Below are 144,179 nucleotides of genomic sequence, written 5' to 3'. Positions count from 1 at the left end.
AGGACACTAGACAGAAAAAAGTTCTGGCTACGCCTATGGGCAGTCCCGAAGGGTACACACTCCCTCTTCCTGCATAGGATGTCAGTTTTGTATCAAAGCAGTGTCAGAGAAGTAATACCAACCCAACTCAAAATAGAGGGTGGGTACTGCATCCGTCAATGAACTTAAGAGAAAAGGATTTTACGGTAAGTCAAAAATCCAGTTTTCTCTATCGTTCATTGACCAATGCAGTTCCTGATGCAAGTAGGGACGTCCCAAAGCAGGGCTATAAAATGAGGGGTGAGAACAGCAGGAAAAAACAAGTCCCCAAGGCTAAACATAGCCAACCAGGCAACATAGGACTCATCAGAACAACAAGATGAGGTCCACCTGAAAGAAACGGTAAACACCCTCAAGGGAGACTAAGAACCCCCTTAAACATCAGCCTGCAAAACTTTGCAGCCAAAAGAGGCATCTGCAGATGCCAGCACATCCACCTTATAACATTTTGTAAAAGTGTGAATAAACGACCAGGTAGCCACCATGCAAACCTGAAGCACAGGTGCCTGATGGCGAAAAGCCCAGGAAGCACTAAGCGCCTGAGTAGAATGCGCCTTAACAGGGAAAGATGGAACCTGACCCTTAATCAAATAAGCCTGCACCACCGTCTGTCTGATGCATCTGGAAATAGTCGCTGCAGACGCAGGCAGCCCTTTTTTAGGGCCATCCGTGAGTACAAAGAATGAATCTGACTTCCGAAAAGACTCAGTAGTCACCAAGTACACCCTGATTGCCCGAACCCCATACAGAGTATGCAGTGCAAACTCCTTAGAATGTTTAGGCTTAGGACACAAAGAGGGTAACACGATGGCCTCAGTTAAGTGGAAACTACCTTTTGGAAGGAAGGATGGAGCCGGACAAAGTACCACTTTATCCCCGTGAACCACCAGGTAGGGAGAACGACAGGACAGCACCGCCATTTCCGACACCCTGCGGGCAGAAGAGATGGCCACCTTCTATGATAAGGTAAGCAGGGGAATCTCCCGAATACTTTCTGTGACGGATCTTAGATGCCCCCGGTGGGCACATCCGCCAGACCTGTGTCTCCTGTCCTCCAAACGCACCCACAGCCTGCAGATTAGCCATACCCAGCCCTTAACCCCTCAATCAGGAGACAATCCACACAGGTGTTGAGGGTTAAACACGCAGAGCTTAAACTGTTTATTAAATTCCAAGACATACAGTTTTTAACACAGTTAGGGACACTCCCCTTAGCCTTGCCAAAGAGGGGACGGGGACAAGGAACAACCAATGGGAACTGAACATTTGTACATTGAAACAGGCTACAGATAACCTAAGGAGATTATGGTAAACATGCAGTCTCTCAATACACACCCCCTGCGGAGAGATGTCTCCAGTCCAGACCATTGTCTATGTGTCATGAATCAACACAATTGGACACAGCAACAAGAGGGGGAGGGGATGGGTGGAGAAGGGCTGTAGCATTACATTACATTAACTCAATGCCAGCATGTCCCCAGGTCTCCAGTATCTTCTGGCCCATAGTCTGTCGGTAGGAGGCACGTGCACAGTCCCTTCCAAAACACACAGTGACAGTGGGTTCTGTCACACTTTCGAAGGGAAGTTTCTGGAAAACCGACAGCACCAAATTAAGGTCCCAAGGTGGCAACAGAGGTCGCACCGGAGGTACCAAGTGTCGCATCCCCTGGATGAAGTTGCGCACCAAGGAATGGGTGGCCAATGGCCCTTGGAAGAAAATTACCAAGGCTGAGACCTGACCCTTGATAGTACTCAATACCAGTTTTTTTATCAACTCCCCGTTGAAGGAAAGCCAAGATCCGAGACACCGAGTAAGAGCGAGTGGGAACCCCAAGAGACTCACACCACGCAATATACGACTTCCATGCATCAGATGAGAAGTCGCTTAAAGCAGAGTGGGAATCACTGAATAAGACAAACCCCTGTCCTTCAGCAACTGGCTTTCAACATCCAAGCCGTCAAGCCAGCGACCGTAAAGCAGGATGGAAGATTGGCCCTTGAGACAGTAGATCATCCCTGAGAGGAAATCTCCAAGGAGCGTACCAAGCTCGGCAAGGCCAGTCCGGAGCCACAAGAATGACCGGAATCCCTTCCGCCATGATCCTGAGAAGAAGTCTTGGCAGCAACTTGACAGGAGGAAAGGCATACATCAGCTGATACTGACCCCATGGGCCCACTAGCGCGTCTGCGGCGTCCGCCAGAGGGTCCAGGGAGCAGCCCACAAATCTCTGTACTTTTCTGTTTACCCGAGATGCCAACACATCTACATCTGGAGTGCCCCAATGAAGGCACAACTGCTGGAACACCTCCAGATGGAGGGACCTTTCCCCTGCATCCAAGGGTTGCCCACTGAGGTAATCCGCCTGCAAATTTTCCACTCCTGGAATGTGAACAGCGGAGAGAGTTGGAACAAAGCATTCCACCCAACAAAGGATGCCCACCACTTCCAAGGCCGCAAGGGCACTGTTCGTGCCCCCTTGGTGATTGATATAAGCCACGGCTGTGGCATTGTCGGATTGAATGCGCACTGGACAACCCTGCAGGTACTCGGTTCAGTGTACTAGGCAAAGCTGGATCGCTCTCAGCTCCAGAACATTGATCGGTAACCTGGATTCTTCCAGGGACCAGACTCCTTTAGCAGACAACCTGTTGAGAACTCCCCCCCAGTGACGTACCAATGGGGGGGGGGCGGTCCACCCCGGGTGCCACACATAAGGGGGGTGTCAGGGAAGATCAGGGTGACACCCGGGGCCGGCCGCCAGACTGCTTCCACTGTGGAGGAGGAGGAACTGTTTAAAGCAGAGAGGATGTGAGAAAGACTCACTGTCACTCCCGAGCCCTGAATACACAGCGATCGGCGCTGCCGCAGTTTACTGTGCTGGTTAATGAGCAGGTGATTGGTTGATAGGCGGTCCTAGCATTACACTACATTACACGGGGGCTGTGTAATGTAAAGGGGTCCAGGGGTACAGGGGTTGTGTAATGTAAAGGGGTCCAGGGGTATGGGGGCTGTGTAATGTAAAGGGGTCCAGGGGTAAGGGGGCTGTGTAATGTAAAGGGGTCCAGGGGCGCAGGGGCTGTGTAATGTAAAGGGGTCCAGGGGTAAGGGGGCTGTGTAATGTAAAAGGGGGTCTCCATACATTTTACACGTGACACGTCAATGTTCGTCGCCTGGGGGGGGGGTGCCAGCAGATATAGGATCCGCCCCGGGTGCCAAATGCTCTAGGTACACCCCTGCTCCCCCCCCCCCCCAATCCGGAGAGACTTGCATCCGGGCTGACAATTTTACAATATATAGGGAGGAAGGATTTCCCTTGCTTGAGCAGTCAGGAGTTTTTCCTGAGGAAGAAGCACCCTGGCTGAGGATGAGTCCAAAGTCAGGCCCAGGTAATCCAGTCTCATGAAAGGGACCAGAGACGACTTCTGAAGTTTCAGAATCCACCCCGAACCCGAACTTCAGAATCACCACTCTCATGGTGATTGCCAAATTTGTTTCCAGCACCGTAGGAGACTCCGCATGGAGAATCTGATCGTCCAGGTAACCCAGGACCGATGTCCCCCGCTGCCGCAACAGCGCCAGGATCGGGGCCAACACCTTTTGTGAAGACCTGAGAAGCTGAGGTGAGACCAAAGAGCAACGCCACAAACTGATAGTGATTCTCTCCCACGGCAAAACGGAGAAACTGTTGGTGTCCTGCACAGATTGGGAGGTGAAGGTAGGCATCTTTGATGTCTATGGAGGCCAGAAATCCCCCTGATATAGGGAGGCCACTACTGTGCGAACCGATTCCATCTTGAACATTTAAACTCGCACAAAGCAGTTTAGTGCTTTCAGGTCCAGGATTGGACGCACCTTGCCTTCTTTCCTGGGAAACGTGAACAGGTTTGAATAAAAGCCCTGAAAACGTTCCACACACGGAACCGGATCTATTACCCCCTGTTGCACCAGGTCCGGAACTGCCCCCAGAGAGCGCCAGCAAGCGATCCGGGGACAGCGGCACATTGGAAGGGAAAACCTTACCGGAGGAACTGATTGAAACTCGATCTTGTAACCGGACCGTATGACCTCTTGAACCCATTTGTCTGGTATCCAGGATAGCCACAGGTCCGGGAACCGGCAAAGACGTTCCCCCTTCCCAGATACGGGTGAGGGCACACCTTCAGGCCGAGGAGGTCTTGTCCGCAGGTCTGGAGAAAACAGACTTTCGTTTGCCAGACCAGGGTCGTTTGGACCCGCCCGAGGGAGTCTTGAAGGGCTTTGCCTTATCGACCCTGAGGGACGAAAAAACTTTTTGTGTGTGGAGAAGGAGGGACCCTGTCTGCGACGAGGGTCCTTACCCCTGTTAGCCTGTGGAAGAAAGGTACTCTTCCCCACCTGTGAGACCGTTAATGATGTCATCCAGGGTAGTTCCAAACAGGCGATCTCCTTAAAAAGGTGGATGAGTCAAAGCCTTCTTTGAAGTCTGATCCGCAGACTAGCACTTTAACCAAAGTATACGCCGAAGGACCACTGCCGAACCCGACAGTCAGCCCAATATGGGAGCAGTGTCCAGCACGGCATCGCAAACAAATTGCAAACAAATTGCAGCCCCTGCACCAGCTGGTCCAACAGCTCCTCGAAGTCAGAGGGAACCTGTTTCCCTCGCCCATTCAGTCAAAGTTTGCGTGACGAGGGAAACCATAAACACTGGTCTCAATGCAGACCCCGCCAAGGAGCCACAGCCTCCCACTTCTTTATAAGGGACTCCTTAAAAGGTGAGCATCTAGCAATCCGCTTAGACACCCCAGGGGAACGCTTTGGGCAGTCCCATTCTTTTTTGAGCATGTTGTCAAAATACGTGGGGCTCTGGATGGCTTGTGAGTGCCAAACGTAACCTGCGCCCCAGTCGCAGCCGTAGCCGTAGCTGCGTCCTCCATTTTCAGGATCTCATGCACAGAAACAACTAGTGCGTCCACCAGTGCATTATCTTGCGCGGCAGTGGAGGAAGAAATGTCATCCTCGCTATCAGAGGAGACAGGGCACGAGGTAGTGGACCCAGCATGGAGACTTGGCGTGCTGCGGTGGCTGAGTCAGACTCAGAACCTGAGGCATCAGAGGAGGCAGGGGTAGGCGAATGATGTTTCTTAGTACCTTGCCCTTTATAGACCACCTCCACCCAGGACACAAACGCTTCCAGGACCGCCAAAATTGCATCGGTAGACAGCTGGGATCTGGAGGGCCCTGCGGCCTCCCCGAGGGGGTCAGGGGGGGGGACACATGATCTGTAGGGTCCATGTTGCACCAGGGGAACCCATCAGCAAAAAGATGAAAAAGTGACAGAAATTTATTTTTTTTTATTAAAAAAGTCCCACTGCGCTGCAGCGCCCCCCGAAGGTCAGGCAATCGCGCTGAAGACCCCCAGACTCACTGTACCAAGATGTAGCAGAAGGCTTCAAAACATCTGCATGTGTCAGCAGCAAGCTCGATCCACAGAGACCCCTCCGAGCGATTGTTCGTCCGCCGAAAGCGGCGCACCCTTCAGCCCCCAGGCATAGGCCCAAACCCCCCAGTCTAAAGGGGAGTAGAATAGGGAGTGTGTGACAGGATAGAGGGGAACCCGGGATTGTGAGGGTCTGACCATCCCAGGGAGGGGCCTGCGTCCACCCCAGGGGAAGAGGGGGGAACATTTACTCACCATACCAGGAACACAGGTGGGTGCCATCTCCTGACAGGACCCCTCTCCGCCGAAGTGGGGGGCTGTCGGCCAAATAGGACTCGGGCCTAGACCCGGCCGTATGCGACCTGGCGAGAAGTTTAACTCGCAGGGCCAGTCCCCGTCCAGTGGGATTATGTCGCGGCCGAACCAGCTCGGAGCGAAGGCCTGCACGCAGTCGTTGGCCGGCTGGGGTGACCACTGGATCTATACATCCAGCCTGTGACTCAGATCGGGCATAATTGCTTTTAGATCTCACAGGAAAAAATCCAGAGAAAAGCTAACTAAAAAAAATTAACTCGAAAAAAACTTTGCCAGGACCAGAGATCCCAGCAGGGAACTAAGTCCTTACTCCTGACTAGACAGATTAAAACTGACATCCTATGCAGGAAGAGAGAGGGTGTACCCTCTGGGACTGCCCATAGGCGTAGCCAGATCTTTTTTCTGGCTAGTGTCCTACTCCTGTAGGGGGCAGTATAACCCTACTGATATGCATCAGGAACTGCGTCCGTCAATGTACGATAAATGTATATTATGCAGATGACATATGTATTTGTGACGCAACTGCTGAATATATTATATATAATGTACCCGCCTCCATTATTTGCTTAGGCTTTTGGACTTGAGTCCGACTAAGTCTCCTTCGCTAACAAATAAAAGGTTTGTTTTCCTGAAGTCTCTGTCCAGAGTCCATTACTGGTTTCCCAAAATGGTTTGCTGCTACATTTCTTGGTGCATTGGCCTGAAAACCAGGTGGGATACTGAGGCAGGTGGAATTCCCATCACGACACACGGGAATCGGTCTGGAGACGGCCCCTTGGATCACCGCTATGTCTCAGGCACCACCGGACAAATTGCCTGGGAGACTATGCTACATCTTGGTTGCCTGCTCCAAAGCCGCCATGACAGCGTCTTGAACCCTGACTCGGGAACCAAACAGTTGGAGCTCTACTTCAGGACTAGGTGAGATCTGTGCCTTTTTGATTTGGGATAACACTCAGACAGGACCTCTCGACGGTATTCGAGGGAAAGGGAGCCTGAACACCTCCCAAGGAAACCCCCGATTGGATGATTACACATCCTGGGCAGACCTCAAGTCAATAATCTTGGGTGGCAAAGGTTGGTGTAATTGGTGTCATTGTATGAGATGTTGCCCAGTATCAAAGCAAGTGAGGACTCCGTGTAGGTGCATTTCTCGGCCGAACGACCATGCCGAGTCACCGATCAGCAGAAGCGAGCGCTGTCTAATTAACCCCATTGTGTAGAGAGTCTTAGCAGATTCTCAAAAATTTACCCTACCCTTTGTGTCTGTCTTGGCGTCTCTAAGGCTACATAAAGAGTGTATGATCAAAAACTTCAGGAAGGGATTCTGCAAAGGTTACATAGTTAGTGAGGTTGAAAAAAGACATCAGTCCATCCAGTTGCAATTTTAGTCTTAAAAGACTAGGAACACATTGTGAGAAAGACTGGCGCCCACAGAGAACATTTGACCTGGAGACCATTAACGGACTGCTAGCACTGACTCACAGACACATGACCAATTTCCATATATAGACTGTTGGAAGAGGGTAATAATAGAGGATGCAAGCAAGGGAGGAACAGTGTAGAACTAGGATTATGACAAAAGTAAAACCAGCAGCTAAGAGTACGCATATATGTCCTACCTGAAGCAGAAGAGCAGCCTCTTCCATAAGTAGAGCAACAAGTCTTGGGCAGGTATGAGCAGAGCGTGAGTCCCGACGCCCCACCCTGTAGACTGGATGAATCGAGCTTGAATCATTGCACCCCCCCCCCCCCCAGGAAGATGACAAGACCCCGTCAATCTTCAGTCGCAGTGTACATACTCCCATATGTAGCCCCGGGCGTGACACTCTCAGTATAAGTAGGATGGGAGCTGGAGCCACAGAAGCGACCAATGGGCGCACAGGTCAACAGTCTACTGCCACCTCAAAGGATCCCTGTGCCCGTAACCAAATTCTTGCTCCGTCCTTAAACTCAGCTATGCAGATACCCTGAGGGAACAAGCTGTAGGGGGGAAAACCGGACTCTGGCTAAGAATCTCCATTTACTACAACAAATTTGCTGAACTGGAAAACCCACAACCTTACTCCACTCATTATTCAAACATATAACCCCACCTGGTCAGACTGCCAGCAACTTCTACTGCTTCTTTTCAATAAAGAGGAGAGAAACAGAATAAGCCAGGCAGCTCTAAAGTATGTTGAAGAGTTATGCCTCGTAGACACGCAACGATTGAATTTTCGGCCAAAGTCCGATCGGCCAATTGTCGGCTTGTTAGTATGATGCTTCCGACAAACGACTGCGACTTTTCGGCCGAACAAAATCTGGTGTGCATGCTATAACATTTTTGTTGGCCGTCAACAGAACGGCCGATTGTTCTTCAGTCAGTACAGATTTCGGCAGACAAAAATGTGATGAGCAAGACTGGGCATGCTCAGAGAAGAAAAAACACACGAAAAGTAAACCAGAACATCACTTCTGAAGTTGGTTTTTGTTGGCCGATAAAATTTGTGTACAGTCTAGAGCACATTTCAACCAACACAACAACACTAGACAAAAGACGGCCGATCGGTCGGCCAACAATCGTTGCGTGTGTAGGCGGCTTTAGGAAAAACCAACTGGGTTCCACCTAGCTGGGCTGCAGAACACTATCCAAAAGCAGACCCTCTTTGGGATCCAAACTCAAGGAAAAACATTGATAAACCTCAACTTTATCGGACAGCTATTATAGAGGAATATAGTGAAAAAACTATCAGCGCAAGACTAAGTGAAATTCAAATGTGTATAAAAGGTGCTAGAATAAATCAATATATAAATCCGGCTGCATACACAAATTGTGTCCACACCTCACAACAAAAACATAAAAATCAGAAAACGTGCTGCGCCAGAAGTGCACAAAAATAATTAGTGATTACATGAATCAACAAGTGTTATCAACAAAATATGGTGTCCATCATATGTGCTCTGATGAAACATAAATGTTCATATAAAGTGCTCCAAAGTAATGATTAGTATATCCAGGTGATGACAGCACAGCCTCAATCCCTTGTGAATCAAGCAGGAACCACCAGTGTGTGAACTCCCTCCACCAGTAAGATTGGCCTCTCACCTTGATACCAGACCCAAACGGGCCAGCATGAGCATATCAGGGGATAAACAGACTGTCACAGGTAACCTCTCCAGCCTTCACCTCCGGGGGTCGCCAGGACATAAAATAAAGATAAAGCAAAGATCTAGTACTCTCTGAATGTAAATAATGAGCTTTTATTGAGCATAAAGGGGTAACTCACATTTGTTGGGCACTCAGCCGTGCCTGCTATTATGGCATTCAGTGTTGGAGGGTAGCACCCGAGCGATCGGCGTCAGGCACGCAGGCTCCGCCTCCCTATACGCGTTACGCCTGGAGCGTGGGCTCCGTTTGGCTTCTTCGGTAGGAAGCCCTACCGAAGCCCTACCGAAGAAGCCAAACGGAGCCCACGCTCCAGGCGTAACGCGTATAGGGAGGCGGAGCCTGCGTGCCTGACGCCGATCGCTCGGGTGCTACCCTCCAACACTGAATGCCATAATAGCAGGCACGGCTGAGTGCCCAACAAATGTGAGTTACCCCTTTATGCTCAATAAAAGCTCATTATTTACATTCAGAGAGTACTAGATCTTTGCTTTATCTTTATTTTATGTCCTGGTGACCCCCGGAGGTGAAGGCTGGAGAGGTTACCTGTGACAGTCTGTTTATCCCCTGATATGCTCATGCTGGCCCGTTTGGGTCTGGTATCAAGGTGAGAGGCCAATCTTACTGGTGGAGGGAGTTCACACACTGGTGGTTCCTGCTTGATTCACAAGGGATTGAGGCTGTGCTGTCATCACCTGGATATACTAATCATTACTTTGGAGCACTTTATATGAACATTTATGTTTCATCAGAGCACATATGATGGACACCATATTTTGTTGATAACACTTGTTGATTCATGTAATCACTAATTATTTTTGTGCACTTCTGGCGCAGCACGTTTTCTGATTTTTAGCTATTATAGAGGGGATAAAATCAGCTGGTAGAAGACCCACTAACCTTAATAAAACTGCAGAGATTCTTCAACAGCCCAATGAAAGTCAGGGACAGTTTTATGAAAGACTATGCAAAGATTTCAGGCTGTACTCCCCTTTCGATCCTGAGACAAAGGATAATCAGACTTTAGTAAATACAGCTTTTGTCAGCCAGTCTGCAAGGGATATTAACCACTTCAATACAGTGCACTTTCACCCCCTTCCTGCCCAGGCCAGCTTTCAGCGCCGTCACACTTTGAATGACAATTGCGCGGTCATGCTGCACTGTACCCATATGAAATTTTTATCATTTCTTTCACACAAATAGAGCTTTCTTTTAGTGGTATTTAATCACCGCTGGGTTTTTTTTTCTTTAAAAAGTAAATTTTGAAAATAAATAATTTTCTCCTTCACTGATGTGCACTGATAAGGCGGCACTGATGGGGAGGTACTACTAAGCCGCACTGATGGGCAGCACAGATGAGCAGGCATTGACTGGCAACACTATGGGCACTGATAGGCATTGGTTGGGGGGGACTTATGGGCACTGTTTTTTTTTCTTTTCTGTAATGAGGGGACTGATGATCAGTGCCCTGATTATCTTTCCTAGGCTCCCCTTTGAATAGGAGCCACTGATCGTCTCTCCTCGCCACACACTCTGACAGTGTGAGGTGAGGAGAGCCGATAAACAGCACTTCCTCATTTACATGTGATCAGCTGTGATTAGACACAGCCGATCACATGGGTAAAGAGCCAAGTCATTGGCTCTTTACCAAGATCGGGGTCACGGCATGTCCTAGCAACACATGCAACAAGTGTGCATATTGCAAAGAAGAGGGACACTGGAAGCGAGAGTGCCCCCAAAAGGGACCTGGGAGACAGAGACCGGACCTTTTGAGGAAGGAATCACAGGGGGGGGGGGGTCATGTTTAAAACGGGCAAAATGAGAGGTAGAAAGACAAGTATGCAGACTTTGTGGGACTGGCGGGTTCTGTGTACCAGATGAGGATCAGTACGGAGACTGACCGGGCTCCATCCCATTAGGCCCCCTGGAGCCCTTGGTCACTGCTACAATAGGGGGCCATAGGACAGAACTCATGGTGGACACCGGAGCCCAATATTCAGTGATGACCGGACATATAGCCCCCATCTCACCCTTGTCGAAGCTTCAGGAAATAAAGGTAAAAGACTCTTCCTGACAAAAAGACTTTGTAAACTGGGTTGACATAAAGTCAAACATCAGTTCTTGTATATGCCAGACTGTCCCATTCCTTTGCTTGGCAGAAACTTAAGCCCCGTACACACGTACCGATTGTCGGCCGAACGATTGGCCGTCTTTTGTCCGGTGCTGTCCTGTAGGTTGAAAAGTGCTAAAGACTGCACACGAATTTTGTCGGCCAACAACAGCCGACTACAGAAGTGATGTCATGTGATGGTTAACTTTCCGTGTGTTTTTTCTTCTCTGAGCATGCCCAGTCTTGCTCATCTGCTGTTTGTCGGCCGAATTCTGTACTGACTGAGGAACAATCGGCCGTTCTGGTGTTGGCCAACAAAAATTTTAAAGCCTGCACACCAGATTCTGTTCAGCCGAAAAGTCGCAGTCGGTTGTCGGAAGAATCATACTAACAAACCGACAATCGGCCGATCGGACGGTGGCCGAATATTTATGGCCGACAATCGCTATGTGTGTACGGGCCTTTACTTACTAAACTCAGAGCACATACAGTTGTGCTCATAAGTTTACATACCCTGGCAGAATTTATGATTTCTTTTTTCAGAGAATATGAATGATAACACAAAAACGTTTCTTTCACTCATGGTTAGTGTTTGGCTGAAGCCATTTATTATCAGTCAACTGTATTTACTCTTTTTAAATCATAATGACAACAGAAACTACCTTAATGACCCTGATCAAAAGTTTACATACCCTGGTGATTTTGGCCTGATAACATGCACATAAGTTGACACAAAGGGGTTTGAATGGCTATTAAAGGTAACCATCCTCACCTGTGATCTATTTGCTTGTACTTCGTGTGTATAAAAGGTCAATGAGTTCCTGGACTCCTGACAGACCCTTGCATCTTTCATCCAGTGCTGCACTGACGTTTCTGGATTCTGAGTCATGGGGAAAGCAAAAGAATTTGTGTGGGCTACAGAGGTATAGAAAATTTGGTCAGAGTTGAATGCAGTATGTTATCAAAAAATACTGGAGGAAAAAATGGATTTTTGTAAAATCTTACCGTAAAATCCTTTTCTCTTAAGCTCATTGACAGACGTAGTCCTCCTTGATTAATATCAACTCGGGTTATACTGCCCTCTACAGGAGTAGGACTAGACAGGAAAGAAAACGTTCTGGCCACACCCTAGGGGCAGTCCCAGAGGGTATATCCTCTCACTTCCTGCTACAGCAAATCAGTTATGTCACAAAGCAGTGTTTAGAGAATTTAACCCAACCCAACTCAAAAACAGAGGGGCGGGTACTACGCCTGTCAATGAGCTTAAGAGAAAAGGATTTTACGGTAAGATTTTACAAAAATCCATTTTTCTCTGTCGCTCATTGACAGACGTAGTCCTCCTTGATTAATATCAACCCGGGACGTCCCAAAGCAGTGCCACAAATGAGGGGTGGGAAAATGGAAATCAAAATCCAATCTAGAAGGCCCAACCGGTGCCAACTAGAAGTTTAAAAGGCTCATCAAACAAAAGATGAGACTCAACAGAAATTCCAACGGAAAAAAACCCTCGAGGTAGACCACCGGTCTCCTCAAATTGTGGTCTGCAAAACCTTGCGGCCAAATGAGGCATCCACCGATGCCATCACATCAACTTTATAAAATTTTGTAAAGGTATGCACCGACTACCAGGTAGCCGCCTTGCACACCTGGACCACTGACGCCTGATGGCGGCAGGCCCAGGAAGTACTGAGCGCTCGAGTGGAGTGCGCCTTAACAAGGAACGGAGGATTCCGACCCTTAATAGAATAAGCCTGTACCACCGACTGTCTGATCCATTTGGAGATAGTCACGGCAGATGCAGGCAACCCCTTTCTGGGGCCATCCGTGATCACAAAAGTGAATCGGTCTTACGGAACGATTCCGTAGTCTTCAGGTATACCCTGATTGCCCGCACCACATCCAAGGAATGCAATGCACATTCCCGAGGATGACTGGGCTTAGGACACAAGGAAGGTAGCACAATATCTTCATTCAGATGAAAGTCTGAAAACCACCTTAGGAAAAAAGGATGGCTTCGGATGAAGAACTACCTTCTCCCTATGAATCCCCAGATATGGGGAATGACACAATAATGCAGTCAGTTCTGACACCCTGTGTGCAGAAGTGATAGCCACCAAGAAGGCCACCTTCTGGGATAATGTAAGCAAGGGAATCTCCCTGATATTTTCAAAGGGAGGTTTCTGAAGAACCGACAACACCAAATTAAGATCCCAGGGTGGTAAGGGCGCGCGCACTTGCGAAGCCAAGTGCTGCACCTCCTGGATGAAATTCCGCACCAAGGAATGAGTAGCCGGAGGCTTCTGGAAGAAGATTGCTAACGCTGAAACCTGACCCTTGATAGTGCTCAAGGATAGTTTCTGCTCAACCCCCTTTTGCAGAAAAAACCAAGATTCGGGTCACCGAATAGGTACGTGGGGGAAAACTCCTACGATTCACACCACGCAATGTAAGCCTTCCATGTGCGATAATAGACTTTGCTGGAAGTCGCTTTCCTTGCTTTAATTAGAGTAGGAATAACTGAAGCTGACAATTCCTTGTCCTTCAGTACCTGGGTCTCAATGGCCAGGCCGTTAAAGCCAGCGACTGTAAAGCACGATGGAAGATCGGTCCTTGAGACCGCAGATCCTCCCTGAGAAGAAGTCTTCAAGGAGCGTCCGCGACTAGTCTTGCCCAAGTCGGCGTACCCGGCTTGACGAGGCCAGCCCCGAATTACCAGGATAACTGGAGTTCCCTCCACCTCTATCCTGCGGAGAAATCTCAGCAGTAACTTGAGAAGGGGGAAGACATACAGTAGCTGATACTTCCCCTATGGGGCGCTCAGCGCGTCTGCTGCGTCCGCTAGAGGATCACGGGCGCGAGCCCTGTTGAGCCGACCTGCCAACAGATCCATCTCTGGGGTGCCCCAATGAAGGGACAGCTGGAGAAATACTTCTGGATGAAGAGACTATTCCTCTTGATCCAGAATCTGACGGCTGAAATAATCTGCCTATCCACCCCCGTGATAACTATCGCGGAGAGAACTGGAACAACTGTTCCCCCAATAGGAATGTTGGCCACTTCTATGTGATCGACATAAGTCATGACCGAGGCATAGTCCGATTGGATCCGAACCGGGCTGCCCTGGAGCTGCTCGGTCCAGTAAATCAGACAAAGTCTGATCGCTCTCAGTTCCAACACATTTATCGGTGACCTGGAATTTATCAGAAGAAATGACTTCCCCTGGCTGAGCATCGGAGACCGAAGCCACCAGACCAGAGCCTCCCTGGTCCGCTCGCTCAATCGGATCCGATTGTCCAGGGAATCGGAAATTCCGATTCCATATGAGAAGAATCTCCTCTTTGGAGAATTCGGGTATGAGACTGGGCAAACGGTATTGCCTCTAAAGAGGCGACCATCAATCCCAGCCAGTTGACAGACAGTAATATCCGAATCATGACTGAATCTTCTGGAGTTTCTCCGCATGGAAAAACAAACACTCTTGCCAAGGATGTATCCAAAATTAGGCCCAGATAGTTCAGTCTCCTGGTGGGAACCAGGGATGATCTTTGGGAAAAGCAACGAAAACGCTGATGTCCTGCGAAGATGGGGATATGAAGATAGGCATCCTAAATGTCTATGGACGCCAGGAAATCCCCCTGATGCAGGGAGGCCACCACTGTATGGATGGACTCCATCTCTTCCAAGACCAGAATTGGACGCACCTAGCCCTTTTTCCTGGGCATTGTGAACAGGTTCGACTAGAACTCCTCCAAGGAATGGGAACTACCACTGCTTGTTGCATCAAGCTGTCCCCCGCAAAGCTTTTTAACCACTTGCCGACCGCCGCACGACTATCTAAGTCGGCGGTCAGCCCCTCACAGGCAAACTAACGTAGGGCTACGTTGCTTGCTTGTGAGGGTCTAGGGAGCGAGCGCGCGCCCCCGGAGGCGCGCTCTCGCTCCCGCGTGGTCACAGACCCCCCCCGCGCGTGTGACCAGCGGACCCGATGTCCGCCGGCCACTCGGCGATCGGCGGGGGAGAGGGAGAATGTCAGGCAGCTTGTGTAAACAAGCTGCCTGTCATTCTCCTCGCTGCAAAGACACTGATCACATGGATCTACTATGTAGATCCGTTGATCAGTGTCCTTACAGCTGAAGCCACAGCCAATCACAGTAGAAAGCACGCCCCTAGGGACACACACAGCCCCTCCCTCCCAAAGTTAACCCCTTCACTACCAGTGTATTTTTACAGTAACAGTGCATATATATAGCACTGATTACTGTAGAAATCTCACTGGTAACCCCAAAAGTGTCAAAAATGTCAGTCAAGGGTTCGATCTGTCCGCCGCAATGTCGCAGTACCGCAAAAAAAAAAAACCGCAGATCGCCGCCATTACGCGTTAAAAAAAAAAACAACAAAAATGACAAAAATCTTTCCCTTTGTTAGTAAACGCGATAACTTTTGCGCAAACCAATCAAAATACGCTTTTTGCGATTTTTTTTACCAAACATAGGTAGCATAAAACAAATTGGCCGAAAATGTTAAAAAATTTTGATTTTTACATTTTTTTTGGGGGAATTTCATATAAAAAAATGTGAAAAATATTGTTATTTTTGCAAAATTTACGCTATTTTTTTGTTTATAGCGCGTGATCAAAAAATCGCACAGGTGATCAAATACCACCAAAAGAAAGCTCTGTTTGTGGGGAAAAAAAGGACGCCAAATTCGTTTAGGTACAGCGTTGCACGACCGCGCAATTGTCCGTTAAAGTCACGCAGTGCCGAATCGCGAAATACCCCCTGGTCGGAATGGGGGTAAAATCTTCCGGGGCTTAAGTGGTTAAGCGACCCGGGGATGTTGAATATTGGAAGGGAAGAATCGCACCGGTGGAAGTGATCGAAACTCGATCTTGTATCCCGACCATATGACCTTGCGAACCCCTTTATCCGGGATTCTGGAAAGCCCTGGATCCGGAAACCGGTGAAGACGTCCCCCCACCCTAGAGATGGGTGAGGTCCATTCTGTCAATCACACGGGATAACAGTGGCTTTATTTAGTCTGGAAATCGGTGAGTCCACTATTGGTGGTACCGTCCATCTTTGTAATGAGGGATTCCTCAAAATGATAGCGCCTAGCAATGCGTTTGGAAATAGCAGAGGCTCGTTTACGGACGACCCCATTTGAGCAAGGGAAACCCTTCATAATTTTGGTAGGCTTGCTAGTACCAAAGAAGGAATATGAGTCTCCGCTACCTCTGCCCGTGTAACCTCAAGATTTAAGGTTTCCCGGACAGACACAACTAGTGCTTCCACCAACGCTTCTTGTGCTATGGCGGAGGCAGAGACGTCCTCCTCACTGTCTGAGGAGACCGTACCTGAGACAACAACCCCAGAAAAAGGGGCTGCAATGACCAGCTCAGAATCCGTATCTGAAGTATCAGATGACCTAGGGGTAGGCGGGGGTCGCTCTTCTTGACCCCCGTCCCTGACAGGCTACCTCCACCCGGGATACCAAAGACTCCAAAACTGCTGATAATGCATCATCACAAATGGGGTACTGGAGGGTCCTGCGGCCACCCCGAGGGGATCAGGTGTGGATACATGTGTGGCAGGGTTCATGTAACAAGACACTTGCCAGCAACACAAAAAAATTAATTGCAAGAAAAAAACTTTTTTTTTTTTTTTTAACTTAGTCCCCCAGCGCAATAGCGCCCCTCAGTCTACCTGCTTGGACCCCTCAGAAAGAGAGAGAGAGAGACCCCAAGCTCACCTGATGCACAGAAGTTTCTATCAACTTGCTTCCAGCACTGTCTGTTACAGACAGGAAGTCTTTGGCTTGCTTTCCCTGGGCCAAGGAGGCAGCTCCGCCCCTTTACACGCCTTTCCGGCGTCTCCCCATAGCTCCTCGAGGTGTTTGGTTACCTCAAACATGGCCGCCCCCATGCTGGAGACACGAGGCTACGCCAATATGGCGGCCTCGTGCGATCTGTAAAACAATGGCGGCGGCCTGTTGTAGGATAGCGGCGGCTAGCAGCGGCCTGCGGGAAGTATGTATTCGGCCTGGCGGCCTGCGGGAGTGCCTCGGCCCCACAAACTTCACCCTGAATGGTGATAAGCCTGGCCGGTGGTATAGGACCCTGGCGGGCCGCATGCGGTCCGTGGGCCGTCGGGAGGCTGTACAGCCCGTGGAAGTGACCGGAAGCTGGAGGAATGGCGATCTGGACTGCAGTAACTCAGGCACCTGTGTACACACTCTGACAGGTAGGATACCTTCTACTTCAATAGTAATACCGTTTTGTACTGCCACTTGTTCCGTGAAAAATCCATACCCGTGAGAAAACCATACCCTAGTCACTTCCGGTTCCGCTACGGAGGGTATGGATTTCTCACGGTAGTTACACTTGCGGCGCTTACATCAAAACAGCTCATTTGAAACGTAAATCATCTCCGCTCTTCGCCCTGTCACTGCCCTCATCTCCGGTAATAAATATAAAAGCGGATCACGGACCCACGATCGCCGTCACATTTACATCACATACACCCGCCACCGCTTTCATATTTATTACCGGAGATCAGGGCAGTGACAGGGCGAAGAGCGGAGATGATTTACGTTTCAGATGAGCTGTTTTAATGTAAGCGCCGCAAGATTTACATTAGACACAGTGCCGTGAGAATTTCATGCCCACCGAGCATGCGCACTTGTCTCATTCTTTAATGTTCAATCACGTATCCGGGACTCTGAGCATGCGCACTGCTGCGCTGCTCAGCTGTTTCAGCCCGGAAGTGACGAGGGTATGGTTTCTCCACGGGGTATGGTTTTTTAACGTTACACCACTGACTTCAGTCACCCTTACAGTCTTACAATGACTTTAGATTGTCAGCTCCCAAACCAAGCCTCCTGGTTACTATTCACAAACAATCACACTCAAATTGGGGGATCTGTGACCTGTTATAGGATATAGGGGAGACCCATCCTACCATCCCAGAGAGGGGCCCGCGTCAACCACAAACCCGACAGGGGGGAGAGGGGGAACATTCTACGCACCATACTGGAACCAGGCGGACGCCAACTCCTGACAGAACCCCTCTCCACCGGGGTGGGGGGGCTGTCGACCAATACGGACACCGTGACTCTGTTGGTCATTGGCGTCCAGGCGAGACGTTTAACTTGCAGGGTCAGTCCCCGTCCAGTGGGACTATGTCGCGGCCGACCCAGCGCGGAGCTATGGCCTGCACGCGCTCGTAGGCTGAACTGGGGTGACCACTGGATCTTAACATCCAGCCCGTCGCCCAGTTCCAGCTTTCTTGCTTGAAGATCTCACAGGAACACTGGAGAAAAAAGCTGTCTAAAAAAAAAAATCTTTCTAAGAAAAAAATCCTGCCAGGACCGAAGATCCTACCAAGGCATCTAGGTCCTTACTCCTAACTAGACAGAAAAAAACTGATTTGCTGTAGCAGGAAGTGAGAGGATATACCCTCTGGGACTGCCCCTAGGGTGTGGCCAGAACGTTTTCTTTCCTGTCTAGTCCTACTCCTGTAGAGGGCAGTATAACCCGAGTTGATATTAATCAAGGAGGACTACGTCTGTCAATGAGCGACAGAGAAATTTGCATTTATCAGCCTGGAAGCTGTGCATGGGACGTACTTGGACATTCCTAAATGACAATGATCCTAAACACAAGGCCAAGTCGACCTGTCATCGGCTACAGCAGAAAAAGTGAAGGTTCTGGAGTGGCCATCTCAGTCTCCTGATCTCAACATCATTGAGCAACTCTGGGGAGGTCTCAAACGTACAGTTCATGCAAGACAGCCCAAGAATTTACAGGAACTGGATGCTTTTTGCAAGAAAGAATGGGCAGCTTTACCATCTGAGAAGATAAAGAGCCTCATCCACAAATACCACAAAAGACTTCAAGCTGTCATTAATGTTAAAGGGGGCAATACACGGTAATAGGAACTGGGGTATGTAAACTTTTGACCAGGGTCATTTGGGTTGTTTCTGTTGCCATTATGATTTAACCACTTAAAGTGGAGTTCCACCCATTTTCGGAACTTTAGATCTATGTAATCCCCTTTAAAATGGCTTTTACCAATGGAAACTTTTTTTTTTTTTTTTTTTGCTAGTAAATACCTTAATTTTGGCTTTATTCCTCCTCTCCTCACTTCCTGGTCCGATCGGCGATGACGTCATTCGGCGATCCGCAGTGTCTGCTGGGATGTATTCTATTCCAGAAATCTCGCAGTAGCTGTATCTGTACTGAGCCTTGCCTGTCCCGCCTCCGCCCCGCCTCCTCTCATTGAGTTTCATCGTATGAATGTATTAAGGCTGTTCTCTGCCCCGCCTCCGCCCCGCCTCCTCTCATTGAATTGCATTGTATGAATGTATTAAGGCTGTTCTCTGCCCCGCCTCCTCTCATTGATTTGTAAGAGGAGGCGGGGCGGAGGCGGGGCAGAGAACGGCCTTAATACATTCATACAATGCAACTCAATGAGAGGAGGCGGGGCGGAGGCGGGGCGGAGGCGGGGAAGGCACGGCTCAGTACAGATACAGCTACTCCGAGATTTCTGGAATTGAATACATCCCAGCAGACACTGCGGATCGCCGAATGACGTCATCGCCGATCGGACCAGGAAGTGAGGAGAGGAGGAATAAAGCCGAAATTAAGGTACTTACTAGCAAAAAAAAAAAAAAAAAAAAGTTTCCATTGGTAAAAGCCGTTTTAAAGGGGATTACATACAGCTATGTATTCCAACATATTAAAAATGGGTGGAACTCCGCTTTAAGCCCCAGAGGATTTGGCTGCTCAAAGACCAGGCACTATTTTGCGATTCGGCACTGCGTGACTTTAACGGACAATTGCGTGGTCGTGCGATGCTGTACCCAAATGAAATTGACGTCCTTTTTTTCCCACAAACAGCTTTCTTTTGGTGGCATTTGATCACCTGTGCGATTTTGGTTTTTTGCGCTATAAACAGAAAAATGAGCGACAATTTTGAAAAAATAATATTTTTCACATTTTATATGAAATTCATAAAGAAAAATGTATAAATCAAAATTTTATAACATTTTAGGCCAATTTGTTTTCTGCTACATATTTTTGGTAAAAAAAATAAAAAATCGCAATAAGCGTATTTTGATTGGTTTGCGCAAAAGTTATTGCGTTTACTAACTACGGGAAAGATTTATGTCTTTTTTTTTTAAACTAGTAATGGTGGCGATCTGCGATTTTTTTGCGGGATTGCGACATTGCGGAGGACAGATCGGACCCCTGACTGACATTTTTGACACTTTTGGGGGGTACCAGTGACATTACTACAGTAATCAGTGCTATACATATGCACTGTTACTGTAAAAATGACACTGGCAGGGAAGGGGTTAACTGAAAGCACATCTGGTGAAATCATTGGTGATTGACATAAGCCACAGCCGTGGTGTTGTCTGACTGGATCCGAACCAGGCTGCCCTAGAGCTGCTCGGTCCAGAAAATCAGACAAAGTCTGATCGCTCTCAGTTCCCACACATTTATCAGAAACTTGAATTCTATCGGAAGTAGTGACTTCCCCTGGCTGAGCATTGGAGACCGAAGCCACCAGACCAGAGACTCCCTGGTCCGCTCGCTCTACCCGGATCAGATTCCTGGAGGGAACTGGGAACGATCTTTGGAAAAAATGAAGAAAACGTTCTGCTCAAGGAACGGAAACTACCGCCCCTTGTAGCATACGAATGTTGGAAGGGAAGAATCGCACTGGTAGAAGTGATTGACACTCGATCTTGTATCCCGACCATATGATCCCCTGAACCCCTTTGTCCGGGATTCAGGAAAGCCATGGATCTGGAAACCGGTGAGGACGTCCCCCCACCCCAGAGATGTGTGGGGGCGCACCTTCAGGCTGTATTGGTTTTATCTTCAGGTTTGGCTGAGCTGGACTTTTGTTTACCCAACCAGCGCCCTTTGAAACCCCCTGAGGGGGCTTTGTAGCCCTTCTCGCTCGCCCCAGCGGAGCGAACAAACCTTTTATGAGCTGAAAAGGAAGGTCCTCACCTGTTACGAGGCCCTTTACCCTTAGCAGTCTGTGGCAAAAAAGTGCTCTTGCCCCCAGTGACATCCTTTATGATCTCATCTAAGGTGGCCCCAAACAGGCGATCCCCCTGAAAAGGGAGATTAGCCAAAGCTTTCTTGGAACCTTGATCCGCCGACCAGCACTTTAACCACAACACACGTCTGAGGACCACTGCTGACATCGATGCATGCCCTAACAAGGGAGTGGCATCCAGGGTGGCGTCACAGACGAACTGTAGTCCTTGTATAATTTGCTCCATCAAATCAGATGCTGCCGGGGGGATACTTCTCCCCTTTAAGTCACGGCGTAACAATTTGGCCCATTCTGTCAATGTTTGTGAAACTAAACTAATGGCAACCACTGGCCTAAAGGTTGACCCTATCAGGGAAAAAATGGTGCAGGATTCCGCTTCCACTTTTCGATCCACTGGATCCTTAAAGGATGGAGCGTCCTCCAACGGGATAACAGTGGCTTTATTTAGTCTGGAAATCGGTGGGTCCACCACTGGTGGAACCGTCCATTTTTTAATGAGGGATTCCTCAAACGGATAGCGCCTAGCAATGCGTTTGGAAATAGCAAGGGTTTGTTTCGGATGATCCCACTCCTCCTTAATTTTATTACCAAAGCATTTGGGTAAAGGAAAAACCTTCGCTATCTTGGTAGGCTTACTGGTACCAAAAGGAATTTCCATGTCGGTTACCTCTGCCGGTGTAACCTCAAGTCTTAAGGTTTCCCGGACAGACACAACTAGTGCGTCCACCAACGCTTCTTCATGTGCTATGGCGGAGGCAGAGACGTCCTCCTCACTGTCTGAGGAGACATTACCTGAGACAACAGCCCCAGAAGAGGGACCTGCAGCTGCGATGACCAGCTCAGAATCTGTATCTGAAGTATCAGATGAAATAGGGGTAAGCGGGGGTCGCTTTCTGGACCCCCGTCCCTGACAGGCCACCTCCACCCGGATTTACCAAAGACTCCAAAACTGCTGATAATGCATCAATCACAAGTGGGGCACTGGAGGGTCCTGCGGCCACCTTGAGGGGATCAGGTGGGGATACATGTGTGGCAGGGTCCATGATTATACAAGACACTTGCCAGCAAAAAAAATAAATAAATAAATAATTGCAATGAAAAAAACTTTTTTTTTTTTTGTTATAATCCCCCAGCGCAACAGCGCCCCTTAGTGTTACCTGCTTTGGACCCCACAGAGAGAGAGAGACCCCAAGGCTCACCACCTGATGCACAGAAGTTTCTATCAACCTGCTCCCAGCGCTGTCCGTTACAGACAGGAAGTCTTTGGCTCCTTTTCCCGGGTAAAGGAGGCGGCTCCGCCCCTTTACACGCCCTCCGGCGCCTCCCAATTACTCCTCGAGGTGTTTGGTAATCTCAAACATGGCCGCCCCCATACTGTAGACACGAGGCTACGCCAAGATGGCGGCCCCGCGCGACCTGCGGGAAAATGGCGGTGGCCTGTGGAGGATGGCAGCGGCTTGTGGCAAGATAGCGGCGGCCTGCGGGAGGTAGTCACCGGCCTGTGCGGCCTGCGGGAGGTGTACGGCCTGTGGGAGGATGGCGGCCTGCAGGAGGATGGCGGTAGTCCAGGCACAGGCATAGGCCTGTATTGCAACCTTATCAGGTAGGATGCTATCACCCTTATACATGGCCATCATCACAGTAATGCCCCACTGACTTCAGTCATGGTCCCTTAACAGTGCTCACTCATACAGTGACTTTAGATAGTCAGCTCCCAAACCAAGCCTCCTGGTTTCTTATTCACAAAATCACACTCAATTGGGGGATCTGTGACACCTGTTAAAGGATAGAGGGGGGACCCAGAAACATGAGCGTCTGACCATCCCAGGGAGGGGCCCGCGTCCACCAACACACCCGTCAGGGGGAGAGGGGGAACATTTTACTCACCATACCGGAACAGGCGGGCGCCAACTCCTGACAGAACCCCTCTCCACCGAGGTGGGGGGGGCTGTCGACCAATACGGACACCGTGACTCAGTTTCCAACTGGTCGTCGGCGTCCAGGCGAGACGTTTAACTCGCAGGGTCAGTCCCCGTCCAGTGGGACTATGTCGCGGCCGACCCAGCGCGGAGCTAGGGCCTGCACGCGCTCGCAGGCTGACTGGGGTGACCACTGGATCTCAACATCCAGCCCGTCGCCCAGTTTCAGCATACTTGCTTGAAGATATCACAGGAACAACTGGAGAAAAAAAGCTGCCTAAAAAAAGTTTTTCTAAAAAATCTTGCCAGGACCAAAGATCCCAGCAAGGAACTTAGGTCCTTACTCCTAACTAGACAGAAAAAAACTGACTTCCTGTAGCAGAGAGAGAGAGGATATACCCTCTGGGACTGCCCCTAAGGTGTGGCCAGAACGTTTTCCTTCCGTCTAGTGTCCTACTCCTGTAGAGGGCAGTATAACCCAATGTGTTATTAATCAAGAGGACTGCGTCTGTCAATGAGCGACAGAGAAACTGTTTTGCCTTCAATTCAACACCTTACATATGGAAAAGTATTTCAGATAATCCATTAGAATCAGAGGCCAGGGATGTAAGCAACTTATATTTCGCTTAGTACAGATTTCTTTGAAAGAAAAATTACTTGGAGGTCGACAATGAAACCACGCAGACTTCAGTTACAATATTCAACATAGCAATGTGACTTTTTTTTTTTTTTTTATTAAAACTTTTTTTTCTCTGGAGTTTACACAGCATTTCTAAACTACATATTCCAGCAATGAGAAAAAAAATAAATATATAATAATGTTTTAGTAAAATACTGAAGTCCTCTATATCTATATGGTCCAGTTGTAAAATGTATAGGTTTATGTTAGTGAGGAAAAAAAATAAAAAAATTTCGGCCATTCACGTTATAAAAAAATAATCCATACATGGGGTCTATGTACGCTTCATATGTGATGCTGGAATGGATCGGAGATTAATGAAGGACTGTGGACAATAATATTGAGAGGGCACAAAGAAGCTTGCGGACCCAGCTGAGAGCAGCCTGGACTACCCTTCACTGACGACCGTCTACAGTCAGACGCATTGGCCGTTTTAGAGTCCCGTCCATTGTGGGTAGTGGGTATGTGTGCAGTCGCTGACGCAGCGTATGTTGCAATCCTTCATTTATTTTGTGAAAAAGTCGACAATTTTCCTTCAAGTGACGCAAGACATCTGGATGTTTCCTGGCTGTAAAACTGCAGAACGATCTAAGCCAAAGTTCTTTGTCTTGGTTTGATTCTTGGGTAGAGCTAAAAAAAAAAAAAAACAACATAGATTTAGATAATTAGATAATCAGCTATGTACTTATAGAGGACTCATCATTAAAGCTGAACTCCAGGCAGATATAAAATACACAAATACATTTCATTCTGAACTCAAAGTCTAAACGTTTTTTACCGTAATGCATTCTTTAACCATCGCAAAACCAGGCCAATTCTGACACTTCTCACATATATATATATAAACATCTACATTTTCTTTTGCTAGAACATTTAGAACCCCCAAACAATATATATTTATCTAGGCCCAAGAGAATAAATTGGAGGTTGTTGCAATTTTTTTATGTCATGTGGTATTTGTGCAGCGGTTGTTTAAATGCAATTTGCTGTGGAAAATAAAATCCATTTTAATGCACAAAAACACTATATACTACCCCATTGTCTGGTAAAATATAAAAAAATGATGTTACACCAAGTAAATAGAGATTAACACTTTAAAATTGCGCATGCTCGTGGAACAGCCCGAAACTATGGTACTTCTAAATCTCCATAAGCAACGCTTTATACGCCTTTACAGGTTACCAGATTAAAAATAACACAGGACGTCTGTTGCTAAAATTATTGCTCTTGCTAGAACGTTCGCAGCAATACCTCACGTGTGCTGCGAACGGTTTACATATGCATGTGCGACCTACATTTGTGTTCTCCTTTGCGCATGGGCACAGGGGAATGGGGGCGCTTTACTTTTTTTTTTAAATTGCTTTTATTAAATTAAAAAAAAAAAAAAAAAAAACGTTAAGACAGTGTAATATTTTTTTTTTTTTAAAACTCTTTTTATTACTCTCAGCAGGGATAAACAATATCCCTTGTGATAGATTGGGCTATTACAGGTCCTTTTTATGGAGAGATCTGGGGGTCCATTAAACCCCAGATCTATTGTCTGCCCTCTAAAGCATCTAATCAAGCCAAGATTGGTTTGATCAGATGCTTGTTCAAGTCTATAATGTCTTGTTTAATGGCTTGTTTGAAAATCTTCATCACTTCAGGTTTCTGACATCACACAGTGGGAGGAACAATATCAGTTCCTCTCACTGCGTCCCAGGAACCAGATGGTGCCAGTCACATCTTTACCGGGCTCCCCGATCGGATGGGAGAACCCATTAAAGGCTGCGGCAGGAGGAGCGTGGGGCCACCTTCCCTCCCCTGTAAAAGTAATCCAGCAGCTTCTTAGCTGCTAGGATGACTTTCACATTAAAAAAACGATATCTTGATCATTGCTGCAGCTACAGCAATAACGGAGATATCACCCTTTAAATCCAGCGACGTACTGGTATGTCGCTGGACATCAAGTGGTTAGGGTAAAAACACCACACTATCTGTCCTACCCGCTTTAGTCTTCGACACTTACCTGGCTCCATGTCACCACTCCAGCACTGCTCCCTTTACTTCCTGCTTTCACAAGGGAAACTGAGGACAGCGAACCCAAAGGATCCTGCTGCTGTTAGTCAAACTCTTGTCAGGAGGGAGCAGGGGCATGGCTTACCAGTGCTCTAAAGACACACACGGCCTGGCTTGGGACCCAACGGGAATGTGTGCGCATGGGTGCCTCTTTAGCATCCGACTTGCTACAAGGAGGCATCCGAAATTAGGGGAAGCGAATAGCGCCAGTGGGGACTGCCAGAAAAGAGGCAAGCAACCTTTCTTTGCAAGTATAACCTATTTTTTTTTTTTATTTTGTTTTTTAATGCTTTTAATTTATCACTTTAAATGTAAATTTATTTTTTGAAAGTTTCTTTTTATTGAAAAATGTAGATGTACAGGTACAAAACATAGCCTTCGGGCATTCCCTGGCTAAAACATAAATCAAAGAACTGCAAACAACACCTACTTATATAGAACCCCAAAAAAGAGCCCGCCAAAAGCTTTTTGGATATCAAAGGCTACCAAGACTCTCAAGGCAGTCTTCAGGCTGAAGCTGGTGATGGGTGAAAACCCTGCGGATATTAACATCAGTGGATTTGCCAGGCATAAAGCCAGTTTGGTCAATGTTGATAATTGATGGTGACACGTGGATTATCCTGTTGGCCAGGGCTTTGGTGAGGATCTTTACTAGCAATTTAGAAGTGATATATGTCTATGGGAAGAGCATTGCATCAAATCTTTGCCAGACTTGGGCAATAGCACAATATGTGCCTGTTATCTGATAACTGTCCAACCTCCAAACAATGAGCCAATTTGTTTTGTAACCTAGGGTCCAAAAGGGTCATATGGGCTTTGTACCACTCTCCCGGCAGACCATCTGGCCTTGGGGATTTATGATTGGGGAAGGATTGGATATCATCTTCAATCAAAGAGTGATAGGGGTTTGTCAAGTACCTCCCTATCCTCAGCAGACAAAAGTGGTAATCGTACATCTCCCAGAAAATCCAGCTGGGACCTATTCGGGTCCAGAGGGGATACAGCATATTTTAAATGTGAGCATGCAAGTACCCGAATTTGGCCCAGTATCAGCTTCTTGTAGTTCCTGTACAGCAGGGCTGAAGTGAGAGAGGAAGAAGTAGTACAATCAATGTGCTGACAAGAAGAATGCTGAATGGAAAACACAGCAGAGTGACAGATGAGCTCATGAGCCTGTGCTGCTTCTCCTTTTATTGTCCAGTCACAGGTTGGGGGCAGGTCCAATGTGACCTGGGCTCAAAGGAATTGGATTGAAGGACCTCTACTGGCAGAAAAGAAAAAACTACTGTAGGTGAAATTTCTAGTTTTAAGCTAAATATTGCAGAAAGTTTCCGCTGAGCCAGCCAATTATATATCCTATGTATGTACCCTATGCATCAATGAATACCCTACTTTACAACATGGACATCCTGGGGCTCTAGATTTCATATAGACAATACATACCCCAAGAAGATTGCGCGGGACGTATCCTTCCTTATCTCCTATACGCGCCCACCACCATTCAGTCTCATCTTCATCTTCCCGCCGGATTATTGTCATGCAATCTCCTTCCTTCAAGCTCAGCTCATCACTGCTGTCACTCTCATTTTCCCAGAGGGCATAGAGGACGCCGCGGTTCATAATGCCCATCTTCTCTTGAACACCTGCAGACGAACATGTAGGATCTGGTTAGCCAACATGCAGAATACATACATAATATGAAGGACAGAGTGCCAAAGGCAAAGATAAAATTCCAAGAACTTTTATGTAGAACTCAGAAGAGCCAACACGTTTTAGAGGTTCTAATAGGCCTCCTTCGTCAGGGTCAAAACATATAAAATATAAATAGAAGGTCATAAAATCTAAACAATAATATCTACTAAAACAGATTAGTAAAAAAAGGATTACACTGAGTACCAGCAATGCAAAGTCACATCTGAAATACAGTAATAAAATTGCGTGCTCAGCTCTACAGGACTTCTATCAAGACTCACAGGAGTTCAGCTTTAATCCTACTTCAAAACAATGGTGGCAGACACCACACAGAGCAAGTTCTATGTGAATGTTTTGGACAAAACAACCTTCAGACTCAATGTTGGTAGTGCAGGTGGGCAAGACGCAGTCATTTTGGTATTACAGGTGGGACTCTGACAGGGTTGGGGTGGTGGCACACAACTGAGCCAATGGCCCTATACTGTAGGATATAGTAATGGCAAAATCAATAATTAGGAAAAAAAATGGTTAGTGTTCTGTGAACTGGCTGATTAGGTTGCAAGGAGGGGCTGAGCTCTCTCACTCTATGATCATAGAGTTACCAGACCTGTCTCCTATTGAGTCAATAGTGAACTGTTTCAAATGAATCAGTTCAGTCAGATGAATCGATTTATGCAGTTCACTGAAAATAATCCATTCAAAAGAACGATTCGATTAAGAACTGGACATCACTAGTTCAGTTGTGTTCCGGTCTTCATGCTGTTAAGATTTGTACAGCTAACCTCCATGCAAGTAAAGTGGTTTCCTGTATTTAAGAAGCTTCCAGCGCATCATATAAAATACTCTACCAATAATTTCAAGGTTTCCCTCCAGGTAAAAATGTTGATAAAAAGGTTGGTGTGGAAATTCTATTTTACGCAATTCATATCTGAAAAAATATATTTTTGTTTTTCTATCCTTGGGAAAAGAAAAAAAAAAAAAAAGAAGAAGAGGAGCTTGTGAACTTGTAGCAGTGCAGTAAACAAGGTCTAGCTTGTTAAACCTATTTGGAGATTATGGCTGCAGCTTAGCAACAGCGCTGATACCAGGATATGGCCCCCTGGCAGATTACACAGTACACTGAGCAGGTAATTCTATTTAAATGGCCAGTCTTTGTTATTTACACCTATCTCTGTGCATTGACAGAAGGCTCTGACAGTTTGGCAAAGACCATTCTCCATAGATGCACTTCACAGCTGCTAATCTGTCAAATGATCAAACTGGCTTGTTTGAGTAGTTTGTGAATTTAGCAGATCCAAGCAACGCCAGCTAGAGCAAAAATATTTACACTCATTTTGAAGCTAATCTGAGGGGGAGGAGCACAGATATTTGTCCCCTCCAAATAGGGATTGGCATGCCGCACTGAAATGTATTTAACAGCTCTGTCAGTGCAGACATTTGATCTAATGACAGGGGGTGACCCCAATACATCCTTAATCCAGGTCAGCCAATTAGGGGGTGGACAGGAGGTGACCCTAACACACCCACAGCTCTAGTCAATCAGGGTATAACAGGAGGAGACCTCAATACATCCAGAGCCCCGACAATCGGGGGACACAGAAGGCAAACCCTGGGCAGCCAATCAGGGGGAGCTGAGGAGGGGACCCCACTACATATCCAGAGCTCAAGCCTAGGGTCCCTCTCCCATCACTCACAGGGGGGCCACACTTCCATCACTGGCCAGAATGCTCCATTGTGCTAGTCCTGGATGCTATCCCACCACTCACTACCTGGCAGTAGGCACATGCAGGGCCTGAAGTTTTACGGATGGCATCCAATCAGGTTGCATGGCTCCCTCCCTCTGTCCGCAATATGACAAATGAAAGAGGAGCTTGAGCACCTGCAAGGTAGGCAGCCACTAGAGGGATGGGGGTTGCCAGAAAGTTAAGCCTCATACATACAATGAGAATATCAGATGAATCATTGTACTTTTTTTTTTTTTTTTTGCATGCTAGTCTCATTTCAAAAATGAAAAGGTTACTAAACTTATAAAAATTCTCGTATGACAGAATACAACTTCGGAAGTGATGGAATGTGTTGTATCGTATGGTAATGTATTCTTTCGTTTCTTAGCATGTGTGGTCTTGGTCTTCTGATTTTTTTTGGACTAATAGTGTACTGATTATACGAAAAGCATATGATTCTGGTATGGTTTGAGAAAAAAAAAAAGTTTGTATTTGTTCCTTTGGAAAAATTTTGCATGAACGTGATTGGCTCTCGAAAGCTGTGTACCAATGATCAGATTAATGTACCATCGCTTCAGCGGTATTTTGCACATGGTTTTTTGATCATGTTTACTAGGCCATTAGGTGGATGCGCAGTATTACCTTGGGATCCTGAGAGAGCTGCTTTTTTGCTGCCATTGTGAAATGAATAGGAGAATCCATTGGCAGTCAGTAGCAGACCTAATGGGGTTAATTTACTAAAGAAACATTCAACCTGTGTGTACAACAGCCTGTCCTGCTTCTGTAGAACGGGCAAGCTGGAAATACAGCTGCCGATCTGCATCCGATCAGTGCTCACAGCCAATGGCTGCGAGGGCTGACCGGTGTGTTCTGGCAAGGGGGCTGTCCCCCGGTCAGAACACTATAGCTCAGCAGGTAGAGTGCTGTACTAACATTGGATAGTTAGTACAGTGGCTCCTCCCAAGCTGCTCAGTTTGTTTTTTTATTCAGTCCACGGGGATGAAAAAAAAAAAAAAAAAAAACGTGTAGATCAGGCTTTAGAATTTAGTAACCTACATATACAAATGTGTGTGTATCAGAGTTAAAGGGCCAAGGCAATGAGGTTTATTCTCAACTTACAACCAGCATATATATCCATGGTCTGGTCAAAGTAGAGAGTCAAGGGATAGGACACTTTACACAGCTAAAATGAACACTGTGATAGATGAGAAAAGGCCGTGCCATTACTCATTCACAATCCTGTGCCTTTACTTCTTTCATATGACAATAATCAGACGGCTTTTTAGGTAGGTTGAAAAATTGCAAACGCCACTGTATGTGTGGTTCAGTAGATGCTCACCAGTCATGGTTTAGGTAAACCAGGCCAACAAGGTGTGAATGGTCAGAGACTGATGCGGTTAGATTTGCTGGGTGCTGCTCGCAGTTGCTTTGCCCATCTAGGAAAGGGTAAATCTGGCATCTTGGCAGCGAGTAATCTAATCAGCATGCTAACGATTATTTTCTCAGCACCGGGCCAAGTGAAAGCTGGAGGCCTATAATCTGCATTCCAGGCGTTCATTGTAAGTCATCTACTGCGGCTGCAATTATACAAACACAGCGGCGGGGGGTCGGGGTAGGCTGGGAATAGCTTCCAGAAAACATACACCATCTGGATTATAATTTAGGCTGCATGTGATTCTTAAGGAAGCCAGACCACAATATTCTAAATTAGCCTCATCTTGTCTGCAGTAAAAAGGTACTGAAAGTTCAACAAGAGAGTCTTGTCAGGTGCTACGAAGTGCATTTACAAATACTTCTGAAGTCCCAAAAACACCAAGGACAAACCTAAATAACTGCAGTAGACAGAACCCAAGAACAAACATGTAATATTTTGCGGCTTACCAGTCCTTCGATTTGACGGCTGCATTCGATTTCTTTTCGTTTTCTATTTTTTTTTATAGCTTTTTATCTTTTTCACCTGGTGATCCTTTTAGGGTAACAACTGTATCTATGGAGAAACTACATCCTCACCTGAGGCCGCTCTCCTTATTTGGACTACAAACACCTGTCCTCCCCTCATCTCCATTATAAAGAGGGCAAGTGATCTGTAGTTCACAAACGATAGCGGGAAAGCTAAAAACATTGTTTAAGAAGTCAGTTCTTTGCACGGGAAGTTACAAGTAGACTGGAATTGTTGAAAGATAACAGATTATGTATATTTCATTACAAAAAAAACACTAAAAAAGAAAACTAAAACAAAAAAACAACCAGAAAATCTAAGGACTGGTAAGATATAATATATTACAATTTTGTTCTTGAGTTTAAATACGAAAAGAAAAGGGTCACCTTTAAAAAAAGGAAAAAATAATAAAATGCACATAATTTTGCAAGAAAAAAAAAAAAAAAAAAGTGCATTGATTTTTCCTACTAGAACCTGCAAAGCATTGCACCCGGGATCAATGGGTGCAATGTTTTGCAGTTTTTCCCTTTTAAACTTAATAGTGTCCACAAAATAAAAGGAAGGGCCCAACGACCTCACACGAAAATGTCCATATGAACTCTACTGCAGTACCTATACTGTACTCTGGTCACTGTCCACTTTAGGGCACCAAGGGGCGGCAGTCCATGCTGTATACCAGGGATATGCAAACTGTGGCCCTCCAGCTGTTGCAAAACTACCATCAAGTCCCATCATGCCCCTGACTTTGGGTGTCATACTTGTGGCTGTCAGAGTCTTGCTATGCCTCATAGGACTTGTAGTTCTGCAACATCTGGGAGGGCCACAGTTTGCATATCCATGCCGTTTACAAACGGTGCCCTCCTCATAATTTATAAACCAGTGAATGCGATACGTTATAAAGGTGCAAGAAATAGAAATTTTGGTGCCGAAACAGAAAATTGTATATAAATACTATTAAATACTATATATATATCTATATATATATATATCTATATATCTATATATATATATATATCTATATATATATATATATTTATATTTATTATTAGATTTTACTTTTTAATTAAAATCATGAATATAAATGAATATTAATGAATTGTCAGATATTATTGGCACATTTACTGCAAGAAAAGCTCAAGAAAAATGCATCCCTTTAAATTCTATGTATGTCTTCACACTTCGGTTGTGGTGTTAAAAATCCTGCTTGCTGCATTTTTGGTCAGTTAAAAAAACTGCACCAAAAAAAAACACACCTCCCCATTAAAATACATTGAGAATGCATCAATAACGCACCTATATAGAAAAAAAAAAAGAAACTGCATGTTTAACAGGTATGATGATGTGTATTATTTTCGCTGCCTCTCTGTCATGGACACCATGTAATATCTGTTTACTATAGATATGATTCCTATATGTTGTAACAGTATATCATAAACCGTATAAGTTACTGTAAACATACGATTGATGATTCTGTATTGATTTTTCTTTTTTCTTCTTTATTTTTTCCCATTTAAGTCGTTATTAAATTCTTTTCATGACAAATATATCTATGTGATACCCTCAAAGATACCCCTGAAGAAGCGGCGGCAGTGTCGCGAAACATGTTGGGTTAATGGCTGTGGGCCACTATGCCTCCTGCACAAAGACCATCCATTGTGGATGCAACTGGGTATAAAGCATAAACACCATCTACCCTTGTGTTAGGAGAGTATATATATATTTGTATGATACTTTATGGCTGTTTACTGTATATGTTTTTAATACAATTCAGTTTTGTACAGTATATTGTAATCCCTTCAATTACAGTATACTTTTTACTGTTGTTCAGAATAAAATTTTTTCATGTTTTTTTACTATAAATAAATTTTCTTTAGTTTTACTTTATATATCAATGAATACTTAAGCACCCCAACTGAAAAGTCCCCCCTTGTGGCACCCCCAAAAAAAACCTTTCACGTTACAATAAACGCACCTATGTTACATTTTTGAGACCTATGAAAAACACACCGGCCGCCGAAATTTCGGTGCATCTCAAGTGAGACAGATTATTCTCCAACGTTGCTGAGTGACTTTACCACTCAGTCAAAGCCCATCACATCAGATTAAGTGGGTATCTCATTACAAACACCCAGTGGACACAACCTAAACAGATCTCCCGATGCACACTCACCATAGAGGAACTGGGAGCACTGGCTGTAGCCTTCCTCCATCTCTTCACATTTATCTGCCGCAGTCTGTCTGTCGCTGTACGTTGTGGCGAATACTGCAGCCCCAGACTCTACCAGAAATTTGCACACCTGAACGTTGTTACATGATGCAGCACAGTGCAGCGGGGTCCTGAAGTGGCCAACAAGACACAGTTATATTTCACTCATGTTCAGGTCATACAGTGAAGATATTGCAAATCACAGAACGAAATTAAAACTACTATAGTAAAAAATATTGTATTTTAGCAGCTGAATCAGGCTCATACCTTTAATGATAATATTCTGTATATGAAAACTCCTAATTTCACAGGCCTTTCATCTATAGTTTTCTCCACATGAACATGCAGACCCAAGTTTTTCAGCAAGATTGGTAGATACAAGGACGCCAACAATGAAAAGCGTGCTTACAATGATCAGCTTTTATTCATATGGTTTAAAACAGGCATGTCCAACCTGCGGCCTGGGACCTCAGGCAATGCGGCCCACTGCCCCTTGAGAATTTATTTTTTTTGCTGGGGAGGAAGGAAGTCAGGTCGGGGGCACGGCCACAGCAGTTGCCAACTAACGGTAGGCAGAGGCTGCCTCAGAAGGGAGGGGGGAGGGGAGCATGTGCAGTGTTTCTGACTTCTACCACCATGACTTCAAATCACTGAAGTGGTCATGGTGGTTAGAGTGTTCCTTTATTATTGCTCAGAAGAAGTAAACCTCTGTATACTGTATATATTTTATTTGATCATCCTCTAGTTGTGTTAAATTTGTGCGGGGGGGGGGGGGGGGCGTGGCGGCGCCGGAAGGGTGCAGTGGCATTTTATTACTTCTATACCTTAACTATAGTATATATTTTATATGCGGCCCAAGAAAATTTCTCTACACTCAATGTGGCCCAGAGAAGCCAAAAGGTTGGACACCCATGGTTTAACTTTTTTTCTGCAAAAAGAAATAAGCTTCTGTTCCTGTACTACTTGAAAGTGTTCGCTGGAGCTGGGCCAGAATTTAACTATTTACAAGTCCATTTAAAGCTACAGCTAAAGACTACCCCTTCCACAGGGTGGCAATGCTGCTATGGAATTTCACTGCATAATGAACAGTGTCGTTAGCCTGTTAAAGGAAGTGGAAAAATAAATCTACTGGAGGGGCCAACAGGTAACAAAAGTAGAAAGCAGTGTGAAATGCTGGTTTCCATGTGTTGCTCCCTCAGCTGGATGTGCAAGATATTTCTTCCCTCACTGGCGATTTTCATGATGCCGTATTCCTCTCAAGGCAGCAACGCTTCACTCACCTGGCTACTGAGAGAGCGACGCATGGAAGTAGGCACGCATCTTCTTCAGTTTGTGGAGGAGATCCTGCTGCTGGATTTCTCGCCAGCATGAACTGACCCAAACTCTACAAGGTCTAATTCTAGATCTCAGTGAAAGTTTGGTCTATTTTTTTTTTTTTTTACAAAAAATGTTTGTTTTTTGAAGATCATAAGAAGGACAATACAAATTTTTATTGGGTGGTGCAAAAGGAGAACAACAAGTGCAGGTACTGTGCCATAATATCGTTCTAGTGAAACAATGAGTTTATATGAACAAAATGTCCATGACCCGCTCTCCGAATTTCCCATGGGCATCCCATGTACAGTATCTCACAAGAGTAAGTACACCCCCCACATGTTTGTAAAACTTTTATTATATCTTTTCATGTGACAACACTGAAGAAATGACACTTTGCTACAACTTGTATAGCAGTGTAAATTTGCTGTCCCCTCAAAATAACTCAACACACAGCCATTAATGTCTAAACCGCTGGCAACAAAAGTGAATACACCCCTAAGTGAAAGTGTCCAAATTGGGCCCAATTAGCCATTTTCCCTCCCTGGTGTAATGTGACTCATTAGTGTTACAATGTCTCAGGTGTGAATGGGGAGCAGGTGTGTTAAATTTGGAGTTATTGCTCTCACTCTCGCATACTGATCACTGGAAGTTCAACATGACACCTAATGGCAAAGAACTCTCTGAGGATCTTAAAAAAAAAAAAGAATTGTTGCGCTACATAAAGATGGCCTAGGCCTGAAACTGAGCTGCAGCACGGTGGCCAAGACCATACAGCGATTTAACAGGACAGGTTCCATTCAGAACAGGCCTTACCATGGTCGACCAAAGAAGTTGAGTGCACATGCTCGGTGTCATATCCAGAAGTTGTCTTTGGGAAATAGACGTATGAAGGCTGCCAGAATTGCTGCAAAGAATGAAGGGGTGGGGGGGGGGGGGGAGGGGGTCAGCCTGTCAGTGCTCAGACCATACGCCACACACTGAATCAAATTGGTCTGCATGGCTGTCGTCCAAGAAGGAAGCCTCTTCTAAAGATGATGCACAAGAAAGCCAGCAAACAGTTTGCTGAAGATAAGCAGACTAAGGACATGTATTAACCACTTAAGCCCCGGAGGATTTGGCTGCTAAACGACCAGGGGGTATTTTGCGATTCGGCACTGCGTGACTTTAACGGACAATTGCGCGGTCGTGCGACGCTGTATCTAAACGAATTTGACGTCCTTTTTTTTCCCACAAACAGAGCTTTCTTTTGGTGGTATTTGATCACCTGTGCGATTTTTACTTTTTGCGCTATAAACAAAAAAAAGAGCGTAAATTTTGCAAAAACAACAATATTTTTCACATTTTTTTATATGAAATTCATCAAAAAAAAAAAATGTAAAAATCAAAATTTAACATTTTCGGCCAATTTGTTTTATGCTACATATGTTTGGTAAAAAAAAAAAAAAAAATCGCAAAAAGCGTATTTTTATTGGTTTGCGCAAAAGTTATCGCGTTTACTAACAAAGGGAAAGATTTTTGTCATTTTTGTTGTTTTTTTTTAACGCGTAATGGCGGCGATCTGCGATTTTTTTTGCGGTACTGCGACATTGCGGCGGACAGATCGGACCCTTGACTGACATTTTTGACACTTTTGGGGTTACCAGTGACATTTCTACAGTAATCAGTGCTATACATATGCACTGTTACTGTAAAAATACACTGGTAGTGAAGGGGTTAACTTTATTTGGGAGGGAGGGGCTGTGTGTGTCCCTAGGGGCGTGCTTTCTACTGTGATTGGCTGTGGCTTGAGCTGTAAGGACACTGATCAACGGTTCTACATAGTACCCAGTTTACACAAGCCGCCTGACTTTCTCCCTCTCCCCCGACGATCGCCGAGTGACCGGCGGACATCGGGTCCGCCAGTCACACGCACGGGGGGGGGGGTCCGTGACCGCGCGGGCGCGCGCTCGCTCCCCAGACCCTCCCAGGCTAGTGACGTTAATTAACGTCACTCTGCCTGGCCGGGGCTGACCACCGCAGTAAATCTACTTGCGGCGGTCGGCAAGCGGTTAATGGAAGCATGTCCTGTGGTCTGATGAGACCAAGATAAACTTATTGTGTCAAGCATATGTGACGGCAACCAGGTGAGGAGTACAAAGACAAGTTTGTATTGCACACAGCCAAGCATGGTGGTGGGAGTGTCATGGTCTGGGGCTGTAGGAGTGCCACCGGCACTGGGGAGCTACAGTTCATTGAAGGAACCATGAATGCCAACATGTATTGTGACATACTGAAGCAGAGCATGATCCCCCTCCCTTCGGAGACTGAACCGCAGGGCACTATTCCAACATGATAACGACCCCAAACACACCTCCAAGATGACCACTGCCTTGCTAAAGAAGCCAGACCTAAACCCTATTGAGCATCCCCAAACGGAAGGTGGAGGATCGCAAGGTCTCCAACATCCACCAGCTCCGTGATGTCGTCATGGAGTGGAAGAGGACTCCAGTGGCAACCTGTGATTCTCTGGTGAACTCCATGCCCAAGAGGGTTAAGTCAGTGCTGGAAAATAATGGTGGCCACGAAAATTTGGACACTTTGGGCCCAATTTGGACATTTTCACTTAGGGGTGTACTCACTTTTGTTGCCAGCAGTTAAGACATTATTGGCTATTAGTTGAGTGATTTTGAGGGGACAGCAAACTTACACTGTTATACACGCTGTACACTCACTACTTTACATTGTAGAAAAGTGTAATTTCTTCAGTGTTGTCACATGAAAAGATATAATAAAATATTTACTTGTGAGATATACTGTATATTCAAAAGCAATAAGGAAAAGGAATAAAACACCCAACTACATACAGCAAAATTTGTCTGACTTCATTCTATACTTGTATTCAGGTGTAAAATTGTGTCAACATGGATTTAAAGACACTATTAGGCAATATTTCCGGTTGAGCGAAGATGCATTATATTAACCAAAAGTTTTGGGACATCTGCCTTTACACGCACATGAACATTAAAGGGATTGTAAAGTCTTGTTTTTTTCCCTATAAAAATAACATGTTATACTTATCTACTCTGTGCAGTTGGATTTGCACAGAGTGGCTCAGATTCCCCTTTTCTCTTGTCCCTCTTGTGTGATCCTGGCCCATCCCTCCTGTTCAGTGCCCTCATAGCCAGCAATTTGCTATGGAGACACTCGAGCTGAGCCACAGTTCTGTGTGTTCATTCAGACACGGAGTGCCAACCCAGCCCCGGCCCCTCTCCCCTGATTGGCTAGCTGACTTTGGTAGACATCAGCAGGAGCCAATGGTGCAGCTACTGTGTCTCAGCCAATCTGGAGGGAGAATCTCAGATGGCCAAGACACTCGTGGACATTGCTGGATAAGGAGGGACCTCAGGTAAGTGTTAGGGGGCTGCTGCACACAGAAGGCTTTTTATATCTTAATGCATAGAATGCATTAAAAAAAAAAAAAAACTTCTGCCTTTGTAACCCCTTTAATGACATCCCAGTCGTAGTCCGTAGGGTTCAATATGGAGTTGGTCCACCCTTTGCAGCTATAACAGCTTCAACTCTTCTGGGAAGGCTGTCCACAAGGTTTAGGAGTGTGTCTATGGGAATGTTTGACCATTCTTCCAGAAGAGCATTTGTGAGGTCAGGCACTGATGTTGGACGAGAAGGCCTGGCTTGCAGTCTCCGCTCTAATTTATCCCAAAGATGTTCCATAGGGTTAAGGTCAGGACTCGCCAGGCAGTCAAGTTCCTCCACCACAAACTCGCTCATCCAGGTCTTTATGGACCTTGCTTTGTTCACTGGTCCCAATCATTTGGTGGAGGGGGGGGGGGGGGGGGGAGATTATAGTAAGGGGTTGTTTTTCCAGGGGTTGGGCTTGGCCCCTTAGTTCTAGTGAAGGGAATTCTTAAGGCGTCAGCATACCAAGATATTGTACAGTTCTAAGTATGAACCTTTTACCGGACTGTCCGCATTTGCAAATGGCATATAGCCAAGTCTGGGGGTCCCTAAAGTGGTGAAGAAACCCTAATTAAACAACAGGTATGTACAAGGACTCTTGGGTGTCTAACGTTGCACATTTGTTTTTTAAAGGTTTTATATATGAAGGAGACAAGGAAAAGTTTTCAATAGAAAAGGCAGAAATGACAACCTACATTCCAATTCTGGTCAGATATCTCATCACACAATAGAAAATAACTGTAGATAATAAAATGTGACCTACCAGCCATCGCTGTCTGCAGCATTTACATTGACACCAAACTGTACAAGGAATTTAACGATCTCCGTGTGACCGGCACACACTGCATTGTGAAGTGCTGTGATTCCCTCGTCATTGGGCTCGCTGGGATCTTCAACCTGAAAACATATACTGCCTGTGAGTCATTAGGAATAGACACACAACTAGTCGAAAAATAGGACCCCTAGCTATCGGTGCAGCAGCCATACACACCAATATATATATATATATATATATATATATATATATATATATATATATATATATATATTATACACACACACACACATTATATATATATACACACACACACACACACACACACACACATATATATATATATATATATATATATACATACACACACATACACACACACACACACACACACACACACACACACACACACATACATACATATACACACACATACATACATACATACATACGCACACACGTTCTTGTAAATATACAATAATCATTTTATGAAGAACCCTTAAATTAATTTGAACGTTATTTGGATTTTGGCCTGGTGCTGCTTCTGCTGGTGTAAGCTTCTGATGCAGAAGGCGGCATGGCAAGTCTGTAACGGGGAAATGATCAGCTGCAGGGAGCCCAGAGGCAACGCTCCAACTAGTAATTTGCCCTCTGGTTGCATATTTTGGGCAGAGCTTTCACAGTGCAGGTCATCTTTAAGGTTTAACAGTTGCAATGACAGTACTCAGTAAAGATTCACTACAGGGAAGCAACATAATAGCAACAGACCGTTCTAGAATGTTATGGTTATAGCCCTTTACTGCTCCCATACAGCCAGAGCTGCCGCACTGCACACTATTAGCATAAACTCATAAAAAGCTCATCCATCAAAGCCTGTGCTAAGGACAAGCTTCATTTATTACCACAAAGACAAAGAGGGGAACAAGGCTGCTTCCCAGCTGCAATAAATACATATACATCTATAGCTCTCTCTCCATTATATATATATATATAGCTATATAGAGAGAGAGAGACAAGTACAAAGAGGAGAGAACTACCAGGTCACTAGGGATGGATTATTTCACAGGAAAAAAAAAAAAGGGGGGGGGTGGAGTAGTCGCCTTTTTTTTTTTTTTAACACTCCCTTACCATCAAGGAAAGGTGTCCATCCAATTTTTTAACACCACAGGACACCATCTGGAGTTTGTATGTTCTCCCTGTGCCTGCATGGGTTTCCACTAGGTACTCCGGTTTCCTCCCACACTCCAAAGACATGCTGGTAGGTTAAATAGCTCCTGTCTCAATTGGCCCTATAGTGTGTGTGTATATGTTTGCACATGCGAGAGAGGGACCCTAGTCTCTAGCTCCTCTAGGGCAGAGACTGATGTGAATGTACAGTATTGTTCAGCGCTGCATAAATTGTCAGCAATATAAAAATACCTGTAATAAATAAATGTTTGGTAGTTGCTTCTTTGGTTTGTTTTTGCTTCTAACTCCTCATCAACTGCAATTGCGGAATATTGTGCATCTGCACTAAGGGGATGCGAATTTCACTAATGAAGTTGAAGCACAATGACTAATCAAAAATAAATGCTGCAACCCTTAGGGTCCTTTCACACGGCCCGATCAGCTCCGCCTGTCAGTTTTTTAGGTGGACCTGATCATATGCTGATCTATGGATCAGCGGATGTCAGCGGTGACATGTCCTCCGACACCCGCTGCTATCCAATCCCATCCGGTCCGTGAAATCCAGACAGATGGAAAGCCTATTTTTTATCCATCTGGAGGATCAGATTGGATGAAAACGGACAGGCGGTCCGTTTTTATCTGATCTCCCATAGAGGAGAGCAGGGATCTGACAGGTCTGTCTCTGCAAAGTAAGCGGAGATGGACCTGTCACCCCCCTGCTTAGCGGGAATCAGCGGATCGATCCCCCTTGAACAAAACAGAGTCTGCTGGGCAGAAAAGGACCCTTAGTCAATAAACCCTAAAGTCAGGATCCTTTGTACTTAATCCTTTAGAGCCGGTGCATGCCGGCCCTTTAAGGGGTTTAGAATGGCAGAAGGCAGGGTTTATCATCATGTGAAAAAAACAGAATAAAAGGAAAGCAGTTGCAAAATATGGCTACAACAAGGGTGAGGTATGTTAAATCACATGAAGCTTTATTGAATTAGAAAATATTTTGATAAAAAAATGAAACAACAACATTACATGGAATGGTATTAAGAAATAACCCACTGACATGAAGATAAAAAGCTGTAGGGGGTCCTGTCTGGTGAAATTGCCGCCACTACGCTAGGATCAGACTCCACCCACCACCCAAAAATATGTGTATATGTGGAGAAAACCACCTCCAGGTTTGTTGAGATACCCAGTTGGGAATAATAGACAAGTTGATGGTGTAGAACGTCCTGAAGAAGCGTGCTGCATCACGCGAAACGCGTCGACGTCATACGCTACTACGCCTGCGGACTCCACCCTCCACCGGTTTTGAAACACTGACCGCTTATACAGATCGGCTGCTTGCCGCCCAAACCCCCTTTGGCGGGCAGGAAGCTCCCACACCCTCTGGCGGACACTACTGCTTGCTCCTTCAACAGACCCACCACGGCCGGACATGCTCTTGGACTGACCCTCCTAAACTGACGGACGGTACGCAGTACATGCTACACGGATCCATACTACTCATACGGTCAGTAACCGGCTCTGCTCCTGTGATTTTGTGTCTGCGTGCCTGTCTGCCCTGGCAAGACTTACATAAATGTAAGGCTGACTGAACGATCTGAGATGTACCATGTGTGTCTACCAGTGAACACAGCCTCTTATCCCGGACTGTTATACCCACAGACCAGAGGACATTTCACCGATTAAGTGCTCTGACTGCTCAGACACATATACTGGCTGAATATCAGGTCGTATATGCTAATCACTGTTTCAAGTCGCCTATCTATCTGTTTGCTTCGCTTACCTGTCTGTCTGCCTAAAGCCAAATGTCCGTGCTGCTTTACATGGTGTTCATTGCTGTGTTCTGTTTATATGGTGTTTGAAGACTTCATCTGGAAAATGCAGCCATTAAACTAAATGTCCATGTGCCAGAGAGAGTTTGTGGTAGAGCAATCAACTGCCCTTTATACCAATACAGGTGTGAGGACCCTGCATCTAACGGTCATGTGTGGAGATTTCTGCATTACCACGGATTGAGACTTCTACACCATCAACTTGTCTATTATTCCCAACTGGGTATCTCAACAAACCTGGAGGTGGTTTTCTCCACATATACACATATTTTTGGGTGGTGGGTGGAGTCTGATCCTAGCGTAGTGGCGGCAATTTCACCAGACAGGACCCCCTACAGCTTTTTATCTTCATGTCAGTGGGTTATTTCTTAATACCATTCCATGTAATGTTGATGTTGTGGTTTCATTTTTTTATCAAAATATTTTCTAATTCAATAAAGCTTCATGTGATTTAACATACCTCACCCTTGTTGTAGCCATATTTTGCAACTGCTTTCCTTTTATTCTGTTTTTTTCTGATTCTTCTTAGTTGCTTGGCACACAGGCTACACGCTGCTGGGTTTGAGGTAATATATTTCACATATATGTCACACCCTCACGCCCCGCAAGGGTCCCGACTGGTTTTTCTAAGGTCTAGTATTCCCCCCCTTCCCTTGGTATACATTTATCATCATGTGACCATTGTGACTGGCTGCGGTGGTCACGTGATCGGAAAGCTCCCGATTACAAGATGCAAATGGGAGCCTTCAGTTAGCAGCCCCCAGTAACTGTGCCAGGAGCGTGCTCTCGGCACAGCGCTATTGCATGCAAATATGCAACCACTTGGCGCCAAGGCCTGGTTGACGAGAGGCCACATATCTGCGTGTACTCTGCGCCAAGGAGTTAAAGTGCGTAAAGAAAAATAAATAATTCAGTACATTTCTACAGTGTATTAACAATTTCACGTTTAGTCTCTAAAAGAAAAAAAAATGCAAATTCAGAGAAATAGCTGATTTGTCAAAAATCCAGTTTGCTCCTAACCGCCTGTTTGGGTTGACAACACAATACTTTGTTTGCACTAAAATCTCAACTAGTGTTTTCAGCCCTGCCTGCCGGACTACAAAACTCTGCGTAATCCCCACCCCTCTCTGTGCAACTATATATGTATACACCGATTTATTTTCCAGCAAAACAATGGTGGGGAAATAGCTCTTAGGAGATTTTGATTCTGATGGTGAGCAACCAGCAAAAGGAAATGACCCCCCAGCAGCTGCAACTACAAGAATTTTACAAGCTGGGTGATGTCACAGAGAATAATAAAAGCCATTTATCGCTATAGAAACAATGTAAAGGAAAAAAAAAAAACAACAAGGCAGGGATATGACCTAAAAGGGTACAGGGAGGTTTGATATAAGGCCCCTTTCACACGGGCCGATCCGTTTTCACAGACTCCGCTTGCTCAGTGGGGATTGCTCTGTTGATCCCCACTGAGCAGGCGGATGCCAGGTCGGTCTCCACTCACTGTATAGAGACGGACCTGTCAGAGTCCCGCTCTCCTCTATTGGGAGTTTGGATGAAAAAGGACAGCCTGTCCATTTTCATCCGATCCGACCCGCTGGATGGATGGCGAACGTATCGCGATCCGTCTGTTTTCAGTGGATCTTGCCGGATAAGATGCCAGGCTGGTGTCAGCCAGTACATGTCTGCTGACATCTGCCTCCCCGTAGGAGTAGAATGGGTGGGCAGATTAGGTCCGCCTGAAAAATGGACAGGCGGACCTGATGAGTACGATCATGTGAAAGGGGCCTTAAAGTTGAACTAGATATTCCTTAATCCCTCAACAGCCACAAAAAGTGATACTTTTGCATCAAATGCTTTTATTGCAAAGACAGATATTATTTTATAAATGTAGCAGTGCAGTGCTGTGGGAGGGACTGAGCAGGCCCCACCTACTTCAAACTGGCTATAGAAACTACAGAAGAGGGAAGATACCAGACCAATCACCCTGTACAAGGAGAGAGAGCACAGCAGTGACCGGTCTTTTTTACAGGAAGCTCCTGCACAATGGTAACATTTCACACTGGATTACTACACACATCTGAAAGAAATACAAAAAGCACACCAAGAGTCCAGTATTAATACACATGCCTCTTGTATTAGACAATATTTGCTTATCCCTGAGTTCCGTTTCAAATATCAGCAATGCCTGGACATAGACTTTAACATAAAGGATGGGGTCTCTCTTTAAAGCTTCCCCATGGAGTAAAAGACATACAAACAACTTACTTCGTAGATTATTCTCTGCACGAGATCAAACTCTCCTTCCAGCGAGGAATCAAGCAACAAAGCCAGAGGATTAAACTTCACTCTCATCCCGTGTGCAATTCTCTCTGAGCCATTCTTTCGCAAGTTTGTTCTCTTTCCCTGGGGAAAATAAAAGATGTACACGGGGGTGAAAAAAAAAAAAAAAAGACACACATCTCAAATAATTGGATATATTAATATAACCAATATTCATAATTCAGCAGTGGGCAGATGCTGGTGGGTTATGGAACACATTGACTAAAAAGTCCAATCAAAGTAACAGAACTATATATGTAGTACTAACAATCTTCATTTCTTATAGTCTGGATTCTGCTTTTCTACTACATCAGCTGTGCAGGTTTTTGTGCCATCCAAAAGACACCAGAGTTGGATCCAATACACTCTGTAACCAGCACTCGTAACAAATGATCTACTAACCCCCTTCCCTCCACAACAGGAGCCTGTGTAATGAAGGTTGTGATGGGGGTGTGGCTATTACTCTGCTACAACAGCACAGAGCTCTTCAGTGTGAAGGAAGGAAACAGAAAAGGAGTATTTAAAAGGCACAAATTGTGCCTGTGGGGCTACAGGACTGTACAAAGTTAAAAAAAAAAAAAAAAAAAAAAAAACAGTGAAGTGATTATCTCCAGGTGATACACGGAGGTGAAACAAATCCTCCACAAACGTTTTACCTGTTTATCTGCAGCATTCGTTTCTCTACATTCAAAGTGCAAACATTTTACAAAGCTTGTCTGAGCGGTCAGAAAAAAGGGACATATAAGTGAAGTTATGGGCCATACACACTATACAATTGTCTTTAGCTTTTTTCCTTTAAATTTACCATAACCATATAATATGAGGTCAAATCTAAACACTTTCAACTTGTATGCAATCAGGCAGGCCCCTGCACTACATAGTTGAAGGTAAATCTAAAGGAAATTTAACAACAAAATTACAAAAAAAACATATAGTGTGCATCCAGCTTTACACTCTGCATAGCTCAGTGAGGAGAGCTCAGAGAGCCGATTAGAGGAAAAAGACACCCCTCTCCACACAGCAACAGAGCTGAGGCTGTCAATCAGCTGACGGTCCCTCCCCTGTCACCATTTTTCTCTTGGTGTCAGGAAAAGTTATCAGAATGGATTCATGCAGATAGAGGAAGGAAGCAGCAGACAGAAGTGACACTTCAGTGGCCTGAGACAAATACACACTATCAAGGCAAATGCTTGGTTCATATTTCATGTATGAGGTTAACAACAAGTAAAATAATCTGGATAATAATGTGATTTTACTTGCTGCTACCAATAAAGCACTCCTCCTTCTGGACTTAAAGCAGAGTTCCAAACTTAAAGCAGAGTTCCAGCCTTTTCACTCACCTGTCCCACAGTCCAGCGATGCGGCTGCCCGAAGCCTCGATCCTCTTTCCTCTGGTCTCGGCGGCACCGGCATCACTGGTGTGGGCACCCGGCTGTGACAGTTTGCGGCTTCACAGCCGGGTACGCACTGCGCATGCGCGAGTTGCGCTGCACGTCTTGATTGGCCGGCAATCTTCTGGGACCTCTGACATATCCCAGAAGATTGCAGGAAGGGAGGGGGAGAGGAGAACTTCCGTTCAGGGCGCCACGGCACTCCGAGCAGAAGTGGGAGCGGGTACCTGTCAAAACTAGGTACCCCCTCCCCCCCCCAAAAAAAATGACATGCCAAATGTGGCATGTCAGGGGGTTATTACTACCTAAAACGGAAGTTCCACTTTTGGGTGGAACTCCGCTTTAAAGAGCTAGAATAAAAGTTCACAGTTGCAGCGGGTAGGAGGACAATGCTGGGAACTTAAAAGGAGTTGTAAAGTCAAAAGGCTTTTTATCCTAATGCATTCTATGTATTAAGATAAAAAGCCTTCTGTGTGTAGCAGCCTTCCCAGCACCCCCTTATACTTACCTGAACCCCTTCTCTCTCCAGCGATGTCCATGAGTCCCTGGGCCATCCAGGACTCTCTCTCCTGAGACACAGCCGCAGCAGCGCCATTGGCTCCCGCATCTGTCAAAGTCAGTTAGCCACTCAGAAGACTTTACAATTACTTTAAAGAGGAAGTAAAGTCAGTGATGTTTTATTTATTTTTTTGTTACCTGAAAAGTTAAAGTCATAATGTGCTAGTATACATCTCATATCAGCACATTATTTGATACTTCCCTCCTAATGAAGCCCCCGTTGTCCCCACTGGAGGCCGCATCCATCTTCACTGTGCTACTGGCCGGAGCCACATGACTTCACGTCCGGGCACGCCTGCGGGAGCTGCTGGTCATGGCACAGGGCTCTGAAGAAAGGGCATGGTCGGCCGTTCCTTCAGAGCGCATGCGCCGATGACTTAATCGGCACATTACACAGTAAATATCTCCTAAACGGTGCAAGTTTAGAAGATATTTACAGTACCTATTGGTAAGCCTTAGTATAGGTGGTTTAAAGTGGAGTTCCGCCCTCCCCCCCCCCCCCCCCAACCTTCCAAAAATTATAAGTCAGCAGCTACACATACTTTAGCTGCTGACTTTTAATATTAGGACACTTACCTGTCCTGGAATCCAAGGATGTCAGCACCCCAGCCAATGTTTTCATCGGCTGTTGGGTGCTGCCGTCACCATTACTGCGCATGCGCGAAGCACGCTGTGCTCTCTTACTGGCCGGGCAGCAGGGGAAGGAGGAGGGAGGAGAGGGGGGGGGGGCGAACTGCTGTCAAAAACATGTACCCGCTACCACCCCCACCCACCCCCTCTGGTGAGGAATCAGATAAGCGTAAATTCTACTTTTGAGTGGAACTCCGTTTTAAAGTGTTATTAAACCCCCGGACCCTGCATTCACTATATCTGCTCTCCCACAGTATACAGAAATGCAATTAGTTTAGTAAATATAAAACTGCTAAATACCTTTTCTCATCAGCAGTATATGAGTTGGCATGACCCCTGACTCTCTGTCTAGACAGTGCTTATTGGCCCTGTGTTGATCACATGCACTCTCAAGGAAAAAAAAAATCTAGGAATACACACCAAAATGAGAATGTGCAGAGTGCCCCTAAGGCTCTGTTCTATCAGGAGATAGTTTGGGACAGTGGAAGGGGAGGATCAGAGAGGACAAGATCAAACAGCCTTTTTACACAATGCGGAAGATTAACCCCTTAGGTTCCACAATGAGTATAACAAGCATGCTTTACTGTATATATACAGAATGATTTTACAGTTCTGGGTTTAGTAACATTTTAAAGTTTCAAACCCTGGGAATAAAAATTGATGACATAAAATAGAATTATATTAGCAGAGCTTACCCATCAGCAAAACTCACATGACATATTGATCAGTAGATCCAGATACAGACAGCTGCAGTTGTATGCAAAATGCTAAATTTATTTGTCAAGCCCCAGTTTAACTCTCAGTTTAAATCAGCTTAATACATTCCAGATGCATCAAAACAAAAGGAATTTGACATCCTACAGTTTGTATTCTTTCTAAAGCAGCCACACTCTAATTGGAATACACTGGCCACTGCCCCTTGCTCTCTGTGGGTAAGCAGTAATGTCTCTGCAGAGGTCTGACAGACCATATACTGATCCTAAGACAAAACACTCCAATGCACAGGGAACATGAGCTTTGCTGATTGCAGGGCTATAGGAACCACACTGAGGCTAGGAACGAGAGATAAAGCTAAATATAACATATTTACAAGAAAAAACAAGGGGACTACATTCACTGGACTGCTCCTAAAAATATCTGGCTGTCTATGGCTTAATTACATTATTTAAATAACTGAACTGGAAAAGGCAGGCAGGTCAAGAGAGTCAGAGACCAGCACACACATGATTGAAGCCAAAGTGTCATCCTTATAGCTCTGCAACCAGCAGTTTAATAAAAGAGACCTTAGCAATGGCAGCCTCCTTGTTTCTCCAATGACAGACTTCCAGCAAGTTTCACTAGAAAAGTACATTTATAAAAAAAAAATCTGATGTCCATAATTCTGGATCTGCTGATCATCTTTATAACTAACTGCATTTTTCACCATATGCTCACACTAAATTCCCCAGGTCTGTGGATGCCCTCACTTCTTTGCTCTAACTGAACAAGGCTTCTAGGTATGAGGGACCATGTGACCTCCCCATGCGATCGGAATCCAGCCTTAACAACCAAACTGCCAGGCCCAAAGCCAGTGACATCTACCCAGGTAAGATCACATCTGACTGATCGAGACTTAAATGTTCCTCAAAAAAAGAAAAAAAAAAAAAAAAAACATTGCTCCTTCTAGGCAAAGGATCTCACAGCTTTTAATTTTCCAGGTCATGGGAGTAGTAGTGGGAGTAGTAGTAGTAATAGTAGTAGTAGTAATAGTAGTAGTAGTAATAGTAGTAGTAGTGGGAGGAGTAGTAGTGGGAGGAGTAGTAGTGGGAGGAGTAGTAGTTTGAGGAGTAGTAGTAGTGGGAGGAGTAGTAGTAGTAGTGGGAGGAGTAGTAGTAGTAGTGGGAGGAGTAGTAGTAGTAGTGGGAGGAGTAGTCGTGGGAGGAGTAGTCGTGGGAGTAGTAGTGGGAGTAGTAGTGGGAGTAGTAGTAGTAGTAACATTTAGCTGGACTTTTTCTGCAACGCTGAAGATGTATTGTAGCTTCTCTCAGTTCTAAAGAGATTTAGGGAGACACCCCAGCATTTATATCCCCATGAGTAATATAGACACCTTAATCCAATGACCATGGATGGGAGGGCAAATTCTACAGGTTAGCAGTCTTCCTACACCTTAAAGTGGATGTAAACCTTGAGCATGAAATATGAACAAAGCATATCCCTCTATATTTTGTACTGGTCTCAGTTAAGAGCACTAAGTGTCATTTCTGTCTGCTGCTTGGTTTCTCTGCTATCCGCATGATTCAATTCTGATAAGTTTTCCTGGCACCAAGTGAAAAAAGGTGACAGAGGAGGGACCTCCAGCAGATTGACAGCCTCAGCTCGGTTTCTGCATGCTTTGTGGAGGTGGTGTCCTTTTCAATCAGCTCTCCACACTGATGTAACTTTAGCTCTCTACCCCCTGCTTTTCAGTGCTGAGAGATCTTGTGTAAATTCTGCACTTTGAACAGATGTAGAGAAGAGAAGACTGCAGATAATCAGGTACAACTTATGTAGGAGGTTTTGTTTCATCCCTGTGTATCACCTGAGGCCAGTCACTTCATTGGGTACATGTAAGGGATTAAGATGTCTGTTCTACCTGTTTAGATATCATATGTTGCAAACACTCATTAGAACTGAAGTGGCTTGGAGAATCCATGAAACATCTATAATATTACAAACAAAATTTGACAAAACAAGTCCAGATTAATATAAGTAACTACTATTAGCTTCTTACCTGTAGATCAACACGGAGGATAGATGAACACAAATCTGACCCTATGTATTGCTGACTTGTCAACATCACAAAACTATGCAAATGATAACTCTCAGCTACAAGTACAGCAAAAAAAAAGTTGCTTGGATCAACAAATTAAATTTTAAACCTTAACTGTACTGTTCTATTCAAGAAATAGACAGGAAGGCACGTACAGCAATAGAAAAATACTGTCAGATGCTCTAACAATTTCCTCTAGTTGGGGAGATTTCCTATCACGTCCTGTCCCGTGCCAAGATTTAGCTTGAGTTTAAACATTTTCTCTAAGTAAAGAGTGTGATACTTACTGGAGGAAGAGAGAATTGCTCTGTGATTTCTGGAGGGTGCATGTTAATGTCCTCTACCAAGTTTTCTGGGTCTCCTCCAGTGGGGTATGGGGGTGGAGGGTAGGGAGGGTACTCTTCAACATATGTATCAGGTGGCTGAATGGTATCCTGAGTCACCTCCACCTCTGCTGGGGATGGCAGACCTGGGAAAGGGATTCCCTCAGGAATACTGTCTGGACCTAGCTCCGGTGAAGGGATGTCTATGTCCTCGGTGAACATGTTAACATTATCTTCAGGTGGGGGAATGTCCAAGACCTGCAGAGAAGAATCTTCTGAGGGGGGTTCCTCCTGTACGTCTGTGGAGACCTGCAAACCTTGAGTCTCTGCGGAGCTCTCAGAGATCGACGTCACAGGGGTCTGCTTGGGGGCAGAGATGGTCTCCATGGCAGCCAGGGTAGTCCTCTGATACAGAAGCTTTTGAATGTTTGGCCCATTAGGTCCTTCTGGCTCTGTTATGGAGCTACGCTTCTTTAGCGGCCTGGGGGCATTGTACAGTTTCCTTCTCAAAGCCTCCAGGTCGGCGTCGCTCTGGTTACGGTATGGGTTGGTTAAAAATGGTAGCAGTTTGGTGGGGCTGAGTGGACGGGGAATCCTTTCGGTCTCCTGGTTTTCACTGCTGGCTGCCGGTGTCTCGGAGTCTGGTTCCGGACTGCCAGATTTCTGTCCATCTACTAAGGTGCCGTCTGTCTGTAGACTGCCGTTCTGCTGGTTCTGAGCTGCTGCACCACCAATGACTGGTTTACCATAAACTGAAAAAAAAAAAAAAGTATATTAAATATGCTCTATTACACAGTATATTACACAGCAAACTTTTACAAAGCATTTAACAAAGCTGCTTAAAACTTGCCAGAAGATTTGCAAAGCCTAAGTGCAGCTAAAATAAAATACATTTTAAAAAATCAGCATAAGAGACATAACTTGCAGTCAGTAAGTATGTGTCACTTGTGCTGATGCCTCTTCTATTAGGTGAAATCTTCCTTTGTCCAGAATAAAGAAGGCAGCATCAATAAAACCTTTGAGGCAGGGGTGTCCAACACAAAAAAAAAAAAAAAAAAATTACATAAAAAAAAAAAAAAGGTGTTGAATTTTTTTTTTTTTTTTGTCTCTGAAGGCCTCTTTCACACGGTCCGCCTCCGTAGGCGGATCGTTAACTGGTGATCTGACCGACTTTTTCTGCTCATCAGCTCTATCCTTATGATTAATGTATTTTATGTGCAGCCCAAGACAATTCCCCCTCTTTCAATGTATATTTATTATACATATATATTATATTTTTTTTATTAGAAATTATATGTGTATATTTTGTTTACACATTATATATATATATATATATATATATATATATATATATATATATATATACATACACATACACATATACACACACACACACACACACACACATACATATATACACACACACACATATAATTATTAGGGATGCACCGAAATGAAATTCTTGGCCGAAGCCGAATAATAATAAAATGTTTGGCCGAAGGCCGAATACCGAACGCGGTGTTTCGCATTTTTTCCATTTATTGTGCCAATTTTTTGTCCTCTCTCTTGTCCTCTCGTGTCTCTCTCTCTATCTTGTCCTCTCACTCTCTCTCTCTCTTGTCCTCTCATGTCTCTCTCCCTCTCTTGTCCTCTCTCTCTCTCTCTTGTCCTCTCATGTCTCTCTCCCTAAATGTTACTGTAGGGAATGGGATTCAGTGCACACTGCAGCCTTGTACCATAGGGTTAATGTTAGTGACACTGACACTGTAGGGATTGGGAAGGATGCTGGGAATGGAAATCAGGAAGCATGCAGGCAGCCTTGTAAATTTTAATTGCAGATACAGGGCACTGGGCAGGTCAGGGTTAATATGGTAACATCAATTACTCAGTGACAGTCAGTCAGTGTCAGTGTGGACTCGATCAGATTATACAGTGACAGACAGTCTCTCATAGTGGTGGTAGTAGGAGGCTGGAGGTGGACTAGTAGTAAGTAGCCTGGAAAGGAGCACAGCCGCATACATACATTACTCACTCGTGCACTGCAGCCCGCCCCACACATTCAGTGAGTCTTACTCTCCTCCCTAGTTTTTTCAATGGCACATTCAGGAAGCCAATCACGCCGTGAGTAGCGGCACAGCGGAACCAATCAGGTGTGCAGGCACGCGTGATTGGTTCGCTGTGCAGCTAATCACGGCGTGATTGGCTTCCTGAATGTGCCATTGAAAAAACTAGGGAGGAGAGTAAGACTCACTGAATGTGTGGGGCGGGCTGCAGTGCACGAGTGAGTAATGTATGTATGCTCACCGCTGAAGTGTCCCGGCTTCACGGAAGTCTGTGAGTCCTCCTGTCCTCCTCCGAGTCCCTTCCCCCTGTAAATATCGTGACCTCGGCGATATGAATATCGTCAATATCATATCGACTATCGTTCAGCCCTATTATTCGGCACAAAATTATTCGGCCTTTTGACTTATTCGGCCGAACACCAAAAGTGCTATTTTTTTCTATTTTCGGCCGAATAATGTTCGGCCGCCGAACATTAGGTGCATCCCTAATAATTATATAATTTCTTTATAAATTTAGGCCAACATATTCTTCTACATATTTGTGGTAAAAAAACAACCTGATAAGCGTTTATTGATTGGTTTGCACAAATGTTATAGCGTCTACAAACTATAGTGTGTATATATATATATACACACACACACATATACACACACACACACACACACACACATATATTATATATATATATATATATATATATATATATATATATATATATATATATATATATATATATATATATATATATATATATATATATACACACATTATATATTATATACATATATACACATACATACACACACACACACACACACACACACACAAACATACTGGAATTTTTATTTATTTTAATTTTTTATACTAGTAATGGCGTTGATCAGCGACTTCTAGCGGGACCGTGATATTACAGCAGACAATCTGATACTTTTGACTCTTTGTGGGATCCAGTGACACTAATACAGTGATCAATGCTGAAAATATGCACTGTCACTGTACTAATGACACTGGCTGGAAAGGGGGTTAAACACCAGGCACGACTATAGGGTTAAATGTGTGCCTAACCTTTGTTTTTGTGTACCCAGTGTGCTGCTTTCATTCAGGGATGTGATGGATTTTTTCCCTTGCAGGGAAAGAAAATCCATCACATTCTCGCTGTCAGGATGGAGCTCTGCATGGTTTACATAAGCAGAGCTCCGTCCAGCCTGTCTACTTAAAGATCAGCAGGTGCCGGCAGACGTCTACCCAAATCTAGCATAAACCAGAAATCAGCTAACCTGTAGCCCCAAAGGCTTGCTGGATCAAACTCCAAATTACATACCAATCCAGAGAGCAGCCCAAGTCTGCTTTACAAGACTAAGCCCCAGCAACAGATGATCGTAGATGAATGCTATTCTTACCACTGGAAAACTGAGGCCGTGTCTGAGCTCTGCTGAGGGCATTCTGTACACTGTAGTTTTTCCCAGGAGTCTGCTGCTTTGTATACATAGAGTAGATAGAACTAGCAGCCACCATCTGAGGTTTGCTGAACTGTGGCAGTGGCGGGTCTTTGGCCGGCTGAGGAGTGAACGGACGAACTGCCACTGCAGGGGGATTATCCAACTTGGCGGGTGGTGGAAGTTCCTGGCTGGAAGGCACAGACAGCCTCTGCTGAACCGAAACTTTCTGTTTGTTTGCAGCGTAAGTCAATGTAGGCTTTGGTGGGGCTACCTCCATCTTTGTGTCAGCTGCAGCAGGCTGGGGAGCTTGACTGTAGTAAGGCAGGTTGATCTGTTTTGGTTTGGAAGGAACAGGCGGTGGAACTTTTGCTGTGTTTTTGTTTGTAGTCTGTAATAGGAGAGAAAAAAAAAAAATCTACCTTTACTAATAGAACAAATGTAAGCAATTCCAAAATTCAATATCTTAGGTGGAGACTTTTGCATAGGTATTACAACATAACTACAGTAGAACACCCATCTAACCACCTATATGGAAATATTTTACGCAGTAAAGCAATGCATTTCTGTATACCCACAACAGCTGCTGTTCTGCATGACATTGGGTCTACATTAAAAAAAAAAAAAAATGCAGCCAGGCTCTAAACTGCAAAAGAGACAGCAATAAAAAATCTCACCTGCCTGCTCGCTGTCTTCAATAATGTTCACGCACAGTGCAGCTCAGTTTACATTGACAGCACTGTGCCGGCATGAATAAAGTACTGCACATGCACGGAGTTACGTCATACCGCAACAGCCAATCACGACAGATGAAGACTGAGAAGATGCTGGTGCTAGTGAGGGCCCCAACAAGCTTAGGTCCGGTTCACACTTATGCGATGCAGGAAGGCTGCGAATCCGCAGCCTGTTACCGCATCGCACACGCACCCCCGGCAGTTCACACTGCCATATGCGATACGCTGGGGGTGTCAATGTAATCTTAACGACACCCCCAGTTTGATCGCATATCGCAGTGCGATCTTGCAGTTCGCACAGGATTGGATCACACAAGTGTGAACCGCTGTGAGATGCGATCCTGATGCGGCTGCCAAAAAGGGTCCCTGTGCGTGTTTGCTGCGGGTGCGGTGTGAATTTAGCCATACAAAGTGTATGGCTAAACTCGCACCGCACAGCCGATCGCATGTAATGAAGGAGCAGTGCGCTCCGACATTACATGCGAACCCCGCACTCGCACAAGTGTGAACCGGGGCTCAGACCATTGGAGCAGAGGTAAGTATTGCAAACTTTAATGTCCCTTCTAGATGCAGTCAAAATCACAAACAGAAAAAATAAGCACAATGGACATAGCTTATAGTCAGCCAGAAGGGTCTCTTGTGCTGATTTCTCTTCTGGTTAATGAAAATCTTCCTCTGTCCTGGCAATCAATGCCGTGTCTGGGAGGGTTTAATATTCCTTGCAGCACCTTCAGTACACAGGCACAAGTACAAGGTAATGAGGAAGGGGGGCCAATATCGTTTTTCTGTTTTTTTTTACACACACACATATACACAAGATATTATATATACATACATACATATACACACACGAGATATTATATCTACATGCATATACACACACAAATGATACATATATACTTTAAAACCGGGGGTGTCAAACTAAATTTTTATTGCAAGCTACATTAAGGTTGCCCTCAAAGGGTCGTTTGTATCCGTAAGCCTATATAAATTTATCCAGGGTTTTTTTTCTTAGAGAATAGGTGCAGGAATTCAACCACGTTCCCTCCGCAGAACTGCATCGATTCGTGGGTGTGGCAAACTGTGGGAGAAGTTTAAAGGGGCAATACCAGGAGTGCGTTATATGCGGAGTTCAGGGATGCACTACGTACAGAATTCAGGGTCCAGGGGTGTGCTATACAGTGTGCAGGGTTCAACTCTCTTTCACTGGCTGTCCACATCTCACTTCCACCCCTCCTCGTCTCTAACCCCTGCACGCATCCCCCTCCACAGCCCTAATTTCCCCTCTCCACTCCCGAAAAAAGACCTGGGTGTGAGGGCCACATGAAAAGGCCTGTGGTGGGCCAATTCAGTCCGTGGGTCTTGTGTTTGACAAATGTGCTTTATAAGCAGCCTCTACTGAAAAGAAAATACAGTGCTCGTCACTGATGACCTTCTAAAAATGTTAGTTACCGGACTGTCTCTGACATATGTACTTTCTGAGCAGTTGGCCTGAGCCAGAAGAAGAAAAAAAACTTCTGATCTGCATACCTGTAAATCAGTGACTCAAAGCAATGAAGCCTATGGTTCAGGTTTTTCAAAAGGAGTGTTGTGTAAAGACAGCCTACCTATTTTCTTTGTATAGCTTTTCCTTTACATATGTGTACGGTTACATTTTAAAGCGTGTAAAGTACCTGAACATCTCTCAGCAGATCTTCACTACTCTGATTTTTTCTTAAAGTGCCAAAGTTGGGGGGACCGGGAGGAGGCTGAACAGAATCAAACATAGAATTGGGTCTGGTCTTCTTATCCTTGTCTCGTGCTGAGGGGTCTGTGTCTGCAGCTGTAAAAGTGAGAAAAATATCAGTTGTAACCAAGCTAAAAGCCTTTAGGTGACCAATATTTATCCTCTTATCACGCCATCCCAGGCAGCACTACACTAAACTGAGCACAATACATTTCTGTAACAGGATGAAGATGGGATGAATAACAGCTATTCACAGTAACACAGAAAAGATTCAGTACAGAGATAATGTAGGAGGATACAAATGAAGATGAGACATGTAAACATTTTGCAAAGCTCTCATGCGTTCATGAAATATTCCCGTTCTTACAGGTCTCTTACCCTGTCCGCTGGTGGTTACACAGCCTTTCGCTGTGCTTTGACTTTCGCCATTAACAGTGCTCCAATCAGTGCCAGCCTGCTGGGATTTGGCGCTGTGGACCCCGGTGCCTGGAGAATAGAAACAAACTTCACACACAATGCACAGTGTTCCGTGGCTGTACAAGATACTCATTATTCCCCGCTCATCCACACACATCACATTCTAGTGACATCCCCAAGGCCTGGAAACTCCATTGCTTTATTAGAATCAATTGGACCAGAGGAATTGTAAAATGCTCAAGAATGAGACACAGCACAAGTAGTAGACAATATACTAATAAAATATTTTATAGAACAACCTATGACTTTTGCTCTAGGGAAGCAATGACAAGCACCCGTTTGTTAGAAGCAAATTATTGCATAATTATATAGACTGCAAAGAAATGAAAGCCCAACTCCAGGCAATGTTTATTATAATCATTTAAAGCTGAAGTTTAATTTTGACTTCCTATTGACTTTTTCTTTTTAAGAGGACCTGTTTTCATTCCATACCGTTTTCATTTCATTAGATCCAATGATGTCATCGCTGGGTTTTTGTGGCAATGCAAGCAGATCATGGCTGGTAAGAGAGGTCGGCAGGGTGTTGTACATGGTATCCTGAAAACATCACAGCACCCTGCCTCAGTACTCCTCTCATGAGCACTCAATCTAATGCAAGCAGTGGGCTGGATGCTGCTGGACATCTTCTAGAAAGGAAATGAAGCGGGCTCTATCTGACTTGCTGCAGCTTCCAAAGAACCCTGGTGTGCAGTGAAATCAGAGTAAGCAATTTCAGTACAGGAGAAGGTAAGGCTGGAGTTCAGCTTTAACCACTTCAGCTTCGGAAGGTTTTGCCCCTTTCATGACCAGACAATTTTTTTCTATTTAGCACTGCGCTACTTTAACTAGTATTTTGGTGGTTATGCAACACTGTACCCAAACAAAATATGTTTTATAGCCGAAAGTAAAAAATTAACCATTCAAAAAATAAAGAAATCACATTTATTTTAAAAACTTTTGGCCAAAACATATTCTGCTACATGTCTTTGGTAAAATAAAAAAAAAAAACAATAAGTGAAAATTGTTTGGTTTGCGTGCAAAGGTTATAGCATCTACAAACACAGTAATTTATATATATATATATATATACACACACACACACACACATATGCGGTCTACAAGAGGTTATTAGATAGAGTTTGGAAAATTTCAATCACATCTCGATTTCAGAATGTGGAGAGATTATTTTCCATCACTACTTGTCCCTTTGACGCACATACAAACTACGAACACAAACAGCAACAGTATGAACTTCTTCAATCTATTAAAATGTGTTTGTTCCCCCATTGCAAATTCTCCTACTTCCTGCCCTGACCGGAAGTGAAGGGAGTTTCCCCCAATACTTAAACAGACCGCAAATAAAAACCCTACAGAGGTTCTATCCCTGCCCAGCCCAAATTGGAGTTGTGGTTTAAATCCACAAAAACTTTGGTTGATTCAGAGGCAACAATAATCCCTTCTAAAACAAAACATTTATTTTTCCTGGTATCTAGTGGAAACTGGATAAACCCCTGGACAAGGTGTTGCTGCGCATTTTCAGAAATGCAGACAACCCTTTGTATTTTTGTTGTTTTAGGAACCCTTTTTTCAATGGCAAGAAGTAGCTCCTCAAAACAGTAAAGAACGCTTTCTGAACCAGTTTTAATTTCGTCGACTAAAACGTTTTCGTCGACTAAATTAACACAATTTTAGTCGACTAAAATACGACTAAAACAATTCAGATGACTAAAATACGACTAAAACTAAAATAGCATTTTAGTCTTAAGACTATAACTAAAACTAAATCGAAATTTGCTGCCAAAATTAACACTGGTGCATGTTCAAAGCTTAACCAGTTAAGCCCCGGAAGATTTTACCCCCTTCCTGACCAGGGGGTTTTTTGCGATTTTTTACTGCGTGACTTTAACGGACAATTGCGCGGTCGTGCGACACTGTACCTAAACGAATTTCACGTCCTTTTTTTCCCACAAACAGAGCTTTCTTTTGGTGGTATTTGATCACCTGTGCGATTTTTTGATCATGCGCTATAAACAAAAAAAAGAGGGTAAATTTTGCAAAAATAACAATATTTTTCACTTTTTTATATGAAATTCCCCCCAAAAAAAATGTAAAAATCAAAATCTTAACATTTTCGGGCCAATTTGTTTTATGCAAAAAAAAAAAAAAAAAAAATCGCAAAAAGCATATTTTGATTGGTTTGCGCAAAAGTTATCGCGTTTACTAACAAAGGGAAAGATTTTTTTTTTTTTTTTTTTTTAACGAGTAATGGCGGCGATCTGCAATTTTTTTTGCGGTACTGCGACATTGCGGCGGACAGATCGGACCCTTGACTGACATTTTTGACACTTTTGGGGGTACCAGTGACATTACTGCAGTAATCAGTGCTATACATATGCACTGTTACTGTAAAAATGACACTGGCAGGGAAGGGATTAACTGTATTGGAGAGGGAGGGGTTAAGTGTGTCCTAGGGGCGTGATTCTAACTGTGATGGGACAGGTCTCCTACTGTAAAAACAGAGATCAACGGTTCTACATAGTAGAACCGTCTGATCTCCATTTTTACACAGGGGAGAATGACAGGCGGCTTGTTTACATTAGCCATCCGCCTTTCTCCCGCTCTACCGACGATCGTAGTGTGACCGGCGGACATCAGGTCCGCCGGTCACACGCCCGGACTCCTCTGAACAAGCCGAGGCCGGCGCGCTATTGGCTCAAAACCCGGTGACAGGCTAGCGACGTAGATCTACGTCACTCTGCCTGGCCGGGGCTGACTGCCGCAGTAAATATACTGTGCGCAGTCGGCAACCGGTTAATACCATAAATAATAACATATTCGATTTTTCACTCCAGGACCAGCAGTAGTATATAATGAGTTTGGAATTTGTAGAGAAATGCTTAAATAATGAACTACAAATTATAATTGAACTATACCCATTAGATTATAGATGAATTAAATGAGTTTTAGTCGACTAAAATGTAGGACGTTTTAGTCAACTAAATACGACTAAAACTAAAACACTTGCAGAAGACTAAAATGGGACTAAAACTAAATGCCATTTTAGTGTTAAGACTAAGACTAAAACGAAATTGAAATTTGCTGCCAAAATTAACACTGTTCTGGACCTAGAACTGCATTTAATTGGCACATCTGCTACCACTGTCCACAAGTAAAACAGTTGAAGGGGAGGAGGAGTAAAGGTAACTGTTGGATAAATTACCAGATTGCGCCTTGGCCTGAGCAGTCTTCATGTTGGGAAGAGTCTGGGACTTCAGGTTCACATCCAGGACTTGTCCGGGAGTGGTTCCCTCCGAGTAGGCAGGTTTAACCAGCAGTTCAGGTCTGGACGGCATACGTGGCATGGTGGCGGACTGAATGTAAGGACCGACAGCTGCCACTCTGCTGGCGGGAGCCGCTACCTGCTGAGGTAGATTCCCATCAGATGAAATCTAAATCAAAGAGAGGCGGCAAAGCTTTTCAACACAAAACAAGCACACGGCAAAAGACGATTGCAGGAAGAGGCAGCAAAAGAAAAGCACAGTTTCTTTATAGAGAAAACAATGAAATTAGATTATAGTGAACTTCCTGTGAGTACACACTGAACTGTTATTGTACACCCCCAAAAGCAGTAGTATAGTGTTAAACTAGGTTAGCCATCGATAAATGCAGAACATCTGGTGTTTAAATGACACTGTATTGGAGAAACATGCAAGCTTTTGGAAAACATTCTTCTACAACTATTAAAAAAAAAACAAAAAAACATCACATTAGGTGTAAAATTAAAGTGTATTTTTACCCTCCATGTGACGTTCCCCACCCTCGACTTCTCCCTGCACATCATTTACCTAGGGGACATGCACAGTGCTCACTCGGCCTCCTGGAATATGTAAGTCACATATCCAAGGAGACTTTTAGTCATTCATTAAGTAGGAGTGGGGTGGGCCTAGCAGGGCACCATCACGAGGCAATGCAAGGCTGAACCCGAAAGAGCCAGCAGGCCTCTCAATAATGTCACAAGTAAGATGGCGCGTGGGACCAAGCGGTGTCTGGTGACAGAGGTTAGCGGGACAACGCTGGATCTGGTGCCTGGGTGAGCACCCGAACTATGCTTGCAACACCACCTGGTAAGCGGAGTGTATATACACCCACCCCCCGCCGTTTGTTTTCACATACACATACATATATATATATATATATATATATATATATATATATATATATATATATATATATATAAACAAACGGCGTGGGGTGGGTATCTGGTTTTGGGTATAGCTGTTGTAGGCCGTAGTGTAGGTCCTCTTTAAAAAAGTGGTGACTACATTGCATTGTAACATTATAAGCCCATTGCCATCTCTAATGTCACCAAGAGCTATAAAACTCAGCAAACACCGGGTGATCCTTTGAAAAAACTCTTATTTCTAACTGACCATGCTAGGAACAGAAGCAGATCGGTCCCAGCATGATCAGTTTGTGGCCTTTCTTTCATATCCCATCTACAGGACATCATGCTCCTGTAGTCCCAAAGTCAGATTATTGCTACCACACTCCTATTCAAACTGCTGCAGGAAGGAAATAATAAAGGATGACAAACATCACTGTATAGAAATAAGTAAATCCGTGCCACAGATGTGTAATTTATTAAGCTGCAATCACTTGTGATCACAGAAAAAGAATAAATGTGCAAAATGAAATAGGACAGCGCTGATAAAACTGATAAAGTGCTAAACAAAAAGTGCCCGTGCAAGATCAATAAATAAATTCACATAATATAGATACATATCAAAAGTTAAGTCAAAGTCCCATATAATTTATAAAGTCCATAAAATCACACAACGGGATTGGCAGCATTATCACCTGCACCGCCGTCTCCAGCCACAAACACAGGCTGCCATATTTTTTAGGGAGGTGAGATTCTCAACTTTTAGGTGAAAGACACTGGGTGATATTTTCACCATTATAATTTCTGCACTATATTTTTCACTTTGCGGTGAAATTAATGAGTTTGGACTTTTTGTGCAATAAGTGATTTTATGGACTTTGTGAATTATATGGGACTTTGATTTAATGATAACTTTTGATATATGTATTTTTTTATGATTGATTCAATCACCCCTGTATAACCGCCTACAGCCTGAGGACACTTAGTATGAAGCTGGTGGTAGTGGCAAAGTAACTTTTCGAGTCTCTTCCCACCACCCTTCGAAGCTGGGGAAAGAAGAGGATTTGTGGTGTGTGTGGGGGGAGGGGGTATGGTTATATTAACGGTCACATAACCACCAAAAAAAAGGCATTTCCCTGGTTATTTAGCATTGGAAACTAAATAACCTGGTTAATGTGTATTTAAGTCTAAGAGCTGAAATTATTTTAGCTTGCTGTGGCTTTACAAATACTTTAGGTATAGGTGTGCGCAGATGGTGTGCTGGGTGTGCCTGGGTACACTCTAATCACCCCATGCGCATAAGCATTATCACTCTGTGTGCCATCAGGAAGATGGGAAAGATCTCCCTCTTACCGGCCCTGCCATAACAGAGGTGTTTATGCACTTCTTTCACTGTGTCAGTAGGGCAATGTGCCAGGGTCATATATGTCAGGGCTAGGCTTTTAGCAGCTCTCTTCTTAGTGTTCTGGCTGCTCAGCTTTTAGATAATTACTAGCCACTTATTTTTTCCACAGTGACTTACCTGGTTACCATTACTCGCCTCATTAGTTCACCCTACAGCAAGCCCTTTTTGGCTATTTAAACTGCCTTGATCATTCCTTTGGCGTCTTCGCCTTGGTCAACATATCCTGTGTGTCTGTCTCTGCTGTGTTCCTGTTTGACTTTGTCTGGCTGGCATTTCTTCTGGTTCCTAAACCTGATCTTTGGCTTCTGACTACGCCAATTCCTGGCTCCCTGATTCCAGCTTGTCTGAATACCCGTTTTGGCTTCCTTACCCTGGCTTCTGTTTTTGACTACATTCTTGATTTGTATAATTTTACTATTACATTAAAGGTGTGATTTTAATTGCATTTTCTGTCTCTGCCTGGGTCATGGTCCCCGATAATATATATGCGCGTGCGCACACACACGCACGCACACACGTGTATATGAGCTTTAGGGTGCACACCCTAATGCATTAGGCGGTGCACACCTATGACTTTTGGGTCCAGGCTTTATACCTTAAAGAAATTCTCAGAAAGAAATAAAAAAGTGCAGCACCGCAAAGTCTATAGATGTTCTGTCCAGAGAGAATCTGATATGGTGAGATGCTGCTGAAAAGGGATCAATTTGTGTAAAATAAAGCAAACTTGTGATCTATAAATTTCCTGTGTGAAAGCAGAGTTATGTCACATGCACCTCCAGAAGTGCCAGGTACTTCTTTCTGGCACCTGGCAAGGAATGCAACCATAGGGGGGGTAGTTGGTAAAGAAGAAAATGTAAGTAAATATTTGGGATATATGGGGGTTTAGGACAAACCTGTTCCTGAATGGGCAGGAAAGCAAGGGAAATCATTTACTTAAACATTCACATACATGGACACATGCATCAGTAAAAACCTGACAGGAGATCTAACCCCTCTCTCACCATTTAAAACATAAAATGAACCCGAGCCTTTCTTCAGCACCATTACTGCAATATAAAGTTCAATCGCTTTCCCTCCTTACAGCAGCTATAAAATAGGGTGAAGGGGGGATGTCAAAGTACACAAGTTGGGACTTGGCTGGAAAGGTGGTAATGCCCATCTATCACAAGTGGTACAACAAACATTCTAAATGCTTCACTTTTGGGGCAAACAGGCATTCATTTCCTTCCTTTCATTTCATTATATCAAAGCTAAAAGCAGGAACAGACAAAATAATCTTGAATCCCATCAAAAACAAAAGTCCGAAAACAAACTATAAAGACGGGAGGGATAAGCATTTTACTGCAAAAAAATACCAGCTTAGAAGGTAATTACACAATACTGCGGTAATGGGCTTCAGCGGCTCAATGTTCTGATGTGAAATGATCCATTTAAAAGTAATGACAGCTCAGCAGCTTGTAGACCTTTCATCATTAATATGCAAATGACAAGAGTCAGCAGGCTGGTGTGTCATGGACAAGATATTCCGGTTTGATCCTCTTACAATCCCTTCTATAATAAGCCATATAATAAACATTCAATGGACTGGGATGCAGTAACCTACTCTAAGGAACAGCTGTGATCTTTATAATCTGGGCAAGGAGTGTGTACAATTCACCATTAGCCAGTGCTGACCTGCAGTGAAAAATTACATTACTCTGCGCCACACACATTGCATGATCTATGCAATCATATGGTCACTCGTAAGGCAAGGTCTGGCAGGCCATTTCAAAGATACAAAAGCCAAGACCTTTTGCCAAAATAAATTTAAAAAAAAAAGTATTTTTTGCCATCTATGGATTTTTATATGCCCTAGGTAACTGTCCAGCATTGTGCATAGATGATACAGACAGAGGTGAGTACTAGCAGTGTGTGGTCTGGCCTCAATGAAACCCATCTAAATCGACTACTCTATAGCTGTCATGGTTCCATTGGGCTCTTTGCCCAGGTATACATATCTAGGGATGAAATAGCATTATCCCTAGCTTTTTACAATACACATCAACCGGAATTATGGAGATTTATTAATCTGTCATAATTATATAAAAAACAGGTGCAGTTAAGAAAGCACAGGTATTTAGAGGTGCCTGCAGATACATAAATATCTGGCTTTTACATCCAAATGCTGAACCATCCTGATATAGAATGTGCCAAATCTTGCCAGCTCCTTTTTGTCTAACACACCTTTCAACTGACCAGTGAGGCAGATTATCATAGCGATGGGCCCAAGAGAGATGCATATGGGTTAAAGATGGTGGAAAACTACCCAGAAGTGTTGGAGCTTTGTCAAAACGGTCATGAGGTTTGTGCAATAGGAGGGTTTGGAAGATTGCTGCAGATATGTACATAGCTCTAGGTGATTGCTTTATACCTGCTGCAATTTAAGGATCTTTTTAAAAGGATATATATTTTTGGATAGAAGTTAACTTGAGTAGCCTAAAGTATACGAGTCTACCAATAGGATTAAAAATTTAAATGATCTTATTATGGAATAGGAAAAGCATTTGTAATTATGTACGTATATGGGGGCATCTATTTCTCCTTGAGGCATGCACATCCTGTTCTTCCTGCTTTGCAGTGCATTTTGGCTTTAGTCCCAAGGACTAGTGTGCTTGGCACAGCAAGGGTCAGCTATTTTCTACTCACGGAACTCAATTGTTCTGTGTTCAGGAAGTCACTTACTGGTACATTCTCCTTTTGCTGCAGGGCCACTTTCTTCTTCCAGAGACGATCTCGGAGCTCGTTGACGCGTTTGTCCATTGCGGTCACCTCCGAGTTGCGCTTGTTCAGGCTCTCTCTCTGCTGCTGCAGCTTGGCATTCTGCTCCTGGTTCAGCTTGTTCCTCAACTGAATGAAGGCACACAACAAGAGACCCTTAAGACAGCGGACTCTAAAAGACTAACAGGCAAAGCTCTGCATGCTAATCCACAGCCATTGACAAAAACGGTAGGAAAGCCTTGTACAGCTAAAGAGAAAGCTACCTCAGACAGCACACCTAGATCTATGCCGATGGGCACAAAATAAGAGTAAACAAAGGTTTTAAAGCCTGTGCTGACAATATGCAGGCTGCCAATGGTGAACTGCTTGCATGAAAAAAGCTAGTTGCCAGGCCATCAAGCTGAACCAATGGCTTTTTAATGCTTTTGAATTTCATGCGACAGGTTTGCAGATCAGGAATGCTTTCCTCTGACTTCACAAGCATATATTTGGTTCAAGTCTCTGGAAAAAATTGAGGCCAGGCACAGCCAGAGAACAGACTTTTTCAAGAAGAGGCTCCAATTTGGTCAACCAGAACCGTCATTTTTGATATAACAATATTAGTCTATAAAACTGATGGCAGCAATTTTATTTTTCGGATACATGCCGTCTACTACAAACTGCTATTATAATAGCTCGTTTCAATAAAAAAAAAAAAAACACAACCTGACCCGACCTTCAAGCTGAGAGTCTGGTCTTTGATCTTTGGTGTGTGTTACAGGGATGCAAAGAACATCCCTCCAATACATCTGTTTTCTCTACGAGTACTCCTCTAATTTACCTCCTCCTCCCTGTTACAACCTTAAAAGAATAAGTTCACCTTTTGAGAAAAATAAATAAATGCACATTTTTTTTGCAGGTGAAAAAATGTGCATTTACTAGTTCGTTTTTTTTTTTGTGCCTGGAAAGCATGGCACCAGCGATCAGCAGATTGCAGGTCTCCTGTCAGTGTAAGCTGTCTGCCCGAACATCGTACGGACAAGCAGTTTTACACTAAGAGGAAGAATCAATAAACTACCAAACAACAGCACTGTGGTAGTTCATTGAGAATTACAAGCTGACAGCCGCAAAGGATTTTGGTACTTGTAGTTCATTCATTCACAGAACTCTGAATGAATGACACAGCCGTGTGGGCGGAGCGCTAGATTCCAAAAGTGGTGGCGGGTACAGGGAACTTGTAACATGTTCTCGAACGTGAACTTGTCTTTTAAAAGAGAAGTTCGGGATTAGAGAAAAAAAAAAGGAAATCATACCTAGGTAGATGCAGCATTGATCCGATGCTGCATCTGTCCCCCGCTGCCTCTAGACCAAGAACTTGGTGAACAATGGCCAATAATCGCTGTTCTCGGTCTTTAGTGAGCAGAGAGCTTGTGACTGTCAATCACCACCTCTCTGCTCTGCCCCTCCAGTGCTCACTGGAGCACTGTGATGTGGAGAGGGTGGGAGCAGCTGGCTCAGGCTCTCAGCAACACAGAGGCTGAGTCCGCTAACAGTCCAGGCATCTGGGTGGATCCCGACAAAGTCAGGATCAGTCCAGAGCCTGAACCAGCTGACCTTCCACAGAAAGGAATGGAATCCATGGTGCAAATACCTGGGTGGGTGGGGAATACACTAGTTGCTGGGAAGACTCTGAATAAAAAGGATTGTGTGACACTGGGCAGGCCGCATAATAAATAGCACCACGGTTTACATATGCTATGAGCAAAATGATCAGCCTCTTAGGAGGGACTGAAGATAAATATACCAAAAGGGGTCCTTTATGGCAAATCATTCACTTCATTAACTTACCTGCAGCTCTTTGTATAGCCGGTCAAGTTCAGCAACTGCAGACTGGTTGTCATGGTAACCCTCAATGCGCCCGTTCTTTAGCATCTCCAGCTGTCTGTTTAGCTCTTCCACTTTAGCCACAGCTACCATCAGCTCCTTCTGCTTCTGCTGGAAAAGGTTATTCATTTGCTCGATCTCCTCCACTGATGAGTAAGAAGAGAAAATCAAAACATTGCCACCTCTATGGGATACATTTTCTGAAGAAAAAAAACACCACAGAAGTGGGGGGTCTCACTTAATCTGCCATTGCTAAGCCTCTTCTGTTCCACATGACCCTTCAGGGCTCGCACTTTCTTCAGCTTGGCCTCCTGGTTCTCAGCGATCTCCCTCAAGCGTTTTAACTTCTCTTGTTCGCTGGCCTGCTGCTGACGCTGGTCTTGCTGTTTCAGATATTTCAGCCGCTGTTCCTGTAGGAAGCCAGATAAGTCATGTCAAATAATGGCAACCCTAACCCCAAACATCCGCAGTCCCCGCTCGGAATCTAAGGATAGTTTTTTGTATACTTCACATTTCAATATTCTTAGTGGAGTCAGCAGAGTGAATAATGCTGACTCGACGCTATGCTATGAGGCTGAAACGCGTTAGTATCAATGGACATTGTATTTGCTGTTGTGCATCAATTTTAAGAAGCAGAACCGAGTTGCCGGCTTTTTGTTGGATTTATCTATAGTGGACTGGTTGGCCTGAGCACCGGCACTCTGTCTTTACATCACTTATACGGCAGTAGAGCTTGGGTGAGTTTTGTATATATTTGCTGCCAGTAGGGTTGCATTGATACTGATGCCGGGTATTGGTGCGGCTATTAAGCATTTGTATGAGTACTCGTGCAAATGCTCAGATACCTGAAAGCGATACCTTTGTGCGATTTGAGCTCATACAAAATTTCTGGGCTCAAATTGCATGGCAAAGAATCACAAATGCGATTTGAACAGGAATGTAATGAGATTCCTGTCCAAATGCGATTTCTGTGTGAACACAGGCTTGTCATAGCGACTTCAACCTGGGCTCACACAGGAGAAGTGCGGGAAACCACATGCGATTCGGACACAATTTCACTTGTGTTAGTATGGGAGTCTCTGCTTTTTTTTTTTTTTTTTGTTCAGTCCGCTGGGTGGAAAAGAAAAAATTCTAGTGTGTACCAGGCTTTACTAATCTTACTGCTGTAAGCTTAAAATTTCATTGACTAATATGTACTGCATAGAACACTTTAATCTTCTCTACTCCATTTACTGGTGTGTTAGATTACTGTACACATCCTTCTCTACTTAACAAACAATTGTTTCCACTAAATTGTCCCAATGGGTTTACCTTTGTAGCCAGCATCAGCTGTTGGGATTCTATCTGCTGCTGCTGTCGAGCTGCCATCTCCTGAAGTTCAGCTAGAGTCATGTCCATTCTGGGACCATTCACCTGTTAACAGATACCCATATTGCATAAGTCACACGAGTACATGAACATGGAGAAAAAAAAAAAAAAAGGCAGTGACCACAGAAAGTGTGTGTACACACTTGTGTATACAGTATATAGTGTGTATATGTTTCAGCCATGTGTTTTTTGGTTTGTATACACAACATCACACTTACCCCATTTTCCATTAACGTTCTGTCTGCAGGGCTTTTCACGCCATTCCGCTTTAAGTTGGGATCGCTTGCTCTCTGTGCATTAACTGCATTTAAATAAAAAAGAATTAAAGGCCAGAGTAAATTTAGGTTTCCAAAAAAAAAAAAAGCATCAACCCATCCATAAAAATGTCAGCAGGAACCTGCGGTATCAGCCCGGCACGAGGCCTGAAGGAAGTTCTCGCTTTCTGGCGAATGGATAAGCCACTTTTCATGTCTGGTTACATCACTTAGATATAAATCGCATTAACTCATTCCCTTACCAACAAATATTGAAAATCAGAGGATCAACAAAACAGCATGGTTAGATGGCTCACTTTTCTCACCCACAGCAAGTTTTCTATATAGGAGTAGCTCCAGGTAAGTAAAATCAGAGAACTACTAATGCAATCCAGGAGATACAAGACAGAAATCCACTCAAAGAACCTTTAACTTGGTGTACAGCCAGCCCACCTCATTTTCATCTCTCTGGCCTCACTGCTGGTGGCACTGTAGCAACGGCAATGTAGACAATGCACCCGCACAAGTGTGCCAGCAGAAAAATACAAGCAGCCAAGCAAGGCAGCCATTACAGGGAAAGTATGGTGGCAGTACAGAGCCCAGGGCCCAAAGTGACAAGGTGTTAGCAGAGTGCTGTGCATGGATCTCATCAGCTTGATTGATCACATCACTGAGCCTGGGAATTCTGGCCACAAACTGTGTAAAAAGTATATATAGTGTTCCCAGATTACCAGCACACTACACCTTAGATCAGGGGTGTCAAACCCAATTTCACCGAGGGCCGCATCAGCATTATGGTTGCCCTCAAAGTGCCGGTTGTATCTGTAAGACTAGATGTCCAGAGCACCTCACCTTACATCAGATGTCAAGAGCCCCCACTATCAGAAGTGAAAAGTCCCCCACCCTCCCTTACATCACAGTGCACCCTCTTTATCTTGTGCTGCTTCCTGGAAGGAGCTGGGAATGGAGCTGGGAAGCAGAAAGTGCAAGGTCTGGAGGAGAACCAGAGGAGGGCTAGAGTTTGCTGAATGCTGAGACCAGGGGAGGTAGAGATCAGGTGGTGCTGCAGCTGAACAGAGAGGTACAGAATCTGTATGAGGAGTTCTGTTCTCCTCTCTGCTGCTGACTGCTGAGACAAGGTAGGAACAGAGATGAGGGGGTAGCTGCAGGAGAGGTGCGAGGGCCACATGAAATGGCCTGGAGGGCCGCATTCGGCCCCCGGGCCTTGTGTTTGACACACGTGCCTTAGATGAAATAGGATAGGCCTGGACAAGTAGGCATATCCCAATAAGTGCGTTTCAAGAGTTAATTTGCCAAGAGTATTAGACATGCATTGGGATCTACACACACACATCCTCTGCTGTATTTTTTCATTGTCATTTGTTATAAAAACACAATCCTCAGCTTCAGTTCACATGTATAGCTGAATAAACCCGTCTGCACGGCTCATTGAGAGTCAGAGGTTTATGTATAAACTAAAAAAATAATAAACACGTGAAATTAATCATAGGAGGCAGAGAAGAGGCGCTAAGCACAATCCATAACCAAACAAATCTTCTCTTCATCGCGACAATACATGCTATACAATTCAGTCTACAGAGAATTGTATTATTTCCAATTACCAGAAGAAAAACAGGAAGGCGAGAGAAGACTGATGATAGGTATATGGGTGTTACAGCACAATCAGGAGGATGCTGCCTCAACATCCATCATGGTACACTGGGGGGAATTTACTAAAATTGGTGCATGCAGACTCTGGTGCAGCTGTGCCCAGTAACCAATCAGCTTTCAGGTTATAGGCCCCATTCATATCTGGGCAGATATTTGGGGGAGAGCTGCTGCTTTGCCAGGAAACATGTAACAAAAGGCTTCTAAAACATTCATGCTTTCCTATTGAAGACTATGGGGCCAATCTGCCTAAATGAGGATTATGGATTACAGCTAGTGAAAACCCCAAATTCAGGATCTCAGACAATTAGATTACATAAAAAAAAAAAAAAAAAATGGGATTTTTGAGTTACTGTAAAATCCATTTCCCTGATGTTCATTGATGGACACAGCTCCTGGTATTCATAACCATTGGGTTATACTGCCCCCTACAGGAGTAGGACACTAGGCAGAAAATAATTCTGGTTACACCCATGGGCAGTCCCAGGGAGGGGGGGCAGGGACAACTCCCTCCCTCGGCTATAGCCACTCTGTAACAAGCAGTGTCAGGAGAATAATAACTCCACAGAGGGGTGGGTGCATCAATGATCATCAGAGAAATGGATTTTATGGCAAGTCAAAAATCCCATTTTCTCCTTCGTTCATTGACGGACACCGATCCTGGTATTCATAGCTATTGGGAGGTCCCAAAGCAGTGTTAAACATGAGGGGTGGGAACAACCAAAAAATTCCCCAACGCTAAACATTAGCCAACCAGGCAACAGGGGCTCAACCAAACAACCGTAGCCCACCTTAAAAAAAAAAAATAAATACACCCTCAAAGAGGATCAGGTCCTCTTAAACAGCAACCTGCAAAACCTTATGGCCAAGAGGAAGCATCCGCGGATGCCAACACATGCACTTTATAAAAACTTAAGTGTTATAAAAAGAGTGCACCGACGACCATTTGGCCGCCTTGCAAACCTGGGTCACTGACACCTGATGACGGAAGGCCCAGGAGGCACCAAGCACCCTAGTAGAATGCTCCTTGACAGGGAAAGGCAGACCCTAACCCCTGATGGAATAGGCCTGAACCACCGGCTGTCTGATCCACCAAGAAATGGTAGCAGGGGAAGTGGACAACCCTTTTCGAGGTCCATCCATGAGCACAAATAGAGAGTCTGACTTCCTGAAAGACTCAATAGCTGCCAGGTACACCCTAATTGCCTGGACCACATCCAAGGCATGCAAGGCAATTTCCTTCGGATGTTTAGACCTGGGACACAGGGAAGGCAACACAATATCTTCATTCAAATGAAAGTCAGAGACAACCTTTGGAAGGAACGACACAGGGGCGAAGAACCACCTTATCCCTGTGAATCACCAGGTAAGGTGAACGACAGAATAACACTGCCAGTTCTGATACCCTGCACACAGAAGTGATAGCCACTAAAAAGGACACCTTCTGGGACAATGTAAGCAGGGGAATCTCCCGAATATTTTCAAAAGGAGGCTTCTTTAGAGCTGAAAGCACCAAATTAAGATCCCAAGCACTGGAGGAACCAAATGTCGGACACCCTGACGAAAGAGATACACCAGGGAATGTGTGGCCAAAGGTCATTGGAAGAAGACTGCCAAATCCGACACCTAGCCCTTGATGGTACTCAAAGCCAATTTCTATTGAAGGAAGGTTAAGATCCGAGCCACCTAGAAGGAGCCAGGAGGAACCCCAAGAGACTCACACCACGCAATGTACGTCTTCCACTAAGTAGATTTCATACATGGTAGTAATCACTGACTCAGATAAACCCCAATCCTTCAGCACCTGGCGTTCAACAGCCAAGCTGTCAATGCCAGTGACTGTAAAGCAGGATGAAAGATCGGTCCTTGGGACAGAAGATCCTCCCCGAGAGGAAGCTTCCAAGGAAGGTCGGCGACCAGTCGCACCAGATTGGCGTACCAAGACCGGCGGGGTAAGCCCAGAGCCACTAAGATGACTTGAACCTGTGTAGAAGTCTGGGCAGAAGCTTGAGAGGAAGGAAGGCGTAAATCAGTCGATACTGACCCCACGGAACCACCAGTGTGTCTGTGGCGTCCGCCAGAGGATCCCTTAACTAAGCCACAAACCTATGCACCTTTCTGTTGAGCCAAGACGCCAACAGATCCACCTCGGGGGTGCCCCACTGGAGACAGTGTCTGATCACTCGGAGTTCCAAAACATTAAATCGGTAGTCTGGATTCTTCCAGCATCCAGATCCCCTGAAAATGCTTGAATGCACAATGCTTGCCGAGGACGCCTCCCCGATCGGACAGGCAGGCATCCGTAGTGACCACTGTCTAATACGGGGGGGGGGGGGGGATATTTCCCAGCCAAAGCACCGGAGAACGAAGCCACCATATCAAGGTCTCCCTCGTTCCTCAGCCGGATCTGATTTTACAAAGACTGGGGAGTCTTGTCTCATTTGGTCAGAATCTCCCTTTGCAGGGACCTCGTATGGAACTGTGCAAACGGAACCGCCTTGAAGGTAACAACCATCAGGCCCAGCACCAGCATGCAAGTCTGGAGGGACGACCATCTGTTGGACAGCAGGAGGCGAATTTTAGCCTGCAATTATTGGAGTTTGACCAGAGAAAGTAGCACTCTGTCTAGACTCAGGCCCAGATAGTCCAGCTTCATGGATGGAACAAGAGCAGACTTCTGAAGGTTTGGAATCCAGCCTAACTCTCGCAGAGTTCGTATTGTGATCTCCAGGTTGTCCCCCAGTGCAGAGGGAGACTCCGCTCGCAGAAGGAGGTCGTCCAGGTAACCCAGTACCACGATCCCCCGTTGGCATAGCAAGGCTAGCACCGGAGCCAACACAAAGACCCGAGGAGCGTAGGCAAGACCAAGAGGTAACGCCACAAATGGATAATGCTCCTCTCCCACAGCAAAGTGAAGAAAACACTGGTGAATGGCACATACCGGAATGTGAAGATAGCCACACAAAGCAGTTTAGCGCCTTGAGGTCCAGGATTGGACGCGCTTTGCCTTCCTTCGTGGGGACTGGGAACAGGTTTGAGTAAAAAGCCTGAAAACGTTCCGAAGTCGGAACTGGGACAATCACCCCTTGAAGAAACAGGTCTTGTACCACCCCAAACAGACCCTGTAACCGGTCTGGGGACAGACGCAGGTTGGAAGGAAAAAACCTTGCCGGGGGACAAGAGCAAAACTCGATCTTGTAGCCGGACCAAATTACTTTGTGGACCCACTTGTCTTGTACCAGGGAAGTCTACGGGTGCGGAAACAAGCGAAGACATCCCCCCACCCCAGATACGGGTGAGGGCGCACCTTCATGCAGAAGGAGCCTTGTCCGTGGGTCTGGAGAAGCCTGCAAAACCAGGTTCATTTGGATCCACCAGAGGAGGCCCTGAAAAGCTTTGAGCCCTTGTCAGTTGACCCTGGGGGATGAAAAAAAAAAAAAAACATATGATGCCCTAAGTAGCCTGCAGAAGAAACATTCTCTTTCCCCCTGTGAGACCTTTAATGATGTCATCCAGGGTAGCTCCAAACAGACGATCTCCTTGAAAGGGAAGATCAGTCAGGGCCTTTTTTGAAGTCTAATCCGCAGGCCAGCATTTGAGCCAAAAGACATGCCGAAGGACCACTGCATCTAAAGAGGCATCACAGAAACTGCAGCCCCTGGACCAGCTGGTCCACCAGCTCGGCAAAGGCAGTAGGGAGCTGTTCTCCCTCCAGGTCACAGCGTAGGAGCTTAGCCCACTCTGTCAGTTTGTGACACCAGGCATGGTAAATAACAGCCTCATTGCCGAACCAGCTAAGGTGTACATAGTGCGGGCCGCAGCTTCCGCCTACCGTTTAGCTGGGTCCGTAAAGGCTGGGGGGACCACCACCGGTGGCACAGTCCACTTCTTAAGAAGGGACTCCTCACAGGGGTAACGCCTAGTAAAACGCTTAGGAACCTCATGGAGACGCTTTGGTCATCCCCACTCTGTAGCGACAATTCTGTCAAAATAGGCGGGGAAAGGAAACACCTTTGCCGCTCTGGATGGCTACCTGCACCTCCGTCGCAGCTTTAGCTGTGTCCTCCATCTTCAGGGTCTCACGAACAGATACAATCATTGCATTCACCAGCGCCTTTTCTTGTGCTGTCGCAGACATGGAGGAATCATCCTCACTATCAGAGGATTCCAGGCAGGTGGTCACAGACCCAGAAGGTATGACCCACATCTGCCAAATCAGATTCAGGATCTGATGAGACAGATGAGGCAGGGGAAGGTGGGGGGTGCTTTCTGCTAGCCCGTCCCCTACAAGCCACCACCACCCAGGACACAAGGGATTCCAGGACCGCCGTCAGTGCATGGATGGATGGTTTGTGACCCAGAGGGCCCCACAGCCTCAGAGAGGGGGGATCAGGTGGAGAAACGTGCTTCAAAGACTCCATAAGTCACCAGGGGGACCCCCAAAAATGTCTAACACACTGTTAAGGGACAACCCCTCCCGACCCCCCATTGCCAGTTAGAGCCCTGCCCCTATCCCAGGAAAGTGGCCAGACTACCCAAAAAAAAAAATACATCCCCTGCGTATGTGAATGGGCGGGAGGCAGGATAAGGGACTAGGCAAGGAGGGGAACTCGGGTGTCCGACCGTTCCAAGGAGGGGCCCATAATCACCCCAAAACCCTCCAGAGGGACAGCTACTCACCATACCAGAAACCAGGTGGTTTCTGCTCCAGACAGATCCTCATTTCCATCGAAATGAGGGGGCTGTCAGCCAGGAGGAACGCTGTAACTCAGACCGAGGCCAAGTCATATGCGACCTCGCGAGACGTTTAACTCACAGGGCTAGCCCCTGTTCAGTGGGGCTATTTTGCAGCCGACCTAGCGCAGAGCTGAGGCCTGTGCGCGCTCGCTGGCCAGACTGGGGGTGACCACTGGATCTAGATTATCCAGCCTGTCGCCCAGTCTGGCAGTTGATAGTAGATCTCACAAAAAAAAAAATCCAGGAGGAAAAAAAAATTTCTATCTAAAAAAGTTTGCCAGGACCAAAGATCCAAGCAAGGAACTAGGTCCCTACTCCTGACTAGGCAGAAAAAAAAAAAAAACTATGGCCGAGAGTGATTATAGCAGAGAGAGGGGGGTATACCCCCTGGGACTGCCCATGGGTGTAGCCAGATGTTTTTTTTTGCCTAGTGTCCTACTCCTGCTTCGGGCAGCATAACCCAATGGTCAAGAATGACAGGGGCTGTATCCGTCAATGAACGGAAGGGAAAAACAGATTTACCCAATCACACAAACAAAGTGGATGGAGTCCTCCCTGCTGTGCAACTGTATTCGGATGGTGGGACTCTTTTGCTGTCAGAATACACTGATCAGCGGCAGCAGCTGCCGATTTACAAATGTTGTCAAACATTGCCATTCAACAGAAGTCGATCATTAGAGCGATATCGTCAATTTGAACGATTTCTGACAAGCAGGAACAGCCATAAATGAATTGAAATGTGTCTGGTCCCTGCTGAACCAGCCAAATTTCAATACATCTATGGCCAGCTTAAAGTGTTACTAAACCCAGGACTCTCCGTTCACTATATCTGGTCTCCCACAGTACAAAGAACATGGAAATGCATAAAATTGCTAAATACCTTTTCTCAACAGCAGTATATAGCAGTCTTTTAACTTCTATCAGTATCTGGTTAAAGCTTGTAGGAAGAGTTTTCATTCTACTCTGACTATCCTATGAGGCTGCAGGGCCCCTGACCCTATCTGGATAGTGCAGATCGGTCATGTGCTGATCACATACACCCGCTTAAGAAAAAAAAACTCTAGCAATACACACAAAACTAAATATGTGCAGGGTGCCTCCGAAGGCTTTGTACTATTAGGAAATGGATTGGGGACTGTGGAAGAAAGGGGGGGGGGGATCAAAAAAGACAGGATCAAACAGCCTTTTTACACAATGCAGAGGATTAACTCCTTAGGTTCCACAGTGAGAAAACCAAGCATGCTTTCCTGCATGTACAGACTGATTTTACTGTTATGAGTTTAGTAACACTTTAAAACAAAGGTTAAGAATCAAAACAGTTTCCTAAAATCATTGCAATGTATATAGATCACAAATAGAGAATTGTGGACTCTCTGAACAAAAACTATGACTGACAGTTGACCTCTATTCAAGAAATACAGTTAAACCAGCAAAAAAGTGTTGAACCTACCTGATCCTCTAGATGGTGGGCGCTCATGGCGCAGAAAGAAGCGGGCTTCATTCCACTGCATCCCATATTTCTGCAGAACATCGTACATCCGTTCATTGTCTGCTACAGGACGTTCTGAAATGTGAAATTAGGATTGCGGTTAGATAAATCTAAAATAGGTATGTGATTAGCCCTGAGAAAAAAAACAGGATATTTCCGAAAAAATATATTTAATTTAATCTGTTGTGCTGCAGTTCTCCGTTGTAAGGAGAGTGAAAAGTGATATCAAAATGAGCTAATTAGTCAGCTGTCCAGTCCAGGCTAGGGGAGGGACAAGATCCGTATGTTACTGAATTGCAGCAGAGAAAAAAATCAAGTCTCCTACCCGGCCAGACATAGCGGTACTGTGTGATGTGTGACGCAGCTGTGAAAATATAGGGACTAGATAAGACTATAATACAAATCCTTTGGCAGGTAAAAGAGCTGCGTTATATGCATCTAATCTGTGTGTTTTGCTGTTTGCCTAGCTATCTTTAAATCACATCTAGATGAAAATAGTTTCCAAAAATCATAAAAATTCCTGATCCGTGTCAGAAAAAAATTTCCACTGTGTCATAGAAAGTCAGCAAAATGTTTATTTCAAAGTAGGAGTTCTGCTTTAAAAATGGCTATGGCCCATAAAAACAATGGAAGATATAAATAAGCTGGAGAATATAAATACAAAGAGGCAGGAGACCTGGGTAACTGACACGTCATTCCTAAACTCAATTTACTTTTGGCACAATGAAATAAAAGCTGAAAAGGAAGCGGCTCTGCCAGGCAGTTCTCACGTTCTCCCAATGAATAATGGGAAATGTGCCCGCTGAGCACTGGTCCTTGTCCTGCCAGTGGCTGATGCAGGAGGACAAAGAGCCATTCTTCTGAGCTCCGCACACAGAACAAACAGCACTGCACATCTATCATCCGTACATGCTACACACCACTGCACTTCCCAGTCATCCCACACATAGTCCCTGTATATGTCACAGATGTTCCAACTGATGGCCCAGGCCTGGATTGCTTTCCACCCTTTACTCAACTAGACAGTATAAACCATACAGGTTATGGTAATCCAAGCATGGCATAGCACAGTAAAGCCTTCCTAAAATAGAAAGTATTCACGTCTCATTCCATCACATATCCCAAAACTTAAAAAAAGATTATTAGACATTTTAGAACACTGGATGAAGCCATGCAAATCATTCCTTTATCCCATTCATGCACAGAACTCTAGATGCCAGCTACAACTGATAAAGTATACTATGCAATAGAGATGTGCCGGTTTTCGGTAATGCGATAAATCGCGGTATTGAATAAGCACGGTATTGTTATCATAGGCAGTTTAAAATACCGTTTGTTTTTCATTAAATAAAAGTATCTAAACCAGGAGTTCCCAAACGTGAGCTGCATTTCAGTGGGTCACCGGCGGGCCTCCCGCATTATGCCTGCGGTTGTACTTGTCAGCCGTCAGTGAACCCGTCAGCCAAGAACTGAGCGGCACGCAGCTACTTCCATCCTGCAAAGTTTGGCTCCTCCTGTCACAGGCGAAGTCAGTAATATTGCCTATGACAGGAGAAGCCATGATGACGCGATTGGCTGAACAGCGCACCACTGCACTCTGACACCTGCAGCTATCCTGTCAGTCGGAGTCCCCTGCCTGGAGTCAATCCTTCCACGTGCTGAGGAGAGGTGGGGATGGATGGGACCAGCATGTGAAGAACACACAGGTAACCTAAGATGGGTCACCCTGTACCCTTCAACACCTCTACCTAGGTAGCCAAGCCACCTCCTGTTCATGCCATGCCTCCTTCATCATGCCATGTCTCTTCATGCGGCATGGCATTAAGGAGGAGACAAGGCATGAAGGAGGAGGCATGACATGAAAAAGGAGACAAGGCATGAAGGAGGCATGGCATTATGCCCCCTTAATGACCAGGCCATCAGATCGGAGCTTAGCGCCAGGACCAGTCACCACTAGGTAGGCCAGACACTGCTTGATGGCTTATTTTAGGCCTGGTTCACGTGTATGCGGGTTGGCGACCCACATTTGCAGAGGCATAGCAGCCCAATGATTCGAATGGGCTGCTATGCCTGCGTTTTCAGCTGAAAAAAGGTGTATGCAGAATTTTAAAAAATGCAGTGGCCGTGAAATCCATCCCGCTTTTGCACCATGCGAATTACCTGCAGTTCCTGCAAACGCAAACTGCGTTTTTAAATGCTGGGCCCACGTATATAAAAAACGCAGAAAGCTTGCCAGTCCAGGAACTGCAGGTAAGTCGCATGGTGCAAAAGCGGGATGATTTCACGGCCACTGCATTTTTTTTAAATGCTGCATGCACCTTTTTTCTGTGGTAAACGAGGGCATTGCAGGCAGCCCATTCAAATCAATCAGCTGCTATGCCTGTGAAAATGTGGGCCGCCAACCCGCATACACGTGACCCAGGCCTAAAGCAATAGTAAGGTAATTTATAAACAAAAACTCTGGTCCTCCTGCAGGTTTAACCACTTCTGGACCACAAGGATTTGCCCCCTTAATGTTCAATCTTTATTTCTCATATAATTGAATACCGTGGCAAATCCTTAATTAATGAATCGCAGCATGGAAATCTGATACCGTCACATGCCTACTACGCAAATATACTGTGTAATAAAATTATAGAATGCTGATCGGAGTAGAGAGCAGACTGCGGCGGGGAGATGAGCTCTGCAGCCCCTTTCCTTTTACTGCCCAATTACAGGGTGGGGAGAAATTAAAGCAGAGCTCCACCCAAAAGGGGAGGGTCAGCTTGTTTACACCCAGCCCCCCTCCACTGCAACATTTGTCACTTTTTTTTTTGGGGGGGGGGGGGGGGGACTGGGAGTGGGTACCTAGTTTTGACAGGTACCTGCTATCACTTCCAGTTAAGACCACCGAATGGTGATCTACGATACATCCTTTCCCCTGCGGTCATCTGGGACCGGTGTGTCCCAAAAGACGTTGGGATCATTCAGAAAGCGCAGTTTTATCTGTGATGCCTCTTTGGAAGCGGCTCGGCTCTCGGTTTCGGCAGTGGTCCTTCGACCTGTCTTTTTGGCTTAAATACTGGTCTGCAGAAAAAGACCTTGACTGATGACCCCTTTCAAGGGGATCGACTGTTTGGAGCTACCCTGGATGACATCATTAAAGGTCTCACAGGGGGAAAAAAGTACTTTTCTTTCGCAGGCTACTAAGGGCAAGGAACCTCAGTCGGCAGGTGTTGGACCAAGGGAAGCGATCCCTTCATCCGGAGGAGTTTCATCAGTTGTGTCTCCGGTGGGGCATCCCTGAGGTAGATCTGTTGGCGTCTCAGCTCAACAGAAAGGTGCAGAGGTTTGTGGCTTGGTCACAGGATCCTCTGGCTGACACCACAGATGCACTGGTAGCCCAGTGGGGTCTGTATCATCTGCTTTATGCCTTCCCTTCCCTTTAAGCTTCTGTCAAGACTTCTACGCAGAATCGAGGCAGAAGGGATTCAGGCCATCTTTGTGGCCCTGGACTGGCTTTGCTGGGCTTGGTACGCCGATCTGGTACAGCTGGTCACGGACGTTCCTTGGAAGCTTCCTCTCAGGAAGGATCTGTTGTCCCAAGGTCCAATCTTCCATCCTGCATTACAGTCACTGGCTTTGAAGGCTTGGCTGTTAAACACCAGTGGATAGAGGTTTATGCGAGTCTGTGATTCCAACACTGTTAAAAGATAGGAAATCTACTTCTAGGAAGACGTGCATTGCATGGTGCATTGCATCTCTTGAGGTTCATCCTTTTTGCTTCTCAGAGGGTTTGGATTTTGACCTTCAACAGGGGGTTGAACAGAAATTGACCTTGAGTACCATCAAGGTCCAGGTATCAGCTTTGGCGGTCTTCTTCTTCCAATGACCCTTTGGCCACACACTCCCTGTCGCATACCTTTTTTTCAGGGAGTTGGACATTTGGTTCCTCCAGTGCGGTCTCTGTTGCCTTGGGACCTCAATTTGGTGCTTTCGGTCCTCCAGAAGCCTCCCCTTGAGAATCCTCTGGAGATTCTCTTGCTTACGCGGTCTCAGAAGGTGGCATTTTTGGTGGCTATCATCTCTGCGCGCAGGGTGTCGGAATTGGCGGCCTTATCCTGTGTCATTCACCTTACTTGGTGATTCACAGAGATAAGGTGGTTCTTTGCTCCTGTCCATCGTTCCTCCCAAAGGTTTTTTCTGATTTTCACTTGAATGAAGACATTGTGTTGCCTTCTGTGTCCCAGGCCAAAACATCTGAAGGAAATTGCCTTGCATGTGGTCCGGGCAATTAGGGTGTACCTGGCAGCTACGGAGTCTAATAGAAAGTCAGACTCCCTATTTGTGCTTATGGATTGGCCTCGGAAAGGGTTTTGTGCTTCCTCTGCGACCATTTCCAGATGGATCAGACAGACGGTTATTCAGGCCTATTCCATCAGGGGTCAGGTTCCTCCTTTCCCTGTCAAGGCTTACTCTATTTGGGCACTTAGTGTCTCCTGGGCCTTCCGTTATCAGGCGTCAGTGACGCAGGTTTGCGAGGCGGCCACCGGGACGTCGGTGCACATTTTCACAAAGTTCTAAAAAGTGGATGTGTTGGCATCTGCGGATGCTTCTTTTGGCTGCAAGGTTTTGCAGGCTGCTGATTAGAAGACCTGATCCTCCTGAGAGTGTACTTTTTTTCAGGTGGGCTCCAGTTGTTTTTGTTGAGCTCTTGTTGGCTGGTTGGCTGTTTAGCCTTGGGAATTTTTTTTCTGCTCCCACCTCTCATGTTTAACACTGCTTTGGGACGCCCCAATGGTTATGAAGATCAGGATCTCTGTCCGTCAATGAACGAAAGAGAAAATGGGATTTTCGACTTACCGTAAAATACATTTCTCTGATGTTCATTGATGGACACAGCACCAACCCCTCTGTGGAGTTGAAATTATTCTTACACTGCTTGTAACAAGAACTAAGGGTATGCAAACTTTTGAACAGGCGTCATTTCATTTGTTTGCTTGTTGCCATACTTTGGTTTCAGGATTTAGAGAATTCTCCAAGGGTATGCAAACTTTTGAACACGGCTGTATTTAGCAGGTTGATGAGGAAAAAAAGAAGCAACCAAAATATAAGCAGATTAAACTCCAGTGAATACAAAGTTTATTTTTGCCTTTGTAGCAGAATATATACCACTATTTCTGAAATTTTTAACAGCTCCGCGCAGCTGAAACAAAGCAATCCTAAATTTAGCATGGAGGTAAAAAAACAAAACACACCATCATAATTAAACTATATAAAATGCTCTTAAACAGAAACAATTCACATCCTTCCTGCTATAAAAAAATAGATCCACCTCCCTTAACCCACAACAGGCGCACACATGACCCCATACAGGACCCACCTGCTAATTACATATCCAGAACCATGGACAATACAGACAACAGAATAAGGAAAATTTGACGTTCTGAAGCTTAAAAATGCGTTTCTAGTTATTGTTAAAGCAGGAAAAGTTAAAACCTGTGAGATTTTAATTGTTTTTATAGCAGTGTCCCTTAAGCCTCGTACACAGGAATAGATTATCCAATGATCTGTCGTCCATTTTTTGTTGCATGCTAGTCTCATATGGAAAGTGAAGAGGTTACTTTCATACACAAATTCCTGTACAATAGAATTCAACTTCAGAAGTGATGTCATGTGTTGAATTGTTTTGTATGTGTTCTTTCGTTTCTGAGCATGCCTAGTCTTGTGTTGGCGTAAGATTAAAATTTTATAGCCTGCACATCCAGTTTTTGTCGTCCAAAAATTTGTAATTGGCTGTCGAAAGCACCATACTAACAATCCGAAAATCGGCAGATAGTTCGTCGGACGATTTCCTTCCAATTTTCGTATAGTGTGTATGGGCCTTTACTTGGGAGATTTCCTCTGATTTTCTATGGACAACAGCCTTACAAAGTGCTTCAACTGGACATAAGGCCTACTGTATTAAAGTGTATTGTATTTGTACCGTCTACCCTCAAGTTGTAAAGCGCTGCATAAACTGTCGGCGCTATATAAATACTATATAATAATAATAATAATAATAATGATAATAATGATAATAATGATAAGGTGTGGGGATCTCAGTTTCTCCATGGAAAAGATTTCCCATTCCTTCCCGTCCTAGTGGGGGGACAGAGACTGCAAAAACCCAGCAGATTTTCTAACTGTCCCCAACTCTCATTTTTACATAAGTGCAATTTCCCCTGACCTAAGGCTACATTCACACTTTTTCCCACAACACACAAAAAAGCACAACCCTTTAGCAGACACTCGGCAGTGCCAATAATTCTTAATGGCACCCTCATGCATGAAGGTGCACGTGCCCAAACATATGGTGCCAAAAGTGCCACGTGTTCTGGTGCACCATAACTTCTAAAGGGTCAGGGATGCATGTGCGATCTGTTGCGCCTGCATGTTGTGAATGAAGACTAACCTAAAAATTCAACATCCCCCCCCACGCAGTGACGCAGAGCCACAATTATCTTGATCTGATGGTCGTTTGTTTACATCTAGACTTCTATGGGGCTGTGTCCTGAAGGAGGAGATGATCAGAGACAATCTCACAGAAGTCTACTAGGCTGTAAAAAAAGGTGATGGCAGGATAGGGATAGGGAAGATTTGCGGAACTGGATGTAAATGAATAGTAAAACTGCATTTATCAGATCAAGGTAAGTATGCATTCTGGAGGGGAGGGGTGGTTAGGTCAAAGGCATGAGGCAAAAAGAATAAGTCCATAAATGTCCATAATAATCTTTTAAAGAAAAAATATTTGCGTGAACCTCCATAAAACATCAAACTTCTGCTTCTAAAGCCAATATTTCTAGAAGATGAAAAGACCAAAATGATTTCTAATTGCTTGACACATCGTATGTCCAAGCTTTACAGTCAACTGTTACAGGTTTTGGAGTCTAGACACTAAGGGAGTTTTCACACTAGCACTTTTGGTGCACAACCGGGTTCGATTGACGTCAGAATTCAGTTCTTTTTGATGATGTGAACACTGTCTTTGAACTCGGGTGCGAACCGTACCCGAGTCCACTTAAAAAGGGTGGTCTGGGGTACGGTTCATGTGAACTCCAGTACAGTTCACTGCTGATGAGAACGCAATCATACCAAAGCGAGCAATTCTATCCATTTTGGCACCTTCTCGTTTACAGCGGTTGCTAAGCAACATGAGTATGCGCCAGCTGCAGCTTGATGACACAAGTGTACCGCGGTTCTGATACAAAAATAAAATGTGAACACAGTCCAGTCCATCTGGGGCAGGGGGAGGGGGGAGCAATCAAACTCTGGTTTGGACCAGGCAATCGCACCAAGTGTGAAAACACCCTAAATGATTATGGATGGAACACGTTATTTACAAAGAACCCATACCTGAACCACGCCAAAGTTCCGACAAATGGCACTCCAGCTCTCCTGGCTCCTTACAAAGCTCCACCACATCTCTGCAAGTGGTCTCTGGAGTAACGGGAACCTCGGTAAAATGTTGCTCATTGTTACTGAGATAGACCGTGAGAAACATCTGTGGAAGAAAAAGAAAGTGTGTAGACATTAGGACCACTAAAATAAAAAGGAATAAACCTATATAGTTGTGAAAAAAAAAAAACATCATCATCTTGGAAAGCACCATTGTTTCCACCCAACTCAACAGAGAGCTTGTCAAAATTCAGGAAAACTGGAATGTCTATGAGGCATCAAAGACATCTCCCTGGAAATGTTGTTCATGTTAAATTTGTTGGTCAATTATTAGTTGCTTATAAAGATTTATACTGTGGTATTCCAATCTAAAATGAAAAGGACCAAATCAAAAGCATTGAAGCGTGCAGGAGCAAGAATATGTAGTTTGGTCATTTACAAATCTCCAGCCACTCTCTGAAACGTGGGCAGTGGCACAATGGTATAAAGTTTGTACTGTGCCGCAGCTTCCCTCTCCACTGTGTTCAAGTGATTGCTTACGATACAACATTTTTCATTTTGTGACTAAACACTCTCAGTTATGGTATGTCTGCCTTCAATTCAGTACCAAGATCTTTGCCCCCCCCCCCCCCCCCCCCATACTCCCAGCGCAGCACAAAAAAAAAAAAAAGTCGGGAGCCACCCCAAGTGTAATGCAAGTAAAGGTACAGGAAAGGCAAAATGCAAAGTTCTGGAGACTAGCTATTCCAACTGTGCCTTTTCAGTTGCTCAAACAACCTTCTAAAACTCAGTAATCAGTTGCAGTATTCCTATGGCATCCCCATTTTCATAAGGAAAAAAATAAAATCCAATACACACTGCTCAAATAAGATTAAAAGAACACTTTATATCAGAGTATGGCATCAAGTCAATTATACTCCTGGGATATTGATCTGTTCAGTGAAGTAGCAGAGGGGGTTGTTAATCAGTTTCAGCTGCTTAGGTGTTAATGAAATTAACAGGTGCACTAGATGGGCAACAATGAGAAGACCTCCAAAAACAGGAATGGTTTTACAGGTGCAGGCCACTGACATTTTTTTTCCCTACTCCTCTTTTCTGACTGTTTTTTCACTAGTTTTGCATTTGGCTAGGGTCAGTGTCACTACTGGTAGCATGAGGTGATACCTTGACCCTATAGAGGTTGCACAGTCAGTCCAACTCCTCCAGGGTGGCACATCAATACGTGCCATTGCCAGAGTCAAGAGCATGAAGGAGATTCCAGGAGATAGGCAGTTACTCTAGGAGGGCTGGACAGGGCCGTAGGTCTTTAACACATCAGAAGGATCGGAATCTGTTCCTTTGTGCAAGGAGGAACAGGATGAGCACTGCCAGAGCCCTACAAAATGACCTCCAGCCAGCCACTGGTGTGAATGTCTCTGAACCAAACAATCAGAAACAGACTTAATGACGGAACCCTGAGGGCCAGATGTCCTCTAGTGGGCCCTGTGCTCACTGCCTGATATGGTGGAGCTCGATTGGCATTTGCCAATGAACACCAGAATTGCCAGGTCCGTCACTGGCGCCTTGTGCTTTTCGCAGAGGAGTGCAGGTTCCCCCTGAACACATATGACAGATATTTAAGGGTCTGGAGAAGCAGTGGAGAATGTTATGCTGCCTATAACATCGTTCAGCATGACCAGTTTGGTGGTGGGTCAGTAATGGTCTGGGGAGGCATATCCATGGAGGGATGCACAGACTTCTACAGGCTAGACAATGGCACCCTGGCTGCCATTGGGTATTGGGATAAAATCCTTGGACCCACTGTCAGACCCTACGATGGTGAAGTGGGTCCTGGGTTTCTTCTGGTGCACAACAATGCTGCAGCATGTGGCGGGAGTATGCAGCCAGTTCCTGGAGGATGAAGCAATTGATACCACTGAATGGCCCCCATGACCTAAATCCCATAGAACACTTCTGGGACATTATGTTTCGGTCCATCGGACACCACCAGGTTGCACCTCAGTCTGTTCAGGAGCTCAGTGATGCCCTGGTCCAGATCTGGGAGGAAATTCCCCAGGACACCATCCGTCATCTCACTAGAAGCATGCCTTGATCGAGTCATACAAACTACTAAGAACAATTTTGAGTTGCTGCAATGAAATTTCAGCAAAATGGACCAGCCAGCTGCATCATTCTTTCTGATTTTTGGGGTGTCTTTGAATTCAGCCCTCTGTAGGTTGATAATTTCATTTCCATCCAACGATGTGGCATCCTTTTGTTACTAACATATTACCCAGTCCATATCAGTATAGATATGCAGCATATTTTTCCCCATTGAAATCTGATGTGTTTTCCAAGTGTTCCTTTCATTTCTTTGAGCAGTGTATAAAAGTACAGTATGCATAAGCTTTCATTTTTCTAAACAGATCTATAAACTTTTGTATAGAACTATACAGCTCCATAAAAGTACAGAATAACTTTTTTTTTGGGGGGGGGGGGGTACAAGCTGGGAACTCTATAAAGCAAGTAACAATAAATGAAGTTTATAAATGAATTATTCCCATAAGGGGACAATTTTAAGGAGAATGCATTTCACCAATAGAAGAGATGACAAAAAAGCTGTAAGTCCCGGTTCACATTAGTGCGAGGGCAGACATCGCATGTGATTCGAAGCGCACTACTCTGAAAATCACATGCGATATGTCTGTGTGATGCGAATTCAGTCATACTGATAGTATTGTTGAATTTGCATCGGATTCGGCACAAACACGTACAGGACCCTTTTTCGGGTCCACACCAGAATCATGTCCGAATGTCAGTTCGCACTGCGATATGTGAACTGATCTGGAGGTGTCGTTAACTTTGAATTGACACCCCCAGTGATTCGCATATGGCAGTGTGAACTGCCTGCACTTGGAATGCGATGCAGGAACCCGCAGTAGATTCGCAGGGTTCCTGCATTGCATAGGTGTGAACCGGGACATAATGCACAGAAACAATTTCTTTCCAGTTTGCATTCTAAAATGAATCCAGCCCAGTGTACAATTACTCTGTGCTGCATTAGGCAATACCGTAGGTATAAACCGCATTACTCAACTCTGTCTAAACAGTAAGTTGTATATACAAATATGTAATATGGGAAGTATTTGCTCTTGGTGAGATGCATGGCTTAAACAAATATATTTGAGCTGTGCACACACAAGATTCAAATGACATACCGAGGTAAAGGGAAAAAAAAGTAAATACATAAGCAATGTAATTGGATGACTCAGAAGTCCTGTCTGTGCGACTGACACATGTACATTAACGTGGACCTATCATGTGAAAGGAAAAAAAAAAACATAAAGATGTGTAACTTCACCCAAGTTGGTTTTTGCCAAAATCACATCACAATGGTCCAAAAAGCAGCATTCCCAAAGTCGGTAGAATAGGACGACCACCTTAAGGGCCCATTCACACCATTTACATCGGGATATGCAAGCCACTGTTGCCCAGTGAAGTGCCAATGCAAAGACAAGGCAATTTGCCTTGTTTGCCAGGGTGGCAGTTCACACCATTGTGTTGTGGCGGCGTGTGCTGAAAAAAAAAGAAATACTGCATACAGCACAAATTTTTATTTTATTTTTTGAAGCACAGTGGATTGCAGTGAAAACGCACCACTGCGAGAATAGAACTCCAGGTGATAATAAACAATACTGCACAGACCCATCTCTTACCTCCTCTTTATGTCCCCCACCAGAACTGTCAACTCCTTCATCCGAGTGCCCCCTCAGCAAGCACTGTGCAAAAGGGGCACCCGTGTCCATATGCACACACAGCACAGCTCGGCCATGCCCCCCTCCTTCCTTCTCACCGGGGGGCGCAGAACGAACAGTGGGGCTTTTTTTTAACCTTGATCCCTATCCGTCTGTTTTTTAGCGGACAGGACCAGATCGCATGTCGGCGGGTCTCAAAGGACACGTCTGTTGACATCCACCACTCCATAGAGAGCTATGGGTGGTCCGATCTGGTCCGCCTGAAAAACCGATAGGCGGACCTGATTGGTCCATTTGTGTGAAAGTGGACTTAGGAGCCACTGGGGGATCAACTCTTTCCCCCTTATTGTCCAAATTAGAATTGGGCTTTAAGGGAAATGTACACAACAAGACGTTTTTGAGGGTATCGTATTCGGGGGTTGGGAGACGTGATTAACTTTCAGATGGCCTTCGAAACTCCAGCTAAAGTGTTAGGCTTTGCCAAAGTAATTCCAAATAAGGGGGAAATATGAATCTGTTATTATGCAGGTCAGGATTCAGTCTTCATTTTCTTATAAAAACACAGAAGATTCAGGTTAAGGCCCCTTTCACACAGGCGGACCGTTCAGATCCGCCTGTCCGGTTTTTTTGGCGGATCTGAACGGTCCCCCCATGCATCTCTATGGGGCATCGGATGTCAGCGGAGACATACATGTCCGCTGACATCCGATCCGTCAAATCTGGACGGATGGAAACCCTATTTTCCATCCGTCCAGCAGATCGGATGGGATCGGATGAGAACGGACCGACGGTCTGTTGCCATCAGATTCCCCCATAGAGATCTATGGGGCTTTGACAGCTGTGTCTCCGCACACAGTGCGGAGAACAGCTGTCATTCTCCTGCTCAGCGGGGGATCGGCGGATCGATCCCCCGCTGAGAAAAGCGGAGTCCATTTGACGGACTCATAGTGTGAAAGGAGCCTAAGTTTCTACATTACTTCATCCATTTAGTTGTAGTTTTCCTAAAAATGATAATATAGATGTGCCCATTGCACAAACATATAAGGCTAGAGGTGTTCTGTAAAGTAATATTTTTACAAAAGGTTTCTTTTAGGTGATATCACCCATTTATAAAAAGGACGAGTGACCCTAAGGAGTTAAACTAAGCTTGGACGCGTTTGGCCTGCTGTGAATCGTTGGCAAGAGCGCAGCAATTAATGCGGATATTTCATACACAGATCTGCTGCGAGGACAAACTTTCACCTACAAAAAGACTTTATATAAAAATAACCTCACTATTCAGCACATATTATGTGAAGTCAGGCGCTCTGTGATTGCAAGGACAAGTCCCAACACCGATCACTGGCGCAGAAGGTCTGAAAATTCTGCAGGAAAGCCTACAGGAAAGGTACAATTCAGTCACTCAGTTATGGAAAAACGAATGATAAGACACCGACCAATTGCTGCATGACGTTCCTCTTCTTCCAAGATGCTCCGAATCGCCTGTAAAATTCAATATACAGTGCATCCGGAAAGTATTCACAATGCTTCACTTTGTCCACATTTTGTCATGTTACAGCCTTATTCCAAAATGGAAAAAATTCATTATTTTCCTCAAAATTCTACAAACAATACCCCATAATGACAACATAAAATACATTTTTTGAAATACTTGCAAAATTATTTAAAAAAAAAAAAATATATCAGATGTACATAAGTATTTACAGCCTTTGCCATCACGCTCAAAATGGAGCTCAGGTGCCTCCTGTTCCCACTGACTCCAATCAAGTTGTAGATCAACCTGTGGTAAATTCAGTTGATTGGACACGATTTGGAAAAGCACACCTGTCTATATAAAGGTCCCACAGTTAACCGTGCATGTCAGAGCACAAACCAAGCCATGAAGTCAAAGGTATTGTCTGTAGACCTGAAACAGGATTGTATCTAGACACATCTGGGGAAGGGTGCAGAAACATTTCTGCAGCATTGAAGGTCCCAATGAGCACAGTGGCCTCCATCATCTAAAAATGGAAATAGTTTGGAACTTCCAGGACTCTTCCTAGAAGCGGACCACCTGGCCAGACTGAGGGATTGGCGGAGAAGTGACTAAAGCCTCGTACACACGCGTCGAAAATCGGCAGGGAATTTTTCGTCCGACGACCGATCTGCCGATTTTCGGCTTGTTAGTATAATGCTTCCGACAACCGACTCCGACTTTTTCGGCCGAAAAAAATCTGGTGTGCAGGCTATAAAATTTTTGTCCGCCGTCAAAACACGCCCGATTTTCGTGCAGTCAGTACAGATTTCGACAGGGAAAAATCTTATGAGCAAGACTGGGCATGCTCAGAGAAGAAAGAACACAAAGAAAGCAAACCAACACATGACATCACTTCTGAAGTAGAATTTTGTCGGGCGAGAAAATTTGTGTGCAGTCTAGGCACATTCCAACCAACAAAACACCACTCTGGACGAAAGACGGACAATCGGTCGGCTGATAATCGTTGCGTGTGTACCAGGCTTTAGTCAGGGAGATGACCAAGAACCCAATGGTCAGAGCTCCAGCGTTTCTCTTTGGAAAGAGGACACCTTCCAGAAAAACAACCATCTCTGCAGCACTCCACCAATCAGGCCTGTATGGTACAGTGGCCAGATGGAAGGCACCTGAAGGACTCGCAGACCATGAGAAACAAAATTATCTGGTCTGATGAAACAAAGATTGAACTCTTTGGCCTGAATGGCAAGCATCATGTCTGGAGAAAACCAAGCACCACTAATCACCTGGCCAACACCATCCCTACAGTGAAGCCTGGTAGTGGCAACATAATGCTGTGGGGATGTTTTTTAGCATCAGGAACTGGGAGACTAGTCAGGATCGAGAGAAAGATGCATGCAGCAATGTACAGAGACATCCTTGATGAAAACCTGCTCCAGAGCGCTCTGGACCTCAGACTTGCGCACACAGCCAAAAAATCAAAGAAGTGGCTATGGGACAACTGTATGAGCTGAATGTTCATGAGGGGCCCAGCCAGAACCCAGACTCAAACCCGATTGAACATCTCTGGAGAGATCTGAAACTGGCTGTGCACCGACACTCCCCATCCAACCTTATAGAGCTCAAGAGGTCCTACAAAGAAGAAGAATGGGAGAAATGCCCAAAAATAGGTGTGCCAAGCTTGCAGCATCATACTCAAAAAGACTTGAGGCTGTAATTGGTGCCAAAGGTGCTTCAACAAAGTATTGAGCAAAGGCTCTGAATACTTATGTACATGGGTTTTTTTTTTTTCATTTTTATTAAAATTTGCCAAGATTTCAAACAAACTTCTTTCACATTGTCATTATGACATATGGTTTGCAGAATTTGGAGGAAAATAATGAATTTAATCCATTTTGGAATTAGGCTGTAACATAAAATGTGGAAAAAATGAAGCGCTGTGAATGCTTTCTGGATGCACTGTAGCATGTTCCCTTGTTCCAGCCCTCTTTACAAGTCCAAGTGCACTCCGCAACACTGGGGTGAACTCATTTTAATGCTTATGTATTACCTGTGTGTAAAACACTATGGTGTAATGCATACACTTAGGTGTGAATGGAGCATTAGGGCCTATATACACTACTGCATTGCAGTAACACCTGTCAATGCACATTGGAAACATTGCTGCACCATTAATTTGAATTGCACCCTAACACAAGGTAACACATCTGCGTTGTAGTGCACAGCAACACACAGTAGCGCAAGTCGTGAAAAAAATAGGTCACAGCCAAACTTTGGTGTGTTTTGCGTGCGTTTGGAGCCATTATTTTCAACAGGATGCCCTAACTTAACGCACATCAACACACCACAAACATTTAAATGGACCCTTAGGGAAAGTTTAGGCCATAGAGACAATTAAAGATTAACTCTACATTCTCCTTCGGGTGATCAATGTATATTGCAAGGATTTTAATTCCTTGATGCCGGCGCCTCCCGGCCCTTTAAGGGATTTCAGGTGTCAGAGCTTATGATCATGTGACCGCCATGATTGGCTGTCACAACGGTCACATGATCGGAACGCTCCCAATCGCTGCCGGTAACTGTGCAGGGCGTGTGCTCTTGGCACAGTGGTTTCTGCAGTATTGCGCGTAAATATGCATCCGCTAAGCGCCAAGGCCCCCCCCGAGAGGCTGCATATTTGAATGCTGTCAGTGCCAAGAGGTTAACAAACTGTGCTGCAGATTCCTACTTTTTGTTATTCTGAAAAAAATGCGGTTTGTCTGTGTCCATGCGCATAGCAAATCTAATTGGAGTGATTTTATAATGATCAATAATTATTAGACAAGATTTCACTTTGTTAGCATCTCACCAAAAAATGAGGTTTTGATGCAGAGGATATCTAACATCTGACTTCTAGCTTAGTGCAGACTTCTGGGGAAATCAGTGAGCCAATCACACAAGCAGGAAATTCTTTTTTTTTTTGCCCATGAAAGAGGAGTTACCCTTTAAAGGGGACTTTTATTTTTGAAGTCTTTTGGTTTCAAAAGCCTAAGATAAAACCGTATAGAGCACCAGTGCAGTACAGCAGGTAAAAATTATCTGAACCCTAACTGAATGACATCAAGGCCCCTTTCACACTTGTGAGATTTGTCCTGTGACTTGGGACTGCAAAGTCGCACTCCAAGATTTCCGATGAGTAGTAGTACCTGCACTACTTTGGTCCGACTTTGATGCGACTTGAGGTCCATAGACCTCAAGATTACACAGGCATTTCTTCAAGTCGCACAACTTTAAAGTGTGAAAGGGCCTTAGTAGGGGATTTATTAAAACTGGTGCACACAGAATCTGGTGCAGTTGTGCATAGCGACCAATCAGCTTCTGGGTTTAAACCCTTGTTTATACCAGTGTGTCTTTGAAATTGCGCCACTTCAGCAGAATTTCAAAGCCGCAAATCAGTACAATTTTCACCTCCAATTTCAGCAGCTTACGCCTTCTTTGAACAGAAGTCAATGCAAGTCGTAATAAAACCGCAAAGTGTGAAAGTAGTGTAGGAACTGTTTTTCAAAGTTGCTGCGACTTGAGTCGCATCAATTTGAACGGTTCCACTGCTGGCAATGGGGTGCGACTTGTCGTCATGTGATTTTGAACTGTTGAAATCCCATGAAAAGAAAAAAAAAAAATCAAACTGGTGTAAACCAGGGCTTATTGTCAAAGTTTAAAGTGATACTAAAGTTTTTTTTTTTTTTTTAAAGAAACATGTTATACTTACTTTCCTCCTCTGTACAGTTGGTTTTGCACAGAGCAGCCTGGATCCTCCTCTTCTCGGGTCCCTCTTCGCTGCTCCTAGCCCCTACCTCCTGTAGAGTGCCCCCACAGCAAGCAGCTTGCTACGGGGACACCCGAGCCAAGCCGCAGCTCCGTGTATCCTTTCAGACATGGAGCCGTGGTTCGGCCCCTCCCCCTTCTCTCTCCTCATTGACTAACTGACTCATTGACAGCAGCGGAAGCCAATGGCGCCGCTGCTGTGTCTCAGCCAATCGGGAGGGAGTCCCGGACAGCCGATGCACTTGTGGACATAGCTGGATCGAGAGAGGGCTCAGGTAAAAACTTTGGGGGATGCTGCGCACAGAACTTTTTATCTTAATGCATAAAATGCATTAAGAAAAAAAAAAAAAAACACCTGACTTTACAACCACTTTAATTGAACAAGCTGAAGTTAGGGCCCTTTCACACGGATACACTTTTCCTGCGTTCTTTCCTTGCAAGAAAAATATCTGCCTTTAATATGGGACACTTCACACCACTGTGTTACTGGTGCAGTGCTTTCTGAAAAGTCCTACATGCGGCATCTTTGGTGCGGTTTTGAAACCTGCACAAAAAAATGCCGCTTCCCATTGAAAGGAATGGAAATCGAGGCAAGTTTGCATTTTTGAGTCACATGTTTATTTTATTACAGGTGCAGGCAACTCCACACCAGAAAAGCATCTGAAACAGCAAAACCACAGTAAAAATCCATATGCGTTTTTACCTTGATTTTGCTGCAGAGCAGTGTGAAAGTACCCTTAAGGGCCATACACACTATAAGATTTTCTGAAGACTTTTTCCTTCAGATTTACCTTTTCTATGTAGTGCAAGGTCCTGCCTGATTGCATACAAATTGAAAGTGTTTAGGTTTGACCTCATATTATATGGTTTTGGTAAATCTTAAGGAAAAAGTCTTTTTAGAAAATCTTATAGTGTGTATGGCCCATAAGAAGCGGATTGAGTACTAAGCACAGCTGCACCAGCGTCTGTGTGCTCCAGTTTTAGTAAACCCCCTAAAGCCTTGTGTGTTATAAACATTTGCCACCAGGGGCACATAGGACAGGGTGACAACACAACAATAGAGACCAGATCATTAGGTGTCCACGCAAGGACTTCCCTGGTAGAATTGTCGGGTATTTTTAGAAAAGCTTTATATTTAAAAATAACAATGAAAAGTAATTTCAAAAGTTAAGTGCCGGGTCACACTATAGCGATAGCAGACATCGCATACGATTTGCACCGCACTGCTATGCAAAGCACATGCGATGTGAATTCAGCCACACACATTGAATGGCTGAATTTGCATCGCGTTCAGACCAAAGTCATGCAGGACCCTTTTTTTGATCTGCACCAGAGTTGGATCGCATGGGTGTTCACACCTTTGAGATCCGATTCCTGTCCAAGTTGACAGTTCGCACTGCGATATGCAAACTAATCTGGGGGTGTCATTAACCTTGTATTGACATTCCCAGTAGATCGCATATGGCAGGGTGAACTGGCTGCGAGTCAGGTGCGATGTGGGAACCCGCAGTGGAGTCGCAGGGTTCTTGCATCGCACCAGTTGGAACCAGCACTTAAAGATTATGCGATTGGCTTTATTAATGGGAATGGTATGTGCACCCCAACTTTTTTATACTTTCACTTGCTATAAACAGCATCAATGTTACAAAAGCCTTCACAAGTGCCGTATGCTTTTTGAATAAAAAAATAAATGCATTTCAATAACCTGTTGATATAGAATTCTAATAATAGCACAGGAGGAACGCCAATTTATCAGAATTTATTTTGGTCACTAATGTGATCTGGCCTGAGGTCACATACGATCGCTGTGTGGGCGGGTAGAGATGACCCCTCTATTGGTAAAGGTTGTCACTTCCCAACGTAACATATGTTTTCTGTGGACAGCAGTGACATAAATGGCTGACTATTCCATGCGGCCGTATTGTAAGCATACACACTAAGGTTGTGGGAGAGATTACCATGACCTCCAGTGTGACTCATATACAAAGTCGCACACGGTTTATTCCCAGCCAGGGATGAGGTAAGCGATAACTTTGTATCCAGCCACATCGGCATTACTCACCGCGCTGATAACCGGTTCCCCCGCTTTCCTGGGCACACAGGATACAGATCAGGAACACAAAGGCTCCTACAACCGGAGACTCATTAACTTTTTATTCCCTCTAAGTGGAACTTCAGGGTTTTGTTTTGTTTTTACTTTGGGAACAGCACAAGTGTCATAGGTTCCCTCTAATGCACAGTATCCAAGCCCAGATCTCTGAAGTTTACTGTAGAAATCATACCTTTGTTTCAAGCTGGATACCTTATTCACAGCGCTTCTTTCAGCTCTGGCACAGAAGGATCCTGTCATTCGCTCTCCTCCCATCCATTCACAAAAAGCCTTGTACTGTATTCACAGAATTTAAGGTGTTCTATGAATGGACAAGGGATGATCCTGACATTTTTCTGCCCCTTCTCTCCCTTTGTCCATTCACAGAACATCCCACAATCTGTGAAAAAAAAATACAAGGGTTTTTGGGAATGGGTAAGGGAAGAATGAATTTGTCAGCCCTTTGCTGTATGAGAGCTGGAATTTCTCATCTGCAGTGCCAGAAGAAAAAACTGGTGTCTGAAGCATCCAGGGTCAACTAAGCTATGGTTTCTACAGTAAACCACAGTGATCTGGACATAGAATACTCTTCATTACAGGTAGGTAACATAATACACCTGTAATCACAACCCCCCAAAAAAAAAAAAAAAATCAATGGTCTGCTTTAGGCCCCTTTCAAACTTGTGCGACCTGAAAGTCGCGTGATTTTGCCACAACTTTGATGCGACTTGAAGCAATGCCTGTGTAATCTTGAGGTCTATGGACCTCAAGTCGCATCAAAGTCAGACCAAAGTAGTGCAGGGACTACTTTGAAGTCACACAGATATGAACAGAACGACTTTGCAGTCCCACGTTACAGGACAAGTCGCACAAGAGTGAAAAGGGCCTTAAAGATAAAGCCCTTCAGAGGTCCATATCTAATAAAAGTTAAAGCAAGGGGAAAATAGAATACATATTGCAGCTTTCCATTCCTTATGTGTGGTATAACTTACCATAACCATCTATTGTAGCTCTTAGAAAATGCTTTGCAATTCTTCTTAAAAGTGACTATGGATAAATGACATACAAAAGAAAGCTTAAAAAAAAAAAAAAAACACAACTTTAAGCAAAGGGCTCCCAATACACATACAAAATGCAGAAGGATGCTTGGAACTTGTCTGCCGGTAACTGCAAGGCATTTTCAACTCCACTCCATTGGCAAGATCTTTTGCAGAATCCTATCTGCCATTTGCATTTGAAGTTGGCGCTAGCAGCCGAAAATTCCATAACCTAAGCGTTAGGTTACATCACATGTGATTGGTAGGGCAGTGCTCTGCAAATCACATGCGATGTCTGTGTCATGCAAATTCAGCCATACAGATTGTATGGCTGAATTTGCATCGGATTCCGACACAACTCGCACAGGGACTCTTTTTTGGCTCTACACCAGAATCGGATTGCATGGGTGTTCACACCTATGCGATCCATGTCCAAACTGACAATTCCCACAGCAATATGTGAACTGATCTATCTGGGGGTGTCGTTGCATTGTAATAACACCCCCAGTGATCCACAAACGGCAGTGTGAACTGCCTGTGAGTTGAATGTGATGGAGTTGCAGGGTTCCCGCATCGCATATGTGTGACCCGGGGCTAACTTGCACTCTTGGTGAAGGGGATTGAAGCTGTATTAGTGCACTTGCACCAATTAGTCGTGACAATGGAACGGTTAGTGGAAAGGGAAAAGTATCACAGATCACTGATCTGGGTGTAACTTCTCTTCCAAGGCTCCTTTCACACAGTAAGTCCGTCAAACGGACTCCGCTTTTCTCAGCGGGGGATCGATCCGCCGATCCCCCGCTGAGCAGGAGAATGACAGCTGTTCTCCGCGCTGTGTGCGGAGACACAGCTGTCACAGCCCCATACATCTCTATGGTGGAATCGGATGGGAACGGACCTTCGGTCCGTTCTCATCCGATCCGCTGGACGGATGGAAAATAGGGTTTCCATCCGTCCAGATTTGACGGATCGGATGTCAGCGGACATGTCTCCGCTGACATCCGATGCCCCATAGAGATGCATAGGGGGACCGTTAAGATCCGCCAAAAAAAACGGACTGGCGGATCTGAACGGTCCGCCTGTGTGAAAGGGGCCTTAAAAACATCCGCTTATGTGCACAGGGAAAAAGAAAAGCATAAAAACAACAATAAAACAAATAAATAAATAAAAAAAAAAACCTACAACCTAATCTTGCTAATCTGATAACTACCAATAGGCAGCGGAGGAGCAAAGAAAAGCAGCTTGGGAAGCCAGCATAGGCAAAGGACAGGTTGCCGAGTGTGGACTGCACATGATACAGGTGTGTTATGTCAGCTCCTAATAGTACATTCAGTCCTGGTGTGATGAGAGGTGCGATAAGAACAGCAGCAGCACTGTGTACACACCAATCACCAATCATAACCCACATGCCTGGCATTCCAGGAATAGATCACCTCTGCCCCAGCCACAGCGGATGAAGAGAACCAGAGACTGTGCTATTAGGGGATTACAATGGCTCACATGGGACTTGTGCACACACAGTACACACAATCACTGAAACATAACATGTCATTTACACTCCCACACTAGGAAGTTCAGTGTAAGCCACAGAAAGTTACCCACCCATCTGACACCAAGTTCTTCCAGTAAATCCTGGATTATGGTGATCAGAGGGATGGTGGATTCTATTCTAATAGGTAAAGAAAATAGTACAGGGAGCACCCCAACAAAGAAATAAATTATGCAGGGGATAATTTTTAGAACAAAAACTACAAAACAAAAAAAACACACCCATATTTACTTTTAAAGCAAACAACTCTTTAAAAAAAAAAAAAAAAAGTAATAATCTGTTTACGAGTGACACAATGTATGAAACTTTGACCAGATCAAAATCGGCAATTTGAAGTTCAAAGGAATAATTCCAATAAAAACAAACGTGCATCATGCTGTTTTTGCACATTTGTATTCACTTTTTAAAAAAATATAGAGGAACACCGAAAATCTAAATTTCACTAGGGAAAATGACTGCTGGCTCCTGGACAGAATCCACTCTCCCACTGAGCATTGCCGGTCCCACAACTTCAGACTTCTGGTGAAGGTCCACAACCACATCATACCACTCGGTGGATCTCTCCAACCATCGGCTGGCTGACAGTGCCATACCTGCCCTTATGCACTTCGATTGCAGCATCTCGCTATCAACCGATTGAGATATACGCAGACTTCCGGCGAAGGTCCACATTATGGCATTGGTCGGAGCTCCCTAATTACCGGTTGGCTGACAGGACCACACCTGCCCACATGTACCTCCGATTGCGTATGGTTCAGTTGGTAGTAAGAGTAATGCTGCAGACTCCTCTTAGGCCTCTTTCACACGGCCGCATATCATTCCATACGTTTGCGGATGATATATGGACATAATGTTAGTCTATGGGGATTGCGGATGTCAGTGGATGACACCACTGACATGCGATTTTGCATCGGTTCCATTTTTTTTAACGGAGGAAAAATAGGGTTCTGTTCCAAAAAACGGAACAGAACTGAAAGGACACAAATCGGATGTCAGTGGATGGTCATCTGCTGACATCCGCAATCCCATTGACAAGCACTATGTCCAAATATCACCCGCAAACGGATAGGGTGATATAAGGACATACGGAACGTCCGTGTGAAAGAGCCCTTAGAAACCATAAAGGGACCAAGTACTGGCCTAATCTTTTTGGGATCCTTGTTGGAACCCCGGGGGAGATTGCGGTCCCTGCCCATTCTCTTGTGGGCAATCTCTGTCCGGACATACTACCCTCCACAGCAGACTCCTACCTACCCTTCACAATTTTACTTGTCTGCGACTCTTGCCGCCTTTCACACTCATCTGGAAATAAAATCACTCCACTGATATACCCTTGAAGAAAGGCATTTGTGCCTGAAACGCGTCGGGTTGGAGGACTTCCACATGCATATTACATAGCAGTAATTTGTACCGTACATCATTTGTTACAATTCTATGTGGTTTTATGACTGCATTTCAGTTTCTATACCTGTATATTATATATATATTATATACACACACACACACACACACACACACACACACACACACACACACATTTCTTGTATGTTTTGTACTTTTATGTGATTATTTTTCTTTTTGGTCACAATCTTTTGTATATTTGGACTCTATGATCTGTTTTTTTATGCCATTATTAAATATATATTTTTTACCCATATTGGAAGTGTGGTTGCCTATATAGTCCCATCCCCAGGGGGATTTCTTTTGTTTTTGCAACACATAGGGACGATGGCAACCCACATCCAGGGTTTCCATTAACCGGGGATTTGCTACATAGGGAGAAAAGTACACCACAGTGTCGGTTCAATATATTCTATGCGGGAACCCTGCGAATCGACTGCGGGTTCCCACATCACATTCAACTCGCAGGCAGTTCACACTGCCATATGCAAATTGCGGGGGGTGTCAATACAAAGTTAACAACACCACCAGAGCAGTTCACATATCGCAGTGCGAACTGTCAGTTCAGACATGAATCGAATCAAATAGGTGTGAACACCCACGAGATCCAATTCTGCTGCAGGCTCCAAAAAAAGGGTCCTGTGCGAGTTGTGTCTGAATGCGATGCAAATTCAGCCATACAATCTGTATGGCTGAATTTGCATCGCACAGACATCGCATGGGATTTTCAGAGCAGTGCGCTCCGAATCACATGTGATGTCTGTCATCGCACTTATGTGAACCAGGACTAAGGAGTTGATTTACTAAAGTCGTAAAGACTGTGCGCTTTGCAAAGTGCAGTTGCTCCAAAGCTTAGAAAGAGGTAAAGCTTCACTTTGCAAAGACAACCCAATCACAAGTAAGGGGGGAAAAAAAAAAAAACGCATTTTTGCTTGCACGTGATTGGATAATGGAAGTCAGCAGAGCTTCATTTACTAAGCTTGGAGCGCATCGGCTTTTGCAGAGTGCACAGAAGTCTTTAATAAATCAACCCCTTAGCATGCCCTTTCTGAGACAAAGGGGTTGATTTACTAACGGCAAATAGACAGTGCAATTTGCAGGTGCTTCAGAGCTTCGTAAATGAGCAGAAGCTCTGCAGACTTCCATCATGCAATCATGTGCACCTCCTGTAGGGCTCACTGGCTGGGATTGACAGCAGTGGGAGCCATTGGCCAATCAGGAGTGCGAGTCCCCGGAGAGGCAAGGCTCTTGGTCATCGTTGGATCGAGAGGGGGGCTCAGGTAAGTACTGGGGGCGGGGTCTGCTGCACACAGTAGGTTCTTAACCTTCATGCACAGAATGCATGAAGGTAAAAAAAACCTATAGAGATAAAGATGATTGGATTCAGTTATGTGCCACATCCCTAAATTCAACATACAAGCAAAGTGGGAGTTCCCCTATTTTTGCGACTTTAAGGGCACTAAATTGGGATCAAGCGAAAAACATAAGGGATTTTATAAAAACATCAATTTTATTAATACGTCACTAAATAAAAAAAAAAAACATAAGCAAAATGGTATGAACAGTCATTTGAATGCACCAACTGCGAGAAGGACATTGATGTGATATGACCTCCATCCACCCTTTACAACCACTTTAATTTTCCTCGCATGCGATTGGGTATTCTTTGTAAAGCGAAGCTTTACCTCATTTACTAAGCGCTGGAGCAACTGCACTTTGGGTTTATTTACTAAAGGCAAATAGACTGTGCACTTAAAGTCTAGCATTTGCAGGACTTTTTTTTTTATTATTTTATTTTTTTTGGTTTTAATTGCGGTTTACAGTAAAAAAAGCAAAAAAAAAAAAAAAAAATTATATATATTTTTTTTTTTTGTAAAGCATTATTAAATTTTTCCCATAATCCCAATACCTCCCTCCTCCCCCCTGTACCACCGAGCATTTGCAGGACTAAAAACATTAAACTGCAATGTGAAGATCAGTAATGTCAAATATCTCCAATGTACCCAGATTTCTGAAAAGGATCATCTTACAGCAGATCTAATGTGAAAAAATAAAAATTGTGAACAGGCAGACTTTTTATTTCAGTAAAGAACACATACGTTCCCATTATCTGCAATTGCCGGTAGAATGTACACTGCGTTGCGAATGAGGATTTCAGACCAGTGGAACTAAGGTAAGTTTTCATACCTTTAATTCCACTGTAAAAACAAACCCTTTTGGTTGAGTCTGGCCCACAATGTTCCCTTCATAACATCCCTGGAAAATCCACATTCTCTCAGCAAGGAATATGGTGATAGGAGGAACATGCAGAGTGTAAGTGATAGCATGATGAGTGTGCTGCTTCTCCTTTCACTGTCCAGTCACAGGCTGGGGGAGGGACAATACCTGCAAGTGTTATTTGACTGTAGCAGAGACAAATAAGGTCGCTAATTGCAAACCAGGTCTTCTCTTACAACATCAGTACCTGACCTTACAAATGTTCTCTTGGATAAATGAGCAAAAATTCCTAGACACTCTCCAAAATGTGAAAAGCCCTCCCAGTAGAGTGGAGGCCATTACAGGAAAAAAGTTGGAAAGTTGGGATGTAAAATCAAGTATTTTTCACATTTTTCCTTTTTATTTTTTTAAAATCAGGAGAAGGTGGCATGCAATGTCGGTTTTAACATGTTAAACCTTAAATTTTTAATTTTTTTTAACAAACATGTCATACTTACCTGCTCTGCAGTGGTTTTGCACAAAGCAGCCCTTAGTCTCCTTTTCTCGGGGTCCCCCGCAGGCACTACTGGCTCCTCCCACTGCTTAGTGCCCCTACAGCAAGCTGCTTGCTATGGGGGCACACGCGTGGTCCACTGACACACACAGCACGGCTCAGCTTATATTTGGGGGGGGGGGGGGTCTCCAAACTTTACAGTACAAGGACCACATCAGTTTATAAAACCTTTTTTTTTTTTTTTTTTTTTAACATAATGAATTGCATTTAAAATTAAGGAATAGGTTTTACTTAGAGTTTTTTATTTTTATAATGAGCATAGGATTTAGAACAGAAAAAAACTTCAGTAAAACAAAGCAAAGAAATTCTAAATAAAATTAAACCCATCAGCCTTCCTTATATTAGAGTTCTCATCAAAATCACTATTAAAATTAGAGCATTCCTTACATCAGAGTCCCCATTAGAGTTCCCCCCTACATCCAGGTCCCATCAGAACCCCCCGTAAATCCTACTAACCTACTAACTGTATACTGGAGTTCCCCCTTACATCAGAGCCCCCATCAAAATCCTTCTTATATCCGAGTTTTCCTTACATCAGGGTCCTCAGGGTTCCCCCTTACATCAGAGACCCCATCAAAATCCTTCTTATATCCGAGATCTCCTTACATCAGGGTCATCAGAGTTTCCCTTTACATCAGAGCCCGCCCCCCCATCAAAATCATTCTTATAATGGAGCTCTCCTTACATCAAAGTCCTCGTTAGAGTTCCCCCTTAGATCAAATTACATCCAGGTCACATCAGAATCTCCTTCTTACATTTAAGGGCCGCATTTGGACACCCCTGGCTTATATGATCAGTGATTTTGTTTTAAGCTACTTTGTGACGGCAATGTCACTTCTCCATTAGCAGCATGTGTCAAAGGAATGCAACAATTGCTTCTTCTAGCGCAAGCCTTTCACACGAGTATTCTGCTTCAGGAACAGATTCCATATTAACAGCACACAATAAATCTGACAGTTAATAAACATGTTTTTGACAAACTGATGGGACTGCCATTTGTGAGCAGCCTGGAGCTATGGGCCTCTTCATTGAAACCATTTCCATTCTGCAGGGCTGTCAGGAGAAACTGTAAAAGTGAAAGGAATGCCACAAGCAGACGTAAGAGGTAAGCTGAGCGGCTGTACAACAATAGAAGGGAGGATACAGGGGAGAAGGCCCCAAGTGGTTGACAGCTCACAGCTCAAAAAACAGGAGAAAGGAAGAGTGAAGGAATCCTGTGCTACAGAGTCTCCTTCCACACGTGAAAAAGATCATGCGATAAGTTCAGGTCTCCGGTTACGGGTTGCACTGGATACACAGCAGCTTCTGCTCAGAGGAGGAATGTGCAGGTATCAGGATAGCGCCCCCCCCCCCCTCTCCCCGAAGTTTGCTATACGTAAATGTAAAAAACAATGAACAAAATAAAAATCACCCATCAGGTATATGTAAAATTCTAAAATGCTTCTCTTCAGATTGTGTAATCCTATACACTCAGCAGTCACTTTATTAGGTACTGTAGGAAAAGAGTAGCCCAGGAAGGGGTACTCAGGGGAAGTAGTTGTAAAGGAGGACCAACAACGGTGTAAATTGCCCAGCACTATTCTTTATTGAAAAATTAAAATACACATTAGAACAGGATAGACTCCCAGACACTTATTAAACCACACAGGCAAGGCATTCATACGGGCCCCATTTACTCCAAATTGAATGTCACCGGTTGGTCCTCCTTTAAAACTACTTCCCCCGGATACCCCTTTCTGGGCTACTCTTGGGGCCTCTTTTTCCTGCAGTGTCTGCCTCAGTTGTGGAGGTACCCAGTCCTCTATAGGACGAAGCAGTGATTTTGCAGTCCTCATATTTTTACATTTTTGGATGGTTAAGGTTACTATGTGTTTTAACATTTTCTGATTTACATTATAATTATTATTATTATGTACACCTTGCTAGTCCTGGGTTGGACCCCCTTTTGCCTTCAGAACTGCCTTTATTCTCCGTGACATAGATTCAACAATGTGTTGGAAACCTCTCTCAGGGATTTTGGTCCATATTGACATGATCGCATCCCAGTTGCTGCAGATTTGCCCCAAAGGTGTTCTATTGGATGAGATCTGGTTACTGTGGAGGCCATTGGAGTACAGTGACCTCATTGTCATGTTGAAGAAACCAGTGGTGAGATGATTTGATCTTTGTGACATGGTGCATTATCCTGCTGAAGGAGCCATCAGAAGATGGGTACACTGTAGTCATAAAGGGATGGACATGGTCAGCAACAATACTCAGGTAGGTCGTGGCGTTTAAACGATGCTCAATTGGTACTAAGGGGCCCAAAGTGTGCCAAGAAAATATCCCCCACACCATTACACAACCACCAGCCTGAAACGCTAATACAAGGCAGGATGGATCCATGCTTTCATGTTGTTTACGCCAAATTCTGACCCTATTATCTGAATTTTGCAGCTGAAAATCGAGACTCATGAGACCAGGCAACATTTTTCCAATCTTCTATTTCCCAAATTTGATGAGCCTGTGTGAATTGTAGCCTCAGTTTCCCATACTTAGATAACATGGTTTGTACCTGGTGTGGTCTCCTGCTGCTGTAGCCCATCTTCAATGTTCGATGTGTTGTGAGTTCAGAGATGGTATTCTGCATACCTTGATTGTAATGAGTGCTTATTTGAGTTATTATTACCTTTCTATCATCTCAAATCAGTCTGCTCATTCTCTTGTGACCTCTGGCATCAACAAGGCATTTTCGCCCACACAATTGCCACTCACTGGATATTTTCTCTTTTTCGGACCAGTCTCTATAAACCCCAGACATGTTTGTGCGCGAAAATCCCAGATCATCAGTTTTTGAAAAACTCAGACCAGCCTGTCTGCCACCAACAACCAGGCCACGTTCAAAGTCACTTAAATCCCCTTTTTTCCTCATTCTGATTCTCGGTTTGAACTTCAGCAAGCTGTCTTTACCACGTCTAAATGCCTAAATGTATTCAGTTGCCGCCATGTGATTGGCTGATTAGCGATTTGTGTTGACAAGCAATTCGGCAAGTGTACCTAATAAAGTGGCCGGTGAGTGTAGTTATATTTGCTTCCGTGGACGCACCCACCACATAGACCCCCTTCTGCCCTATTGCCTCTTGCAACATCCAACACACTACAGATATGGGACACATATCTGGTTAAGGGATTACTTTCCTCTAGACCATGGGTGTCCAACCTTTTGGCTTCTCTGGGCCACATTGAGCGTAGAAATTTTTTCTCGGGCCACATATAAAAATATATACTATAGTATACAAGTAATAAAACGCCGCCGCAACCTGTTGTGTTGCCGCGCCTCCCCCCCCCCCAGCACCAATTTAACACAACTAGTGGATGATCCCCTCCAAGACTGCCTCTGTGGGCGTGTGCCCCTGACAAAAATTGTCAGGGGGCAGTGGGCCGCATTGCCTGCGGTTCCGGGCCGCATGTGGCCCCTGGGCCGCAGGTTGGACATGCCTGCTCTAGACCTAGTCCCTTGGCCCCTTTGTTCGGCGGTGCATCCTTTTCCCCTACTTATGTCACCACTACATTCCTGTCATGGCAGAAATCTGACAATGCTTTATTGGCACACACGCTTCGTAAAGATAAAATCATCCCCTTGCTTCAACTGCTTCCCGACTGCCATAACCCACCTGGAGCTTGGCTTGAACACACCCAATTAGCTAATTTCTTGGGTAAGATACCAAACACTAGTACCCTGACTAGACCAAAAACATCCCTTGAATTAGTACTATCCCAAACTGATAGACCAAACCACTTGTTATCCCAAATCTATAAGCTCTTGTTACAAGAAACCCACCCTGACCCTCCTCCATTTATATCTTAATGGGAAAAGGAATTATGTGCACATGGAGAGGAGTTGGAGTGGAACAAAACACTGGCGCTTTCTTTTAAACTATCCGCCAGCTCTATAGCTCAAGAATGCAATTACCGAATCCTGTCTAGGTGGTATCGGTGCCCAAGTGTCCTCCATAAAATTGACCATACCATACCAGATACATGCTGGAGATGTTGGCAGGCGCCTGGCACCATGTCACACATATGGAGCTCCTGTCCAAGGATCATTCCCTTCTGGGATAAAATTCTTCGCCTGTATGACAAACTCACGGGAGACAAGTTCCCGAATGATCCACGTATAACCGTACTGTCCATGTTGCCCGACTCCTATAAACAAATTTAAAAAAGGCTAATTCGACATTTCCTGACATCTGCCCGATCTGTGATTGCTAGATGCCGGAGGCAACCACTGACACCCTCAATGGCAGATTGGACTTGTGAAATGGACAGGATCGAACATCTGGAACGCATGCTCTCATGCGACACTGGTTCCAATGAAGTCCACTCCATTATGTGGACTGTATGGCTTAATTTCCGATTCTCCTCAGCCTTTGCTGACTTTATAGCAAAGGGCCCGGACCACCCTCTAGGGTAGAGTCTTCCTTTAACCTTGCCCCCCCCCCCTTTTTTTTTTCTCTTCAGGTATCCCTTCTATGTCTCTTTTCTTCTTCTCTTATCTTTATCTTAAAGAGGTTGTAAACCTCCGAATTTTTTTTTTTTTGAAAAAAAAAAAAAACACCTGAAAGACAAACATAGCATACTAGCTCATTTTGAAATACTTACTGTATTTTCTGGAGTATAAGACTACTTTTGAACCTCAAAAAAATTCCCCAAAAATGGGGGGTCGTCTTATACGTTGAGTATAATATCTCCAAGGTAACCTAAGTATATTACCGGTAGATGAAAATTAGGGGGGTCGTTTTATACACCCAGTCGTCATATACGCCGGAAAATACGGTACCTTAAAAACGAAGCCCCGCAGTGCCGACCGCTCACCTCTCTCATGGGCGACATGTTCTGTCGCCCTTCTTCCGGGTTTGCGGCATCCGGCCATCTGATTGGCTAGAGCCGCGATTACGTCACTCCCGCACATGCGCGCGGGAGCCGACGGTTACGGCACAGGGCTCTGAAGGAACGGCAACAGCGGCCGTTCCTTCAGAGCGCATGCGCCAGTGACGTCACTGGCTGCATTTAAGGTAAATATCTCCTAAACGGTACATGTTTAGGAGATATTTACAGTACCTATAGGTAAGCCTTATCATAGGATTACCTATAGGTACAAGTTACAGAGGAAGCTTTACTTTACTAAATGCCACTCGATTTCCCTACCTACTTCTTCCCTGCCTAGTTTGATTTAGGTACTCATGATATTGCTCTACTTCAGACTCTGATATCTTGGTTTACCGAATACTTTATTACTATATTAGGGTTGATGGTTTCCCCTGTGTGCCAGTTGCTCTACGATCTAGCTTAGGTTGGGCGTCTCTTGTAGATCGGGGCTCGTTGTGTAGCCCTGCGCTCTCGACACAGCTAGTACCCTGTGGGGGTGTTGGGGCATTGGGTTGGCACGCCCCAGTCCCGAGGATGCCACACTTTGCATTTATTACTTGTTGAATAATCACACAGGATATATTACTATATTGTTGTAAATTCCTTATAACTGGCTGACAAGTACCTTAGCTGTGACGATTTCAGGACAACCGTTTATTTACCGTCTATGTATTTTTTTATTTGTTTCTTATTTTCCTCCATGTATTGTTCATGATTCTGTTTGGAGATCTGAAAATAAAAACGGATTGAACATATTTGCTCATGACATACTCCATGTCGGCAGTCTTTCCCTTTAATGAGCCCTTGGATTATAACCCAGAGAACACGCCACAATCAGGACGGCTAGGCGAAGAGAAGCAGGAAGTACTTGAAAACCGTGTGAATTGTTTATACAGCTCTGAATACCATGTCAGCTTTTCCTCTTCACTGTACTGATCAGAGAGCTCATTGTTTTCATTGTGACCCTGTTTATAAGGGAAGACAATGGATCCCATCAAAACTGGATGAAAATGGGGGAGCAACCAATCAAATGCTGGTTTTCATTTTCCTAGCTTTCAGATGGAATAAAGGACAGAGAGATTCGAGGCCAGTTGCTGATCCATAGCGGTTTAAATGTAAATTGTAGAGACACTTATTTGTTGGATTGCAATCATACAGGGCAGCAGGAGTGGATGGACCACAAGTACCAGCATTCCTTTATATACTTTGCACAAGGGAAAAACCATTCCTGTCTGGATTTGTCCTTTAAAAATCCTTTACCATCTCTGTCCACATGCAGTCAAACTATTGGAGCAGAATTCTAACTCCCAACTTTCATTTAGAGTTCTCAATTACTCCACCACAAAGACGTCACGGGAATTACAGCACTGCCCATCTGCGGTAATTACATAGCTGCTCCCGGTTTATGTAAGAGAACAATGCTATATTAAGAACAGAATATGGGTGTTATTTTTTCTTCTGTGTCTGGCTAAAGTAGCAAATGAGGTGACCATCATTAATGGTAATTAAAGCTGAAATCTAACCCACTACTGTCTACATATACCAGGCATATGTATTCTTACTTAAATCTTGGTCTACTTTGTGCATTTCCAGCAGATCTGTGTAGTAAACCAGCATGCAATAATTCCCGCTCTGTGCAGGAGCGTCCTGTAATAAAGACTGCTCACTGCTGCGTTCGCCTTTATGCAGGGGGACTGGTCTTGTCTCCGTCCCCTCCTGTAGTCTTCTGCAGACAGCCTGTAGTGGGTGGAGCCTGAGGGGTTTCTCCCACAGGCACTGTGCAGCACAGTGATGTCACTGCTACTTTTATAAAGCAATAACTGGGTTTGCAAAGTTAAATGGTGCACACAATGTATTTATATATAGCTGCAGGTCAGCTTTAAAGACTTGTACAATGGCATAAGTATAGAGTCCTGGTGCCCAACCGATAGCCCAAAGGCAACATGCAGCTGATCGGTATATAATGTGCAGCCCTCGGACCTTGAGTTGACTAGAGTAATAGCATTGATCTCTACTAACCTCATGTAACATTGTCTTCTGCAGTATATCCCCAGCCAAAATGGTAGCATGTCCACGCTCTCTGACCCGCATTTAGAACTGACAGTCCTCGCAAGCATAACGTAAACTGAACAATATGTGCGGCCCTTTGGTGATGTCAGGAGGCCCCCTTTAGCTCATAAGTTATTCATAAGCTACACTAAAGTTGACTTTTAAATACACATAAATCCAATTTGATATTATCCTTATGTATTTTTTAAAGTTCAATTTGACTCTGCTTTACTGTTGAGGTTGCTATTTGTGTGCCGATCTACACTACACATGCCCTTTATCACTGTAAACATCCTGGCTGGAAACTACGTAAATCCTGTCCTTAAACCCCCTATACAGAAAATGGAAGACAGTGGAGAAAACCTAGACTAGAAAAGACTTGAGAAATCTAATTACAGTCTACATATTCGCAAATAAAAGGAGAACACACACACACTATAATATATATATATATATATATATATATATATATATATATATATATATATATATATATATATATAAATCTCTATCACACACACACATACAATAATATATACAATAATTTATATATATATATATATATATATATATATATATATATATATATATATACATACATACACACACACACAGATATATATTCCAAAAGAGATCCACGTTTCAATGAGGCACAATCTTGGCTTCCTCAGGACAGACGAAGATGAGCTTGTGCCTCATCGAACTAAAACCTTCATTGTGTGCTCACTTTTTAAGACCTGTGAGTGCCACTCTCACTTTTGGATTATATGCACTACAGTCTTTGCTGCGCACCCAGGCCCTTTTTTTTTCCCAGATCTCAGATGTGTGCGCAGTGGCAACCATTGGAGGAATACACATATACATTATAATATATATATATATATATATATATATATATATATATATACACACACATATACATAAAAAAATGTTACATATATAAAAAATACATGCACATTCCAACATGTTTTATCCCTTTAAGACTGGGTTCACACATGCTGCAGCCACGGCTCACAGCAGGGGTCCGATGCGTCACTGTTAACCGATTCAGGTGCAAATCCGGCCTGAATTTCTGCCTGAATTATCACCCGATTCTAAGACGCACAGGACCCTTTCCAAATGCCCGCCCCGGAGGTATGCGAACCTCTCTTTCATGCGAATTGGATGCAGGGAAACCCACACCCAATTCACATAAGTGTGAACCCACCCTAAAGATGCTGTAAGCACAAAAAAATACCGGTTAGTCCGCCAGAAATCCAGGAACCCCCTAATGTCCCGTTTGACTGAACAGTGCAGTACCTCTTCTAAACTGAAATCCCAATCAATGTTAGCACAGCCCAGGGGGTGGTGGTGTTCTGTAGTCCAGCAAGGGTAGATAACACTGCTTGGAATTCCAGGGCAGCGGATTTGGAGTTTAAAATAAAAGTATATTTCTGTACTTCCAGAATTCTTAAAGGAATAAAACCATGTTGAAATGCTCATGCATTGCAGAGATATACTAAATAGTTTTTTTTTTTTTTTTTTAGCCCAGTCATACTTTCACAGCCAACTAGACTAAAACCTTATCCAATCACTCCTTACACAGATTAACAAACCTCCCCCCTCCCCTCTTCTCCAGACAAACATTCCTCCTCTTCACCAAAGGCATCAACATGGACGCTCATCCAACACCAAAGGCATCAACATGGACGCTCATCCAACACCAAAGGCATCAACATGTACGCTCAGCCAAGCTGAATGAGCACGTTTATATCACAGTTGAAAGACACAATTTAAAAAAAAAAAAAACTGGATTGCACCCACATATCTAACTACCCTTCCATCATAAATCCAGATTTAGAAATTATCTTAAATAATATGGAAAATTAAACAGACAAGAGGCTATCATTAAATAGATTATTTGCAAATAGAAGGACTTTACTGGTGCTACTCCAGGATTCTGTCAAACAGTGCTGGTACATATCATCCTGGAGAATAAATAAAATATAACATGGGAGCAGAAACAATAAAGACTTTGTTCTGTATTCTATGTATACATATTTATAAGAGAGGGATAAAGATCTTGCACATTATCTTTTTTTTTGAAAAGACATGAAGACGTCAGCTGGAGACAAAGGAAGGATGAACTCACCAATAGCACAGATTGTGGAACATCCAATTGTTAAGGCAGTAAGATTCGCAATAAAAAATAAATAAAAAGAATAAAAATAATAAATTTCTGGACACTTCCCTTACAGCCGTTACTTATAATTGCTAAAAGCAAAAAGGTAGGGAAGGTTTTTTCTGACACCGGAACGCAGTGATCGGAGAGCTTTACCTCGACGGATGTTTCTTTACCAAGTAACCCAAAACCTGATCATTAGAACAGATTGTGTCCTGTAGCAGCCAACAGACATTAGGTTACAGATTGTAAACTATAAAAGGTAAGTGTCAGTTAAAATCCAATCCCGTCATTATGGGAAAAACATTGTTTGCCCCTCTTAAAAGAAAAAAAAAGACCACTGAATCAAAGTATAAAGAAATGGCCTTTTGTGAAACCAATTACAGGTCAAAGGGCAGAAGAGATGACTGAAGGACACGGGGTGTGCTGAGCTAAAAGCAGGAATCCCATAAAAACACCGGCAAACGCCACTTATCCAATTATCCCATAACTTTTATGGTCACAACAGATTTTCATTATGCCTCGAAGAACCGTCTTCATCTGCTTGAAAAGCAAGAGCATCATGAAAGTTAAAGTGCCAATTCATTGCAGCGAAAGTACCATTCTGAAATCCGTTTGCTTTCCACTGCACCCCTAGGTATTTGTTTAATAACTGCATGAAAATTTGTTTTCGTTTTTTTTGTTCGAACATTTTTTTTTTTTAAGCCAAACTAAAAATCAGTCGATTCAAGTTTAGAAAAAAACATTCCATTACCGACACACGCCGGGAATTTAACTGGCACATTGGATGTGCTGTCAACCAAACTGTCAAACCATCATAAAGGTGGTGCCAGTTCAAGATCAAACAGAGGCCAAGATGTCAGCTTTCCTTGGCTAAAAACGATAGGAAGGTTTAGTTCCACTTAAAGCGGAGTTCCAGCCTCACACACTCACCTGTCCAACGGTCCAGCGATGCGGCCACCTGAAGCCTCGCTCTTCTCCCTCTCTGCTCTGCGGCGCCGGCATCACTGGTGTGGGCACCCGGCTGTGACAGTTTGCGGCTTCACAGCCGGGTGCGAGTTGCGCTACGCGTCGTGATTGGCCGGCAATCTTCTGGGACCTCTGACGTGTCCCAGAAGATTGCAGGGAGGGAGGGGGGAGAGGAGAACTTCTGCTCAGGGCGCCGCGGCGCTCCGAGCGGAAGTGGGAGTGGGTACCTGTCAAAACTAGCCGCCCCCCCCCAAAAAAAAAAATTACATGCCAAATGAGGCATGTCAGGGGTTAGAACTACATAAAGCGGAAGTTCCACTTTTGGGTGGAACTCCCCTATAAAGAGCATCTAAAAAAATAAATAATAAAAGTATATTGCAGTTTACCATGCTTCAATATACCGCGCTTCCCCAAAAAAAAAAAAAAAAAAAAAAAAAGACCGGGTCTTATATCAATTTTGTCTACAAAAAACACGCTAGGGCTTATTTTCAGGGGATGTCTTATTTATGGTATGTACAATGACAATCTTAAAGTGATTGTAACACAAAAAAATAAAAATAAATAAATATCTCCTGATCCTTTAAAGCATGATAGAGCGCACAGTGCTTGTGCTGTGTCACACCTCTACAGAGGAGGAGGCAGCCGCCCCCTCCCTCCGGGACCCCGCTTTCTGACGTAAGACCTCGAGCACATGTGCCCCTGGCTTTTATACAGTATCCCAACATGCTGGGGGGGGGGGGGGGGAGGAGTACTGCGCTTCAAAGGTGTGTGTGTGATATAAAGTGTCTTAGTGATAAATAAAAATAATCAATTATGACTGGTGTATAAAATCCTTGTAAATAATATCTAAATATTGACAGATGTATAAAATCAACTCCATGTATAATACACATAATCATATAAATAAATAAATACAAACTCTAAAATATCTCAATAGGTGGTGCTTATGGTGATTTATATTAATAAAAATCACAAAGTGCTTTAACTTAAGCACAGAGCACTTTGTGATTTTAATTAATCTATAGCACCATAAGCACCATAAGCACCACCCCCCCCCCCCAGCTTGTATTAATTGTGTGGTTACCAATAACAGTACCTGTGGCATTGAAGGCACACAACTCTCATACACCTACAGGACAGAAAGAGAATTACACAGCCATATATAAAGTATCCCAACATGCACCGAGGCCTCCTGCCCTCTGCCAATCATTAGGACTGTATCAAAAGCCTATGCATCCGTTTGTCAGGTTTCCTCCCACTGTCCAACATGCCTCCCTATTGGACCAGCGTGAAACACTCTAGATTGAATGAATCGCATACTGAGCACAATGAGCAGACCTAACTAACAGATCCTGCTCTCTGGTAGGCAGAGAACAATATAGATTTACCTGCAGCTCCTCTGGTAAGCAGACAGAGCTCAAAACTATACTCACTAGCACCTACCTAGGAGGGTGCTACATAGGCAAAAGGGGAGAAGAAGAATATGGTGGATGGGTGACATCGAGGAAAAGACAGTCTGATCTGGGGTATCTCAGGAATGACAGCCAGCCTGTTTGGTAAAAGCAAACTTTTTTTTTTTTTTTTTTTTAATAAACTAGCTTCAGGCAAAACAAGTCAACAGTCCAAAGTCCTGGTACCAACAAACTTTACAGCAGGCTCACCGCCAAACTTTTAGTCCGGCACTAGAGGTTGGGCTCCTCCGTAGTAAGGGTTGCAGAAAGGCCAAAAGGGAGTCAGCAACCAGTGTCTCAGCTTGTCTTAGGCCTCTTTCACACGGGCGCACCGCCTGACAACATCTGTTCTGCTCAGCTCAGTGGGGGAATCGATCTTCCAATCCCATCTAAGCAGGCGGATGACAGCTCCATCTCCGCTCTGTGTGCAGAGACAGAGCTGTCAGATCCCCGCTGTCCTCTACAGATCATCGGGTGAGAGCGGACCGCCTGTCTGTTCTCATCCAATCCGATCCTCCAGACAGATGGAAAATAGGTTTCCATCCATCCGAATTTCACGGACAGGATCAGATTGGAGAGCAGCGGGTGTCAGCGGACATGTCACCGCTGACACCCGCTGCCCCATAGGGATGCATGGAGCATCCGATTGGGTCCACCTGAAAAAAAACTGACAGGCGGCTCGGATCGGATCGCCCGTGTGAAAGGGGCCTTAGAGCTCGAGCTTTGCTCACAGCTTGGGAGTCTCTCTCTCTCCACTCCGACACAGGTGCTGATTTCCCTCTGCGGCTGTCTTTCAAGCCTCCCTCACCTGGGACTTCATACTTTTCGGGGCCAGAATCCTGTTAATCAGGGTTTGGAGATCCTTCCAATCCCAAATCTCTTTGAACCTCTGAAATTCCAGCTCCCTAATAAGAATTTATAAAAACTTTGACAATAAGATCAGCCCGAAACCCCAAACCCTGCATGGGTGAGAATCCTTGAGTACTAAAGCCCAGTCTTTAAACGGTCCTCCTTAAAAAGGACCACAACTCAAATACTAGTGCAATATACCCGCCATCCAGAACTCACTCTTGGTGCCCTGTACAACAGCACTGGCTGGAACGCATTATACGTTTGGAGTAAAAACTGAATTTTTGTAAAATCTTACCGGAAAATTCCTTTCTCTGAGTCCTCTGACAGTCGCCGTCCACTCATACAGTCTTCACCAATGGGTATTGACCTCTTATCCATAGGAGCAAGCTAGGCATAAGACTTGTTAAAAACAAAGTAATTTGCATAGACACACCTATGGGGGCTGTCCCACTGGTCCAATACCCCCCTGCTATCAGCCATCCCAACTCAGTTTGGTAGCAAGCAGTTAAAGTCCAAAGAACCCCAAATAGAGGGGCGGGGGCGGCGACTGTCAGGAGGAGAAAGGAATTTTACGGTAAGATTTTACAAAAATTCCGTTTTCTCTTACGTCCTTTGACAGTCGCCGCCCACTCATACAGTCTTCACCAATGGGATGTCCCAAAGCAGTGTAGACATGAGGGGTGGGAAAACGCAACCGTCAGAAAGGCAACGCAGCACCCACATCAGAGAAAGGAACCTTACATGATCAGAAAGGTATCCTCCGGTAACATAAAAGCTCAACTGGAGCAACAACCCAGGAAATAAAAATCATAAAACAGAAGAAAAGGCTGAGACTGTAGCCCCAGCACAGGGAGAGCCTCACTCCTAACTAGGCAGAAGACAAACTGAGTTGGGATGGCTGATAGCAGGGGGGTATTGGACCAGTGGGACAGCCCCCATAGGTGTGTCTATGTAAATTACTTTGTTTTTAACAAGTCTTATGCCTAGCTTGCTCCTATGGATAAGAGGTCAATACCCATTGGTGAAGACTGTATGAGTGGGCGGCGACTGTCAGAGAAACCTAATTTTGAACTAAAACTTTGGTGTGGCATTTCCATTTTCGGATTCAAATAATATATTCAGGAAATAACTGGCAGCCAAGATACAAGGAAAACAATAACTTGCCAAAAGGCTGGACCAAATGGAAAGTGACGATGGAAGAAAGGTATTCGGTTTGACATTCACCAAGGACCGCAAGCAGTCAAAGTAGAAGTACTGAGAATACAAAATAGCTATGATGCATGATTATTGGCTAATTAAATGTTTTTTTTTTTCTCCAGCATCTACTATAAAATTGAAACAAGTTTTGCATGGACTAACACTTTGTTAATCCAAGTAAAATTTTGGCAAATATTGGCCTGCCATCGTTATCAATTTCCCTTTGACTCTCCAGTGTTTGAGCATTTCTTATGTACACACAAACTAATGCTGTATACACAACAAACACCAGCACCACCTAACTAGTCCTTATCAATGAGGGGTTAAGTTGGAGATGGCGGAGTGTCATTATGCCTTGTTTGGTAATGATGTGTACACAACAGCTAATGAGATAGTCAGAGCCCCTTGACTACCTATATCCTCTCCTTCCTATGTTTGTGTAGGGTGGGGACTCGGTAGCTGCTAGTTGTCTCAGGTAATGCCCGGTATACAGGGATTGCTTACACAGCTAAATCCATCTCCTTTTCTTATCTTATGCTGGGGGAGGGCTCCATAAAAGTAGGCCACGTCAAAACACATGAACTGCTCAAATTGCAGCAAAAACCTACTAAAGGGCTCATGTACACACAGACTAGGTTAACCGCTGGCCGTGGGAAAACCCATAAGGGCAAAAATGTTGCCATGTTTTGCGGCTGGCAGTCAAAACATTTCTATCCTGAACGTGATTCTTCTGCAATCAGGAGAGGGAGGCTGAACCTCCCCCTAGCCGCAGCAGCTTCTAAACTCTTGTAAAAGCCTCTATGTGCATGGACACATAGGCTTTCATGGAGTGGAGTTAAGGAGCTTTGGCAAAAAAAAAAAACACCAAATGCTCCTAAACTCAAGTATAGAAGCTGTACATGAGCTCCTCTGCTTTCATATTAAAAGCTGACCACACTAGGCAGGAGCACACTGGGGTCCGTTCAGTATGCTCTCCTCCAATGATCAGACTTGTCCTCCCCCCCCCCCCGCTTTTGCACAGACTTTCACAGGAAAGATCAGTGTGCTGCTGTTTCTTCTTCCCGAGGTCTTATGCAGCTGAAGACAAAGGGTATGTGATCAATTCTTTAAAAAAAAAAAAAAAAAAGCATTTATAATGTTTTTATATGTTTACACAAATGTTTTGCCCTTCATTTTGCTTTTAAGACTCCATTCACACCAGCGCGACTTGTCAGCCTGACAAATCGTCCTCCCTCGCGGTCCATTGACTGCTACAGGACCCATTCTAATAGGAGCGATACAAGTCGCTGCGACTTAGAAAAAGGGTCCTGTACTATTTCGGGGAGAGCTCGGAGCGACTTGCATAGACTTCCATTATGTGAAGTCCTTGCAAGTCGCTCCGAAGTCGTGGTGCATGGGAATGCACAAGTCGCCCCCGAAGTAGTAAAAGAGTCGTGCCACCCCAGTGTGAACCGAGTCTAAACTGAATGGGTTGTTTTACAAGGTGAGAATTTAAAAAAAGTGGAAGAAAAATGCATCCATTTACATTTAAATCCTATGTAGCTCTTCACACCGGTCAGTTGTGCTTCAGTTGCGTTTAAAGAAAAAAAAAACCTTGCTTGATGCATTCTTGTTGCATGTTTGGTCAGGAAAAAAAAAATAAAGCACCAAAAAGACACCTCCCCATTAAAAAAAATTGAGACCACATCAAAAACGCAACACACCTGTGGGAAGGTCTTTGTGATGTAAAAGGAGGGGGGGGGGGGATAAAATGTAATGCACACACGCACCATGCATTGCAGTAAATATAAAAGCAGCAGAAAGGGACAGTAATGCTTATGCAGTTTTGCTGCGATGCAATGTGAAAGCTCCCCAAGTCATTCACATATGGAAGAGAGAACATACCTTATACTGCTCCAGTGCTGCAGCACACAAATTGTGCAATGCAGCAATGAGAGCACAAGAGTAAGCTAGAAGGAAATAATGACCTCTGCAGAACACTGCCAACCTTCGCTATCACACACACAGGTCTACCAGGAGGTTGCAAATGTCTGTAAGACCAGATCCAGGTTCTACCCTTTCCTGTGAAGGAACGCAACCAACTTTTCACACACAGCAGAGTCAGAGAAAGATTGTGGCCGATCCCTGATCACCAACAATGCTTAAAGGGGGAACTACACTGCATCCGAGCACCACAAACCAAAAACACTATTTCATTCATTAATATTCAAAGCAAACTCCCCAATCCATCCAGGTCTCTAAGTTTTATTTTGTTGAGAAATCACTTTGAAAAACGCCTCCCAAGCATTTCTGGCTGTGGTCATCTTGAGTAAGGGCAAATGAATAATGTAGCATTTACTTCCTGGAATCCATCTGCCCTTAGCATGCATGCAGGAGCATGCTTAGCTGAGAAAACCCCTTCTCCTCCCCTCCTGAAGACTCCTGGGATGTATGACATCATTTGCCTAGGCATGGAAACCAGGAAGTAACAAAAAAAAAGAAAGAAAGAAAGAAAGAAAGAAAGAAAGAAAGAAAGAAAGAAAGAAAGAAAGAAAGAAAGAAAGAAAGAAAGAAAGAAAGAAAGAAAGAAAGAAAGAAAGAAAGAAAGAAAGAAAGAAAGAAAGAAAGAAAGAAAGAAAGAAAGAAAGAAAGAAAGAAAGAAAGAAAGAAAGAAGTTCAAAAACACAAGTAAATATGATATACTGATATACTTTCTGATCTATTTTTTATCCTTCAGAAGAAGGAGGATTAAAAATGATCAAGGTTTATTTGGAAGAGTGAAAGGGTAACTCCACTTTCATGGGAGAAAAAAAAAAAAAAAAAATTGTAAAAAAAAAAAAAAAAAAAATGTATATGTATATGTATATGTATATGTATATATATATATATATATATATATATATATATATATATATATATATATATATACACACACACACACACACATATACATACACACACACATACATACATACATACATATATATATATATATATATATATATATATATATATGTACACATACACACACACACATACACACACACAAATTGCAACACAAGTCATATTGTAATTGAATGCTATTAAAAACGACCTTTCCTTTTCAATCTGCAGCCACTGTAAAGTGCAATGCAATATGGCTTCCTGGAGATGTTCTGTACATAGAATGTGTGCTGAACATGCCCCAGAAACATAATTTCCCGCTTGTGCGATTGGCTCCCTAATTTTCCCAGAAGTCTGCCTAAGATACAAGTCAGATAATTTTTTGGCATCCCCTGCAACAAAAATGTAATTTTGGTAAGATACTCCCAATAGGAAATAATGTCTAAAGGGATGCGAGAACCCTTCAGCTTTCCTCATTGGAGCCCTTACTCTGCAGCAGCTGATTAATAATTATGAAACCACTCCCATTAGAGTCACTGAGTACAGAGGCACAGAGGCACAAACAGGGATTTCTTTGGTAATAACAAAAAGGTAGGAATCTGCAATAAGGTTTGTTAAAATCCTTGCAATGTGCAGAGATCACCCAGAGGGGAATGTTTTTTTTCTCAACAAGTGGAGTTACCCTTGAAGTTCCAGTGACAGGTTTTCTCATCTGAGAACTAAACAGAAATCCCAGTCCATTACTATCTAAAATGAATATTCCATCCATCCTCAGCACAAGAGCATTTCCTTCACCCCATAACTGGCACTTCGCTCACAGCCAACAGACACATGGGAAAAGCAAAGTTTTGGGTAGTTATCTCTGAACAATTGTTCTCTTCATTGTGCAAACACAGATAGTAATGCATCTTACAACAATGATCGCACGCTCCACTGAATACAATGTGTGTTCTGCAGGATCAAAAGCTTCGTGGAAATTACCCTTTAGGGTTTTAAATGTTTTCTTGTTTGCATTCAGTAAGCTTTGTTAGACCATTTAAGCAAAGGAGATTTTATTCAAAGATCTGAAAGTGCAAATACAACTCACTTAGGGTTAATGAGTGGTAAAACACATCTAAAATCTCTACAATTGTTTCAATTGAAAAAGAGAAAAAAAAAAAAAAAAAAATCATCCAGTAAAGATGAGAAAATCAAAAAGGAATTTCCTGATTAAATATGTGAAAATTTACACTTCTATTGCCATTGGTTACCAAATGTATTACCTAGCTGAGTTTCAGTATAAGATATACATTTTTTTTATATGAAATTCCCCAAAAAAAAATAAAAAAAAAAAAAAAAATGTAAAAATCAAAATGTTTTAACATTTTCGGCCAATTTGTTTTATGCTACATATGTTTGGTAAAAAAAAAAAAAACGCAAAAAGCGTATTTTGATTGGTTTGCGCAAAAGTTATCGCGTATACTAACAAAGGGAAAGATTTCTGTCATTTTTGTTGTTTGTTTGTTTTTTTAACGCGTAATGGCGGCGATCTGCGATTTTTTTTTGCGGTACTGTGACATTGGGGCTGACAGATCGGACCCTTGATTGAAATTTTTTACACTTTTGGGGTTACCAGTGACATTACTGCAGTAATTAGTGCTATACATATGGACTGTTACTGTAAAAATACACTGGTAGTGAAGGGGTTAACTTTATTTGAGAGGGAGGGGCTCTGTGTGTCCCTAGGGGCGTGATTCTAACTGTGATTGGCTGTGGCTTGAAGTGTTTGAAGTGTAGGAACAATGATCAACGGTCCTACATAGTAGAACCGTATGATCAGTGTTTCTACACAGGGGGAGAATGACAGGCGGCTTGTTTACACTAGCCGCCTGCCTTTCTCCCGGTGTAACGGACGATCGTGAGTGAGCGGCGGACATTGGGTCCACCGCGCGGGAGCGCGCCTCCGGCGGCGTGCGCTCGCTCCCCAGAGTCTCACAGGCTAGTGACGTACCGGTATGTCACTTTGCTTGTGAGGGGCTGACCGCCGCAGTATATGTACTTGCGGCGGTCGGCAAGTGGTTAACAGAAGTCAAAGCAAGTCATGCGGAAGTCGGACCCATAGTAGCGAAGGAACCTTTTTCTAAGTCAGAGCGACTTAAGTCGCTTCTGTTAGAACGGTTCCATTGCACTTAATGGGGTACGACTTAAATCAAAGTCAGAGCGCAGGTCGCACCAGTGTGAACCAGGCCAAAAGTTAAAAGGTACCCAGTGTTATGAAGCCTATGCTACCTTCTGCCATCTCCAGCCATGTAGTCCATATCCATTACTCAATATCCATCCAGGCTGCAGGTAAGAACGCTTCAAAAGCTACAAGAAATCTGGGAGATCAGTGAACACATGGCTGCTCCTGTCAGCATTTACAAGCTGAAGCCCATGTGAACTAGACATTCCACCTCTGCTGAATAAGCTACTGATAAAATCCACATATGACAAGTCTTCAGAGAGGGCCAGGAAATAACGGTCAAGTCATTTATTGCCACAAGCGTGAACTTTGATCTATCCAACTGCATTTAAAGTGTTACTAAACCCACAACAGTAAAATCAGTCTGTATACAGTATGCAGTAAAGCATGCTTTTAATGCTCCCTGTGGTAGCCAAGGGGTTAACTCTCTGTATTGTATTCTGTCTTCTCTAAACCTCTCCCTCTTTCACAGTCCCCAATCCATCTGCTGATAGTAAGGCCTCATTCTTGAAAGCTCTGTACAATTTTTTTTTTAAAAGACAACATTTCCTAGAATTTTTTATTCTGGATAACATTGAAGCCTAAGAGCCCATTCACATTAGCACAACTTGTCAGGCAACTTGTCAGCCTAACAAGTCGCGCTCGGTCGCGGTCCATTGATTAGCACAGGACCCGTTCTAATAGGAGCGACACAAGTCGCTCCGACTTAGAAAAAGGGTCCTGTACTACTTTGGGGCGACCTGGAGGCGACTTACATAGACTTCCATTATGTGAAGTCTCTGCAAGTCGCGCTGAAGTCGCGGTGCACGCGACTTCACAGGTCGCCCCCCCAAAGTCGTGTTGCGCTATTCTGAATGGGCTCTAAATCTTGCAGAAGGTAAAAATGTATCCTTTGGTCATCAATAGGATTTAAAAAAAAAGGCCTGGACAGCTTTAGGTGGGGTACACACTAGAAGAAAATCGAGCGAACGATCGTCCGATTTTCCTTCTTGTTTTCACAGCAAATCGAAACCGATGAACGAATACTGGTATGAAAATTCTCGTACCACAAAGGCTTTTTTTTGTTGCTTATCGTTTCTGATCATGCGCAGTCTTTATTTTCTAATTTTTCTTGTACAAAAATGGTACACATTAAAAACAAATATCGTTCATGCTGTTTCCATATGAGAAAATTTTGGAAGTCTGTCCCTTTGGGAATTTTCGTACGAAAAGTCGGAATCGGCTACAGAAAGTTGTGTACACACTGTAGGAAAATTTTACGATATTTCTTTGGATTTTCCTATAGTGTGTACGGGCCTTTACTAGAAACCGCTTGGAGGAACAATCACATAAACCCGATCAAAGTACACAAGTTGTAGCTGCCAAATCTAAATCATTCTCTAGCAGTTTTCTCAAATCGTTAACCAAAGTTCAAGCAAGGGTTAGAGCAACTGGCAGTGCTTACAAATAATGACCCATGGCTCACATTGTTAATGTAGAGTACATTGCATGGTGTTCTCTTATAAGGAGGAGCAAGAATTGGACGGAAATGCCGGATGCCTGGGGCCAGCAGGTGACTCAATCCTAGTCTATGGAAAAGTATACAGTACAGGCCAAGGACAACTTCTACAAAGAAATCACCTGCATGGCTCACCTGTTTAGAAGGCCAAAGAATTTGGTTTGACATGCAGTAACAGATATAAATATAAAACAAGTAAAGAACAGCATTTTCTAGAAATAAATATATATATATATATTTATTTTATTTGCAGAGACCCTATAGAATAAAATGGTTTGTGTTGCAATTTTTGTCACAGTATTTGCACAACCGTTTTTCAAATGCAATTTTTGATTGAGGGAAATCAACACTTTCATGAATAAAAAAAAAAAAAAAAAACACACCAACATCAAAACTGTAAAGTTAGCCCTTTTTTTGTATAATGTTAAAGATGTTACACTGAATAGATAGTTACCCAACATTTGACGCTTTAAAATTGCACCTGCCCATGGAATGGAGGCAAACTTTGGTGCTTAAAATTCCGCATAGGTGACGCTTTAAAGGCCTTTACAGGTTACCAGTTTACAGTTGCACAGGAGGTCTGGTGCTAGAATGATTGCTCTGGCTCTGATGTTCGCGACAATACCTCACATGCGTGGTGCGATCACTGTTTACATACGACAATACCTCACATGCGTGGTGCGATCACTGTTTACATATATGTGCAGGAGTGACTATGCATTCGCAATTGCGCGTAAGCACAGTGGGACAGGGAAGCTCCCAGTTACTAGGGTTACAGAGAGAGGGGAACGGCGTCAGTTCCTTTCTCTCTCTGTACAGGGCAGCCATTGCCACATCGCTCTTGAGCCTCCGCGATGGGACCAGAGAGCCCGGGAGAGGCAGCGGCGGGAGGGGGGTGGGACCCCTTTCACCACCTGCAGAAGTGATTAAATTGGGTAATTAGCCACTCCGATCACTTCTGCATTTAGGTGAATCGCTGGCTGCAAAGAATGATACTGGAATGATGTCTGTAGGTGCAGGCATCATCCCGATATATCGACTGAAAGCTAAGGATGTATGGGTACGTCCATTTGGGGGAAGCGGTTACATTTTACCTATAGGTAAGCCTATAATAAGGCTTACCTATAGTTAGTGTAAATATCTTATAAAAATATGCACTGTTTAGGAGATATTTACTGTGAATGCAGCCAGTGACATCACTGGCGCATGCACTCTGAAGGAACGCCCATCCGTGCCATTCCTTCAGAGCCCTGTGCCGTGACTGGCATGCGTGGAAGTGACATCACGCGGCTTCGTGACGAGGGCTTATGGCCTCCAGCGGTGACAACGATGGCTTCGCTTGCAGGGAAGTTTCACAATGTGCTAGTGTGCAATGCATACTAGCACATTATGCCTTTACTTCTGCAGGTCAGAAAAGAAAAAGCGCTTTACTTCGTCTCCAATATCACTTTAAGCCATGCCATCTTCCATTCCCTTCAACAAAACACACTGCAGTAGACAGCACAGTGGCTCAGTGGTTGGCACGTCATGTTCCCCGTGTGCTTGTGTGGGTTTCTTCCAGTTTCCTCCCACACTCCAAAGACATACTGGTGGGTTTTCTGGCTCCTCCCTAAATAAAAGACTGGACCCAGTAAGATATCCTACTGTGGGTGCCCACCTCACCACCTGCCCCAAGGTGCTTGGAGTTCCCAGGGAGAAAAGCACCATAGAAATACAAATTATTATAATGGAGTGGCCAATAAGCTTGTTGTGTCTGGGAATTGTAGCTGGCTGGGCTTTGTTCTAAAAAAAACACACACACACACACACACACACACACACACACACACACACATTTTCCAGCAGGATGGTTGTAGTAGATTGATTGGTAGATTGACTTCTGTATAACCACAGGGCCCATATATGGACCGAAAATCGGCTGGTCCCTGCTGAACCGGCTGCATTTCAATCCATCTAAGGGCAGCTTAAATGCTCATATACACTAAGAAAAAAAAAAATAAAATATACGGCCAAATATTTAGTCCGAGTAACAATCGTACGATTTTCTGATAGCGTGTGCACAAAAAAAAAAAAAAAAAAAAATTTATAGCCGATTCAGACCTTTAGAACAAAAAGTCCCAAAAAGACAAACTCCGAAATTTTTCCTGTACAGGAACAGAACGAACAATTTTCGTTTAATTTGTACCACGTGTGCGAAAAATCAGAAAACAAAAAGACTGCGCATGAACTGAAACAAAAAAAAAAAGCCCCTTTGTTGCACGAGAATTTTCGTACATTACTTCTTTTCTTGGATCTGACTTGCTGTGAAATTAGGGGGGGGGATTGGTCGTTCACCCGATTTTCTTATAGTGTGTATTCCGCCCACCTGCTATGGAGTAACAGCGCAGCCATCATTGATTCTTACAACAGAAGTACTTGTAAGTACAAGAAAATCAATGGAACACCGTACACTTGTAAGTAGACCGCAAGTACCCATGGGTTATGTAACCCCGCCGTCAGCACATCACAGGGAGGGATGCACTTGGAAGAGTGGGGGGGGGGGGGAATTTAAAGGGGTAGATCACTCCTGTGATAGTGGGGGTTAACAGTAATATCTAGGCCTCATTTAGCAATGTCCTGGGAGTTTTCAGGTAAGGTTTCATGAGGTACGTAAATGGCCTACACCTATAGCACCGTTCAATTCCATTCTGGTCAAAGCTGCACCATTTTCATCTACAGACACCCCTTCTCTGCAAAGACAGTTTTTGGAAAAGGTGAACTTTCCCTTTAAAAAGATACTAAAAACATTTACGCAGTGCGAACTGTCAGTTGGGACATGAATCGGATCGCATAGGTGTGAACATCCATGTGATCCAATTCTGTGTGACTTTAGTTCAAATGCGATGCTAATTCAGCCTCAAAATCTGTATGGCTGAATTTGCATCGCACAGACGTCGCATGTGATTTGTAGAGCAGTGCGCTTGCACATGCAATGTCTGTCGCACATATGTGAACCGGGACTAAACCAGCAAACAGCTTTATGTATAGAAGAACAGAATAGGGTTGATTTACTAAAACTGGGGAGTGCAAAATCTGGTACAGCTGTGCTCAGAAACCAATCAGCATCTAACTTCAGCTTGTTCAATTCAGCCCCCATTTACACTGACCGAGGCTTTGAAATCATGCAACTTCATCCGAAATCGCACAATTGTAAAGCCGCATGCAAGTGCGACTTCAGGTGTGGCTCTGAAGACATCTGCGTGGATCCATGCACAGATGTCTATTCAAGTCACAATCAAAATCACCAAAAGTAGTACATGTACTACTTTTTTTAAACCGATGCGGCACAGCAAAGTTGGCGTCACACCCATTTGAACAGTGCCATTGCTGACAATAGGATGCGACCGGTCATGTGATTTGACCTGTCAAAATTGCATGACAAGTCACTCCAATGTGAACGGGGGGGCGAAGGTTTGGCAAAAAAAAAAAAAAAAATATGTGTAAGTCAATTGGTTTCTATGCACAGCTGCATTAGTTTTGCCCTCTCTAGCTTTAGTAAATCAGCCCCACTCTTTACATTTTTATAGTAAATGCTTCTGATTGTACAGCCTTATATTCTGAATAGAACACCTATTGGACTCCTTTAAGCTTGTAATGGTCTACAAATGTTAGGGAACAATAAACATTTGGAAAAAAAAAAAAAAGTAGTAGTAGACTTCAATTGTGCAATTCCTTTCAAAACCTTACACTGCTGAATTACCAACCAGTGCAAGATCGGTCTGGGTGTCGCTGGCTGTGTTCTGCTTCCCTCTGTTCACCATGGCTCTGTGCTAGACAAAGGCACTGCGTTCCAATCATTGCCTCCACATTAGTATAAAGCTTTGGTGAACCAGCAGAATCTGAGTCAGCAACAAGTGAGACCCAGACAGAACTCCCACTGACCGGTAACTATTTCACCAGACTATTTTTTTTCTATTGAACCAGAACAGACCCAGCAACAGACCTTGACGGCAGAAAAGTAGTAAAATACTACACTGCTCAAAAAAAATTAAAGGAACACTGCCTAATCAGAGTTTAGTATCAAGTCAATTAATTACCTGGTCAGTTAAGTAGCAGAGGGGGTTTAATCAGTTTCGGCTGCTTTGGAGCTAATGAAATAACAGGTGCACTAGATGGGCATGACCTTCAAAACAGGAATGATTTTTACAGGTGAAGTCACTGACATTTCTTTAGCTACTAATCTTTCCTGACTGTTTTTCACTAGTTTGCATTTGGCTAGGGTCAGTGTCACTACAGGTAGCATGAGGCGATACCTGGACCCTATAGAGGTTGCACAGGTAGTCCAACTCCTCCAGGATAGCACATCAATACATGCCTTCACCAAAAGGTTTGCTATCCCACCAAAGTCTCAAGAGCATGGAGGAGATTCCAGGAGACAGGCGGTTACTCTAGGAGAGATGGACGAGGCCGTAGAAGGTCCCTAACCCATCAGAAGAACCGGTATCTGCTCCTTTGTGCAAGGAGGTACAGGATGAGCACTGCCAGAGCCCTACAAAATGACCTCCAGCAGGCCACTGGTGTGAATGTCTCTGACCAAACAATCAGAAACAGACTTCATGAGGGTGGCCTAAGGGTCCGACGTACTCTAGTGGGCCCTGTGCTCACTGCCCGGGACTGTGGAGCTCAACTGGCATTTACCACTGAACACCAGCATTGGCAGGTCCGCCACTGGCACCCTGTGCTTTTCACAGATGAGAGCAGGTTCACCCTGAACACATGTGACAGATGTGAAAGGGTCTGGAGAAGCCATTGAGAACGTTCTGCTGCCTGAAACATCTTTCAGCATGACCGGTTTGCTGGTGGGTCAGTGATAGTCTGGGGAGGCATATCCTTTGAGGACCGCACAGACCTCTACAGGCTAGACAATGGCAAGCTGACTGCCATTAGGTATCGGGAGGCATCAGGGTGAAATCCCTGGACCTATTGTCAAACCCTAAGCTGGTGCAGTGGGTCCTGGGTTCCTCCTGATGCATGACAATGCCCGGCCTCATGTGGCGTGAGTACGCAGCCAGTTCCTGGAAATACCCCAGTACACCATTGGTCGTCTCATTAAAAGCATTCCCTGATGTTGTCAGGCATGTATACAAACACGTGGGGGCCATACACACTACCGAGTACCATTTTGAATTGCTGCAATGACATTTCAGCAAAATGGACTAACCTGGTGCATGATTTTTTCAATTTGATTTTCAGGGTGTCTTTGAATTCAGCCCTCTGTAGGTTGATCATTTTAATTTCCATCAAATGATGTGGTATCCTTTCATTCCTAACACATTACCCAGTCCATACCAGCATGATATTGTCACCCATTGAGATATGCGTTTTCAAAGTGATCCTTAAGTGCCGGTTCACATATGTGCGGCTGCAGAGATCGCATGTAATTCGGAGCGCACTGCTCCTTCATTACATGCGATCTCCTGTGCGGATGCGAATTAAGCCATACACTTTGTATGGCTGAAATTCGCACTGCACCCGCACCAAAGACGCACAAGAGGCATTTTTTCAGCCGCATCGGGATCGGATCGCACAGTGGTTCACACTTGTGCTATCCGATCCTGTGCGAACTGTCAGATCGCACTGCGATATGCGATCAAACTGGGGGTGTCGTTAACATTTAATTGACACCCCCTGCGTATCGCATATGGCAGTGTGAACTGCCTCTTGTGCGGATGCGATGCGGGAACAGGCTGCATATTCGCAGCCTTCCCGCATCGCACAAGTGTGAACTGGCCCTTAATTTTTTTTGAGCAGTGTAGGTTTAATGTTAGACCCTAAATATGGGTGTAACATAAAAACAGTGGTCTCCAAACTGTGGCCCTTTGCTTGATATTATCTGGCCCTTGGGGCACTATTCCACCAACTGAAACCAATGATGGGGCAGAATTCCCCCTACTGACACCAAAAATCGGCCACTATTCTTCTCATTGATATCAATAATGGGGCACTAGTTCTTCCATTAGAACCAATGATGGGGCCATTTTCTACTCCCGCTGGCCACAGACTGGCACTCCTAAAGCCTGACAGATCCTAAACTGTCCCTTTGCTTAGAAAGTTTGGAGACCCCTGGTATAAAAGGTGGACTATGCCTTTAAAGTGTATCAGAGGTGGCCAACAGCATAGTGTATGCAGGTTAATGTAGTACAAATATTACATGCATACATAGTACAGAAATGTTTTCCCAGCACAATTGTGTTGCCAGTAAGATCCTATGTACAAAGACTCTGCAATGCATACATGATGCCCAATAGTGATCACCAGGAAAACCAAAAAAATATATATATGTCTCCTAAATAAGGATGAAAACCATATTCCAACAACAATAAAAAAAAAGGTTTTTCTTCTAGATACAGTTTAAAACATTATGAATTCAGCAACACCTTTTTTTTTTTTTTGGAATATACAAATGTAGCCGGAACTTCCTGCTGTCCCCAATCTCGCCTGAAATGATTAAATAAATTAGTATTGCTTGGACAATGATGAAGGGGCACACCCCAAAAGCTTTTTCTAAAAATTTAAATTTTAAGCCAGCCACAGAAGATTTAAATCTTCGCCGGTTTAGCAGGGATCAGTGGAGATTCAAATCATGTATGGGCAGGCAGAATGTACCAAAGTTCATCAATCAACTTGGGTAAAACCAGCCTGTCATATTTTCTATGCAATTATTGCTAGCAGCTCCGCTCGCAAGATTCACTGTGTTCTCCCGGCGGGGATGGCTTCCCCCACCCCCTACCCCGGGGGAACACAATGGCAACACAGGAGAGATTCCCACATTAACACTGACTGTGTTGATTGTTAGAATCAAGCGATGTTCTTTCTTGCAACTCGTGGTTGCAGGAAAGAAAATTGCTCCATCTTTGGCCAGCCATAGCGCAGTAAAAAAAAGTATCAGGGGCAAGACTCAATTGTTTCTGCAGTCCCCAAGAAACAAAAGAAAGAAACACAGGGTGACTCAGCCCTCTTACTGATGAAATGTCACTTTGGGGTGAGTAAACTGAATGAGTAACCAGAAGTTTTCTTTTGCTGCTATTCACTAGAAATAATCATTTATGCATGCAGTTCCAGGATTTTACAGATTCACCAGTAAGGCTCGATCACACCCACATGTTGCTTTTGAGCATTTCTGTAGTGCTTTTTGCTGTGCTTTCCACATTTTTTTACTGTGATTTTGCCGCGATTGGAGTTTATGCTTTTGGAGAAAAGTTGTTGTTGGGCAGACTTAAAAACGCAAATCGCAACAAAATCACGGTAAAAACGCAATACTTTTACTAGAATCACGGTGATTGTTCTCCTTATATGTGCCACATTCCTGCATTTATGAACCATAAAAAAAATTACCCTGGGGTAAGGCACTAATGGAATATACCACAGTATTATATAAAAAGGTTTAATTTTATTGTATCACAAAGAATAAAGGCATTTACAAAATACAAAAACTACATGGAATGCGCAATCATACTTGCATCAATGTATATAATGTACATGGATAGATGTCTAAATCACCCGACGCGTTTCAAAGTCTATACAGCTTCTTCGTCAGGGGTGTAATAGGCCTCAATCATATAAATTACACTGGTGACAGATTTCAGACTTCCATATATATTACTAAAAACAATGTCTCAGGATCTCTCCGCCAACTTCCCCCTTGCTTCAGGATACATGCTCCTACTTCAGACATTTTGAACACTGGGCAGTCCAGTTGAAGGTAGCACCTCCAACACCTCGGGGTAAACAGCATCCCCATACTGTGTGCCACTACAGGGCCTGTCTGTTTCGGCCTCAGTGGTCAATGACTGTTGAGACTGGATAAAAAATAGTCCCACCATCAACACCTCATACCTGTAAAAGTTATACAGATATGTATGTCTAAGCATGGTTGGCGGAGATCCCCAGACATTGTTTTTAGTATTATACATGGGAATGTGGAATCTGTCACCAGTGTAATTTATAGGATTGACACATATTACACCCCTGAAGAAGACGCTGTATAGGCTTTAAAACGCGTCCCATGATTTAGCCGTTTATCCATGCACATTATACACATTGGTGAAGTACCATTGTGCATTCCATGTATTTTTTGTATTTGTAAATGCTTTTATTCTTTGTGATAAAATACAATTAAACCTTTTATATAATACTGTGGTAAATTCCATTAGTGCAGGGATCCTCAAACTACGGCCCTCCAGCTGTTGTGGAACTACACATCTCATGAGGCCTTGTAAAACTCTGACATTCACAGACATAATTAGGCATGATGGGAATTGTAGTTCCTGAACAACTGGAGGGCCATAGTTTGAAGACCCCTGCATTAGTACCTAAAAAGTCCCAACCCAAGGGGAATTTTCTATGGTTCATAAAAATGCAATACTTGCGCTTTGGATGCGGGTCCATTAAAGTCTTTTACATGCAAAACACTGCATTTTGCGTGAAAAAAAAAAGTCTCTGACTTTTTCCAAAAACGCAGAGACACAAAAATGCATTGATGCAAACGTGTTCAATAGGAAACCATGTTAAAAAAAATTAAACACCTTAGATTGTAAGCTCCTTGAGGGCAGGGACTGATGTGAATGTACAATGTATATGTAAAGCGCTGCGTAAATTGACAGCGCTATATATGTAACTGAAATAATTAAATAAAAATAAATTAAAATGCATCACTGCAAAAAGCATCAAAAGATGCATTAGTGTGAACGGAGCCTGACACAGCGACTACAAATAAATAAATAGCTAAAGCACTTCATCAGACAATCGCTGGACCCAGCAGAATCAACAGAAAAATGCCAGAAGGATAACCTGCAGATAACCTCGGCCTCTCCCACAGTGACAGATTTACAGCGAAGATTTACACCACTGAAGAGTGCGAAGCTTTATAAAATCATTGAAAAAGGACAAAAATATCCAGATGTAACAAATCAGCAGTGCTTGAAAAACAACAACAGGAATATATGAAGAACATTTGAGCATCTTCATCTGTTTTTTTATCGTTCTGAATTCTTTTTTACAGTTTTTTGCTTATAAAACGTTGCACTAACTTTGTATCCAAAGAGCAAAGTGGGAGGTAAAAAAAAAAAAAAAAAAAAGAAAAACCAGAAACACTTGTATGAGCTCGGAGGATAGTGAGTGTGAATCTCCACCCCTCCCCAGCACAAGGCCCAGGCTGGCCAATGTGGCCATACACACACAGATTTCTCCTGTTCAATCCCACAGACTGAACAAGAGAAAAATCTGTATGTTCCTCCATCCACACCAAACAATGTGGAAGAAGGAATCTCTGCTCCCGGCTTTTGTATTTATAAATCCTCAGCACCCGCGGCTGCTTGAATACCAGAACAGTGACTTCATCTGAACAGTTACAGTTCAGCCAACAATTTCCTTCTGGCTCCTTTAATTATGCAGTCCAAGTTTGTAGCGTGGACAGGGCCACCTACAGCAGGCATTTGGGCTGATTCAGCAGGAATAGGGAAACATTTGATCCACGTATGGGCAGCTTTACACTGAATTCACACCACTTGTGTTGCGTTCAGTTTATGCTGGCCAGCACTGAATGGGCAAGAGCATCAGAATGGCTACTTTATAGGAGAGCTGGAAGTCCTCCCCCGTTTAGCAAAAGCTTTACTATCACCACGCAGTAAAATTAAAGTGGTTGTAAAACCACTATAATAAGGCTGACCTATAGGTACTGTAAATATCTCCTAAACTTGAAACATTTAGGAGATTATTACGGTACATTGCATGCAGCGGATGACGTCATCGGTGCATGCTCTGAGGGAACAGCCACCATGCGCTCTGAGGGAACAGCCACCATGCGCTCTGAGGGAACAGCCACCATGCGCTCTGAGGGAACAGCCACCATGCGCTCTGAGGGAACAGCCACCATGCGCTCTGAGGGAACATCCGTGCATGCAGCGGTCACCTGCAGTTAAGGACAGAAGTCTGACCCGGAGTGCATCTGATTTCAGCAGTGATCATCTGTTCCTAATGGCAGGTAACCACTGTGGGCGTTTACCTACAACATCAGACGCCGTCAGCTTCTTATTCACACAGGCAGAGGAGTCCCAGCTAAACACCAACACTGGGGAACCATGTAAATGAGGCCCCAATTGTACATAGCAAGCTATAATAAATATACTGTAAAAAAAAAAAAAAAAAAAAAAAAAGTGTATATATATATATATATATATATATATATATATATATATATATATATATATATATATATATATATATATACACACATATACACACACACACGAATCCGTTGCTCAGGAGGGAATTGATCCGCCGATCCCCACTGAGCCGGCGGATGACAGCTCCGTCTCCGCTTGCAGTGCGGAGAGGGAGGTGTCACAGCCCCCGCTGCTCTCTATGGGGGAATCGGATGAGAGCGGACTGCCTGTCCGCTGTCATCCGATCTGATACCTGAACGGATGGAAAAAAATAGGGTTTCCATCCGTCCGGATTTCACGGACAGGATCGGATACGGATGTCAGCGGAGGTGTCTCCGCTGACATCCGCTGCCCCATAGAGCTGCATGGAGGATCCAATCAGATCCGCCTAAAAAACGTACAGGCGGATCTGATCGGATCGCCTGTGTGAAAGAGCCCATAATGAACTAAAATTACTGTTAACATAAATATTTATTTGTTAACCACTTGCCGACCACCCGCCACAGATATACTGTACTACAGCAGGCTGGCTGGGCTGCCCGAATCGACGTATGGGTACGTCAGTTCGCGGGATCCACAGGACTGGAGGCTGTGATTGCTCCCCACTGAGAGAGAAGGACGGTCAGCTGTTGTAAACACAGCAGACCGTTGTTTTCTCTGAAATGATCACAGAGCGCCTGTGATCCTCCTATATAGGATCACAGGTCTTTGTGTTCATTTCGCAAGTCCCTTCCCCATACAGTTAGAAAACACTCCCCTAGGCTCACACTTAACACTTTTATCCACCACTGGGTTAACCCCTTCCCTGCCAGTGTCATTATTACAGTAACAGTGCATATTTACAGCACTGTATACTGGTCCCCCCAAAAGTGAAAAAAATGTTGGTTAAAAAGGTCCGATCTGTCCGCCACAATCCCGCTAAAAAAAAAAAGAAAAATCGCAGATCGCCGCCATCAGTAAAAAATAAAATAAAAATGACAAATCTTTCCCCTAGTTTGTAGACATGACAACTTTTGCGCAACCCCATCAAGATATGCTTATTGGGATTTTTTCTACCAAAAATATATAGCAGAATACAAAATTGGCCTAAAAAGGATGAAAAAATTAGATTTTTATTTATTTATTTATTTTTGGGGTCTCGTATATAGCAGATTGTGAAAAATATTGTTTTTTCCAGAATTGTTGCTCTTTTTTGTTTATAACGCAAAAAAAAAAAAAAAAAAATCACACAGGTGATCAAATACCACCAAAAGAAAGCTCTATTTGTGGGGAAAAAGACATAATTTTTATTTGGGTACAGCGTCTCGCAACGGCGCAATTGTAGATTAAGGTAACGCAGCGCCAAGTCGCAAAAAATGGCCTGGTCATTAAGGGGAAAATCTTCCGGTACAGAAGTGGTTAAATTGACTTTTTTTTTTTCTTTGTTGTACTGGTCACAAAAAAATTCTAAATAAAATCTGGATTAAAAAAAAAAAAAAAAGTAAACCGGCAGTGATCCAGGAGGCGGCATACACCTCCTGAGATTTAACTATTTATAACCCAGAACATTTGAAGCCATTTCCAGGAGTTTATACTGAAGACAAGTTCTGCTTATATATTGTTCCCCCTTATAATATGACCAAGTTAAACAGGTTTGACATGTTAATATGTGCAATACAGTTTAATTAACTGGTAAAAAAGAAGCGTGTCAGTAGCAATTAATATTTAAGCAATCAGATAGGGATCAAGGCTACACAGATGTCCAAGCCAGACGTTCTGCATGGTGCAGGTACTTGAAAAACAAAAGCCGCCTCCATTTACATCACAAAGCTAGTAACCAGATCCCACGATATTTACTTTCTGTGTAGCAACCAAGCAAAAGAATAGAATAGGGGCAACAACAAGATCCCATCATTCCCAACACACCCCTCCTTCAAGGCAAAAACGAAAAACAGAATAGTAGAAAATTCTCTTTTCCAGTTTCTTTGGCTGAAATTACAGAACTTTTGCAGGTTTTGGAAGTTATTATTCAAACATTCATATCATAACAGAAAACAAACCTGTTTCCGAAGTCACCAATGAGCGACAATAGCAATGCAATAAAGCAATAAAAGTCAAAGTATAACACACAAATCATAGAGGCACCTGAATAAAGTACACAAGGAACTTTTACTTACCGGCATCATTTTGGGTCCGTACCGCATTTACGCTGAGGAAGGAGGAAGAGCCCAGCAGGGAAAGTGATGGCGTGCTAAGGATCCGGATCCCACTGCTCAGTCTAAACACAATCAAAGGATTTCGGATGGGGGCAGGGACCTGCGAATAGATTAACAAGAATGCCCGGTACTTAGAATCTGCCTGGAAAGTTCCTCTCTTTCTAGAAGCCTGTACAATGTGTTCATTGTCTCCATACCTTCTGATTACAACACTAACTGACTGCAGTCTTCTGAAGAACGCATGGACAGAACACAACATTGCATAACCTTCTCTGATAGGATTCTAATAAACCAATCCTAGTGCAGCCTGGCTTTTCCTAGCTGAACCCTGAAATTCTGCACACAGAAATGCATCACCTCTTGCCTCTACCCCCATAGTGATTAATCAGCCTCAAAATCTGATTCAGAAAACCTGTCTTTTCTTACACAGCCCTCCTATTATCTGTACACCGTACCCTGGGCAGCCCTCCTATTATCTGTACACCGTAACCTGGGCAGCCCTCCTATTATCTGTACACCGTACCCTGGGCAGCCCTCCTATTATCTGTACACCGTAACCTGGGCAGCCCTCCTATTATCTGTACACCGTAACCTGGGCAGCCCTCCTATTATCTGTACACCGTACCCTGGGCAGCCCCCCTATTATCTGTACACCGTACCCTGGGCAGCCCTCCTATTATCTGTACACCGTACCCTGGGCAGCCCTCCTATTATCTGTACACCGTACCCTGGGCAGCCCTCCTATTATCTGTACACCGTACCCTGGCAGCCCTCCTATTATCTGTACACCGTAACCTGGGCAGCCCTCCTATTATCTGTACACCGTACCCTGGGCAGCCCTCCTATTATCTGTACACCGTACCCTGGGCAGCCCTCCTATGATATGTACACCTTACCCTGGGCAGCCCTCCTATGATATGTACACCGTACCCTGGGCAGCCCTCCTATGATATGTACACCGTACCCTGGGCAGCCCTCCTATGATATGTACACCGTACCCTGGGCAGCCCTCCTATTATCTGTACACCGTACCCTGGGCAGCCCTCCTATTATCTGTACACCGTACCCTGGGCAGCCCTCCTATTATCTGTACACCGTACCCTGGGCAGCCCTCCTATTATCTGTACACCGTACCCTGGGCAGCCCTCCTATTATCTGTACACCGTACCCTGGGCAGCCCTCCTATTATCTGTACACCGTACCCTGGGCGGCCCTCCTATTATCTGTACACCGTACCCTGGGCAGCCCTCCTATTATCTGTACACCGTACCCTGGGCAGCCCTCCTATTATCTGTACACCGTACCCTGGGCAGCCCTCCTATTATCTGTACACCGTACCCTGGGCAGCCCTCCTATTATCTGTACACCGTACCCTGGCAGCCCTCCTATTATCTGTACACCGTACCCTGGCAGCCCCCCTTCCCGCTGCAATCTGCATCCAGAAAAACCGCAACCTAGAGGTGGACGATTCATTGCAGAATTCCAGCCAGCATTTTCTAGAAGCCAGTTTACACAAATTCCTATCCACAACAATGTCTAAAAGGCTGAAGAAATGAGATGCTGGATGAAATGAAATCACAACGGCTGCCTTGGCTCCTGACCAATGCAGGCTTACTGTATATCCATCCACCTGTCTCCTCCCTGAGATCGGTATCAGAAGACCCACCTCATATTCTGGTAACCATCTCCTACATCCTTCACACCAGCCTCCTCCTGACACTACCATCCATGATGTCACTTCTGATGAGTACCACCCCCCACCTGCAAATCCCACATTACCACCCACCTTCACACCCATCTGTTCCTGGTATGAACTTCTCATACACCTCTATAAATGCCAATATCCCCTTCTCCTTGTAAGTGTGCCCACCCTCCTGCATGTTCCAACACCTACCTACTCCTGTTATCTGGTCCCCCTCCAGAAAAAGAAATGCTTAATGCCTCCTACACACCATCAGATAATCGGATGACTTATCGTTCGCATTTTGTTGCATGATACTAATATCGAATTCAACAATGCGTACTAAACATATGATTTTTTTCGTACGATTCTGGAAAAGCTTCCTGGTTCCATAGCTATGTATCGGATAATGCAGAACACTACGGGTTATTTTCATGTTTCTGATCATGCGTGGTCTTTGTCTATTGATTTTTAGCGGACGCATACTGTACAGATTAAACTATTGTCATTCGCTAGGCTATCGTACGACAAAAGTTTTCCTGTTTGTCCCTTCGGATTTTGTTGGACGAAATGTCGTGATTAGCTGCCGAAAGATGTGTACCAACGATCAGATTATCGCACGATCAATTTGAAAGCGATTTTTTTCATACGATTATCTGATCGTCTGTATGAGGCATTAGTCCTAATTCCCTGTCCTTCTTGCAACAACTCCCACCCATCACAAAGTCCTGACTTCCAAGTCACAACATCTCTCTACTTTCACTATGCCCCCCCCCCGTACACACACACACACACATCCTCAATGCTGGCCATACACACAGCAATTGTCAAACACCATACAGCTTAGGGCATCCCACTGCAGTTTCAGTTGTTTCATTGTTTTGATAGAAATGGAAATTAGTAGGTTATCCTGGTATCACCCCTCCCCCACACATCTAAAAGTTCTGACACCCCTCTGTCACCTGGTCACACTTCCCCACCTGACACTCTTCTCGCTATTCCACTTAGTAATTATCTCCAACTCAACTGTGAGCTCCACACACACCTATCAGACCTGACCACCCCTCTCTCTTCTATTAACCCCCCCCCACCTATCAGATCTGACATCTGTCTCTTCTATTACCCCCCCACACACACACACACACCTATCAGACCTGACACCCCTCTCTCTTCTATTAACCCCCACAACTATCAGACCTGACCACCCCTCTCTCTTCTATTAACCCCCACAACTATCAGACCTGACCACCCCTCTCTCTTCCATTAACCCCCCCCCACCTATCAGATCTGACATCTGTCTCTTCTATTACCCCCCACACACACACCTATCAGACCTGACACCCCTCTCTCTTCTATTACCCCCCCCCCCCCCACCTATCAGACCTGACCACCCCTCTCTCTTCTATTACCCCCCCCCACCTATCAGACCTGACATCTGTCTCTTCTATTACCCCCCCCCCACCTATCAGACCTGACATCTGTCTCTTCTATTACCCCCCCACACACACACCTATCAGACCTGACACCCCTCTCTCTTCTATTACCCCCCCACCTATCAGACCTGACATCTGTCTCTTCTATTACCCCCCCACACACACACACCTATCAGACCTGACACCCCTCTCTCCTTCTATTACCCCCCCCCCACCTATCAGACCTGACATCTGTCTCTTCTATTACCCCCACACACACACACCTATCAGACCTGACACCCCTCTCTCTTCTATTACCCCCCCCCCCAACTATCAGATCTGACATTCTGACATCTGTCTCTTCTATTACCCCCCCCCCACACACACACACACACACACACACACACACCTATCAGACCTGACATCCCTCTTTCTTCTATTACCCCCCCCCCCACACACACACACCTATCAGACCTGACACCCCTCTCTCTTCTATTGACCCCCCCCCCAACCTATCAGATCTGACATCTGTCTCTTCTATTACCCCCCCCCCCCACACACACACACACACACACACCTATCAGACCTGACATCCCTCTCTCTTCTATTACCCCCCCCCCCACACACACACACCTATCAGACCTGACACCCCTCTCTCTTCTATTGACCCCCCCCCCACACACACCTATCAGACCTGACACCCCTCTCTCTTCTATTGACCCCCCCCCCCACACACCCTATCAGACCTGACACCCCTCTCTCTTCTATTGACCCCCCCCCCCCAACCTATCAGATCTGATATCTCTCTCTTCTATTACCCCCCCCCCCCCCACACACACACAACCTATCAGACCTGACACCCCTCTCTCTCTTCTATTGACCCCCCCCCACCTATCAGATCTGACATCTGTCTCTTCTATTACCCCCCCCACACACACACACACCTATCAGACCTGACACCCCTCTCTCTTCTATTACACCCCCACCTATCAGACCTGAACATCTGTCTCTTCTATTACCCCCCCCCCCCACCTATCAGATCGAACACATCTGTCTCTTCTATTACCCCCCTCACACACCTATCAGACCTGACATCCCTCTTTCTTCTATTACCCCCCCCCCCCACCTATCAGACCTGACCACCCCTCTCTCTTCTATTACCCCCCCCCCACCTATCAGACCTGACATCTGTCTCTTCTATTACCCCCCCCACCTATCAGACCTGACATCTGTCTCTTCTATTACCCCCCCACACACACACCTATCAGACCTGACACCCTCTCTCTTCTATTACCCCCCCACCTATCAGACCTGACATCTGTCTCTTCTATTACCCCCCCACACACACACACCTATCAGACCTGACACCCCTCTCTCTTCTATTACCCCCCCCCCACCTATCAGACCTGACATCTGTCTCTTCTATTACCCCCACACACACACACCTATCAGACCTGACACCCCTCTCTCTTCTATTACCCCCCCCCCCAACTATCAGATCTGACATTCTGACATCTGTCTCTTCTATTACCCCCCCCCCCACACACACACACACACACACACACACACACCTATCAGACCTGACATCCCTCTTTCTTCTATTACCCCCCCCCCCACACACACACACCTATCAGACCTGACACCCCTCTCTCTTCTATTGACCCCCCCCCAACCTATCAGATCTGACATCTGTCTCTTCTATTACCCCCCCCCCCCCCCCACACACACACACACACACACACCTATCAGACCTGACATCCCTCTCTCTTCTATTACCCCCCCCCCCCACACACACACACCTATCAGACCTGACACCCCTCTCTCTTCTATTGACCCCCCCCCCACACACACCTATCAGACCTGACACCCCTCTCTCTTCTATTGACCCCCCCCCCCACACACACCTATCAGACCTGACACCCCTCTCTCTTCTATTGACCCCCCCCCCCCAACCTATCAGATCTGATATCTCTCTCTTCTATTACCCCCCCCCCCCCCCACACACACACACCTATCAGACCTGACACCCCTCTCTCTCTTCTATTGACCCCCCCCCACCTATCAGATCTGACATCTGTCTCTTCTATTACCCCCCCCACACACACACACACCTATCAGACCTGACACCCCTCTCTCTTCTATTACACCCCCACCTATCAGACCTGACATCTGTCTCTTCTATTACCCCCCCCCCACCTATCAGATCGAACACATCTGTCTCTTCTATTACCCCCCTCACACACCTATCAGACCTGACATCCGTCTCTTCTATTATACTACACACCTGTCAGGCCAAACCTCCCCCACATACCTATCAGACCTAACACCCCCCCCCTTGTATCCACCCCCACCTATCAGACCTGGTACCGCTCTCTTCTATTCACCCTTCTCCACACCTATCAGACCAGACAACCCCCCCTGACATTCTACGGTCAACCAGTAACTAGAACGCTTCCCTCACCTGTAATCTGGCCATACACGGTTTTAATTTTGATCCATGTATGGCTCTTCCCGTTCATGAGGAGTTCATTTATTGTTTAGCGTCTCATGAATTGGCTTGTTGGAAATATTTGCTTGGATTAGCCTTTGCGGTCAATTGATTTGTGTATTCCGATAGTGGAGGAGTCCAACTGTCAGAATACAATGATGCAGCGGGGGAGGGTTCCTCCATCCACCTGGAATGTGTAGATGGGGCAAAAATCGCTTCAGTTTTTATGTTCAGCCCCCTGGAGGAATGAAATAACTGCACCATGTACGGCCAATTTTAGACCTAGTACACAGGGGCAGAATGTCCGGTGACAGCAGCCGGTTCAATAAAAGACGACTGACATTTGGCCCCTGTTTATGGCAGTCATTCAACAGAAGCCGGCTGTTCTTCCAGTTTCTGTTGGACCAGCATGCTGGAAAACCAACAGCTGACCGGCTCCAGATCCGTGCTCTCAGCCAATGGCAGAGCTCTGACCGTAGTGCCCTTGGCTGGGGGGGGGGGGAAGGGGCTTCTGTCATAACATAATAGCTCCGCAGGGGAGATCGCTGTACTAACATCAGATTGTTAGTACAGCAGCTCCTCCTGAGCTGACTTTTTTTCTTTTACCCCAAAAAAAAAACTGATAGTATGTAATAGGCTTTAGTCAGGACACCTTGATCCCGCTTAGTATCACCCCAACACACCCCGATTATTACCCCCACACAGCTGTCAGGGTCATGTCAGATGGGCAACTTTGTCGCAGAGATGAAATGCGGCAATGGCCAACGCCAGCGATTTGTGCCCAGTGATGTCATCGCGGAGTCACCGGTGAATTGTTGTCGCTACAAGTAAAAAGGGGGGGGGCGCTGAGCAATAGAGGGGAGGGCTGGCGGGTGGTCGCTGACGTAAAACGCTGCTCCAACCCAATCATTGACCTCCAGATCAACGAAAAATGACAGTTATCAATTCCATAGGAAATAAAACATTTTCTTAGTAAAAATAAAGGGGGGGGGGCACTGAAAATAAATCACCCCTCTGATATGACCCTAATGACACCCCCACACACACTCTGTCCCTATCCCCTCCCCCCGGGGGTAACTCTGCTGACACCCCCCCAGGCACTGCTCTCCAGCGCCCCACCCTGTACAGGACAGAGATGACACCCAGCTCGTACCCTCACCTCTCTATGAGAAGAGTGGGGGAGGGGTTCCAGTATCTATGGACGGTCACCCACCCTCCGCGGTGTCCTGCGTCTCCCGGTGCAGCTCCGTCTCCCGGGACCTCCGGCTTTGTCTGGCGGAGGTGGGCGGTGCCTGTACGGAGTAAAGGGGAGATACTGACCCGCCCCCTTCGGCCACTCCTCCCTCTCCGAAGCCGCCGTCACAACCCCGCCTATTTTCGTTAGTATCTCTCCTAGAGACTCGAGTCACGTGACTCGTCCACGTCACTCGAATCACCTTTAAATCACGTGACCCTGCTGTAGCTTTTGCCGTTTTGCTCCGTAGTTGTCCCGTTTGGGTGTCACCTGTGTGTGACAGGCACGACAAGTGCTGTGTGCGGACCTAACATCGCCCTACGGGAAGAGTTTAGGAAAAAGTAAAATGGCCGCCGCCCATTCTTTGAAAACAACACAAGTTTCCATGGCAACAACAGGTGTCAATCACCCCGCAGAGCTGTAGAGGCTTCAGGTTTCCGATCCAACCTGTAATGTTCCTGTACTTCACTTCCCACCCCATCGCCACTGATCCCCATAGCACCTGTTACCATGTCTGCTAAATAAAAACTTTATTATACTCACCTTTCCGGGGAGAAGTGGAACTAAACCCATCAGTTTAACACTTTCCAAAAACAGTTAGGCCCCTTTCACACGGGCTTTCCGATCAGGTTCGCCTGTCAGTTTTTTCAGGCGGATCTGATTGGATGCTCCATGCACCGCTATGCAGCAGTGGATGTCAGCGGTGACATTTCCACCGACACCCGCTGCTCTCTGATCCTGTCCCTGAAATCCAGACGGATCAGATTAAAAATGGACAGGCGGTCCGTTTTCATCTGATCTCCCATAGAGGAGAGCAGGGATCTGACAGGTCTGTCTCTGCAAAGCTACAAAGTAAGCGGAAACTGACCTGTTATCCGCCTGCTCAGCGGGGATCGGTGGATCGATCCCCACTGAGCAAAACTGAGTCCCCTGGGCGGAAAGCCGTGTGAAAGGACCCTAAAGCCTCGTATACACGATCAGATTATCGAACGATCGTCCAATTTTTGTTGCATGCTAGTCTCATATGGAAAGTGAAGAGGCTACTTTCATTACGAAAATTCTCATATGACAGAATTCTACTTCAGAAGTGACGTCATGTGTTGGATTGTTTTGTATGTGTTCTTTCATCTCTGAGCATGCCTAGTCTTGCTCTTACCATTTTTTTCGGATGAAAACTGTACTAATTAAATGAAAATCGGACGTTGTGTTGACGTACGATAAAAATTTTATAACCTGCACACACACTTGTATAAAGTACTCGAAACCCATACTTGAGTAAAAGTACAAGTGCTCGATCAAAAAGTGACTTGAGTAGAAGTACTAAAGTATTCAACATTTTTTGTACTTAAGTAGTGCAAGTAGTTTTTTTAAATTTTGCTACTCAAGTACTGAAAGTAGAAGTAGAAGTACTGTGCTATGTAGTTATTAAAGAAAGAAGTCAAAAGTTTGAACATCTTATTGTTTTTTATTATTTCAAATGATTAACCTAAAGGACAATCACAATTCCTTTGGCTGTAACTTTTTTTGTAAACAAAAACAGATAAAGTATGTCCCTCCCTTTCCCCTTTAAAGCATCCCTCCTTCTCTTCCCTGCATGTTTTTTTTTCTCCACAGCTTATTGGTGCGCAAAATCATATATAAACCAATGTGATATACAACAATATATTCCAATAATGAAATAAAGGAAGAGTGTATGAAATCAAAGTCAATAAAAAGTCCATATATATATAATGCCATAATACCATATATATGTGACAAAACAAGATGAATATATTTTCTAAGGTGCAGGAATCAAACAGGGGCTATTCCAAATAATAGGTGCAGACTCCCACCACCTTGTGGATTTCCCCCTTACCCGGCGGATGAAGGTAAGTGCAAAATAATATCCAAATGGACTCTTCCAGTGAAACAAAACTGCAAAACCTGTGCTCTCAACTTCCAGTGAAAAAAGCAAAATCAGCCTCTTACCAGAAAAAAGGTCTATGTACGCTTGCGACTCTCCTTGGTTGGGGGAGGTTCTCTTTCCCCTTAACAGCAGATATGTAGACCATTTTATTTATACATACAGTAGCATTTATTTTCGTATGCGCTGATTTACACATGACATTATACACATTTTTTTGAACTTCATGAAACCTGCCATCTACTGTTCTGGCAGTGGTAATTTTTATAATTGTAACGAGTAACTATGCAGCACAAAAAAAAAAATATCGGAGTAAAAGTATTGAAATCATCGAAAAAATGTAGTGAAGTAAAAGTGGAAGTAGGAGAAAAAAATTCTACTCTAGGAAACTACAGATACCGCCTTTCGGTACTTAAGTACAGTAGTGAAGTAGTTCTACTTAGTTACTATACATCTCTGCCTGCACATCCAGATTTTGTCGTCCGAAAATTTGTAATCGGCTGTCGAAAGCACTATACTAACATTCTGAAAATTGGCAGATTGTTCGTCGGACGAATTTATACTTCCGATTTTCGTATCGTGTGTACGGGCCTTTACAATTAAGCCATGCCCTTAGGCCCCTTTCACGTGAGCTTTCCGCCCGGTGGACTCCGTTTTGCTCAGCAGGAGATCACTGTGTTGATCCCCGCTAAGCAGGCGGATGACAGGTCTGTCTCCACACACGGTGCATAGACGGACCTGTCAGTTCCCCGTTCTCCTCTATGGGAAGATAGGATGAAAATGGACCACCTGTCCATTTTCATCCAATCACATCCTCCAGACAAAAGGAAAATACGGTTACCATCCGTCTGGATTTCACAGACAGGATTGGATAGCAGCGGGTGTCAGCGGACATGTCACCGCTGACATCCGATGCCCCATAGGGTTGCATGGAGCGTCCAATCAGGTCTGCCTGAAAAACTGACAGCAGGATCGGATTTGAAAGCCGTGTGAAAGGGGGCTTACTGATAACTGTCACTGCTTGCGTTCAACTAAACTGTTGATTCATCAAATGTCTGGAGTCATAACTGATCACATGCAGCACCATGGCAACTGCAGATCAAACAGAGGCTAATATGGCAGCTTCCTTGTCTGTTAGGGCCCATTCAAAAGTCGCATGTTAATTTGCACCCTATGTTTCCCTGTAAGTACTGTTCATATCTGTGCAACTTCAAGTTGCAGCGACTTCAGCTCCATCTACACTTCTGCGACTTGTCCTGCAACTTTAGACTACAAAGTCACATTACAAATTATACCCCATGATTTCCAATGATAACTGTTCATATCTGTGCGACTACAAAGTAGTCCCTGCACTACTTTGGTCCAACTTTGATGCGACTTGAGGTCCATAGATCTCAATGTAAACCCTAAAAGTCACATGGAAGTCACACCTGAATAATATAGATGTGATTTTGATGCTATTTCTGTATGACTTTGTAAGAACAATCGCACAGTCTGCTTTTTGACCCTTGTCCCATGGGAATGTTCATCGGGCCGGAGTTTTTTCTTTTTACTCCCTCTTTTTTGGGTTCGATGATGCTTGATTGAGGATAGATCTATTTCGGGGGACATTTTAAAACAAAATAAAAAGA

The 144,179-nt window shown here is 44.4% G+C and overlaps 1 protein-coding gene across 4 annotated transcripts; it reads right to left on the bottom strand.

The window, feature by feature from the left end:
- Positions 1-23,792: 23,792 nt before the first annotated feature.
- On the bottom strand, positions 23,793-140,712 carry TP53BP2 (tumor protein p53 binding protein 2). Of its 4 annotated transcripts, none has more exons than XM_082249265.1 (19): positions 140,571-140,712; positions 133,792-133,930; positions 83,369-83,516; positions 75,956-76,069; positions 68,065-68,147; positions 67,790-67,891; positions 66,717-66,888; positions 66,443-66,624; positions 64,580-64,744; positions 59,512-59,740; positions 56,214-56,321; positions 55,783-55,931; positions 53,340-53,766; positions 49,840-50,627; positions 44,132-44,269; positions 38,859-38,992; positions 33,287-33,453; positions 27,205-27,404; positions 23,793-24,333 (listed from the first exon to the last, which is right to left on the bottom strand). In XM_082249265.1, exons 2-19 carry the CDS (start codon positions 133,816-133,818, stop codon positions 24,292-24,294), a joined length of 3,375 nt encoding a protein of 1,124 aa, XP_082105391.1. In that variant the 5' UTR covers positions 133,819-133,930; positions 140,571-140,712; the 3' UTR covers positions 23,793-24,291. The 4 variants fall into 4 exon arrangements, with proteins under 4 accessions (XP_082105391.1, XP_082105393.1, XP_082105394.1 ...); XM_082249267.1 differs by having other exon boundaries at positions 59,512-59,713; XM_082249268.1 differs by having other exon boundaries at positions 59,512-59,710.
- Between the last annotated feature and the right edge of the window lie 3,467 nt (positions 140,713-144,179).

The sequence above is a fragment of the Pelophylax lessonae genome (assembly GCF_965119305.1).
Source record: "Pelophylax lessonae genome assembly, chromosome: 3".
Classification (NCBI taxonomy): domain Eukaryota; kingdom Metazoa; phylum Chordata; class Amphibia; order Anura; family Ranidae; genus Pelophylax; species Pelophylax lessonae.
The sequence above is the reverse complement of the archived record's forward strand: the minus strand, read 5'-3'. Positions and strand labels throughout refer to the sequence as shown.

Excerpts from the sequence above, each read along its gene's own strand:
- TP53BP2 (XM_082249265.1), bottom strand. The coding sequence starts at position 133,818 with ATGCGGTACGGACCCAAAATGATGCCG. Across the intron at positions 83,517-133,791 it reads ACGGACCCAAAATGATGCCG|ATGTTTCTCACGGTCTATCT; the intron begins GTAAGTAAAAGT and ends TTTCTTCCACAG. Across the intron at positions 50,628-53,339 it reads ACGGCCTCAGTTTTCCAGTG|TTTATGGTAAACCAGTCATT; the intron begins GTAAGAATAGCA and ends TTTTTTTTTCAG.